This window comes from Tachypleus tridentatus, chromosome 10, assembly GCF_004210375.1.
Source record: "Tachypleus tridentatus isolate NWPU-2018 chromosome 10, ASM421037v1, whole genome shotgun sequence".
Classification (NCBI taxonomy): domain Eukaryota; kingdom Metazoa; phylum Arthropoda; class Merostomata; order Xiphosura; family Limulidae; genus Tachypleus; species Tachypleus tridentatus.
This window is the reverse complement of record NC_134834.1, coordinates 179818310-179945991: the sequence shown is the minus strand read 5'-3', so window position 1 is coordinate 179945991 and position 127682 is coordinate 179818310. Positions and strand designations below refer to the sequence as shown.

Genomic DNA, 127682 nt, shown 5'->3' with positions numbered 1-127682 from the left:
AAAGAAAAACAAGGAGGCTCGTGGAATTCAATACTCTGACAGGATGATGCTTTTGTTGTATTGCCTTTAATAACAAGACATTCATCTATCAATTTGAATTATTCCATGGACTTTAAAAAAGTTAATTGTATTACACTCTTGATTTGTCTTGGAACAAGAGCTCTGAACTACTTATGTCACCCACAGCGAAAAATAATATTGAGGATTTCAGTCATGTTAAGGGATCCTGAACAATAACGTAAGGTAAATCTACATTTTATTCATTAAGCTATATCACACTTTGATATGTGAATGACAGTATAATTAATTACTAACAATTTTGTGTAGAATATCCTGTTTTCGAAATACAATTTGGCATCAACATTTCTTATAAATGTGTGTGTTTTTCTTACAGCAAAGCTATAACGGGCTTTGAACCCACGACTAGAAATATATGTAAGATTGTCATTTGAAACCATATATAACTACTAATAACTGTATTCGCTCAATTATAAGCTGTAAATCACTTGACAAACGTGCACCTCACTTTACATCGCCCCCCCCCACTAGTACCTCGATAAGTCTACGGATTTACAGCCCTAAAATCAGGTTTGTTTGTTTATTTGTTTTGGAATTTCGCACAAAGCTACTCGAGGGCTATCTGTGCTAGCCGTCCCTAATTTAGAAATGTAAGATTAGAGGGAAGGCAGCTAGTCATCACCACCCACCTCCAACTCTTGGGCTACTCTTTTACCAACGAATAATGGGATTGACCGGCACATTATAACGCCCCCACGGCTGGGAGGGCGAGCATGTTTGGCGCGACGCGGGCACGAACCCGCGACCCTCGGATTACGAGTCGCACGCCTTACGCGCTTAGCTATGCCAGGCTCCTAAAATCAGGGGTTCTATTCTGCTCGGTAGGCTCAGCAGATAGCCTGATGTGGCTTTGCTGTAAGAATACACACGTACACACTTTACATTATCGAATTAGATTGCAAGGGTACCCCGTGAAAATTGTTATTATTGATTTTACTAAATCTAACCTTAAGTAAACAATTTTTTTTATTTCAGTCACTTTTATATTAATGTAAAGAATAGGCATGAAAAACAAGAAATAAATAATTTATCTGAACCTTTTTTTTTTTGCTGTCGACTATTAATAACACTTAATTCTATTTTTATATTAATGGTAATACTTCAATAAATAATTTTTATCCATTTAAATAGGGCATCAAAAACAAATAATAATAACACGTAAAAAGCAGACATTTACATGACTGTCGCAAACTTTTATTTTGTTTTAACTATTCAACGAGAACTGTTATAAATTAATCTAAGCTGGTCTATATGCTTCCCCAATTAAACTGAAAGAGAATTTGACAATTCTTTTCACATTAAACAACGTACATCATATAATAAACGAAAATATCAGCTTTCTGTTGAATATAAATAATATATAGTATTAAATGTTAGAGAAAACTGTTAACGATTCTGAAAAAGAGATTGTGACACGTGGTTGTAACAAGAGAAGTCTGATTTTTTTTATTTGATGGCTCAATAACCAAGCTAGATTGAAGGCTACAAACCTTATGCTTTGCCTGACCGACAATGATATTATAATAAGTAATTTAAATTAAATTCCGTACTTCTTGGAGGGCATGGCATGGCCTAGCGCGTAAGGCGTGCGACTCGTAACCCGAGGGTCGCGAGTTCGCGCCCGCGTCGCGCCAAACATGCTCGCTCTCCCAGCCGTGGGGGCGTTATAATGTGACGGTCAATTCAACTATTCGTTGGTAAAAGAGTAGCCCAAGAGTTGGCGGTGGGTGGTGATGACTAGCTGCCTTCCCTCTAGTCTTACACTGCTAAATTAGGGACGGCTAGCACATATAGTCCTCGAGTAGCTTTGTGCGAAATTCCAAAACAAACAAACAAAACAAACTTCTTGGAGGGGTGGTACAAAAATTAATGAAGAGAAAAAGACTAGAGAGAAAATATTGCAATTCTTATACTAGGGAAAATTCAGGATTTTATCCGAATATTGCCGTATAAAAATTAAGAACTTAAAACTCATACACTATTAAAATATGTATTATTAGCTATGTTTTGTGCTGTATTTATTGGCATGATCAATTTTTTTAATGTAACTTTTTTAAAACCACGGGACATATGCAGAAAAAAGATACTTGCAGAGAGGGAGATATACAATGGTGAATTCTGGAGACCGTCATTTACCATTGGTCCTCTTTGTTGCGACGTACAAGTGTTCAGAAAACTACACGTGTATAATTGCTTTAATAAGGTACATGTACTTTGCTATTTGTTGACGGCAGTCCACATCCATGGAAAAATCATTATAAGTTTTAAATACACACCTCGAGAGAATTGTAAACATTTTGCACGTTTGCAGCAATTATTCCTCATTATAAAGAACGCAAATGACGTAGACATTAGTATATCAACTAGTTTATGGGTAAAATATGTTAAATTTAAGGTATGAACAATTTTGTCTGTAAGATTCAAATTACAGAAATGTTATTTTACAAATAATTCTGAAAATTCTGTAATAAGTACCAGATATTATAATACTGTAACTTGTTATACAAATTAGAATAATAGTTTTTGTATATTTGCTATTCATCATTGTGAACATAAGCTTCCATTATAAATTGTACAAGCGATTTTTGATTCAGCTAATTTACTCGCATAACTTCTTGTAATAAAACTGATCTCGTCTGCTAACCTTGCATAGACCACTTAATTACTTCTTTTGTAACAGCTTTTGTAACAACGTTTGAACTACTAGTTCTTTGGTAGCCTTGAAGGATCTGTCATGACCAGTTGGTTGATTAAGGCTCAACTCACTATCTGCGAGTCGTAGTATAGAACCACGTCGACAAGAATATTCTTCCTTTTATCCGTATGGGCGTTATAATGTCTTAGTTGTTTCTCTTGAGAGGTCTCTTTCGATACTTCACTCTGTTTGCTGGAGGTTTTCAAGACAACGTTAAATCACTCCACCGTATATTCATTATGTTACTGATATGCCTAAGCTGAAATATCCAGTAAAATTATACCAATACACGCTCTTGTGGCCACCTGTAAGACCATGGTTACTCGTAATAAAGTCCTTCATGCTGTGGTCAATGGCCACCTGTAAGAATTTATTCATGCTGTGGTCAATGAAAGAATTTATTAGAGTAGTCATAGTTGTCGTTGACATCTTACCCTTAGTGCCAAAAAACAACAACGAAAGCGACACATTTTAGTCCAGAAAAGAAAACTTTCTGCCCTCGTCCTAAACATTTCTTATTTAATGTGAACATTCACAACATTTTCATTCATTTCTCTGAAACAGTCTCGGGTCTAGTTATAATGTTCTATAAACATCTAAGTGGAAAAATCCCAGGTAACGGCTCTCGGTCACTAATTTGTTTAATATCTTGACATCAGTGCCTAAAAGAAATTTCCTGTGACTTAAATTCACTTCTTCTTTTATATACGTACTAATCTTTTTAGTCCAACCATATATTAGATATGAGCATACAGCTTGATTTCTACTTCTCTTACCTTTTATATCCATTTTCTAGTTTTGAAATGACATACACTACTAATAGATTTCAACGATAAACTTTCTAGTGCTATTAAAGAGCTTTATGATAGAATCTCTTTTCTTCCTATACTTTTACATGTACGAAAACGTTGCAACAAATGTGTTCACAGTTGTTGTTTTTCTCAAAAATATAAATTCTGGTATCCTCAGCCAGAAAATTTATTCTTCGAAGAAGCTCTTATATCCAACTGATCAATTATGACATCTTAAAGTTGTATTTTATAACACTTCCAATTAGTGATTCTAATCATATAGACCTTTTCATACCATATTTATCCAGGTAGCTGAATGATTTTTTCCTCTATTTCTGCCTTTCTCCAATTGTTCTGTCTTATGTACACAGACAAACGTATTTTTAGATCACTACCTCATTTACAAGTCTGTCTTCATGTATTGATTGATACACTTAACATATCCTGTCTTCATGTATTGATTGATACACTTAACATGTCCTGTCTTCACGTATTGATTGATACACGTAACATATCCTGTATTCACGTATTGATTGATACACTTAACATGTCCTGTCTTCATGTACTGATTGATACACGTAACATGTCCTGTCTTCACGTATTGATTGATACACTTAACATGTCCTGTCTTCACGTATTGATTGATACACTTAACATGTCCTGTCTTCACTTATTGATTGATACACGTAACATGTCCTGTCTTCACGTATTGATTGATACACGTAACATGTCCTGTCTTCACGTATTGATTGATACACGTAACATGTCCTGTCTTCATGTATTGATTAATACACGTAACATGTCCTGTCTTCACGTATTGATTGATACACTTAACATGTCCTGTCTTCACGTATTGATTGATACACGTAACATGTCCTGAATACACAATCTATAGTCAGTCTCATTATATTTCTTAGCTGAAGAAAAAGAGCAATCCATCAGTCCCTCAGGTTGAGATGAAATGAGAAGACAAAAGGATAAAAGAACAAAGAAAAGAGCACACTTCTTTCATGTTCAAAGTCAAATATAGATGAATTAAATGCTAAACACTTTCCTTTTTGAAACCAAAACAAAAACTTTAAGAAAATCAAACATTTGAAAAAATGTTCCTTTAAAACATATTATAGTAAAGCAAGAAATATACAAGTTAAAGAAAACTTTAGAATCATGTCTCGAGAAGGATCAGAGAGCTTTAGAGCAGGATCATTGATCACACTTAAAAATTTAGAGAAGTAAAAAACAAACAAGAAAAACAAGTTTAATAATTGCCATTAATCATGGCTTGTCATGAAACTTTGACTTATACCCGTTTTTAGATTTATAACGTTTGGAACTATTCCCGCAAAACAAGTCATCAAATATCAATTATAATTTAATGGCTCTAAAACTAGCACAAGTCGTTTAGCTATAACCTACTGGTAATTGAAGGTATTAAATTTAGTCATTATATAAATCAAAGTGCAAAGAAGTGCATCACTGTCAGTTACCAAATTTTTCATTCTACCTCCTCCTAATTTAAAATGGATCCTTTTTACACTTAGTTAGTGTTTGGTTAGTCTGCGTAAACCTTTTTTTAAATGTCATATAAGTGATCATTGCTAATACAGAAGTCAACTTATTTATACTGTGTAGCAGTACATGTAGTTCAGAACTGCATGATGTTAAAACTGCACGTAGCTTCGAGAGGAACATCGTGTGTTGAAACGTTCAGTTCATTTCCAAGGCAACATAAATATCTCATCATTTTTCGCTTTGTTTTTCATGTCGTTTAGTTTTCTTTTTTTTTTCAACCACATCCTGCTGCTGGAGCGGACACCTACCATGTGTAGAATTGTTTTTATATTCCTATTTTAGTTTTTAATAGGAGTTCCTTTCCGTCGACATTCCATCAATAAAACGCTCAGAACAAACTATAGTCCGCAGTTCATATCGTTTAATCAGGCTTGGCCAATTAGCATAATAAAATAATATCATCGGCCCAACATAGACGATTATATTTCTAAACATTTTTTCTAACTTTGCCCTGTAATGAAACATGCATTTCTAAACTTTTATCCTAAACTCGTATTAAATGTTTCGTTTCTCCAAAGTATCTTCTTTACTTCGAGCTCCCAAATGAAATATTTAGCTTTCAGGGTATTTTCTGATCTCTATTTTCAATCATGATGGGGAATCTCAGTGCGTCTCAAATAACAGGAGGTTCCTGGAACATGTGAAAGACAAGATCTATCCAAAGTAAGTGTGATTAATATTAATATCTTATTGAAGAAATATTTTACCTTTTGGTCAATACTAATAAGTAACCGCAAATCAATGTTTTTATGTTTATGTGGATTAATATAAAGATTGGATACATTCTAAAAGAAATATAATAACTAAAAATTTGTATTCTTTTCAATTAAAAGTTTTGTTCAGTGTTACACATCTATTTGTAATTTTATCTTTCTTTAATTTAGAAATTCACACGAGCAATTAGTAAGTGGAATAAACGCATATATTTACATGCTTGAATGATTGAAATATAGTTATTATATTTAATTTTTGTGGCGCCCTCTCGCAATTATTCGAGGTTTTTTGCATGACTCACCACCTAATTACAATTGACTTTTATCACATTTTGTTTCCATTGAGTAGGAAAATATTCGTTCTGTGGAAACATGGATTAGTATTTTAGCCTAATAATGAAAAAAATTATGTTTACTAGTTACTAAGTTTAAAAGAATAGAGATAAAATACAATGAGGATGTGAAAATTTTGTTTGTTTGGAATTTCGCACAAAGCTACTCGAGGGCTATCTGGGCTAGCCGTCCCTAATTTAGCAGTGTAAGACTAGAGGGAAGGCAGCTAGTCATCACCACCAACTCTTGGGCTACTCTTTTACCAACGAAAAGTGGGATTGACCGTCACATTATACGCCCCCACGGCTGGTAGGGCGAGCATGTTTAGCGCGACGCGAGCGCGAAACCGCGACCCTCGGATTACGAGTCGCACGCCTTACGCGCTTGGCCATGCCGGGCCGGTATAAAAAGACTCTTTGCCATATATGTAATTGTAAAAAAAAAAAAAATCCATAAAAACTGCAAAACTGAAAATGCACATGTACCCACGGATGGACCTGATGAACCTCCGAACCAATTTTGGTGAAGATCCATTTACACCCAGGTACCTGTAGTAAACAAAAGTTATATTCAAGTTAAAGACTGAAATAACAAAATATAGGTGGAAAAATAATTGTAAGATTCATCCTCTGTTCCTGTTTATCTGTGGTAGTAGTTGTTCGATGGGAATTTTTTTTTTTTTTTCTGTCACTGTACATGGTGGTTTTGTTAAGGATTTGTACAGAGTAGAGTGGTTTAATGTCAGGTATTATTTGTTAAATGATCTGCAACTGCTATTCCTGTATGTTCTTGCTTATATAAAGTCAACGTGTATTCCTTTGCTTGTGTGTAGGTCCCTTCCGTGTTCCCTGGTATACGTATGATGGCAGATATTACATGTAAGTTTTCTTTTGCTGTTTTATAAAACGTGAAAATTGTAAGAAAAGTATTGAACTTATATATGGAACACAATCCTTTTATATGCCACGCAAGACACCAGCAGTGATGTACGGATAAGGAAAGTATTCATTCAAAATAAAACAACGTTTGCCATGTCTGAATGCCGCTAGGAAAAAGCTCATTGTTTCTTGTTATGAATTTGTTTGTTTTGAATTTCGCGCAAAGCTACTCGAGGGCTATCTGCGCTAGCCGTCCCTAATTTAGCAGTGTAAGACTAGAGGGAAGGCAACTAGTCATCACCACCCACCGCCAACTCTTGGGCTACTCTTTTACCAACGAATAGTGGGATTGACCGTCACGTTATAATGCTCCCACGGCTGAAAGGGCGATCATGTTTGGTGCGACCGGGATTCGAACCCGCGGCACTCAGATTAACCCACCTGGCCATGCCCGGCCTCATTGTTTCTGAAAAGATAAAACAATCACTGTCCATATTTTCTAAACACACCACATATTTCTGTTTTTTGTTGCAATAAAGAGCACTACTTCTTAAATAATTATAGTTATAAAAGTTATGGAATGTGCTGCGTTTGACAAAGAACACAAAATTGGAGTGTTGGAAATTTTTTGAGACACCATTCTAGTAAACAGCGACCTATAAATTTATTACAGGGTATCTAAGAGTAACGCTTCTCTTAGAACGAAAGACGTTTTTTGTAAGGGAAACCTTTGAGAGTATTGTTTTTGTTACTTCTTTTTCTGCTTTACAATTACAGTCTGTCTCTGCTTCATTCCGGGGCATGATGACCCGCAAATACCAAGTTGTCCGCGGCTTGTGAGGGTTGTTGTGTCATCTCCGGATCAACCTTGCGACATTATCAAAACTTGGAAGAAAAATTCGGTTCAGGAGTTGTGGAGTACCTTCAATATCGTGAAGTCGGAAGCTATAAGGCAACGCTGTAGCCGTTCAGAAGTTAGAAAGAAGAAGCCTGAACCAAGTGCTTTCTTGATAAGGAACACAAGACAACATGAAGGAAATATCAGTGTGAAGCCCAATGACCTTTCCCTTTAATAAGCCCAAATCATGAGGCATTGCTTGTGAAAGAGCAAGAATGACTGCCACATAGTGTAAAAAAAATCCTCCTTCTATGTGCACAAACCCTGGAATTCCTGGCTGTTGGCATGTGCACTTCATCTCTGAAGCATTGTATTCATGAAGAGACAGAACTTTGGATAAGATGGCAGTAAAGGAAACCATACTACTTTAGTGTCTTAATTTATCCATCGCTTGATAGTAAAGAATGATCATGACGAAGGAAATTAGGGAAATTGGTGAATTGATGCAGACAAACTGTTGGTCACATAAAGACCATTAAAATGATCTCTTGTGCTCTCATCCCAAAGGCATGAGGGATACAACTGATATTCACATCACCAGATGAGAAATATCCATCCATACAGTGGGAGAAGGAGAGATGAGTAAGAATGTGGTGTCCTATTCCATAGTGTCGAACTGGGTAGGAGTCGTCATCAGCTAAAGCACTTTTATTTTCCTAACATGGTACTTCACTTTTGAAATGGACTGCCTTAAGATGTGGTGAATACATTAAATTTAAGGAAGCTTAAGAAAAAACTCAATAAATATTTAATAAAAACAAACAAAGTCAATTGAAATGGTAAAATAATTATGAATCATTACTCCAAGCATGGAGACTGAGTTTAGCTTTAGTAATGCCAGCAGCATGGAAGTCACTTGGCTCTGATTAGATAGATTCATACCCAGTACTGCAACAAGTGTGTCTGTTAGCACGTACTATTCAGTGGGCTTGTGGCACACATAAGCGTGTGAAATACATTGATAAGATGCAATTATATGTTATGAACACATCTCTCGTACACTGTCTTGAGGAGGAATTAGAAACTGACAATAACGATTCAGACGACAGTGAGAATACTTTTTTGCATCATCTTAGCCCATCCGACAAGAAGGGGCCCGGCATGGCCAAGTGTGTTAAGGCGTGCAACTCATAATCTGAGGGTCGCGGGTTCTCATCCCGGTCGCGCCAAACATGCTCGCCCTTTCAGCCGTGGGGGCGTTATAATGTTACGGTCAATCCCACTATTCGTTGATAAAAGAGTAGCCCAAGAGTTGGCGGTGGGTGGTGATGATTAGTTGCCTTCCCTCTAGTCTTACACTGCTAAATTATAGACGGCTAGCACAGATAGCCCTCGAGTAGTTTTGTGCGAAATTCCAAAACAAACAAACAAACCGACAAGGAGGAATGGGCAGAAGATACTTATTTAGTCGTGCACGACGAGTCAAATAAAGAGATTCCTGAAGATGTTACAGATAACTCTAATGGTTAATAGAAATACTGATGATGATGCCTTCTTGACCACTAAGATGGGAATTAACTGTTAAACAAACAGTTAGGATAGTCAATTATTGTAAAACCACAGACTGAAAGGAAATAATAGTCCTAAGTTCTGTTCACTTTACAACGTGTGCACTAAATTAAACAATTTGCACATCGTTTTCAACAGGCTAGGATTGTAATTTAGTCAATAACCAAATTTTTAAAAGGGTTTTCTATCTGGTTTTTTTCATCATCATTGGGTGTTAATGTCTTGCCAACAAAATGTATGAACTACATTTTGTGATTGACAATCGATTACGAGCAAGTAAAAAAATGTTTCAGTCATAAGAATGATGGAACCAAAATGGCTTAGTGACTTTTACTTTCCAAGCTATGAGCGAAGCATTAAACCCGATATCCATTTGATATCGGCTGATAACTGTTAAATTACTACACAGTTTGGATGGTTGGTGTTGTAAGATATTTGTAAAATTGATAAAGAATTAAACAACTGAGCTGAAAAGATCTTCCAACCTTTATTTTCCGAGCTATTGAGTACATTTGCTTAATGAAACAATTGTCTGATTCTTCGTGAGTAACGCTTCTGATCTAGCAAAGAAGCGAAAGCCCTCTATAACCACCTATGAAATGCTTGCTAGAACTTCAAAGTATACTTGAACGTATATAACTTCTCCATATATAGCCAGCAGGAATTATTTTCTCAGCCTGCACGGAATGTAAGCCAATTTAAAGTGAATCTGAATAAAATGGATCTCATTTTAGTGAATTTGCTCGCATTATTTCTTGTTCTTACTATTTGTAACGAAAGGATTGATTCTTAAGTGATGATGCGAGAACAATACGTGCTGTCCAACATGGCTGCCAGTACTAGTATTTGATATAAAAATATTTTCTATGAACTGTTGTAGCATACACTCTTTAAACAAGTGTCAAAATTATCGCAATTTATTTTTTCATATTTTGAATCCTTGACCCATTTATTTTCAACATCCGGAGCAAAAAAAAAAGTTAGTTAAACTAAAAACTCTTGAAAAGCATGAAAAATAAAAGGTTTCTTTTAAACGCTTTTAAAGATTTTTTTTCTATAAAATTATAAAAAATTCACATTCTCATAGTGGTTTTCAAGCCCGGCATGGCCAAGCGTGTTAAGGCGTGCGACTAGTAATCTGAGGATCGTGGGTTCGCATCCCCATCGCACCAAACATATTCGTTGGTAAAAGAGTAGCCCAAAAGTTGGTGGTGGGTGGTGATGACAAGCTACCTTCCCTCTAGTCTTACACTTCTAAATTAGGGATATCTAACGCAGATAGCCCAAGAGTAGCTTTGTGCGAAATTCAACAACAAACAAACTCATAGCTTGAAATCTGTTGACGCTATAGACTTCATTACAGTGCGTACTAAGGTAAAGTTGATAAAAGGTTTGGTTTTACCGTAGCATACTCATTAGTACGTTGAATCAGTTTTCAGAGTTTTCCTTAGTTCAGACTAACTCTTCGTGCCATATCAAAGGCTACACCATTTTCAAGAGCAGTAAGTCATGTTTATAAAAATTGTAAGGAAAATAAAACATTTCCTTTGTCGTGTTTCCCGCGGGGACAGCGGAAAGTCTATGTTGTTTGTAACAATAAAAAACCAGCGGTTCAATTACCCTCGATGGTCACAGCAGATAGCTCGATGTGGCTTTGGTATAAGAAAAACGCACACAAACACACTTTTGTCTTTCTTTACTTTTATCATATGTTATTTAGTCACAGTGTTAATGTTACCCAACATGTGCCAGAATATGTCTTTTGTATAAAAATATATTGTAGTAGGTTTGTTGTTGTTTTTTTTTTCTAATAAAAAGGACAAAACCTAGATAACACTATGTAAATAGTATATGATTCCTTAAACATGGTTTTATATGAGGGTATAACTGATATATATAATGAAGCAAAAATGTGAATGTTAATCCTGGCTATAGGAAATGTAACTGAAGGGTCGTAGTCCATTATATTGCTGATAATTAACTGTTTCATAATACCACAAAACAAGTTGAGTTGCACTGTACACAGATGGCGACACATTACATTATCATAACTATCAATATGAGGCCCAAATTAATTACCACTGTAATGGCACATGATGCCAGAGGTGATTTGTCTATCACCATTAATATATGTCATAATGCATACTGTGAAATGTGTGTATATATAAAAATGCACATTTTATTGAATATACGTATGTGGTACATTAGGCAGAATCATTCACGAGTGTGATATAACACAAGTCAATCAATTAGAACAACTAGCACCTAAACAATGTTTGAATGAGAGAACAAATTGATAAGGATGCTGAGACCTCAAAGTATAAAGTTAGGTGTAGCTGTTGACTTGTGAAGCGTTGCTTTAAAATACAAAAAACTTGCTATTTTTTATCAATTTTAAAGAGAAAATACTTTAGTTTCGACAGTTTCTGAATTTTCGTGGGAATAATAAGTGTAAAGTTTAAAATTATAGTACAATATCCACAAGACTCAAAATCTATCGATTGGATTTACCTAAACTGTGTTTCAACAGGCAAAAATACCAAAGTGAAGTGAACTTTTTAAACAACAGCAAGTGTTATCCTAAAGTTGAATTTGTTATACCCAGTGTTTTATTCGACTGTTTGTAAATGTTGCTCAATCACATATTTTGTAATATTCCTAAAATATCACATCTCCTGATTATTCTAGCTCTTTAGATGCCAGACACTTGGAGAAGAACAGTGAGATAATGAGTGTATCGGACATTTTCTAGCTCTTTAGACGCCAGACACTTGAAAGTATTAAGAGGAACAGTGAGATAATGAGTATATCGGACATTTTCTAGCTCTTTAGATGCCAGACACTTGGAGTCTCAGAACAGTGAGATAATGAGTATATCGGACATTTTCTAGCTCTTTAGATGCCAGACACTTGGAGAGGAACAGTGAGATAATGAGTGTATCGGACATTTTCTAGCTCTTTAGATGCCAGACACTTGGAGAGGAACAGTGAGATAATGAGTATATCGGACATTTTCTAGCTCTTTAGATGCCAGACACTTGGAGAGGAACAGTGAGATAATGAGTATATCGGACATTTTCTAGCTCTTTAGATGCCAGACACTTGGAGAGGAATAGTGAGATAATGAGGGTATCGGACATTTTCTAGCTCTTTAGATGCCAGACACTTGGAGAGGAACAGTGAGATAATGAGTGTATCGGACATTTTCTAGCTCTTTAGACGCCAGACACTTGGAGAGGAACAGTGAGATAATGAGTGTATCGGACATTTTCTAGCTCTTTAGATGCCAGACACTTGGAGAGGAACAGTGAGATAATGAGTGTATCGGACATTTTCTAGCTCTTTAGATGCCAGACACTTGGAGAGGAACAGTGAGATAATGAGTGTATCGGACATTTTCTAGCTCTTTAGATGCCAGACACTTGGAGAGGAACAGTGAGATAATGAGTGTATCGGACATTTTCTAGCTCTTTAGATGCCAGACACTTGGAGAGGAATAGTGAGATAATGAGTATATCGGACATTTTCTAGCTCTTTAGATGCCAGACACTTGGAGAGGAATAGTGAGATAATGAGTGTATCGGACATTTTCTAGCTCTTTAGATGCCAGACACTTGGAGAGGAACAGTGAGATAATGAGTATATCGGACATTTTCTAGCTCTTTAGATGCCAGACACTTGGAGAGGAACAGTGAGATAATGAGTATATCGGACATTTTCTAGCTCTTTAGATGCCAGACACTTGGAGAGGAACAGTGAGATAATGAGTGTATCGGACATTTTCTAGCTCTTTAGATGCCAGACACTTGGAGAGGAACAGTGAGATAATGAGTGTATCGGACATTTTCTAGCTCTTTAGATGCCAGACACTTGGAGAGGAACAGTGAGATAATGAGTGTATCGGACATTTTCTAGCTCTTTAGATGCCAGACACTTGGAGAGGAACAGTGAGATAATGAGTATATCGGACATTTTCTAGCTCTTTAGATGCCAGACACTTGGAGAGGAACAGTGAGATAATGAGTGTATCGGACATTTTCTAGCTCTTTAGATGCCAGACACTTGGAGAGGAACAGTGAGATAATGAGTATATCGGACATTTTCTAGCTCTTTAGATGCCAGACACTTGGAGAGGAACAGTGAGATAATGAGTATATCGGACATTTTCTAGCTCTTTAGATGCCAGACACTTGGAGAGGAATAGTGAGATAATGAGTGTATCGGACATTTTCTAGCTCTTTAGATGCCAGACACTTGGAGAGGAACAGTGAGATAATGAGTGTATCGGACATTTTCTAGCTCTTTAGATGCCAGACACTTGGAGAGGAACAGTGAGATAATGAGTGTATCGGACATTTTCTAGCTCTTTAGATGCCAGACACTTGGAGAGGAACAGTGAGATAATGAGTATATCGGACATTTTCTAGCTCTTTAGATGCCAGACACTTGGAGAGGAACAGTGAGATAATGAGTGTATCGGACATTTTCTAGCTCTTTAGATGCCAGACACTTGGAGAGGAACAGTGAGATAATGAGTGTATCGGACATTTTCTAGCTCTTTAGATGCCAGACACTTGGAGAGGAATAGTGAGATAATGAGTATATCGGACATTTTCTAGCTCTTTAGATGCCAGACACTTGGAGAGGAATAGTGAGATAATGAGTATATCGGACATTTTCTAGCTCTTTAGATGCCAGACACTTGGAGAGGAACAGTGAGATAATGAGTGTATCGGACATTTTCTAGCTCTTTAGATGCCAGACACTTGGAGAGGAACAGTGAGATAATGAGTGTATCGGACATTTTCTAGCTCTTTAGATGCCAGACACTTGGAGAGGAACAGTGAGATAATGAGTGTATCGGACATTTTCTAGCTCTTTAGATGCCAGACACTTGGAGAGGAACAGTGAGATAATGAGTGTATCGGACATTTTCTAGCTCTTTAGATGCCAGACACTTGGAGAGGAACAGTGAGATAATGAGTGTATCGGACATTTTCTAGCTCTTTAGATGCCAGACACTTGGAGAGGAACAGTGAGATAATGAGTGTATCGGACATTTTCTAGCTCTTTAGATGCCAGACACTTGGAGAGGAACAGTGAGATAATGAGTGTATCGGACATTTTCTAGCTCTTTAGATGCCAGACACTTGGAGAGGAACAGTGAGATAATGAGTGTATCGGACATTTTCTAGCTCTTTAGATGCCAGACACTTGGAGAGGAACAGTGAGATAATGAGTATATCGGACATTTTCTAGCTCTTTAGATGCCAGACACTTGGAGAGGAACAGTGAGATAATGAGTATATCGGACATTTTCTAGCTCTTTAGATGCCAGACACTTGGAGAGGAACAGTGAGATAATGAGTGTATCGGACATTTTCTAGCTCTTTAGATGCCAGACACTTGGAGAGGAACAGTGAGATAATGAGTGTATCGGACATTTTCTAGCTCTTTAGATGCCAGACACTTGGAGAGGAACAGTGAGATAATGAGTATATCGGACATTTTCTAGCTCTTTAGATGCCAGACACTTGGAGAGGAACAGTGAGATAATGAGTATATCGGACATTTTCTAGCTCTTTAGATGCCAGACACTTGGAGAGGAACAGTGAGATAATGAGTATATCGGACATTTTCTAGCTCTTTAGATGCCAGACACTTGGAGAGGAACAGTGAGATAATGAGTATATCGGACATTTTCTAGCTCTTTAGATGCCAGACACTTGGAGAGGAACAGTGAGATAATGAGTATATCGGACATTTTCTAGCTCTTTAGATGCCAGACACTTGGAGAGGAATAGTGAGATAATGAGTATATCGGACATTTTCTAGCTCTTTAGATGCCAGACACTTGGAGAGGAATAGTGAGATAATGAGTATATCGGACATTTTCTAGCTCTTTAGATGCCAGACACTTGGAGAGGAATAGTGAGATAATGAGTATATCGGACATTTTCTAGCTCTTTAGATGCCAGACACTTGGAGAGGAACAGTGAGATAATGAGTGTATCGGACATTTTCTAGCTCTTTAGATGCCAGACACTTGGAGAGGAACAGTGAGATAATGAGTGTATCGGACATTTTCTAGCTCTTTAGATGCCAGACACTTGGAGAGGAACAGTGAGATAATGAGTGTATCGGACATTTTCTAGCTCTTTAGATGCCAGACACTTGAGAGAGGAAGCTCTTTAGTGAGATACTGATACTGAGTATCGGACATTTTCTAGCTCTTTAGATGCCAGACACTTGGAGAGGAACAGTGAGATAATGAGTGTATCGGACATTTTCTAGCTCTTTAGATGCCAGACACATTTTGAAAATTTAACCGTGTTTCAGGTTTACTCTTAGTATAGAATAGCAGTCAATAGAAATACCAAGTTTCTCACATATGGGTTATTCGTAAACTGTCTCAGTTAGCAAGGTTGTTACATATATTTTTCTTCAGAAAAAAATCACTAAACATGGACAGTGATAAAAATAGAAACTGTGATCTTTTCTGTGTCATGTGATCGCCTTGATGTATGACCCACCCTTTTATTGACATGAAAATGGTTCTCTGTCACGTGGGTGGTGTAAGTGCCTGGGAAAAGAACTTTGTATATTATATAATGTTGTTTTCTATGTTAGCATATTTTTAGACTTGGGAGTAGCTGCTATAATAGTATTTTTAAATGATGGTTTAAACCAACAATTCTTGTCAAACTTAGGTGTTGAGATTCTAGTGAGATTATGTGAAGCTTTTGACAAGGTGCTTTTATTTAAAATAAACTTTGTTTACAAACACATAAACTGTGTAAAGCACAATCTCGACTCTAGAACTAGAGGGCTAAACGTACACTGACGAAGAATGTAAGTAAAATTCTCACTCTTAACAACCAATTAAAAGCACTTTAGAAATGTTTAAAGTAACTTGGAATTTGGTTGTGTTGAGTGTTTCATATTAAAAATGTAACTTATTATAGCCCTGTGTCTAGTTTCTTTCTTTGAGTTAAGGTACAGTCAAAAGAAGAGAAAATATGTCACTGTGATACAGTACCTGACGAATTATTTTGTTTTGCGGGTTCCTAGAGGTTCCAGAAGCAACAATCGATTATTTGGTGGTTTGTCATTTTTCCAAGACAAAGTAAATAACCAGGAAGAATAATCAAATGTTACTATTTTCGTTAATCAATGAACGGATGGATAAAGTTCTTGGATGCCAAATCCCCCTGATGAACAACTGCTTCTTGCTAATACCATTACACTCTACAGGAAGCACGTCTCCTACCGTGATAATGTCTTGCTGCTATTGCCTGGTTATTAGAGCGAAACTAAAATAAAGTAGACTATTTCTTCCAAATATTACCTTATCTTTTCATTTTTTTTACATTTAGAAAGAAAAATTTACAAATATGTTTTGTTAAACTGAAAATTCGGATATTTTAAGTGTTAATTAATTTATACTAGCTAATTTTGCGAGTACAGTTCGTTGAAAAATAGACATTCAAAACTAAATGTTACTTTTAAAATACCACTATTAAGATTTCCCCAAAGTAACCCCCAACTGAAATTAGATTTATACCTACACCAAACGAATCCACTGCTCTCCCAGTGTCTGCGGACAACGCTAAAAACCGAGTTTAGATACCTGTAGTGAGCAGCACACAGTCCGCTGTGTAGTTCTGTGCTTAACAACAAACAAATAAACGAATCCTCTGAGTAGCAAGGGGACGCCTGTTTTGAGCTATAAAGATGTAGTAACATTTTGCATGCATGGTTTTTGCCATATTTATTCAATGGACGAATGTAACCCGTCACAACCTTTCAAGTCGGTTAAAAGCTATTGTCTCATTTTGAGCAAAGTGATCAATATTGCCGCGCGCTTGTTTGTGATTTTACGGGTTTTTTTGGTGAAATATTTTTTCACGATGTCAATTTTAAGTTACTTGGAAAAGCAAGAGGTGTCCATACAGCTTTGTAAAGATTCTAACGAGAACATATGAAAGTTTCCAGAGGAATAATTATCTGTAGTATATCAAACCGTGTTGAGAAATAAACGTGGCACACACTCCATACGTTCATCCGACTTGTGGGCCAAGACTGGCAAATTGAAACGGAAAAACCAAAGACAATCAGACATTTTAGTTATTTAAAATTGGGAAAATCTAGCAGTTGAAGACTTATCGGAAAATAAATTAAAGATTTTTAAGTTGATATTACGGAAATGCATTCTGTAAAGGACGAATCTGGAATCTGGGAGATAAACGAATTCTAGATAGACGAGTGTAAGACTTAGTTGCCAAAATTCGCGATAATGGTGAAAATACGAGCTTTACAATTGTCCAGGCTATTCCCAAAGATGTTTTAACTACTGAAGATATAAACTGTTATACGAAAATGGAGGATTTTTTTAGATTAAACTTCACAAGATTAGATGGATAACGCATTCGACTCGCAACCTATGGGATTGAAACCCGTCGCCAAACACACTCACCCTTTCAGTAGTAGGGTCGTTATAATGTTATGGTCAATTTCGCTAAGCGTTGGTAGAGCTAGAACCAAAGAGTTGTATGATGGTGTTGACCAGCTGCTCTTCCTCTAATCTGTCCTTTAAAAATTAGGGATAGATAATTCAGATAGTACTCTAAAATTTATGTGAAAATTCAAGAAACAAACTACGAACTAATGAGACAAAGATGTATTGGTCGTTATCTTTCTTAAATGGTGGGCCCGACATGACCAAGTGTGTTAAAGCGTTCGACTCGTAATCTGAGGGTCGCGTGTTCGAATCCCGGTGATACTAAACATGCTCGGCATTTTAGCCGTGGGTGTTATAATGTGTCGGTCAATCCCACTATTCATTGGTAAAAGAGTAGCTCAAGCGTTGGCGGTGGGTGGTGATGACTAGCTGCCTTTCCTTTAGTCTTATACTGCTAAATTAGGGACGGCTAACACAGATAGCACTCCAGTAGCTTTGTGTGAAATTAAAAAAACAAACAAACAAGAACATGGTTAAAAGATGAGGAAATACTACAGAAAAAAAAATCCAAAAAATTAAAAACACAAACATAAAACTATGGTAATTTAATTTGACATAAATTCGCAAAAAATAATATATGCAAAAATTTCCAAATTACATTCAACTATAATAAACAGGTACGTTTCGCTTGACTTTTACAATAATTTAAAACAAAGAAACGAATAACAATTTAAAGAACTGAGAACTAATATTTATTTTATTTTTATTTCAAATATTTTTTCTTACAGAACGAGTGGGTTTTATTAAACTATAATAAATGAAATGGTATTATGTGAAAGTTAGTTTTTTTCTGATCGTTAACAATAGATTTAATTTAAGTACACGTGTTATTCCAATTCAGAGTGTCGCAATTTCGTAGTTTAAACACGAGTCGTATTAAATACGTATTATTTTCTGATAAAGGCCAAGAAAAACATATGAAAAGAAAATTACCCTACGGTTAGACAAAACAAAAAACTCGATTCTTTAACATAATTTTGAATCAGACGACTGATTTTAAAATGTGTAATTATGTGTCTCTAAAATTTTGTATTTAAGCCATTTTTTAATTAACGTTTTTCCTTTTTCTTCCATGGTCTCTGTTGACTCAGTGGTCAATTTGAGGACCTACTCACTAAATATCATTGCACAACAAAATTTTTGCTTCTTAAACACTGTTGGGTGTTCCTTATAGATTTGTGGTTGCTGATCACGAAAATCACATCAAAATTTGCCCATCACGTACCGTTTCATCGAAATCTTCAGTTTCACCAGGACATTGCTACAATGGAAAAACAATATCAGAGCAAATGAAATCCATCATTGCTTGCTGACTACTGTTGGACACTGCAACGTGATGCACCGGACATTGAATAGAAACGAAAATCAGGAGCAAAACACTTTTAATTATGTTGAACTTAATACTGTATTAGAAACATAAACGCAATTAAATACGTTATTGCTGGTAAACAGCTAACTGTCTATTTCTCAGAGTTCCTATGTGATGAAGCAAAACCAAAACTATATTTGTGCATACCCACCAGGTGCCTGTCACAATCAGCAAGAACTTTTCAAAAAAATTGTTGTGCAGTGTTATCAGATTTAGGTGCCCTCGATAGGCAGAGCACACATAGACTATTGAGTAGCTTTGTGCTTAACGTGTGTAGTCTTTTCTGTAAGATAAAATTACTGACTTTTTAGAATGTCTCCTCTGCTATGTCTAAAAACCGATAATTTGTTAAAAGATATTCATAAACTGCGATGAAAATTGTAGTCGTAAATTATTTTAAGTATTATTAGCGCCATCTTTTGTCAGTTATCACAAGTAAGTTTAGAATGTTAATTTCGTATTATGTTTTAGTCTGCACACAGGTATTTATTTGTTAATTTCTTATCTTCACCAAAACGTGAATTTCAATGTAGAAAAGAAAATGATACGAATATCTCATACCTTAGTTGGGTTGGTGCTAAGCATGAAGCTACATAATCTGCATTTTGCCCAACTCAGATATCGAAACCTGATTTTTAGTATCATAAGGTTGCAAACATACCGCTGAGCCACGGAAAGGCTGTTTATCGTAACGAACATTTCATTTCTGAAGATAAATATAAAAACTCCTAAATAAAATTTTTTTTATTTCAAAAGATTAACACAAATTTACTGAATTTCAAAATAAATAAATAAGTAAAATTACTTGTAACAAGTGAACAAATTGATAGTTAATAGAGAATTATTAACAGAAACATTACTTGAATTTACGTGTAAGTCACAGCAGCAATAAAACAAAATTACTCCGTCACGTATCAAATCGTTGTTCTAAGTTTAATGATAAATAAGTAATACGGAACTATTAAACATGGAACTACCAAACTGTAGAAAACTGTATGTCTTTATACTGACTTCTGTACAGAGCTTCAAAACTCACTTTTCTTCGATGAGCAATTCAACAATTAAGAAATAATAAGTTAACTTTGTATCAATGAAACCAGGTTCTTCAAGAACATTTTGGTTGTGAGTACTGAAAATAAATATTTATGTGAAAGATACATGAATTTTTGTTTCTTTGTTTGGAATTAAACACACAGCTACACAATGGGCTATCTGTGCTCTGCCTACCACGGGTATTGAAACCCGATTTCTAGTGGTGAGTCCGCAGACGTACTGCTATGACTCTGGCGAGCAATACATGAACCAAATATCCACAAAATACAGATAATATGCGATATCACAGAATTCTAAACTTTCACATTTCTAAGCAAAAATATTATTTGAATAAAACTGACTAAAAATCAGTTACTCGAAAAATTCTGCTGAATTATACGGTGAAAACTCGACAACCAGACATGGGAATTCAATCAATACTGCCTGTATATTATTTAACTTTGATTTCTTTCTCTGAGTAATACTTCGTTAAAACTAGGCTCTGAAATGTGGTTCGTTTCTTGAATCACAATAATATTTGTTTCTGTTTTATTTACTTGAAGAAGGTTTCATCCTGAATATTGATTTATATTTAAATCACTGATTTCATTTGCTTAGTTGTTTCAGTTTGTGACCGATTTGAACCGCCCCCAGTGGCTCAGCGGTATGTCTGCAGACCTACAACGCTAGAAACCGGGTTTCGATACCCGTGCTGGGCAAAGCACAGATAACCCATTGTGTAGCTTTGTGCTTAATTCAAAATAACAACAACCTATTTGAATCAAGTTCTGTTTGATATTTTTAGGATTAAGAGAGATGATTGGGTGTGATTTCTGGTTAACATGTCAGACTGGGACAATTTGTTTTGTTTTGAACGTCGTGCAAAACTACACGTGAACTATCTAAGCTATCCGTCCACAATTTATAAGTGATAGACTAAAGGGAAGACAGTTAGTCAACGCCACTAACCGCCAACTCTTGGGCTATTTTCTTTATAAACAAATAGTCAGATTGACAGTAGCGTAATAACGTCCTCATACCTGAAAGAGCGGGCGTTTTCGGTGTGACGAGGATTTGAACTCGCATAACTCAGATTGCGAGTTGAGTGCCCTAACTACCAAGATATGTCGAAATACTTCGGATAAAAAAATTCAGGGTTCGCCCCAAGACGCTACTGAATACGTAAAACCTTTTTAAATGTGAGTTTTAAAAGTGATAGTCAGTCCCGTTACTTACTTTCAAACTGGACAAAGCCCTTGTAGCGGTGGGCGCTGTAGACTGGCTGCCTTCCTTTTGATCACACTATTCGGAGCTGTACTTTAAACTATGCAAATGACAAAGGTTAAATACTGAATTATAAGTCTAGTGCCATTGCTTACAAATCACCTGGATTTCATAATTATATATCGGAGTTACTAATGAATTTGTAACTAACAGAATTACGGTTGTAATATCATTTCGATGTTAACATGTGAAACAAATAAATCAAAATATATAAAACAGCTAAAACAACTTCAGATGCTTTCGCTGTTGCGTATAATGTCTCTTTCGATATATAGCTTCTATTTATTCTGAAGTTAATATATCTGGAGAATTACTTTAGTTTTCGACAGTTAACACGACTAATGAAAGTTTTTAAATATATTTATATTATCATATAAAATAGAAAGTAAACTGACATTCCATAATTAAACTAATACATTCCAATTAATCTGCTGAAAATGTAATGTCTTGTTTAATTAACCATTAACTGAAATATTAAATTTATTCTTCGTTTTTATTATTACAAAATTAGTACTCGGAAAATATGTTTCCATTTTTGCCTATTTCTAGGTGTTTTGTTTTTATTTTTTAATTTTGTCCTAAACGTTTTTTCGTTTGGCGGGTTCTTTTAAATTACTTAGTGGAAATAATGATAAGTCCAGCCCACGTGACGATAAAGAATTATTTTACGTCATATGTAATATTTCCAAAAGCTACGTTCCTTTGTATACTGTTCTAGTCCTAAACTTACAAATTCTCAATGGAAGTCCCCCTGTAATGGTACTGCGACTAACCTACAAATAAACTTACTTCTGCAGCTACGCAGCCAACTGATCAAGTAACACAATATACGCGTCAACTTTGCTCACTTCTCATAAATAAATACTTCACTGAACCCTGCGTCCTCCGCTAGTACAACAGTATGTCTCCAGATTTACAACGAGGGTTCGATTCCCTCGCTGTCTCAGCAGATAGCCCGATGTAGCTTTGCAATAAGAAAACACACACACTAAACTCTGAATCACAGAGCTAACTTGTTCAAATAATTAATGCACCAATGGCTAAATAAAAGTTATGTCTGTTTGTTTTGGAATTTCGCACAAAGGTACTCGAGGGCTATCTGTGCTAGACGTCCCTAATTTAGCAGTGTAAGACTAGAGGGAAGGCAGCTAGTCAATCACCACCCACCGCCAACTCTTGGGCTACTCTTTTACCAACGAATAGGGGGATTGACCGTCACATTATACACCCCCACGGCTGGGAGGGCGAGTATGTTTAGCGCGACGCGGGCGCGAACCCGCGACCCTCGGATTACGAGTCGCACGCCTTACGCGCTCGGCCATATAAAAGTTATGAAAACACAACCTTAACACTTCACATAAATAACATATTGTTATTTAAACTAAAGTTTTGCTTTTGCAACTTCTTCAGGGTTAGCATACATAATTTTTCTTAACTTGTACCAAAATATGTAAGTCTTTCCCCCAGTGTGCACTTTGTAATGAAGTTACCCATGTTTCGATATTGGTTGATTTTACTTGATCTTAGTACCCCGCTGATACAGCGGTAAGTCTAAGGACTTACAACGCTAAAATTAGGGGTTTGATCCCCCTCGGTAGACTCAGCAGATAGGCGGATGCGACTTTCCCATAAGAAAACACACACATACTGGATCTTAACGTCATGCGCCCTCTAGCTAAAATCTAAATTGAATCTAATATTATCAGAATACAAAGCCTGTTGAAACCACAACTGAACAGCAACACTGAGATGTTCACTTGTGTGTTTCATTCGTGGTTTAACACTATCTTATGCCGACATACTATTATGTTGTATTTCCTTCGAATACCAGTTTTAAAAAAAAATTGATTAAAGCTTCGATAAATTATATTGGCATTTATCTCGAAATCTGAGCAGTACTTGACTTCAAAGAGAAAAGGTAACGGATCCTTGTTATTTACTGTATTAGCTAACTAATAATTCGAAATAAAACGAAAGTATATTTATAGTTGATTTTAGTGGATTCGTCCTTAGATTTAAAAATAAATAAATAAATAAACTCCCAAACAGGTTTTGAATTTCAATACAGTATGATTCGTAGCTAAGTTTTTCTCGGCATTTGTGTTCGTTCACTAACTTCCTAGACGAACGTCTGTCTCTAAAATTAAACACGTTACTTGGGTGGGCAAACAAAACAAAAACTCTGTAGACGTGCTTTGTGTATCAATGCAATGCTCACTCTATTTCACTGAAGTATATCTTTCCTTCTGAGTGTCGCAAGTAGAAGGTAAGATCAATAATTACACCTTGTATTTTTTCGACTAGGAAAAACTCGATTCGTGTCGTATTATGTGATGATTTTATCATTATCTTTATTGTATAAAACTGTTATATTTTGGACATAAAGTTAAATTATTTCACTTTTAAACAGAAAATATATTTTATTCTGCTTTATAAATTTAGTTATATGCATTCTCCCCCCTCATGGTAGGGTTCGCTGTTTTGGATTAAGCACAAAGCTACACAATGGGCTATCTGTGTTCTGCTCACCACGGGTGTCGAAACCCGGTTTTTAGCGTTGTAAGTTCACAGACATAGCGCTGAACCACTGGAGGGCAGGTAGGGTTCGTTTTATTCGTTAACAATGAGCTTTATGCTCACCACGGAAAAGTCTGGAAAAGTGCCCCCACTCCGTCAATAGCAGCAACGAACCTACAACCAGTCCTAAATAACATCGAAGAATACTGCCAGAAATACAGAATCAAAATTAATATTCCAAAAACGCAAGTCATAGTATTCAGCAGACTGAATAAGCTGAAAAAAGATCCACCAAAACTCTATATGAATGGATCACTTTTACTGACTGCTACTTCTGCTAAATTTCTAGGTCTAACCTATGACTCAAAATTAACGTGGCTACCACATATTAAAAATGTACTGATACGAATCTGGAAAAGAGCAAACTATGCAAGACGTCTTTCAGGTAAAATCCAAGGAACATCACCAGACAACATACTTAAAATCTACAAAACGTACATTAGACCAACAATAGAATATGCATCACCTGCCTGGATTAACATAGCACCCACACATGTACAGAAACTTCAACGTATACAAAATTCAGTACTAACTTCAGCATATAAAGTACCACGTAGCACCTCAACCACATTCATGCACAAGTATGCAAACATAGATACAATAGCTGAAAGACTCTTGCATAATTCTCTAAAATATTTCAATAAGAATTGGCATAAAAGTGACTTAATGTGTGATCTCGACAGATATCAAGTACATGATGTAAATGGTCCTAAATACCTCTCCCCCGTTTAACATATATTTAAGAAATTTAACACAAGCTGGCCACTATGCACTAGACACTTAGTCCTTGTTTCTTTTTATTTTTATAATTATTATTTTCTTTTTTAATCATTATTATTTTTTATTTATTTTTTTCTCTCTTTTTGAATTATTATTCAAGTATTGAATAATAATAATTATTATTACTTTCTTTTCTGTGTGAGTGTTTGTGTTACTACAAGTAGTAGTAGGATTCTCTCAATCGAGAAAAAGGAGAAAAATACAAAAAATATATATATATATATATGAAAATACAAAAAAAATATATATGGAAAAAAATAAATGGAAAAAAAAAAAAAAAAAAAACTTCTTGTTCGCCCATGCATGGACTGAGCCCTGAAATGGACCTGAGTATGATGTTATACTTTTACTCTGGCCCAAAGCTTTAAAAAAAACCAAAAAAAAAACCCTAAAGACAGACGCTATAATCGTTCGGGAGGGAGGAAGAGGTCAAATGTACCTGACCCTCCTGGGTATTTAACAACATCAATACCCAAATACCCACACAGTCAAACTTATGCTCACCAAATTTTTAAGTTGCCGTATACACCTCCAGACGGCGATGATAGGGCATGTGTTGTTTTTTGATAACAACAACAAAGAAACACAGAAGCGCATTGTATTTTTACTGGTTGAAACAGTGTTTTAAGTTGACGCAGTGGCATATAGGTACTACAAGATGTCACTGAAGATAGTTTATCTTCAAGATATTTTTTTGCCTCAAGGCTTCGTTATAGATTAATGCAACATCTTTGAACCGTTGCTGTCTTTACAAAAGTAACAACTGAATCTGACATTACTTCCTGTAGAACCTTTTCAGAGTACCCTCAGAAGAGTAAACAAAATGTTTTTTTTTCTTTTCCAGAGGTTATCTGAAGATGACACTTACTTGTTTTGGTTGCCAATAAGTTTTAACTTCAGAAATATTTGGCTTTAAACCACAAATATTTGCTAATTTCCAAACAACGCATCCATTATCATTTTTTTTGTTCTTAAGATACATATTTTTACAATGGAAGATGAATAAAAAAATTTACTGTGCCTGGAACATTTTCTATTTCTTATTTCACATTTAGTATACTTTTAGGTATTATGATAAAGCTGTACTTGTGCTCACTACCTTTTCTGCTAATTAAATGTAATGTTAAACCACTTTACTATTTTTCTATTCGTTCTCTGAGATTAGCAGCATATTCAATGATAACGTTCAAATCTGATGTTCGATTCTTCGAGTCGGACAGCGCACAGATAGCCGATTAAATAACTTTCTTTATTACTTTGTTCCATTACTTTGTTAAATTTTATATTATTTACTGAAAATAACAAACCAATTCTTAAGAAAATCAACAGGAATAGGAAGCCGTCAAATCAACATTACACCAATTTGAATTTCATTTTGAGTCAACCAAGTGTTTACTACGATTACTTTAACTTAAGAAATTTGTAGTGTTTATACACAAAAGAAACAGTAATATTTTAGTTGTAAATTAATTGGTCCTGTTTAATACCAACCAAATATTTAACAATCTTTTACTGTGAATGTTACAAACTCACAGCATGGCCAGGTGGGTTAAGGCGTTCAACTCGTAATTTGAGGGTCGCGGGTTCAAATCCTTGTCTCACTAAACATGCTCGCCCTTTCAGCCTTGGGGGCGTTATAATGTGACGGTCAATCCTACTATTAATTGATAAAAGAGTAGCCCAAGAGTTGGCGGTAGGTGGTGATGACTAGCTGCCTTCCCTCTAGTCTTACACTGCTAAATTAAGGACGGCTAGTGCAGATAGCCCTCGAGTAGCTTTGCGCGAAATTAAAAAAAAAATACTAGCTCATGGCTTCCGATTCCCCATTATATGATATAAAAGAAATGAATACCAATTAACGTGGTATTCTTATCACAATTTGCTCGAGAATGGGCTACATAAAATATTGCTACGGGCATTTTCTTTCGTATTTCCTTAAATAAATCCGTGATCAAAGAGAATGCAGAATAATTTTAGTTTTTTACAGTCACTTTACGCAGTGTCAGCACATTCACCTAAGCAGAATGTGTTCAAGTAAATGAACATGTTTTGTATTTTAGTAATCTTTTCCTCATCGGTATTTCTCAATGAGTGAAAACATCCGGGTACGTTACCATGTAGTAAAATCAATAATGTAAACCTCACCACTGGGTTAGCACAACCTTTTACTTTCATTGAGATTGTTGTTCGTGATGAAGTCAGTCTAGCAAACAAATTCTACCACGAACCTAGGGTGTTCCTTATTTTAAGTTTAAAAGTAATATCCTTTTGGGGTGTCAAATGTTCAAGTGACTCTAAAGGAAAAATCTGTTGGTGGGAGATTTAAATATAACTTGTGAGGAGTCTTAAAGCTTGTGGATTATTTAAATAAAATTATGAGATTCTTCTCAGATAAAACCTACTAATGCAGATAATTTAATTTATTGTTATTAGAGTCTCAATCGTCTGAGGTTGGTCACAGTAATTCTTTTTTTCTGGACATTATATACAGCTAGATCAGGTACGCATATTGAAAATAAATTTAAATGTTTCAAACTTACATGACTGTTCAATTAAATTATCTACTTAGTTTATTAAAAGGGATAACTTCTATTTATATTAAAATAGTTTTTATGTTGTGTTATTTATTTATTCTGAAGACTAAAATTTTGCTCTGTTATTCTGTTATTTTAATTTGCTTGGCCTGTTTTCTCTAACAAACTCAGTCACGTGGGCTGGTCAAGAAGAAGACATTTTAACACGCTAAATTCAGCTCTTACAAGTATGAAGATTAACTTATCATCAGTTAAAGAGAATAGTATTATTTCATCAAGCTCATTTGTTTGTCAGTTATTTATTTAACTTTTTTTTTTAAAATTGTCAACCACTATATTAGTGCCAGATTAAGACATAGTCTAATAACGTTGCAACTTATGACCTTAAAATCTATGGGATTTCTCAGCCACCTCTAAAACAAAAAAAAAACAAAACTAGACAGTAAATTCATCATTTTAAAGCAGACAAATAATAAAGCTGACCTACAAGTGGTCTGATTTCCTAAAAACGTGGATCGAAAAACTGGTTTTGGTTTTAACTCCTTTTTTTTTCCGCATGTTACTCCATAATCATTATTATTCATGCAATTTCTTTTTGTTTCTAGTTACGCAGTAGGTCAGCTGTAAGTGTAGGGACTACGACGCTTAAAACCGGCGTTCGATATTGGTATGTTTCACGCTAAAACAAAACAAATTTTAGTCCTGTTTCAAGTGTAAAATGATCTCTTCTCTACAGTAGGGCCCCCCAGTGGCTCAGCGGTATGTCTGCGGACTTACAACACTAAAAACCGAATTTCGATATCCGTGGTGGGCAGAGCACAGATAGCTCATTGTGCTTAATTCAAAACAACAACAACTCTACAGTAGGTGACTCATTTTAAAAAGAAAATGTTATTGTTGTCTTGGTTAGGGTAGGCCTTCACAATCACCTAAATCTCAATGACGATCAGATTTAGATGTCCGATCGCCACAGAACTATTAAGCTTGTTTGTTTTTTCAGTTAAAGTGCAGGCCCGGCACGGCCATGTGGGTTAAGGCGTTCGACTCGTAATCTGAGGGTCGCTGGTTTGAATCCCCGTCGCACCAAACATGCTCGCCCTTTCAGCCGTGGGGGCGTTATAATGTGACAGTCGATTCCACTATTCGTTGGTAAACGAGTAGCCCAAGAGTTGACGGTGGGTGATGATGATTAGCTGCCTTCCCTCTAGTCTTACACTGCTAAATTAGGGATCACTAGAGCAGATAGCTCTCGTGTCGCTTTGCACAAAATTCAAAAACAATACAACAACAATACAAGTTAAAGTGTGCTTGAATCTATAATTGTTTTGAGGTCGGGATCATGGTGGACTATATGGATCTGTGGCTCCCTCAGTCGTGAACTATTACCAGCAGAAAATAATAATAAAAAAAGATTTCGCACTTAAGGACAATGGATGCGTTACAAGATGGTGGATGAGTGCTATTGGTTAGTTGTCTTCTCTCCAGCTTAACAATACAAAATTCTCACGTATCTTTCTTAACTGTAATAGTGCAAAATATTATTTTAAATTACTTGTATTTCTTTAGTAGAAGATGTTTTCACAAACAAAAACACTTAAATCTCGTATGTAGTTTGTAACGAAGCACGTAAATGATAGTGCAGACATGTGATAGAAGGTTTTATGGTCAGACGATACGACAATTGAGTTTTTGTTCCAAATTCAAAGTGACTCATCTGGTGTAAGCTCAATACAACACATCATTCAATCAACACCATCCCAACTGTCAAGTATGGTGGTGGCAGCACCATATTATAGGAATGCTTCTCATCAGCAGAGACTGGGAAGCATGACAAGATTTGGAGCAACCTGATGGTGCAATATACAGCCGTGTCCTGGAGAAAAACCTGCTTGAGCCACCTAAGGATCTAAAACTAAGTTGAAAGTTCACATTTCCGAAGGACAATGATCCAAAGCACAAGACCAAAGCCACACGAGAGCGGTTTCAAAATAAAGTGAATGTCCTGGAGTGGCCCGGTCGAAGTCCTGACTTAAATCCAATAAACAATTTATCGCAAGACTTGAAAATTGCAGTCCATTGACGGTCTCCAACAAGCTTGTCAAAAATGAAGCAGTTTTGCCAGGAAGAAGACAAAAATTCACCATCCTATTAAGCAAAGGACCACAGCAAAGATGCTGCTAAAGATGCTTCGACCATGTACTGACTTTATAATCAGCCAAATTTCAATATATATATATATTCTTTGCAGGTTTTGTTGAAATTCAACTTTCTCTACAGATAATAGTGTTAAGGTTGATCATTAGTTTTTAATTAAAAAAGTTCATTAAAAATATTTACATTATTTGTAATTTGTTGACATGGACATTATTAGTTTAGTAAGGACGAATACTTTATCAAGGTATTGTATCAGGTACAAATAACAATACTGCTTGCCATTCTTTTCAAACACAACATTTAATGCCATCAATGATTAGGCCAGGTTTGACAAGTAAGTATAGGCACATCATACCAACAAAACATCCAAATCTCTTTATTTTTACTCCACTTGCTATTTCACACATTTTAACCCAATGCCGCAATTTTATACATTTGACCATACTTCAAAGCTGGAGACCTTAATAGTGTTAGATTTGCTAGTCTTTTTACTAGCTTATGCATATTTTTACGTTAGGTTGACTTCACTACTTCACTAAAATTATTAGCAGTCAATCTTAAGGACCTGGTCTCTGATCAGAGTTGATAAGTTTGTTGTTCTAGTATCAGTTCGTGACTATAATGGCGTTATTAAATTTATTAATACATTACCATACACAGTTCACAATGTCAAAGCTTTCTGATCTACCCTGCTTTCCAGAATAATTAAAACTAATTCCACCAGTTTACCAGATCGTTTATTACATTTGTCCACATTGTTCTTCTCACTGTTCAGATGGTGTATACTTCTCATATTTTGCCTTTTCCGTATCACAAAGTTCAATAAACATGTCGTTCGTAATACTAGAGTAGCATAGGTGCACGGTAGAGCCATCTAACGGAATAGTTCTAAATGAGCCCTTTATTGACTCTGACAACCTTTTAAGAAATCCATATACAATTTAAGATAGCATAAACGTTTACATTACTTTAATTTTATACTTGTTTACAGACATGTATATGATCACGTCATTTTATTGTTATCAGTCTGTAGTAACTAACAAACACACGATAATTACAAACACCATTTCAGCCTTACGTAACAAAGATATTCCGAATACAATATAAACATATCACTTCAACATACTTATGATACACATATAAACATATTTTGCAAATAAGTATTTTATCTTCTGGATAGTATTACTGAGTTTTAATTATTAATTATTATTATTTTTAGGCTTGTAAAGTTAAAAAAAAGTGCATTAGTAACAATTTTCACATTATTCCTATTTAAAGAGCATATTTAATTTGTGTAAAAATGCAAATAATTATAGCGAATAAGCACTGTTTAAGACATTTATCATAATTCAATTCAAAAGGAGTCCGGGACAAGCAGTGTGTACATAAACAAGTAATTCGGAATTCTGATATTGGAGTTTTGGCGAATATCACGTTCTGAGCCACACACTTTTAAATGTAATATTTCAGTATTATAACGTTTATATGATAGAACTAAGAACTTAAAATTGTATTTCATTATATATAATTGCTTAAAATAGGTTTTCACTTATGTTTTTCCCTATTATGCTATTTAGTGGTCCATTAAAACGTCAAAAATCACACAATGTCACAACAGAGAACCATAACTTAGACTCCACGAGAATCAGTTAATCATAATTCACGTGCAATTTGGTGCTTAAAAGGCTCATCAAAACTTTATTTATTCAGTCGAAATAATGACCTGTCGTTATTTGATAAACCATAAGCGTCATTCGGTTATTAGTTCCTAAAACAAAGTGTTAACCTCAAGATGAGCTAGGAGGTCGAAACGTTGTTCTCTGCTTTATTTTGGTAAAAGTGTTAATACCAGCCGTCCTGAGATATATTTTTACCTTAAGTGGGTTTCTTGTTGAAAGTAAACAAAAATATTGTTACTGTGTTCAATTTTTAACGTTTTCAATACACGTGTTAAAGTAATTAAATTGAAACCATACTGTAAAGATTTTTTCTGCTGCATTTTGAAAGATATCTTTAAAATTTTCACGGTATCTCGTTCCAGTGCAGTGACAAACAATGGGCTATCTGAGCTCTACCCACGGCATGGATCTGAAACTGAAACTTTGTGTTGTAAGTTTGTAAATTTATCGCTATTCCACTCGAGCAATAACACTTATCTGTTGATAGAGCTCAGAAATACGTGGGTTGAAAATATAAAAGAATATCTCTTGATGTAAAATAACCCTAGAATTCTAAAATGTAATTATATTATTTATATAGCAAAATTTTTCATATGGATCCTTATTGTTTTTATAGCATAAGCAGAAGGACCAAGATACATTGTGTTTCATTTCTTATTTGTTAAAAACAAACTTTTACCAAACTAGATTGGCCCGGCATGGCCATTTGGTTAAGGCGTTCGACTCGTAATCCGAGGGTCGCGAGTTCGAACCCCCGTCACACCAAACATGCTCGCCCTTTCAGCCGTGGGGGCGTTATAATGTTACGGTCAATTTCACTATTCGTTGATAAAAGAGTAGCCAAAGAGTTGGCGGTGGGTGGTGATGACTAGCTGCCTTCCCTCTAGTCTTACACTGCTAAATTAGGGACGGCTAGTGCAGATAGCTCTCGAGTAGCTTTGCGCAAAATTCAAAACAAACAAAACAAAGCAAACTAGAAAGTAAAAATTGTTGTACGCAAAAAAAAAAAAATGACATTGCATGAACAATTACATACAATATGAGCACAACTTTGGGCCACTTCTGCAAGTAATAGAATGGAATGATATGTCAGATGTCCGATCAACTATATGCATGATATACGAATATTATTTATATTTTTGCTAACAACCACCCTCACAACAGATTATTGTCACACTATGTAAGCAATATAAACTTAAAAAGAAACGTTCCTGATAACATAACGCAACATATTGTGCATCATGTTAAACAAAACATATAATTATAAGTAAAATTCATACAAAATGAAGTTTATGTCGACATTAAAAAGGTACAGTGAATTTTGTCAGATTCTATAAGCATAAGAATCATTAGTTTGTAAATGACAAGTAGGTGCCCCGCATGGCCAAAGTGTATTAAGGCGTTCGACTTGTAATTCGAAGTCGCGAGTTCGAATCCCGATCGCACCAAACATGTTCGCTCTTTCAACCGTGGGGGCGTTATAATGTGACGGTCAATCCCACTATTCGTTGGTAGAAGAGTAGCCCACGAGTTGGCGGTGGGTGGTGATGACTAGCTGCCTTCTCTCTAGTTTTACACTGCTAATTTAGGAACGGCTCGCGCAGATAGCCCTCGAGTAGCTTTGCGCGAAATTCAAAACAAACAAACAAACAGACAATTAGGTGAAAACGCACGCAATACTTAACAAATTTAATTTTAATCAACGTTACTGTCGTTCTTAATGAAGTCACTATAAAATAAATCTTAGTACTTTAATGGGACTTCTAATTTTTGCGTAATTAACTGTGTTCCATAAAAAGAAAGTCATTTCAAATATTTTATTTCTTACAAATCAATTTTGTAGTAAAGAATAAGTCAAAAATATTTCTCAGTTAATCATTTCTAAATATTGGAAAAAGATTGTTTTTGTTTACAGCTGATATGTATTTAATAAAATACTTTTCAATGTTGTTGTTTAAAATAAAAGATAAACTTGTTTTAATTTTAAGTTTAACAAGATATAAAGAACAAATTTCATCTTAAGAATTTTAATACGCTTAATTTTAATCTTACGTATTCTAGTTTTAGGTTTCTTTAAATTTATTAACTACTAATTCAACGATAAGTTTGAGATTTTATAAACCTAAAATTCGAGGGTCGATCCTAGTACTTAACAAAAAAACAGAACAGTTAATTATATTAGTTATGATATGTGCAATCCTTTTGTGCAGCAGCACCAAAGCAAACAAAGTAAAAACTACAATTTTTTTATACGCATTACGCCAAAAAAAATATTTTTTGCAAATTTTATCAAGATAAATGAAATGCAGTAAAACGTGTGTTCTTTTCTTGGTAGAAAATAATCGAAAGCAAATCACCTGTAAGTAATTAGACAAATTACTCTTGGTTTTACGTTCGAAACTTTGAAAAAAAGTCTTTTTATCTCATATAATTCACTATTTTATTTTAGAGTAATAAGCCACATTAGGCTGTTTACTGTGTCCACCAAGGAAAACCAAATCCGGCATTTTAGCGTTGTAAGTTCGATACCCTATCGCTGACTTACCACGTGAACTGATTTTTTTTTTTTTAATTTTATGGTTGAGATAGGTTTGGAAGTAATCACTTAACAAACTGGGCTTTTTCAATCAGCCTGGTAGCTTGGATTCTAGACACTTATAATCTGTACATGGCGGGGTAGAATCCCTTCACCGGACATGCTTGCCCTTTTAGCCATTGGAGCGTTATAATGTGACATTCAACCCTATTTTTTGTTGGTAAAGAGTAGTGCAAGAGTTGGCGGCAGGTGGTGTTGACTAGTTGACTTCCCTATAGTCTATCGTTTCAAAATTAGTGACAGCTATTGCAGATAGCCGTTGAGTAGCTTTGCGTTAAATTCATAAATAAACAAATAAGTTTTTGTTTATCCATAAGAAATACAAACTTGATATTACAGTACGTAACTTAAAGTCATAAACTTTTATATAAAGTTGAACAAAATCAAACACCAAGATAAGCCCTTAAGTATCTTAACTATAGGGTCGAGAAATACATTTTCAGCTGTGACTTAAAAACTTTTACAATGTTCTTCCCTCTAACATGAGCTTGCTGAATCGATTTTTCGGGGTTCGTAGTTTATTTACCTTCTGAAAAACAGTGTGACAATTCCTAAGGCCTGCGGCCTAAAAGGCTTTCACACTTTGTTGGTTAGGCTTTTGACATAGGAAAGTTTGCTAGCGGCCGCATAACATTTTCAACATTTAAATTTCACTGTACTAACGTCTGTTCTTTTGTTTTTGCTATTAAACCCTGATACCAAAGGCCAATAATTTTACCAAAGTTCGTAATGTAGCTCAGTTATGTTTTCATGTCTTAAAAGACGATATTAAAACAAATAAATGGTAGTAAAGTTATATCTATATATCTATGAACAGTTAATTCTGCTTATACAACCTAACTAGGTGGCCCGGCATGGTCAAGCGTGTTAAGGCGTGCGACTCGTAATCTGAGGGTCGCGGGTTCGCATCCCAGTCGCGCCAAACATGCTCGCCCTTTCAGCCGTGGGGGCGTTATAATTCGTTGCTAAAGAGTAGCCCGGTCAATCCCTAAATTAGGGACTATTCGCGAAATTTGCAAAACAAAAGATAGTAGCCCAAGAAAGTTGGCGAAAATCAAAATAAATAATGTAATTTAAAGGGGTGGTGATGACTAGCTGCCTATTCCTCTAGTCTTATACTGCTAAATTAGGGACGGCTAGCACAGATAGCCCTCGAGTAGCTTTGTGCGAAATTTCCAAACAAACAAACGTATTCTGACTTAAGTCAAAAGTTTAAGTGAGAACTAACCCTAAAGTACACCTTAATTTTTTTAACTGAGAAAATTTATTTATACAGTGACCTAGGTTTTGTGTGTTAAGTTTTACACTTGTAATTTTAATTAATTAAAATAATATAGCCTTGCTGTTGCAGTTTCTTTATTTTTATCAAATGCTTTAAAAGAATAAGATATCAACTAAGAACATTAAGTCCACCTTTCCTTCAAAAGATTAATGTAATTACTTGTGCTGCGCCCCCTTCCTTCAACCTCAACAAACACGTGTCACATGAAACATCTCTCAAGATAGTGCAAAGTGTTACAGTAACAGATGGAAATTGTTCATTTTTTTCACTTTCGATATTTTACCTCGGTTTCTGAACAATTGATCTAAAAATCATGCTTACAGTAACATTACTAAAAACAGAATGATTTTAACTTGGACTTCGCCTAATGTAGATTCGTTTAATAAGTTGAGCAACTAGCATAAAGTTTAATTTATACTATTCGAATTTTATGAGCATATTTTTACAACGCGCCTTCGAAACAAGTAAATGTTAAATTTGGCGTTAGAAATTCGTTTTAACAAACTTTAGAAAAGCCTATCGACGATCCAATTAGGCATCTAATAAATTGATTATAGGCACGCTTACTAAACTTTCTCTCGTATCAGTTGAGGGATTAGTGTGTGTAGAATTTACATGTTTATTCTATCAACTATTTTAATTTTCATGAATTAAGATACTGATTAGGAACTTAATTTTCTAAGTGGTCAAAAAATCGGAAAAGCATCTGAGAAACGTAACACATAGGAAGACGTTAAATCATATTTCATTCGAATAGAATAAATAATAAGAAACTAAAGATCGTGCTTATAAGACACCTGTATAATGATCATCAAAGACACACCACTTACACCTTTTATCTTAACTGTATATAACAATGTCATTGACATACTGTACAACATATACAAAACTTGGAGGTTATGAAACCTAATTCACACTTGACAACAGCTGAAGAGGTTGTGTTTATGGATATTAAGCTGTATGGTTATTGAAAACTCTCACTAGCACCAATCAAGCTATTTCTGGATTTTACAATAAATAATTATTTGCATCTATCAGAACATTTCATCACCGAACTTAAAAGAAGATCTTTTGGAATAATGTTCTGCAGCAGAAAGTTCTGTTGAGGTTTTATTGAAAGGGTGAGATGTTACTACAGCTACTTGTTTGAAGCAGAAGAAGACGGACGTTGGGAATCGACATCTTTGATACATGTTTGTTTAACGGATAATTCTTTGGAAGCATTACTGTTACTTATTTTAATAGCCTGCACTGAACTGGCACTAGATTGAGACTTGGTAGACGTCCTCGTATTTATATCAGTTTTGTCTCTTTGACTCTCTTTTGGTACGCGTACCTTGTCCTCGATACAAATTTCAGACGGCAGAAACAGAGACGACGGGCTTTCCACATACACCGTTAGGGGGATATCAGTTTGATGAGGACACGGAGAGAACGTTGTTTCTAAATGCAAAGAAACACTACCGCTATCAGAAGCAGTGTTAGTGTTGTCGTTTGTGGTAGTACCTCTTGTAGGGAATCCTTCTTGTTGAACTCCAATATCACCATTGGTATAAAATTCTCCATATTTGTCTCTCCCAATCTTATCAGTCTTGCATTTACTTTTGTAAAACAGAAATAAAGTGAAAAGCGTAATCAAACCACCCAGAGTTGCAGCTATTCTTACTCCAGTCATAAAATCATAAGTTTCGTAAAATTCTTTCATTTTCTGATTCTTGTGCTCAGGGGACAGAAAATATGTCTTCGAGAAATGTCTTCTCCAATCCTTCGGATAGATTGGTCTCCATAATAATGATTTATTTTCTGCTCTATCCCGATCTGGTATTGTTGTAGTGAAAACAGCCATGCTTTACCACTTTCCATTGATTAATTTCATGAATAATTGCATCAAAATATTTATCCTTATACTTTCTTTCTCTTCATTGGTTTATTTAGAAATACAACCACCATTTTTCATCAATTTCCTGTTGTCATTTGAAAATTACTCTGACGACGATATTTTCTCTGGATTTTGACACCAAAACATTTATTTTTACCGAGATTTTTCTAATTTAGCTGCTTGAATATGCATTACAATAGTAGCAATTAATATTAAGCGATACTATCTTCGCATTGCATTACTTCAAGATTTCAAAGTATTGTGGTTCTCAACGAAGTTAAACCTTTTTCTAATGATGGTCGATAACACTGAAGAAAAATAGGTGTAGCCCAAACACTCACAAAATATTGTTTATTTTCATCATAGGTCTTTAAGGTTGATTTGGCGCACATCTGAAAAATAAAAATCAAAAGTTATTCCTTATAGTCGCCACTTGTACTGTTATTACTTTAAGAAAGAATAAGCAAGATGATTTTCACCTGTCTGTATTTAAAAATAACTTATCGATAAATATGAATAAAAAGATATTCAACCATCTTGAAAAACATTTAACAAAAGAACATTAAAACTGATGAACTAATTTATACTTACACTTGCTCATATAATTCTCTTTAAAAAATGCAAATTTTGTATTTGCTTAAGAAGATCAAAGAGTTGAGTGTAATATTTCGTTCATTTGCGCAATACGTACATATTATAAATTCATCTGTGTGTCTAAAAACATAACACTAAAACACCTAATTTCGTAAAAATGATTAAACAACATTGAAAACATGTTTCTTAACATACAGTGAAATAAGTTTTATTTAAATGATTGACTGAATTACAACACGTTTTTCTAGAAGAGTTGTGGTTCACTAAAACCTCCGAAAATAAGGAAATTCTGAAACATCTGTTTAGGATATTAAAAGGTTAATATTCATTGTTTTGTAATACACAATTAAAATCTTTATTTAAACCAATCAATTGTTTTAACCCTCCCGTAACACAGCTGCATACCTGCGTACTTGCAACGCTAGAAACTGGATTTTGATATCCCTGGTGGACATATCACTAATAGCCCATTGTGTAGCTTTGTTCTTAGGTTACAAACAAAATACAACATAGTTTCATGTCATCTTCAGGGTGTGAAAAGCTATGGACATGTGACAATAGTTTACAATTCAAAATAGAAGATAATGACATCTACGTATTTTCTGATTTTCTAACACTTCATCTTAATGTAAGATCAACTTGTTTTTGCTGTGTATCTTTATTTCAATAGTTACTCTAATACTTCTAACAGTTACAATATTCGGTCGAACCAAAATGACTATTTTTGTTTCTACTGTATGATACACCAGTATAATTTAGATGTTCAGTTAATGCAGACATTTTCCTTTTGTTTTTAACTTTTATCTTATCTTCATTTATTTTAAATTTTACGTTTTTCTAGTTTGTCTTATGTATGCACGACGATATTCACATTGAAATTTATATATACCTATTAGATTTATTTCATCTTCAGTTTTATTTAATACTTGACTAAGCCTAATGATGAAGATTCTCGTCCTCTGCGCACGTTTAAGAATAACTGCAAAAGTAACAATGAAATATTATATCATCTTCATGCAAATGAATGAAGAATTAAAGTTAGCCTATTTTTACATATATCATATTCTTCTATTCGTATCAATTTTATCGATTTAAGAATAAATAATTTTTACATTTCTCTTTTTTCTTCTATGGCCTGGCATGATCTGGTTTATAGGACATTGGACCCCAATTTACGGGTCTCCTTACCAGATATGCTCGCCCTTTTAACATTGGGAGTGTTATCATGCGACGATCAATCCGATTATTCGTTGGTAAAGGGTAGCCAAATATTTGACGGTGATTGGTGTTGACTGATTGGCTTTTTTCTGGTCTATCACTTCAACATTAAATGCAGCTAAACATATAACCTCCGAGTAATTTTGTATGAAATTCAACAAACAGAAGGTCATCCAGTTTATTAACGTAATAGCAATATAAGGCATGGTTTTAATTTTATATTGAACCTCCCTAGGAAAAAAAACAAACTCTTTAAATGACATGTAGATGGTACCTTCTTAAAGGACAGTTAATTTATTCCAGTCTATAACTCATTGCTCTCTAATACAAGATTTCAAACTAATATCATACTTGATCAAAGTATCATGAAATCTGCCGGTTAAATCGTCCCCACCCACCAATATATCACATTTGGATAAATGTACACGTGTGCTATCAATTCAAAACCAGTGAATGTATTTGTAAATTTCGCACATTAACGCGTACGAGCGAATTGTCCAGCGTTAAACTCCCAGAAACTTTAACCAAATTAAACTATAGGATTGAGTTTTGTTTTATTAAATGTATAAATTCAAAACGTAAAATTTGTGTTCCTTAATTCAACATCACTCATGTTTTATTCATAAGCTGAACTATAACTATAATATAACTCTGTGATAGAGAACTGTTAAGTCCAGTTCGAATCTGCGTGATAATAAAATATTCCCCGTACTTGAAGCTGTGGATGTATTATAGGAGTGACGTTTAATTTCTTAGAGAGGATGGAAGGATGTTGCTGACAGGCTTCCTCTCTTCTGGTGAGAAGTTCAAAATTAAGGCCACAGGCAGATATATATATATATAATTATGAAATTTTAAAATTTAACAATTTATAAGTCATGTAATGTGTCCATCAAAACAGTTATTAAGAAAATCAGGATTTTACTAATTTCAATATTTTCCTAAGATGCTTTTGCAATGAAAAAGGAATTAATAATTAAATGTATCTGCATGTTCTTGATTGCCAGTTGTAATTTTTCAGAGAATGATTTCACAGAAACAAACAAAATAGATGAAATAAAAAAACGAGAGTTTTTTAGTGAAACTTCAAATCTTTAAACGCTTAATTATAAAATTATGAAAGTATATCTTTTATAAACCATCACTTTTCTGAAATAATCTCTGCTGTTACTTTAATCGCAATTGATCCTTCACAAAACCAAAAATGCATATGATCTTTTGGTACTTTTAGACAATGCCATATAATCAGACAAAGATAGAAATATAGTTAGAATGTTTTGCTTGTTTGTTTTTGAATTTCGCACAAAGCTACTCGAGGGCTATCTGCGCTAGCCATCCCTAATTTAGCAGTGTAACACTAGAGGGAAAGCAGCTAGTCATCACCACCCACCGCCAACTCTTGGGCTACTCTTTTACCAACGAATAGCAAGATTGACCGTCACATTATAACGCCCCCACGACTGAAAGGGCGAGCATGTTTGGTGCGACGGGGATGCGAACCCGCGACCCTCGGATTACGAGTCGCACGCCTTAACCCACCTGGCCATGCCGGGCCTATATAGTTAGAGAGTTTTACTGACAAGCAAATCTAATTATAACAAATTATGATGAGGTTTAAACTCGTTTGGACATTTGTTGCACAAAGATAACTTTTTATAACTAAAGCTAATTTATTGCTGTATATTACGCAACTGATATTTGTAAATAATTTCAATGTGTTAAAGCAAATAAAATATTCTGGGTCAAAGTGAGAGTAGCTAAACGTTTTCTAAAATGACATCTCGGAATTGAAGGTGTGTTTGTTTCTTTAGATTTCCGCAATGTTATTCGAATATTATATACCAACCGTCCCTTATTATGAAATAATAAACTAGAAGGGAAGCAACTAGTCAACACAGCTCACCGATAATTTTTGGTCTACTCTTGTCCGAGTTAAATGTAAAATTCAACAGTTACTCTTATAACTCACCTACAGTTTTAAAGTGAGAAGCTCAATTTTATTATTATTATTAGTTTTCTGGTTGTTGTTTTTTTTCGATAACGTGATGAGAACTGTGGGGTCTCAGCTTCACAATCCATCACATTAACCATTGGACAGCGTTCAATCTGGAATGGAATGGTTAAAGGATTACATTGAAATGTTGTTTTTACTACAACAAATCATTGCTGCCTAAATACTAAGTAAGTCTTCCGATACATCTTGTTAAATCGTGTAAGTTATTTCAACATCCGCTTCCAAAGTAGCCAACTGTAGAATGACTGGAAAATAACCAGCTACTGATCTTATTTAATCATTTGTATTTGGTTTAAATTTCACACAAAGCTACATAAAGGCTATGTGCGTTAACCATCTCTAATTTAGCAGTGGAAGACTAGAGGGAAAGCACTTAGTCATCGCCACCCACAACTAACTCTTGAGCTATTCTTTTATGAACGAATACTGGGATTGTCTGAAACATTATAACACCCCTACGGCTGACACGGCGAGTATATTTTGTGGGACGGGGATTCGAACCAAGTTTCGACACTCCTGATGGGCACAGCACAGGTAGCTCACTGTATAGCTTTGTAGTTAACAAACAATAATTTATTTTCTCACTTTTCAATATTAGTGACGGCATTTCTATCAGTAAAGCTGTTATTTATTACTTCAATTGACAGGTGGATCATTGATTAGGACACTGGTTACTTTTAGAATAATGAATAAATAGTCGAAACTCTCACACACGCTTGCGTTGAAAATTAAAATTGGCATGCTTGTGAAAATGGAAGGTTTTGCGCATGTCGTTATATGCGCTACTGTATTGAAAATTATATGCGTTTGTAAGAAAGGGAAATTTTTATGGGCATCCACTGTACGACTATAGATATTCAATAACATACTATTCATAAATTTATAAATGTGCATAACAGCAGGAATGGGACAAATGATAGAGATCAGTGATCGAATACAAATACAAAAACAAATACGGGGAAAATGCTAAGTATTCGAATACGAATGCATTAGGAATGTATTTGTGAATTCATTCGTGACTGTTTTGTGAGATAACATGTAATAATGATAAAACAGTAGACAGTAATATTTCAATACTATTATTTTATGAAACAAACAAAGTTTGAACAATAATAACAGTTTTAGAATAAACAAATATATTTTTAAAGGAGACATATATAGATATTATAACTGTCCTTTGTTCTTAATGAACATCAGTCTTTCAAATGTTCTGTCAGTTAGTTGACAGCGATCAAATCTGAGGGTTTTTGCCTCCGATTCTAAACAAACGCTCAATGGAAATGGAGAACGCTGGGACACTCAAGTATCGTTTTACTAGTAGAGATAGCTTTGGAAAGATTTTTTCACAGATCTTCCAATAATCTAGAGGGTCACTTTCTTCAAGAATAAAAGGACCGCCGAGAAAGATGTAATGGTGTATATTTTATTGTTATAGTAAAGCCACATTGGGCTCTCAGCCGTGTCCACCGAGGGAAGTCCTCTGAATATGGTATGGCTGGTTTCCTAGAGGCAGCAGAGAAACTAAAGAGCTTACATATTTTTCGAAGGAGATATTTACAGTCTTATTTTGGTTGTAGAATTATTTGTTGAGGAAACGTTCTTGACTTTTTTGTACAGGATCATTCAGTTGGATTCGCAGGATATATGTCTAGTGCAACACTAGTCAAGTTTAAATCTAGGATCCAATACTGAGTCATCCAGATTTGAACAGATTTCTTCAGTGCAGAGACAAGATTGGACTGTATGCTGCCAGTCTCAGTCATCAGTGCTTAAACACATGACACTACATAACTGATGATAACAATGTTCTGACCCTGGATGACCTTTGTTGCATCTTTAGTAGGTATCAGTATTATTACCAAATCTGCAAGCACAGTTTAATCATGAAAAGTAAGTTTCAATGTACCAGAACCTAACTTATCCATCTCCTCCTGAAGAATCTTCAATCAAGACGTAATCATCTTAATTTCTGAGTTCCATTGTGTTGGTATTTCGAGTGAAGGAGACGAAAGTTAATGCTTTGTAAATTACTTTCAGCAGTAGTCCAGATCTTTTATGCCATTCCTGACCACTAGCTGTAACGTGTGGGAAAAAGAGGGATTAAGTTCAGGAAAAAATCGGATAACTTTAGATTTAGATTCCTCCGAAAGTTCATCTTCTGCATCATTATTTATAGATGAACTATCAGCATCTCTCACACTAGGTAATGTCGTGCGGCTTAAATCCAGGCAAACAGAAAGCCTTGATCACATTGTTAAAATAATAATAATAATATGATAAAATAATTATTATTTTATCATACTGAGCTGAATTTTATCAGATGTGTGACACCCCTGAAACGCTGACCTACTAGCATGAATGTTTGCATTTTCCAGCCATATATAAATTTTCCAGTGACTCCATGGAAGGTGAGCATTTGCCTGCTACTCCAGATATCCATAGTGGCATTGATGTTGGATACAAGCTGAAGTAGAGAGATGATTTTTTGTTGGACTTCATCAGATTTGCTCTCGAACAATATTGTGGACAAGTGCTTGCAGCTGGGAAGAATATACCGAGAATCCGCTGGTATATTTTTTTATTCCATTTCTGAGAAGGGTTAAAGCGAACTGGCAATAAATTTGGCAAGTTTGTTAGTGATTAGTGATGTACTTCTGATGAGGGCGTGTATAATCATTATAGATATCCATTATTGTGCATGTCACGATATGTTTAACAAGTTAATTCAAAATTTAATTAAAGTACTTTTTGTTCTTATTATAACAATTGATATTGCAAAAGTTCGCAGCTAATAATTCATATTGTAACATTATATAAGTTTTAGATTCTTAGTTTTATAAAACAGTTTAAAAAACCTGAATTTCCCCTAATGTGACAAATATGACTTTTTTTTTTTACTTTAAGTATCCCCTCTTCTGCAATTTATTTACTACTCCTGCAAGAAGTGCGAGACTTAACGTAAATTACCCATTATAATATTGTCATCGTTCAGACAAAGCATATTTTTCATAGCCTTCAATTTTGTTTGGTTACATAGTCATCAAATAGAAAATTCAACGTTTCTTGTCGAACCCACATGTCACATAATCTTTTTCAGGATTTGAATAGCTTTCTCTGAAGTTCAATGCTACATTATTCATCACCAATAGAAGCTTTCCATGTGTCAAATGACGTATTATATTGCACTGTATTCTGTACTAAAAGATAAAGTAACGTAAATATGTAATAATGACAATATAGAAATTTGATAAGTACAAAAATTGATATTCATTCCTATAGTATTAATTATTGTTAGTATCGTTCAACGAATACAGATACTATGCTAATTAATTATAGCACACATTATTCAATTTTCCTATCAAAATATTTGAGAACAAGTACAAATAATCCAAAAGCTGTATTCGTATACGAATACTCCATATCTGCATATCAATAGACAGAGTTCTGTTGTTGTTGTTTTGTGTTTTTTATTTGCTTGTTTCAGAAGGTTTGCGAAAAACGACACATAGGCTATCATTGTATAATCATCCTTAATTTTGAAGTGAGAGATTAGAGGGGCGACAACTAGTTAAGAGCACCCTTTGCCAACACTTGACATACTCTTGTTTGTGGGATTTTGCCGTCATTCTTATATTACACCCACGGCCCCAAAGTACATAGTGCGTTTTTGCCAAAATGGGTCACGAATCACATGTTATTAGTTTGTCCAGTCTGTTCACACTAACCACTTGGCTTTGTCCATTTTAGCTTTCTAAATGGAAGGATTTTAGGAGACAATGAAAACATGTATTAATCAATATACATTCGTGAAAACAAAACAATATGAAAGTGATAACTTTATGTACTTAAAACACTGATAAGATTTGCCCTAAAAACCCTAAAATACCATATTTTTTAAAAATAGATCATTCTTAAAAGACTGTGTGAAGAGGGTTAGTTATGTTTGCTACCACAGATTTGACAAGAAGAGTTGGTGTTGTTTTGAATTAAGCACAAAGCTACACAATAGATTATCTGTGCTCTGCCCACCAAATGTATCGAAACCCGGTTTTTAGAGTCCGCAGACATGCCGCTGTGCCACTGGGGGCGACTACAAGAGTCAGTCTAGATATTTAATGTTTTACAGTTATAAAATGATAGTGGTTAATTGAGTTGTGAGTTTAAAACAAAGTATACAATAAAACGTTAAGTTATTCTCGCACGTGAAAATGATAAAAACGAAAATTGTTTTGTTGGTTTTTGAATTTCGCGCAAAACTACACAAGGGCTATCTGCGCTAGCCGTCCCTGATTTAGCAGTGTAAGACTAGAGGGAAGGCAGCTAGTCATCACCACCCACCGCCAACTCTTGGGCTACTCTTTTACCAACGAATAGTGGGATTAAACTTAACATTATAACGCTCTCACGGCTGAAAGGGCGAGCATGTTTGGAGCGACCGGGATTTGAACCTGCAACCCTCAGATTACGAGTCGAACGCCTTAACTCAACAGGCCATGCTCGGCCTTTTAACTTGAATCAATAAGGTTTTAAAATTAGTGAAGTCAACAGTATGTGAGATATCTCATAATGCATTTTGGTTTAACATAATCTAAAGTTCGGTTTTGACATGTTTCAAAGTATTAAGCATGTGGATCTGTGTATTGCTTAAAGATTAACCTACCTGAGTAGTGGATTTTTGGGAGGGATGCGCTATAAACGCGTTTGACAGATCATACTGTTCGTTTACCAAATTAGTCCAAGTGTTAGCTATCGATTAGCTGCCTTCTGTCTAGTATATAAGTTTAAAATTCGGAAAGGCTGGGTGCGGGTGACCGTTATGTAGTAAAACGTATTTTAAAACAAAAAGTTAGGAAGTAGAAATTGAAGTACCAAAACATATAGAAGTTAGACAGAAGTGGGAGGGACAACATTACAACACATTGAATGTTTTGACGTGGTGCAGCCTAATAGTGGGTGCAGCCATAGTTCCACCCATTTCTAAGTCTTGAGGCTTTTGTATTTTAACTCAGTAATTTTTAAATTCAATTTAAGTCGTTTATAGCTAGATTTCTCCGTTATCAGTGTTGTTTCAGCAATCAAGTACAGATACATGTGTGTAATCAAATTATGTGACACGAACGAAATGCATGACCATTATAAATAGGATGCTTGATGTCAAAGTAAGACAGAAAGCTCTAACAGTCGTACCTTCATAATTTGCTTATTGGAGACATTATAGCCATCTGACTGGTAAGGGGTGAGCCAAAAGAATAGTACCAAAACTGCTGATTTTTAAATAGTTTTATATTTGTTTAGTATTTATAAAATATTAGTTTCTGATAAAACCCAATTCAAGTCTATAGATGGATAAAAGTTGAAAGTAAAACAAATTGTGAATATCATTGTTATTTGCTCTATATTTAAGTTTTCTAGTTTCATTACGAAGACTTAAGAAGTTGTAAAAAGAAAAATACTGAACCTGAAATATATTGTTCATTGACAAAATTGGTTGTTTTTTATTTACAGTTTTGGCTAAAATGTTTACATATTTTGTAACAAATTAGATTATTGCTATTAAGATGAAATACAAATACATTTGGAGCTGTTAAACTGAAAAAAGCATATTATATTAAACATATAATTATGTTATTTGAGACAGGTTCTATAGACATTGCGAACAATTTATTAGAACAGTAAACAATTTTATCACATGAATTGTAAAAAATAAAGGGTGTATTTCAACATTTCATCTGTCGCAATAAAACCTAACCAAAACGTATATAATAACAAAGTATAACATCACATTATTATAAATAGCATTTTAACTTTATGTCTGTTCATATTAAACATTTATTATTCGGTTGGTCCTCTTCTTACTTTAAGAATCTCCTGACGGCGATGTAGCATTCTTTTGACGATGTTATTGAGGTAATGCACTGAGATTTCATCCAAAATTGTTACTAGAAGTCTCAAAACGTAGCTGCAGCATCTGAGTTTGTTACATGTTTAACAATCTTCTAGCTCAGTTCTGCTCAACAGTTTTCAGTGGGATTGTAACCTGTTACATTATTGTCCATGACAAGCTTATAACGTCCTTGTGGTCGAGATAATCTTGTGCAATATATGTACTGCGGACAATGACATTGTTACCCTGGAACACGAAGTTACTGCGAAACTTTGTTTTACAATAAGACAGACATATTATCTCCATGTTATACTTCTAGAAGACACTTTCCTAGAGAATATGAAGAGCGGTTTTTCCACCATGATGAATAGCTGTCCAAACACATACTGCACAACCTCCTTTGTTTTTCCAGTGAGAAAGGCAGTCTTCCCTTTTCTATTTTCCAGACAAACAAAGAACACACATCATTCCGTGAGCTTTAACAGACCGGAAACAGGAGTCATCTGAACAGACGCCATGTTGCCATTGGAAGTTGGTATGTTGTCTTGGCCAGGTAATGCAGTGACAATATTGAATCCTGTTTAATACCGGTTCGTAGATAGCCGTTATTGCACTTGAAAAATAACCTTGGTTGGTTATTATGCTATTCACTGTCCTTCTGGCTACTGTGAAGTGAATCTGTTCATGCCACTTCTGTCGTAAGACCTCTTCTGATCTTGATCTGTTCTTAAAACATGGTCATCTCGGAACTTCTTTGGAACAATGTTTCTTGTGGTCCGATTACATTTCCAAATTCTGGACACAGTACACCGTGGTTACCCTATTGTTCTGGTAATGTCCGTTTGCTTCATACCTTTTTAGATAGTCGAATGATTTAATAATCTATAATTTCTGGCACATGACGAGGATGATTTTACATGAAGAATAGAGAAATTGTGTGAACAAAGCACGTCCTGTTGATGAACAAATGCTCAAAACAACTTACACAGACCAGAATAACAATTTGTACATGTTTGTACAATCATATACTACCTTCCCTGTCACTATTCAGGCATTTATTCAATAACTACTCCATGACAATGGAGAATAACATCAGTATAGAACAGAGAGCAAATATTTTGGCCAAGACCATAATGTGTTATCAATATTCTAATGTGCAACATTCTTCTTAAACTAGGTGTGCTTCAAAAGGATCTTCTAAAGTGTTAAAAACACATAAAACAATGTAAAAAATGTTTTTACTTCTTACTTTTGAAGTTAACATGTTAAGATCTGTTGTAGCCTACAAAGTGTATAATTGTCTCGTGATTTATGGCATGCTTACATTTTACTGATGCCACAACGGTACAAATTACAACGTTAAGCGTCCCTTATGCGAGTCAATTTTAAAGTCTACTGAATGACTTACAGACAACACATTACTACACACTGATGAGAGCGATTAAAGCAATTGACTCTTCCAGGCGGCTTTCGGCACCTTTCGAGGAACTTATTAAATATCTTAAAACTACACAATGCGTATAAATGACATGTTCTTTGGAACATTTCAGACTGATAAAAAAAAAAAGAAAACTGAGCATGTCTCAAGGAATAAAATTAAAATATCTAACTCACGCCCCTCCAGTGGCACTCTGGTAGGTCTGCAGACTTATACCTCTAGAAGTATGGTTTCGATGCTTGTGGTGGGCAGAGCACAGATAGCCCTTCGTGTAGGTCTGTGTTTAATATGCAACAAACAAAAACAAATCCAACTCACGAGTGTAAGGTATCATCATAATAATCCTAAAGGTCATGAGAAAGAAATGCAGGTCATGGAAATGGTTACTACTCCTAATCTTGAGGTTTGGTATGGATTTTATTTTGAATATGCTCACATCAATTTTTTAGCTGTGACCATTGACTCGGTGGGCCTTTATGGAACAACTATTCCGATTTATTTTCCAAAGTAACTCTCTGATATTTCATTCTATCACGCAAATAATACGCTCGTTAAGAATCGTTACTACTGTCAAGCATAGTTGGCGGGATATTACCCATAGTCTAGCTATAGCGTATTTGAATAAAATATCTTAATGTATTAGGACCAAATATGGTGGGGGAAAATTGTGCTTGGTTTTGATGAAGAAACTTCAAAAACATTGATACTTATTTAGCGATGCTTTCATAGTTTTTTTTTTAATATATTTCTAACTTTAATGGAAAAATCACTACAATAAACTAGCTTCAAAGAAGAAATTTTAATGGCCGGAGATTTTGTTTGTAAGTAAGAATATATAAAGCAAGTTCTAGATTCTTCGTCGCATGTTTAGGGAAACAAATGCTTGAACCTCACAAGTTTCTACTTTCCTCACTCAGACTTAAAAGTTACATGTAATACAATTAAGTATAGCTAGAATTAATCACTGAGGTTCAATAGATATGTACAATACACTCAAGTAAAGGTAGAACTAATCACTTAGGCTTATTTAGGTATTACATGCAGTACTAATCATTTAGGCTTAACTAGATATGTATAATATCCTGAAGTATAAGCAGAACTAATCACTTAGGCTTAACAAGGTATATATAATACACTCAAGTATATTCAGAATGATCAGTACCTTTTCTTCAGTACTTCTTTAAGAGTAAAAGATAATCTTAAAAATGTGTTTTAAATTTGTGATAGGATTTTGTTCGAAATGAAGCAAAACAATGTGCTGCAAATTTACATTTGGAATTGAAACTAAACATTGTTGTTGTTTTGAATTGAGCACAAAGCTACTTAATGGGCTATCTGTGCTCTGCCCACCACGGGTATCGAAACCCGGTTTTTAATGTTGTAAGTCCGCAGACATGCCGTTGAGCCACTGGGGGGGGGCAACTAAACAGGGCATATGTCGTTCTATTTGCCTGCCCGTTTCTAAGTAATATTATTTATAATTTCAGTATAATTACAATTAAAAACAGTCACTGGCAGAAAACTTCCTATCTGTGACTTCACTAAACTTGGAAACGGTTTGTTCTAGCAACAAAGTGTGTTGTAAAATCATTAGGTAAAATGGTTCTATTAAGAAAAGATGTTACTACAGACATAGTGTTTTAATCTTACCTTGACAATCTAACTGATCCCTAAGGAGGATGAACAAACAGTTATGTCGCCCTGGTGACCATATCGTCATCCATATGTAATCAGGTAATAATCCACTATTATAAAGCAAGTGAAAGTTCCATTAAGAAAATTGGTACCGTATCGTGGTAGCAATACGTTATTGTCTTTATCGAAAACGAGGAATAACACAGATATTGATTCAACTCGAACTAAAATTCTGTTTTGCCTGTCTGCCGGTAAAATCGATTTAAAGCTCGTGTCAGCAATGTTTTATAACTGTATACCTAAACGAAATGAAGTTTTCAGGCGTTACCTGAGGTGATACAAGAGAAGTAGTAGCAGGTTTTCTGTGAAAGTGAGAGAAGCCATTTTCGCTGTCAACTAAATTGAAATGTTTAACAACTGGTACAAATATGCAACTCGAAACTGAATATCATTGCTTGAAATAGATGTAACTTGATCTAAAATCAATCAAAATGGCAATTAGGAACTGAGCTCAAACTCATTTTTATATGTTACACTAATGATCCCAAGTTCAACTTACTGTTTTCGAACAGCAAAGTTAAAAAGAATACAACATGTCCTGTATATCTGAACGTTATTTTCACAAAAGGGAATTTTACTTTAAGTCGAGAAGTAAGTAGAGTATAAGTTAACGCTTTCAATAACTGATATTTTCTCACTTGGTTTAAAACATATTCAATCAAGTAATCATATTTCTGGAATTTAAAATTCAAATATTTTGACTGCACTTTTACGGAATTTTACTGCTTTATCCAAACGCATATTATTGTAGAAATTTCCGGGCGCAACCATCAAAATCTGCTAACAGTGTTAATTATAAAAAATCATTATCTTTTGTTTATTTGATTAATAATTTAAGTAATCTAATTTGACAATCTAGACACGGTAGAGTGATTAGTGTGCTTGTACTAAGACTCCCAAGATTCAACGTTCATGACCAATTACCGCAAAAACGCGCTCTGCGTCATGGGGTCGTGGGTGCGTTATAAGAGCGAATGTGAATTCCCACTATTTGGTTTGACAAGAGTAGTTCAAGAACTAGTAACTAGATATCCTTTCTTTAGTCTATCGTTTCAAAAGTAGGACCAGCTAGCGCAGATAGCTTTGCGCAAAATTCAACAAAAGGCAAACAAGCGAAAAATAATCAACATTATCTATCCTCGGTGAATTTTAGATTTTATAATTTCTGTTTTATCAGAATTTACTCTAGTTTCTTTTGTGATTTGCCTTTTCTGCAGTGTCTATAGTCATTTAACTCAGGCCCCGGCATGGCCAGGTGGTTAAGGCGCTCGAGTCGTACGTTAAAATATTCATATTCCGTACAACAGTGACCTATTTATCTGAATAATGGCTTCCATCCGAAGCGTCATGTACGTAATAAATAAAATAAAAATTATTTTATAAACATTCTGTGAATGGAAAGTATTAATAATTTTACTAAATCAGTTTCAAGCGAAGTCACTACTCTGAGGGTCGCTGGTTCGAATCCCCGTCGCATTAAACATGCTCGCCCTTTCAGCTGTGGGGGCGTTATAATGTGACCGTCAATCCCATTATTCGTTGGTAAAAGAGTAGCCCAAGAGTTGGCGGTGGTTGGTGATGACTAGTTGTCTTCCCTCTAGTCTTTCACTGCTAAATTAGAGACGACTAGCGTAGATAGCCCTCGTGTAGCCTTGCGCGAAATTGAAACAAAATAATCAATAAGTTTTTAGTGTAGATATTATTCTAAAATAATATTTTAGCCATTACTAGATGAAAGAAAGATAAAGAGCGAACATGTTTGTTTTGACGGGGATTCGGACCAGCGATCCTCAACATGTCGTGGATTGTTAATTTAGCGGTTTGAGCAGCGCGGCTGTGTGACATAAAAATACGGCCTTACTTTTCCAACAATGGCTCAAATTCCTACTTCGTAACTTAAAAACTAAAGCCGTTTTAGACTTTTGTACTCTTGTGCAAATATGATCAGTTCTGTTTTCACAATTTTTATCGATTTATTGACCAAAGCAGCAACAAAGTGAACACAAAACAATGTTATTTTATTGGCATAATTTTTCTTCTTAGAAAGAAACAGTGGAGTTTACTCAGTTGCTCTTTTGTTTTTTTAGTGTTTGTTTTATAGCTTGAATAAGGTTTGATGTTTGCTTTTCGCAAAAAAAACAACACAAACTATTCGACTTGTACTTATATAACTTCAATAAATCAGTCAAATGTTCTTGTTGATGCTTGAAATCAAATAATCTCGTTCTAAAGACATCTATAATATATATTAGTCAACATCAATAAGTCAAAGCAATAAAACGAAAACACGTATACGATACAATGCACACCAAAACTCTCTTCTTATTATTAGCTTCTGTGCTAGATGGTAAGTTTTTATGTTTTTGCTTGACAACCTTCTACCATTCGTCTTTGTTTCCAAAAATAGCAATCTTTATCTCTTGATAGATTTTACCAACTTAGTACGTACTTCGACATGTTATAATTTTACCAACTTAGTACGTACTTCCACATGTTATAATTTTACCAACTTAGTACGTACTTCTTCATGTTATAATTTTCTTGTCCGTTAATACTGTAGGCGCCATTTTGTTCTTGATTCTTTAAAATATTTTCCTTTATTTTTTTATTTTTATGTAAAATAAGCTTCATTTTAGATTTATATTAGTTAGTTATTTCAGAGTTCATTAAATTCATAATTATAATAAAACTTTCGTTCTTTAATCACTTCTAACTAAATAGTTTCAGAGTTTTTCATATTCAACATGAAACTTACCTTCATCTTTTTGTCTAGTTTTAACTTATTTCAGGTCCCTTTAAAGATAATATTGCAATTCAGTTTTGTTTCTGTTGAGCTATTGTTGGTTTCTTCAAATTCGTTAAGGTGTGCGACTCATGGTCTGAGGGTCGCGAGTTCGCATCCCCGTCGCGCCAAACATGCTCGCCCTTTCAGCATTGGGGGCGTTATAATGTCGGTCAATCCCACTATTCGTTGGTATCCCAAGAATTGGCGGTGGGTGGTGATGACTAACTGCTTTCCCTCTAGTCTTACACTGCTAAATTAGGGACGTCTAGCAGAGATAGCCCTCGAGTAGCTTTGCGCGAAATTCAAAAACAAACAAATCTTCAAATTCAAACATCTAGTTAACCTGTTTTTACATATTTTAGCTTTACAGATTTACAGATAATAACAAAACCCATAATTTCTTTATTTTGTTTGACAGAAGATTAACTGATGTATGTTTTGTTTCCCGAACTGGACACTGCAACTCTCCCTTTTTTCTTTAAACCTTTTCCATCCTTACTAAGTGTTATTCAAAAACTATTTTCTGTAAAAGACGCAATAACCGTTTCTACTTTGTAATAGCTTTCTTGTTTTAATAACTTATGTCCTGTATAAAAGACAGCGAATCGATCTGCCAAAAGCAAGAATAAAATTTCAGATTTTTGTTTGGTTGGTCGGCTTTATTGTTTCTGCGTAAATCTGCACAATGGCTCCCTGCCGTCCTTAATTTTGAGTTGAAAGACTAGAGGGGGTGAAGAATAGTCACAAGCACCCAGCGTCAACTTTTGTCTCTCCGAATAGTGGGATTTGACCGTTACTCTTATAACGCTCTCACCGTTCCATATGCAGAATGAATTTTAATTTTTACAGATCATAAACCCTTTGATTCACCATTTGGACATGCTAAGAACAAGACCCTGATAAGCCATCTGATATCGCTACTATCTCTGGTTTATTCTAAAAGAGGGTCGGGTTTAATTTATTTGCTAGTCTGACTGGAACGTGAATCCAAAAATTCATTGTCTTTCACGCCGTTGCCGTAAAATCGCGCAATAAATTGGCTTTTAAATTTAACTATTCTGTCAGAGAAAAGCTGTCTTTTCCCAAGTTTATTTGTTTAAATTTATAGGCACTTATTAACATGAAGCATTTTATATGTCTTTATATGAAAATTCTGACAGAAAGAAACGAACTTAGAAAAAAAATCAAATTAGTGGAAGATAAAAAGAGAAATATTACATTAATACAAACTAACACTTTCAAATGTGTTCTAGTGTTACACAATAGCCATACCAAGGTTATGCGTATTCTGGTAATTCGAGTAATACAGGGGGAAAACAAAGTGATTATCTGTTTATCATTGATAGTGGAAGTTTTATTCCAGATACAATTTTGATATTATTTATCAATGTTACATTGTTGTTTATTTAAACAATATATATTTAAATATCCAACCTTACTGTTATAAAACGCTGCAAATAATATTGCAGAGAATTCATTTTCATTTGCTGTCGTCGAACATTTTGTTTGTTTATTTGTTTAATTTCGCGCAAAGCTACACGAGGGCTATCTGCGCTAGCCGTCCCTAATTTAGCAGCGTGAGACTAGAGGGAAGGCAGCTAGTCATCACTGCCCACCGCCAGCGAATAGTAGGATGGACCGCAACATTACAACGCCTCCACAGTTGAAAGGGCGACTATGTTTGGTGTAACGGGGATTCGAACCCGCGACCCTCAAATGACAAGTCGAGCAGCTAATCACCTGGTGAGATATTTCATGGTAGGGTTGATTAATTCTACATAATACACCTTCGCTGTGGATCTAATGCAATGTTACAACGGTGACTAGGAAACATAGTGATGGTAAATGTAAATTATCCATGCCAAATTAAAATATATATATAACGAGATTCGAAAATAATAGCACAAGAAAACATTAATTTTGTATTCTCAGTTATTTATGTGCTCTGTGACGTAGTTAGTTTTGTAAGTTTAGTAATAAAACAAAAATGGAAAAGTTTCCGCAAAAGGCTATCAATTTTTATAAGTTTCCATTGTGAATAACAACATATCTCAAGCAAAGTTTGATTACCATTTCATTAACGACTGAGAAAAAGTATGAATTTTCATTTTGAAAACTAGATATTTTTGTTATGTGTTTATCTTCCATCTATTAAACTAGTGACAGCACAAGTAAAAGCATATTATCTTTCAAACGTTTCTATATACTATGATATTAAGTTTTAAACGGGAAATAACAATATGCAAATAACACGTTTGTGTTCGTAAGCTCAGATTAGATCACACGTAATAGACGTAATATATAAAATCACAAAATTGCGTGTACAAACGTACTCATCAGCGTGTTTTCTCAGCTGTAAAATACCAAGTTATGTACTTTTATTCATTAATGTTACAATATGCCTTTATGTGGTTAGTTCATGTAATTAATGGTGTTCGTTGTATATAGGCTCGTCTCAAAGAACGTAGCAGACGATTAGTGGTCACAGTCTGTACTGCCTGTCGATTTGTAATTGGATTATTGTTGTAATTTTCAACACAAGTTAGTAGAAGCTGTACGTGGAATTTCTCAGGGATATGTTTATTTCCTAAACGTACGGTTTAGATAACGGAGAGAACCAAGAATCAGAAGCTAAGCCTTTTTTCAAGTTTGTCTAGGTTACGCGTATCCATTGTTGTCTATTAATCTTTAAAGAGGGCGTCGTAACGCAGTATATTGACATCGAGATTTGTTTAGAAAAAGTCACTACGTAATATTTCACCACATACTGCAAGTTAAGAAGACATCTTTAATGTCATCACATTTGTAATTATTTCACTGATCGTACTTAGTGATATATCTTACACCTGAATATAAAGGAGACCAAACGTTCCGCTTTATTTATCTTTAAACTCCTTACTCTTATCATTTTATTATGAGTGCCCGTTCTACGAGGAACGATTCAGAGATAACTAATATTTTGTTTACTTCAGACCGACCATAACGTATGGCTAAAAATGAATAAACGTAACGTAAATTAAAGGTTTCAAAAAGTGAGCAACCAAACGTCACTTTTTAACATGGTATCCGTTAGGTACAACGAATTTAGTTACAAGAATTAGATTTGTTTGTTTGTTTGTTTCCAGTTAAGCACAAAACTGTACAATGGGTTATTTGTGTTCTGCTACCACGGGTATTGAAATCCGGTTTCTAATATTGCAAGCCCGCAGACTTACTGTGGCGCCACTGCGGGGGGGGGCACAAGAGTTGGATAAAATATGAGTGTGATACTGCGAATATAAGTGTGTGCAGCAGCTTTCTGGAGGCGTTGATGACGAAGATAATCACTGAAAGGATAAAAAAGTTGTACATCTCTCTTAACATTAATGTATGTCAACACCCTTTAGAACTATTATCCTTGTACATTTATTTTAACGATGATGTATGTCCATCCCTTTTCAACATTTTTCCCAGCACACTTTTTTTAAAGCTGATGTATACCCACACCCTTCATCCATATACACCTCTTTTAACGTTGATGTATGTCCACAACCTTTAGAACTATTATCCATGTACACCTCTTTTAACGTTGATGTATGTCCACAACCTTTAGAACTATTATCCATGTGCACCTCTTTTAACGTTAATGTATGTCCATCCCTTTTCAAAATTATTCCTAGTACACTTTTTTAAAACTGATCTATACCCACACCCTTCATCCATGTACACCTCTTTTAACATTGATGTGTGTCCACAACCTTTAAAACTGTTATCTTTCTACATCTCTTTTAACGTTGATATGTGTCCACAACCTTTAGAACTGTTATCTTTGTACACATCTTTTAACGCTGATGTGTGTCCACAACCTTTAAAACTGTTATCTTTCTACATCTCTTTTAACGTTGATATGTGTCCACAACCTTTAAAACTGTTATCTTTGTACACATCTTTTAACGCTGATGTGTGTACACAACCTTTAGAACTGTTATCTTTGTACACATCTTTTAACGCTGATGTGTGTCCACAACCTTTAGAACTGTTATCTTTGTACACATCTTTTTTTTACGATGATGTATGTCCACAACCTTTTCAACCTTCTTTTTTGAAGAACGTGGTTGTAATACTGTTCAAAACTAATGTTATTCGCCCATTTACATTTCATTATATGTTGAAAACCACGAATGTGGAACAAGTGCAACATTCGAAGCCACTAGCTGAAGTCTGGTACCAACAAACATTCGTCAGCTGCTGTTTACTCATTCTAGCAAAACCGAAATAAAATCATATTTCTTTTGAACTTCCTTAGCAACTTTTTGTTTATTTTTAGTCCACTACATTCTATAATCTCACCCTTTCTACCATCCGTCTTGAATGTTTTTCTTCGACATGACCTATAATTTTTATTTCTTCAATAGCTGTGATAAAGTGCACAACAACACATACAGACTACGCTATAGATAATAACGTTTCTGCGCCTGTATTAATATTACAAGCTTGAGTAGTTAGATGTCGATAAATGCGAAGAGATTTTCTACCAAATTATAGAGAGCTTTAAGAAAAAAAATATGTATTAACTAATACAGTCCATACAGCCTAGTCGACTGCTTGAAGTTCCTAATCTTATTTTTAAATTTTCGGTGTTTGTTTCTATTTAAAACTTGAAAAAATGTTTGAAATAACTAAATTTTTGTAGAAACTGAATATTTTTATTTCAATAAGAATTTATAAATTTGGATACTATAGCTTTCGTTACCTTTCTCAAAAATTAGACATAAATTTACAAAACTATTTGGTAAATAAATTGTGGCTGTTAACACAGTTCGTGGCCTGGCATGGCCGAGCGCGTAAGGTGTGCGACTCGTAATCCGAGGGTCGCGGGTTCGCGCTAAACATGCTCGCCCTCCCAGCCGTGGGGGTGTATAATGTGACGGTCAATCCCACTATTCGTTGGTAAAAGAGTAGCCCAAGAGTTGGCGGTGGGTGGTGATGACTAGCTGCCTTCTCTCTAGTCTTACAGTGCTAAATTAGGGACGGCTAGCACAGATAGCCCTCGAGTAGCTTTGTGCGAAATTCCAAAACAAACAATCCAAACAAACAAACACAGTTCGAATGTAGTAATGAAGATAAATATCTTTGCACAGATAGTCTCGTTAATTTGAGCCACAAAACACAAACCAACCACACATCTTTTGAAACTTTTTGTTGTTTATCTGCTTGATAGGGACGATTTCCATTTTAAGTTAAGTATTCGAATAAAAAACTGAATATAAGATGCGAAAACTTTATAAACTGAAAGATAATTTTGTTTTAACACGAACGTAAAATCTGCTAAGTAAGAATAATTAAACTGATAATTTGTTCTGACGGAAGCCTGAACTTCTGGTACTCCAGCATGAACTCAACATAATTATAAAGTCAGAAACCTTCACATTTTATCAAAAACTCGTAGCCTTCACAAATCATTGGCAATAATAACAATATTAATGATACACATTACAAGAACCTACATTTCAGCAAAGATGCACTCGAAGCGTAATCATGCAAACACGAATACAATCCTTAATCACGTTCCAGAAAAAAAACGCCAATATGATTTTTGCTCATGCTTTAGAAAAAACACTAATATGGTTCCTAATCCTACTTTAGAAAAATTGGATATGATCGTTAATCATAGTACAGAAAAAAACTTAGCGTTAATCATGCTTCAGGAAAACAACATAAGCACAGACTAATTTATAACCATGCTTCTAACAGAAACAGCATATGTATAAGTGTTAATCATGCTTCAGGAAAACAACATAAGCACAGACTAATTCATGGCCACGCTCCTAACAGAAACAATATAAATATAAGTGTTAATCATGCTTCAGGTAAACAACATAAGCACAGACTAATTCATGACCACGATCCTAACAGAAACAATATAAATATAAATGTTAATCATGCTTGAGGAAAAAAATACGAATAAAACTGGAATATCTTTCTCCAAAAATAAATATATAATAGTTGTTACTCTTGCTTGAGAAAAACAACAAAAACACAAATTAATAGTTAACAGAACCTCAGATAAAAGATGAATATGATGTTAATCATGCTTGAGAAAAACACAGATATAAATGTTGTTCTTTAAAAGGGCTGTACGTTAGTTTGAAGTTAAGAACAAAGCTATACAATGGGCTATGTGTGCTCTGCCTACCAAGGGTCTTGAAACATGATTGCTTACGTTGTAAACCCGCAGACATGCCACTGTGCACTGGAGTGAAAAAAGTACAGAGAAAAACTTGTTAGGTTTACATATTCTTCAGGAGTTCCTATAAACATCGAATTTCTATAGAATTTAAAAACGTAATAATTGTGCATTTGATTTGGTTGTATTACTTAAATTGAAGATCAAAAGAGTCTTTCTCGTCATTGTGACAAGTACTAATATTATATACGAATAGTTGTTTACAATCTGCCGGCGAGTAAACGGACATGATGATTGGTTTGGTGTGTTTAGAATTTCGCACAAAGCTACACGAAGGCTATCTGCGCTAGCCATCCTAATTTAGCAGTGTAAGACTAGAGGGAAGGAAGCTAGTCGTCACCATCCACCGCCAACTCTTGCGCTACTCTTTACTAACGAATAGTGGGATTGACCACACATTATAATGCCCCCATGGCTGAAAGGGCGAGCATGTTTGGTGTGACGGGGATTCGAACCCACAACCCTCGGATTATGAGTCGAGTGCCTTATCCACCTGGCCATGCCGGGCACATGGTGATAAAGCGTTAATTAAGTACACTGAAATGTCACCAATTAAGTACACTGAAATGTCACCCAATAATATGATTCAAGGCATTCATCACGATCGGATCATTATATAAATAATGCTTTGTATGATATTAAATGACTTTGTGATTATATATATAAACAAGGAACTGAGACTTCGTGTTTACGTATAATGTACACAAATACTACAAATCAACTAAAACTTACAACTTTTCTATTGAAAAAATCACATCCATAAGTATCAAGAAAAATACCGAAAAATGGTCGTTTCGAAAGCGAAGCGGAAATGTCTTGACGCACAATCAGTGTAAAATCTGAGCCATGCAAGTTGTGGTAAAAGCGAGACTAATACAGGAAGAAACACATCACTAGGATTAGTTGGGATTACCAGGTAACGTAAATAGAGATCACAGGATTAATACAGCCTTGGCTGAAATATCTGCATACTGTTCTATGCTGGTGTTATTGTTTATATTCATGGAGTGATTATTGAGTAGTAACGCAGGAGGTAGTGTATGATCGGAAAAAAGAACAGCAGGAGAAGTTGTTCTGGAAATTTCTAGTGGTGGATGGCGAAAATATAACTACCGAAATGATCGTGTTTTGATAAGGTTAATACATCAAGATTGAGAGAGCACTCATGGTGAAAATATTCAGTTTCGAGTAAATTTTAGTCGAAAGTAAAATTCCAAAACTGCTTTAATATGCAAATCGGTGCAGTTCTTCGTCATTGAATGATAAATACGTTACATCGTATAATTATGATTTTGGATTAACTTTCCCTTAATTATCAACTTTTTTTAAGTTAGTTAATAAAATACGCATTGTTCAGACCGCTAAAATTTGATAAAATATACCATTTGATTTTTTTCTCTTCATAACAATTTATTACTTATATATTGAAATGTTATCGTTAATATCATCTATACTTACATTAAGTTATAAACACAAGTTTAACTAACACTTACAAAAAATATTACTTACTGGTGGAACTATTTACATGTGTTGACAAAAACAAAACAAATTCAGTGGATAAAGAAACAAATACACGAAACGCAAGTACAGTAATTGTGTAACACTTCTGAGTGGTCCAGCATGGCCAGGTGGGTTAAGGCGTTCGACTCGTAATCCGAGGGACTTGTGTTTGAATCCCGGTCGCGCCAAACATGCTCGTCCTTTCAGCCGTGGGGGCGTTATAATGTGATGGTCAATCTCACTATTTGTTGGTAAAAGAGTAGCCCAAGAGTTGGCGGTGGGTGGTAATGACAAGCTGCCTTCCCTCTAGTCTTACACTGCTAAATTAGGGACGGCTAGCGCAGATAGCCCTTGAGTAGCTTTACGCGAAATAAAAACAAAACACTTTTGAGTTGGAAGTTGTTTGTTTCCTTACATCTTCATTCTGGGGCATTTTCAGGCAGAACTGATTATAATTAGAGTGACAAAAACAAGTCATCTTAATAACAGTAGATTCGACAAGATAATTACTGAGAAATAATTATATGCTCTCTGAATACCAAAAATGAGATAATTAAATAACGATGAGATAATTAAATAACGACTATACACAAATATAATAAGCAACATTTATTGAAAACAGCCACAGTTAAAGTATATATTTAATTGTTAAAACAAACAGTTGTCTTCACTGGAGAATTGGTTGTATAGGTTCACTAAGTTTGTGATCTGGAGAAATATCTTATAACTCGGAAAGAATGATGTTAACAACTGAAGCAGATGAAGTGAGAATTATTCAGACTGAAACAAGATCTCAGAATAACTAGAACTACAGTCATTCCCCAAGTGAGATTGTTATTTCTAGAGATCAATCGACCCCCAGTGGAAAATATACCTAATTTCACACACGAAGAGTGATCTTTTAACTGTCTTTCCCACAGGAAGACAAAGATTAATGACATCTACAATGAGTGGCTAATGCGAAAGGAAATTGACGTCATTCTCGAGCAAAGTAGTGCGAAAGCAGCACGAAATACATTTTGAAAAGTTGTGTATTAATACATGGAGGCATAAAGTACAAAGCATGTTTATAAGCGACAAGTACTTTATAAAAAGTGTGAGAGAATGAAAATAGTAACTGATATAATTATAACAAATTTTTTTTTTTTAAATATGCCTCAAGCTGTACTTGGGAACTTATTTTACCACGAGAAGTTTTCATAATTATAAGAACGTTTCAGATTTCAGTTCATCGTTGTCATATTGCACTTTAAAGAAACGTAAACTATTTATCTTACTGGGTCCTTTCTAGTAGAACAAGCTTCCGCACCCTTTCACGTGCTGATTTCCTTTTTTTTTTTTTTCTTAAATCAATATATCATTCTGAAAAAAGCTGAACGTTTATCTTCCAGTATGCACATTTTTCTAGTCACTATCTACATTCTCCGAAGAATAGTAAATATGTAAAGATGATGTAATACCAAGTGAAGTGCTCAAGCTCATTTAAGGGTGAAAAAAACCTTTACGAGTTTTACGTTTATTGAGGCTATATGCATAAAAAATATTGGACGTGCTTTATTGTCTAGTCAATGTGTGTTTTATATGTCTAATGTATAACGTAATTTTGAGAGTTTTAACGTAAATATTTCTTTACCGTGTACATTATTGCAAAACTAAACCGAATAAAATGGTTTTGATAAAAACACTTTTATGAGAAAAGCAATTTCACTAAACAAAATAATTTTAATTTTATTGCGCCAAACTAGAGCAGTTTCAATGCCCTAAATAAGTGTAGTTTCATTATGCAAAGCCAGACCAATTTCAATGTCCCAAATCAGTGTAGTTTCATTATCCAAAACCAGATCAGTTTCAATGCCACAAATCAGTGTAGTTTCAATATGCAAAACCAGACCAGTTTCAATGCCCCAAATCAATGTAGTTTTATTACCCAAAACCAGACCAGTTTCAATGCCCCAAACTAGAGGTTTCATTATCCAAAACCAGATCAGTTTCAATGCCCCAAATCAGTGTAGTTTCATTATCCAAAACCAGTTTCAATACCCCAAACTAGAGTAGTTTCATTATCCAAAACCAGTTTCAATGCCCCAAACTAGAGTAGTTTCATTATCCAAAACCAGTTTCAATTCCCAACACCAGAGTAGTTTCGTTACACCCAACTAAACTAGTCCAGTTAGACAAAAGTGGAGCAGTTTCAATGCCCAAAATCAAAATAGTTTCATTGCAGGAAAATAGTTGGTTTTCGTTGTTCTTCCAAGTAATTAAATGTTTGTCTTAGTTAAAACTAAGTGTTGTGTAAGATTGATATTCTGAGCTTACAAATTATAATATCTAAACTTTAGATTATAAAGTAATAGTTTAGAAGAAGCTTTCTTCTAATTGGTTATTCTCTAACCAATAGAAAAGTCAAACTTTTAAAGGCATTGTCAAACATTCTGCAAGACATATAACCTATTTTGTGTAGTTTTAAAATTCTATATGATGGTGCTCCAAGACTGTGAATACTGGAATTCAATATTCGTGACATGTTCCTGCAAAAAGTGCACTTAATTTGTGGTCGTAGGTACAAGTTATAGGAGCGATACGAACATACAAGCGTAGGCCAAGGGTTGGCAATGAGTGCTATTAATTAATGGTTCCCTTCTTGTTTTTTATCTCAAAACTAAGATCGGCTATACGTGGTAGCCCTTTACGTAGATCTGCGCAACATCTTGAAACAGACTTGCATAGATCGGGAAAGGAATACGAGTTTACGATGACATCGGAAAATGAACTGCTTTCGAAAGGTGCTTGCTAAAAAAACTACAGGAATGATACACACTAAACAAGTTGAAAGATCTAACAACATCCTTTAGAAGTTTTCAATTTTTTATTTTTGCAGCTATGAAGAATTTTGCATTACATATATATATATAAATACATATGTATAGCATATAAATAAATAAATGTATATACGTAAAGCATATTAATAAAAATATATATGTATAGCATGTGTGTTCATATGTATATTAAGAAAGAAGAAAAAAACTAACCTAAAGATAGAAGCCCGAACCAAACAACTCCTCTTCATGATGACGAGAAACCCACTTGAAGTAAAAATGTCTCTGAGAACGGCGGCCCAGCATGGCCAAGCGTATTAAGGCATTCGACTCGTAATCCGAGGGTCGCGGGTACGAATCCTGGCCACACCAAGCATGCTCGCCCTGTGAGCTGTGGGGGCATAACAATGTTTCGGTCAATCCCACTATACGTTGGTAAAGAGTAGCCCAAGAGTTTGCGGTTATGACTAGCTACTTTCCTTCTAGTCTTACACTGCTAAATTAGGGACGGCTAGCGCATACAAACAAATAAACTCTCAAAACGGCTCGTATGAGTATTAACACTTTTACTAATAAATCAGTTTTGTTTTCAATTTCGCGCAAAGCTACTCGAGGGCTATCTGCGCTAGCCTTTCCTAATTTAGCAGTGTAAGACTAGAGGGTAGGCAGCTAGTTATCACCACCCACCGCTAACTCTTGCGCTACTCTTTTACCAACGAATAATGGGATTGATCGCCACATTATAACGCCCACACGGCTGAAAGGACGAGCATGTTTGGTGCCACCGGGATTCGAACCCGCGACCCTCGGATTACAAGTGGAACGTCTTAACACGCTTGGCCATACCAGGCCTTTACCAATAAAACAGATAACAACGTTTCAACCTTCTTAGGTCATCTTCAGGTAAACAAAATTGAATGAAGCAGGTCAGTTGATGATCTAGATTCATTTTTTTGTTTCTATAAGCCATTTAGTTCTTTATATTTTCAGTTTAACATGGCTCTCAATAGGGTTTTTTCTGTAAATTACAGATAATGTTTGTACACTGGTTAAAAACTTGGATAATTTTATCTTCACAAAATTAGGGATTATTTTTTTCACTTTTCTCAGTGTTGGATGAAATGAATGTCATTTCTTGTGTTGATCATTTTTTTGGTTTAACTTTCTAAGTTTCGTTAGGATCGCACGAGCGTGTACGTTTAACGATAGCGTAATGTAGGTAAGTTCAGGCATATTGGATTTTAAACAGATAACACAGTACACAAAGAAACACTATAAACAACACTTTTCGTATAACCGCCGTGGTTAAGTTAACCTGAAGATGACCTAAGAAGGTTGAAACGTTGTTCTCTGCTTTTTAGTAAAAGTGTTAATACCAATACCAGCCGTCCTGACATAAAAACGACGCGTTTGTTTGTGAACTAAGATTTAACTAATGTGTGTGTGTTGGAGCACTGTATGTACAAGCCCAGTATCATAATATTTTATAGTAGCTTCAGGACTGTTTTGCTAAAACTAAATCCAATAAATAATGCTAATGGCAATGTATTCGTTTACAGGGAAGCGTTATCTAATCAAGGATATAAAAACAAATCACATTTTGTTTGAAACTTTTCGGTCATCACTTAATGTTTCTTCAGTGATCTTCTGTCAAAATCATCTAAGAATTACGTTGGAAAAACAAAAAAAAAATGGCAACAAGGCAAGCGATTTACAAGATTAATGTTAGTTGTTAATAGAAAATTAGAAAGCAAAAATTAGTTGTTAGAGGGTAAATAAAGGAGCACAGCGATTAGTTAAAGGAAATTAATAAGGAAATAAACAAATAAAAATAAGTTTTAAAACAAACTTGTACTGTTATGAAGGACAGATCGAGAGTTATTGTTTGATATATGTTTCTATGTTGGATCTTCTTAAACTAAGAATATTTTTGATTATCCAAACAGATGTGGTGATTAGCATTTAGTTTTGTCAATATACATTGTTGTATCTTCGATATGTGTATTTATGTGCGACCAATGAGCGCAGTAAAGATGGTATATTTTAAATTTTTTTTTCCATAAATACGTTTTCATTATCTGAAAGTTACTTTAAAAGCTATTTTGGGTTTAAGTTAAAGAAAGTGCCTTATTATTTTAGTAAAGTTAGTTGTTAGTTATTTTAGTAAAGTGCTTTTGCAAAATAAAATACAAGAAATCACATAAATGTTGTGTTTCACTGTAACGCAGCTCTAACAAACAAATAAGTTAAAGATATTGCCTTTTAGGTTTATTCTATAACTTTTCACAATTATTATGTAGCTGTTAGGCCTATATTTATCTTTATTTGAAGGCGATGTTTATTCACCCCGTATTTATAAAACTAATCATGAACATAGAAGAGCTGAAATAATATAGATTTTCATTCTATTTAGAAAGGTAACAACAGTGCAATGTCAATTAACATCTGCCACATGGTAATGAATTGATACAGTGGGTGTAAACGTTGTAATTATTAAAAAAAAACTTGCGTAGAGTAAAAACAGTTGTTTTTACTGTATTTTTAATCAGATAAACAAATACTATGTTATTGTGCGATTTTTGACTTTAGAAACGTTGGTGAAAAGTTTAATTAGCTCATAAGATAAAATGTAATAACAGAAAGTTTACTTTATAACAGCTTAAGCCAATCATGATAAATGAATCGTATGGTTCACCATATTGTTAGCGCTAATATGTGTTGTATCTTTGAATGTATGAATTTTTGTTGTGAGATGACAATAATTTAGCTTATATAGGTCTCACGTGATTTTTGCTTTATGTTGAACAAAAACACATGTACATTATTCCATAAAAAACGTTGCTGACAAAAATTAAATGTAGAAAAGAATGAAAAATCGGAAGAGAACATAATGATTTCTCTTGTCACTTAAGTCATACGTTGGTACTCAGGTACAAAGCTACACAATGGGCTATTACGCTATGCTCATTGCGAGTATCAAAACCCAGTTGCTGTTTCATTATAAGCTGGTCCATCCAATATATATGCACAGTCTATGGTCTTTTGTGTGTTTGATGACCGATGTACCATGTTTCGTTTTTGTTAGCAAACTCATATCGCATGGTATTCACAATCGAGGATGAAACGCCTTACAGTTGAGATGACACACGATATGACATAATACATGTAATAAACCAGCAAATGGTTGAATCTTCTCGTATTCTGTGGTATTTAATATTTCATTTGAAGTAATAATATAAATTTTACAAAGACATTTTGTATGTTGCTTTATCATATGTTCTGTCTTTTGAAACTTTGTTGTTATTTTGTTTTCTACTTGAAATTTAGTAAGGAAATGTATGTATTATACATTGAACCGAACCATATTTAATTATATTTAACGTAGCTTTCCCTGAACGAAATCATTTTTCTCCTAAGATTCATTCAATTTTTACTTTCGGTTGGATATTTCAAAGTTTAAAAGAACAAAACAATTTATTGGATATTCACTGACAATTCTTTACCTACCTCGATCTACGCGGAACTCCATGAACTTTTGCTGAATGAAAGAAAATATTTTTCTTTATAAGTTAAACAACAGAAATAATTTGCTGAAATATTTTCTAAATGCTCAAATATTAAAGAAAAAATTGATCTTACATCTGTTATCAAGTTATCAAACTGTTTATAAACACATTTCTTCACTACGTGCTTGTTCATATCGGTTCACTTTCAGACTTACTTTATCAATTTAGAAGGACGGTCATACGCTGGAAGAAAGAAGCTACTGTTTATCACAGCAACTTGAAATTACTGCACTTTTCGATAGTTTGAAACCATTGGCTTCTCAATAGCAGGGAACTACAGCCTGCCTCGATGATTTGAAACCATTGGCTTCTCAATAGCAGGGAACTACAGCCTGCCTCGATGGTTTGAAACCATTGGCTTCTCAATAGCAGGGAACTACAGCCTGCCTCGATGGTTTGAAACCACTGCCTTTCTTGATAGTTGAAAACTACTGCCTCTCTCAGCAGCTTTACTTATGTTTAGTTTGTTTTTTTTTTTAATTCCGCGCAAAGCTACACGAGGGCTATCTGTCATAGCCGTCCCTAATTTAGCAGCGTAAGACTAGAGGGAAGGCAGCTAGTCATCACCACCCACCTCCAACTCTTGGGTTACTCTTTTACCAACGAATAGTGGGATTGACCATCGTTTTATAACGTCCCCACGACTGAAAGGGCGAACATGCTTGGTACGACAAAGATTTGAACCGGCGACCCTCAATTTCCGAGTCGAACGCCTTAACTCACCTGGCATGCCAAACCGTATCAACGTATGCTTGTAAAATATTATTCCAAGTGTTCTGTATTACTCCCCACAGACGAACCAAGTGGTTTTATTGTAGTTTCACTTTCTCACTTCCGGGTTTCCTTTGTTTCTAAAGTGTCATTTACTGCATGCTTGGGATCACTATTCTGCTGGAAAATGAATCCCTGTTTGACAAGTCTTGTTTCCAAGGGAATGATACGATGGATAAAACTACGCCTATTACTTTTAGCAGACATACGTTCACTGTGGTCACGTTCTCCACTATACCATCGAAAAAAACTATTGTTGATTGTTTTCATACGAGTTATATTGATCTGTGAAAAGCGCTTTCCTTTAGCTTTGCTCAATCCATTGTTTGTTATCTGACGTCCGTATCAGCATTTTTGTCGTCTCTGAAAAAAGTTTCTGTTTTATCAGTTAGACTTCCTTTGATGGTACTTAATACTGATATGAGGTAACATTTACCTCTGTACTTACAACTATGTCGTTGCTATCAGATCATCACATATCACTTAAGGGTCATATCCTGTGTTACTTAACATCAGTAGGTTATATCCTGTGTTACGTAACATCAGTTTTGAAGAGTTTGAGTTTTCCATCGTCACCGCTTCTATTTTTGACAGTAATTAGTTTCATCTTTCGAGTTTCAAGTTTATTGCATGGTGGAACTTTATATAACCAAAACGTTGACCTCTACACATTTTGTAGATAGCGTTTCTGTCTTAGGAACTGTGAGTGCATTCACCAAACACCCTCTGGGTATAGAAGACTGCCTGCACTTTGATAGGGATTATGTTGATGTGGAACATCTAGTTGATCTCAGAGAAAACTATCAGCTATCGTATGCAGTTCATTTTCGTCATATAGAAAGGGATAATCTTATAATATTTAAATGTTATATCCATTTTATTCACAGTTGCTATGCTTACTTGCTATATCGTATTTCTGATGTTGATTTCGCGATGGGCCCTTTATCATGATAGTAATTTAATGGAGAATTTTGTATGAAACTTTTATAAAGATAGACTGTAGGTTCAATGTTGTTTTCTTGGAACGAGTTTACTACTGAAATCGATTATATTCTATAACAACTTAAATGTAATTACTGTGTGTTTGTGTGTTTTTCTTATAGCAAAGCCACATCGGGCTATCAGCTGAGCCTCCCGAGGGGAATCGGGCCCTGATTTTAGCGTTGTAAATCCGTAGACTTACCGCCGTATTAGCAGTGGCGTGGCAAGGGGGGACATCTGTCCCCGGGGGTTGGGGCGCCAAATTGATGTTACATAATTAGAAAAATTGTGTAATCAGGGGGCACGAAAACTGATTTTGTCCCCGGACCCTGAAAACCCCTAGCTACGCCTCTGCGTACTAGCGAGGAGTTATAATTACTGTCATGACCGAAGTTCACAATTTAGGCTCAAACAATGGCCACATTTTATAGTTGTGGCCTTTACAATACGATAGTTATAAATAAAAAAGCGTATGTTAAAGTACATAAGATGTAATCACGAGTGAAACAGATGTGAAGAGGTCCATATTGAACCATTATCAATCACATATCACTCTATTTTTGTTAAAGTACGAGGGAAAAATATTTGAAGGAAATAAAAGAAAATAAGGATGATTTAATTACATCGTTAATTAGAAAAGTAATAATTAATCGTTAATCGTTTCTTTGTTTTCATTTCAGGCGTAAAGCAACTAGGCTATCTACACCAAACACCCGAAAACATCATCTAAGCAAATTTCTATAAAATGTAAAATAAAATATCAAGTTAAAAACTACACAAACCTGTGGGTCGCGGGTTCGAATCCCCGTCACACCAAACATGCTCACTCTTTCAGCCGTCGAGGCTGAAACGTGACGGTCAATCCCACTATTCGTTGGTAAAAGAATAGCCCAAGAGTTGATGTTGGTGGTGATGACTAGCTGCCTTCCCTCTAGTCTTAAACTGCAAAATTAGAGATGGCTATCGCAGATAGCCCTCGTGTAGCTTTGCGCGAAATTCAAAACAAATAAAAACTAAACAAAGCTCCAAAGTCAGGTAAAAAAGAAACTTAAATAGAATTAAAAAGAGCTATGTCAAGCCAGACAGTGTCACCATCACCAATGACATCATCCAACGTCAGAGGAAGAAAATGAAGTTTTGATTATGGTGAACACAAAATTATTATTTGTAAGCTCTACTGATACGTTCGTGACTAGAATATAAAGCTAAGATTATATCTACATTATTTACAGTTAATACCGTTGATGATAGTACAAAACCAACACAAAAACATAAGTGAGATTATATTACAAATAACATTACTGTGTACAAACTTTTACACTTCCTTAAGGTACCTGGACCAACAATATGAGATTGTGGAGTTTTATTACGAATTTCTGATCACTTTTGTTTTCATTCACTATCAAACCTATCAACAAACAAAGAACTGTTTTAGACATCTAACTGTTTCATTCATCTGTTAACACTATTTAGACCATTAGGTAATTATATTTGACAGAAATTTCGAAGGTGGAAGTTGAAATTGTTTCTATTAATGTTCTGAGAAAAGCAAATATTTTTTTCTGGTGAAACGTTTCTCGTTCAATATATATATATGTGTGAACGTCTATTTTAACTTCTTATTTTCAATTGTTAAATACATATACAAATCCATTCTAGCCTCTTACCTTCAGTTATTAAATATATACACGTGTCTATTTTAACTTCTTGCCTTCAATTGTTAAATATATGCACGTGTCTATTTTAACATTTTATCGTCAGTTGTTAAATATATATACGTGTCTATTTTAACTTCTTACCTTCAATTGTTATATACTTATGTGTGTGTGTGTTTATATTAACTTCTTACCTTAAATTCTTAAATGTATGTGTGTCTACTTTAACTTCTTACCCAGCTACATTTTTAATGCAAGTACCGTGTATTTAAAGTTACAGCTTTATTTCATTTTGTTATATCTTTCGTATTGCATTTGTTGTGTCTTTCTTTCTCATAATTACTTTGAAACGGTATGTCGTATTTAGACGGCATTAAACTAAATTATTACCAATAAAATTCAAGGAAGACGTATTTATTACAAAGTGGTTAAAATTAGCACGAGATTTAATTCTATTTCCTATTAGTCACGGTCAAACGATCTCGATCGTAAATCAATCCTAATTATCCAAGATTTGTTTCTACGGGTACCAACTGGTCCTTTTGATATAGCCAGTCGCCACCTAGTTGTTAATCAAGCAATCTCAAGAACTATATAATTCCCAGTCTCGCCTCCCGACATCGTAACTTTTAAGAGAAGATATGTAACATATGATTTTGTTCGAGATTCGGACCACGTGGGTAGATGTTTTAATTAAGTGAAGTAGAAACATTTAAAAAAGATCTTCCTTAATACGTCACCTGCAGCATAATGTTATTGAGAGCTTCTTATAAAACATAAGGTAATTAAATGAGAACACAAAAGCAACTGTACATTAAAATCGATCTTATACAATAAACCAATGACGACTACTTAATATTGTAAATCAACTTACGAGTAAATAAATAAAGTGTGTAAAATCATAAGTTGATTAATCCCGCAGTTAACGTTTCTGAATGTAATTTCAATAATATATTCAGTAAGCGTGTGTTTCATTAGTGTAAAATCATTTCTAAAAGCACTATAACAAGTAAGCATATATGTCAGTAGTATACAAACATTTAAAAAAAATACCAGTAAGCAAGTGTATGTGTCATAAGCGTAAAAGCAGAAAGATTGATCAGAAAAACTCATCCGTTATTACTGAACACAAGTTACAGCGAATAATGGCACCGCAGAGAAGTAATTGGCAAAGAAAACAACCCCGAATGAAAAACATAAAATGGTGTCTACACATCAGATCGGGATCCACTGCACTCAGAGACGCAGGAACGGATGGTATTCTATAGATTCTGTTTATCAATAATCAGCCAAGTATAAACCTATTCATGAAACCAACGAAACAACCAGGGACTACTTCCGCTCAAAACAGCCGAGATAAAAGTATACAAGAGCTCTTCTCTCCATACGAACGCCCTAATGAAGTAAAAACACTACAAAGTGTTCACAGCCACAAGTATGAAGAAAATACACGAAAATGTATTCAAACACTGTGTCCAACAAAGAAACATCTTAACATGTTATTCATTAGAGGTTTACTTCATGAAGAATATATGGTATTAAGGTAAAATCACTTCTGCAAAAAAACATTAACAAGTAAGCGTATATGTCCTTAAATTGAGTGCGTGTTTTGTTTCAACTCAGATACTGATCATCTTCGTTTATCTGATGTTTTGTGTTGCATCACAAAAAAAAAATTGTTTGTCAAAATCAGGTTTTTTTTTTTTCAATACTGTTGGCATGATTCTTTTTTCCAAAGTTTTAGGCAAATCATCCGCAAGTGACAATTTTTGTTATTTGGTTTGCAATAGTGTTAACATTCATGATAAATGTTAATCACCAGAGAGCTATGTTTGGTTACGATTTATAGAATATTCTAAGACTCATTCGTCTATGGTAGTTGGCATTTTAAAGCTTGAACGGTAAGTTACGTAAAACAAGTGCTAAACGACTAAGTTCAAAATAATCGTCCCTAATACGAAACTGCTGATCAGACCAATCTTCAGCATTTGCCTCCTACTTGACTTTTATAAACTGAACAGCAAGCTGGACTGTCATTCTTATAACGTGCTTACAGACTGCGAAGGTTTTATTCGCATATCAGTCCTTCAGGTCCGTTAGGATACGCCCAGCATATTTAAATATAGAGAAGAAAAACAGTTAGGTTTTCATGGATGTGAAAACTTCATTGCTCATTGTTTCCTTACTCTAGTTTTTTTATCAACTGTGAATATGTCTGTTTTCTCTTCTAAGTTACAAATACGTTGTTTCTCCGCTCCTGAAGAAACTCTAACAGTAAATTGTTGATCAATAAAAACCTTGGAGACCTTCGATCTACCACATTTAGAATATTTTTATACATACGTATCTATATGTCAGAACCGAAATACTATATTTGAGTTTAAGCCAATTAAGTGGTTTAAAGGCAAAATAACTAGGCATATGAGTAATTATTAATTTCTTCATGTATTATATAACTATACGGTCCCCACTAGTACAGCGGCAAGTCTCTCGATTTATAAGGCCGAAATCAGAGGTTCGATTCCCCCCGGTAGCCTCAGTAGATAGCCCGATGTGGCTTTGCTATAAGAAAACACACAGATAAATATATAAGTAGGTGGGTGGGGTGGACGTACAAATACGTCATTAAAATATAACGTTGAACTTCTTTTTTTATTCTTAATAAATCGTATTATACGGACTTATCTCACAAATTAGCAGAACGTTTTGTTTTTTTTACCTATACACGAGTTTAAATTTTCTAAAACATAGTTTCAGTCTACCAACAGCGGTAAAACTGTCCTTTAGTTAGACGAAGTGTGGTGGATCACATTTGATGGATTCTTGAACATTCTACTGTTAGTGTTAGCAGAGGAAGACCAACTGTAAGAGAAGAGAAAGAGCTGCTTCCCTCTCTTCAAACATTACAGGAATCTGTCAATAAAGTACAAACTTACCCTTTTGTTTTATTTGCAGTAAAGTTACAACGCAAACCAATGTTATGATATATATACGTATTACTACAGGATTCTACTAGTCTATGAATCTCCATAAGGGTCCACTGACCAACTTTGAACTCCCCGACACTTTCATATTAATGAAAATATTTCTCTTAAGACCAGTAATCAATGTTGTATTTTTTAAAGGTGCTTTGAAACATTCTTTAAAACAAATCTGGTGTTTTATTCTTTTTTATAGATCAATGAGTATTCTGATGCCAATGTCCTCTAAAGCAAACCCATTATTATTAAACCTGTGGTATAAAAAGTTCCTCTAAAACAAATGTGATTTTCTTCAAAGTTAAATATTAATGATGTTCTGGCTACCAACTCAGGATTGAGCTGCCAATAGTATGAATAAATCTTTAAAATCATCCCATTAGCCTTTCAGTGGGAAAGCAGTATGTCTGGAAATTTAAAACACTAGAAACAAGGTTTCTATTCCCGTGGTAGACAGAGCACAGATAGCCCATTGTGTAGCTTTGTGCTTAACTAAAAAAACAAACAAGATATATGTGTAATTTAATAATCCAGTAACAACTAGACTGATATTCGTTGAAGTTTTACATCAATAATTATTCAATTACCAAAGAAATATTATGTTGACAACAAAACAAAAAATTATTTACAAAATGGTTTGTTGCGTGGCCTGGAAATACTGTGTAATATTTAAAAATATTCTTCACAGAAATAAAAGCACGTAAATGTTTGTGCACCATTACTTAGGAACAGCATATTACATAAGTAATTTAGTAAGTGAGAGTGTTATTGTTTGTAGCGTCAAACGGATAGACCACAATGAGTTCGTTTCGGCCAATTCTAACAAGGTAAACGTTATTGCACGTGTCAGACTCGAGGGTATTACATTAGACCAAGAAGATATTAAATGATTGCATCCCAACACGCTAGTCATTGTGGAAATATATGTTACACGACGTCTTTCTAACACACACTATGTTGGATGCAATTATGTTGTTGTTTTTTATATTTGTGTTTGTTTTTGAATTTCGCGCAAAGCTACACGAGGGTTATCAGCGCTAGCCGTCCCTAATTTAGCAGTGTAAGACTAGAGGGAAGGCAGCTAGTCATCACCACCAACTGTCAACTCTTGGGCTACTATTTTGCCAACAAATAGTGAAATTGATCGTATAATTATAACTTCATCACGGCTGAAAGAGTGAGCATGTTTGATTGGATGGGGATTCGAACCTGCAATCCTTAGATTATAAGATGGGTGCCCTAACTGACATGCCAGACTCAAACAGAAAAGGCGTGTTAAAATAACTTCATACAAAATGCAGAATTTTACAGAAAATAAAGTTTAGTTGATTCCTATACAAGAAAACTGAATGGGGATTAAACTTTGAATTATTCCATAAATATTAAAAGAGAATTAAACAGGAAAAGTGCCTTAAAATATTCCATCTTGGAAATATTACAACATGATCATGATCCCTCATGTCTACTTGAGAAACTGCCTTAAAATATATCGAAAACTAAATAATAAAATACGTTAAAATAATAAAAATATACAGGAAGTAAAAATATAGAGGAAGTAAGTATTAGAACCATTTTAGAAAATCCCATAATGGAAACTGTTATTAAACGTGGTTATATAAATTGTGTAATTCCAAACAGTCTGCCTAGAAAGGGTGAGACCAGGACAACGTTTCGACACTTTTACCTTTGGTTTCATCAGGTGAAACCTAATAAGAAAAAAATGGCAAACTATTACAATAATACTACATAAAAGCAAACAAAGAAACATTTCTTAGTATGCGATTGCATGGAGAAAAATATTATACAAATTGTTTTAAGATATTCACATTCAAAACCGATATCGAAAATATTTATCTCATCATATTTTAAAATATTTCTGATATTACGTGGTCATTTCCGTTTTACATGCCCTTAAAAAAGTAGTAGAAAAAGAAAACCCTATGAATGAATTACACTACTGTCCAACACTTAACAAACCAGTCATTATTGTTGAATAAACACTTTGTTTTGAAGTTTTAGACAACACTTTATATTTGTGGAATAGTAGTTCATTATCTCCCATTAATAATACGTCTGTTTGTAAGTTCTTTTATTTAACCTATACATAGATTTCAAGCCGTAATTCTCAGAATACAAATCAACCTCACTAACCACATAGCCATCCCGCCCCCGGTTTTCTTCTTAAATGGAATGTTATGAAACATTTCCACCTAAAACTATTGTCACGAACAGTACTAACATCCATAATTACCTGACATAATTGTAGTGTTCGGTACCGCTGGTTTATTACGTTATTTCTCACTAAGCTACAGGAGAGTTAAACACTTAATTTTGAACTGAAAATTTAGAGAAATTGGCAGCAATAATGCCCATCGTCAACTTTTGAAATCTTGTCTGTTTAAATAATTTGATTTGTCTTTCACTCTTATAACGCATTTATTGCCGTAGTATGCGGAGTGTGTTTTATGGCAACGGGTAGTGAACCAAGAATCTTTGAATTTACACTTTGGAGACACTAAATTATATGCTGTACTTGGCCCTCGAGTAACTTAAATTTTGACACTGCCATTGAGAAACGATATAAATAATAACTGATCACACCTAAAATGGTAAATGGCACTAAGCCTACATCACTAAATCTTGTTTAATGCTATTCTAATCGAGGATACGTTCAAAGAAATTAAATAACCAAGTCTGTGTAATCCTCATTATGACCGGAATCTGTTGAAAAAGCTTAGTTAGGAAACTGTTTAAGTTATTTTAGTTTATATACACTAACACAAACTTGTTGTATGTATTAAACTTTTAGTTTAGGTTATTTGTAACAAACGAAAGCCCCCTATTGATATCGTACGCTAGGACTATTTTAACTTGGTGTATTCCCACAGTGTTTATTTGTTATTTAAATAATTATTAATGTCAAACCTCAACAACTAACCATCTGGTATTAATTGGATTGTTAATTAGACTACATGTTTAGATTGTTTCTTTTTGTAATTAAGCACAAAGCTACAAAATAGGCCATCTGTGCTCTGCCCACCACGAGTATCGAAATTCGGTTTCTAGTGTTGCAAGTCCGCAGAAACATCGCTGTGCTACTGGGGGGGATAAACATTTCCAGAGTGATCGTATGAAAAGAGTTTAATCACTATAAGCTTGATTGTTTTTTGTTGTTGTTGTTAGGCGCAAAACCACACCATGGCTTAATTGTGCTCTATTCACTACGTGTGTACCCCGTTGGTACAGCGGTAAGTCTACGGATGTACAACGCTAAAATCAGAGGTTCGATTCCCCTCGGTAAACTTAGCAGGTAGCCAAATGTGGCTTTGCTGTAAGAAAAACACATATTCTAATGTTAGCATGAAAATCCCACAGACGTCTCGAAAAACTACCGGGAAGAAATGAGTGATACATAAAATTATGTTAAAAATAAGGTAATACGTGGTTATAAAGACGTAAATAAATTTAGAACAGATTACAAATATACAACTATATAGACTGCACATGGGTTTGAAGTAAGACTTCCTTTTTGAAGGATACAACGAAAGTTTTTAAATTATAATCAATATAAACAAACGTGCTTTTAACACCATGGCCAAGCGTGTTAAGGCGTGCGACTCGTAATCTGAGGGTTGCGGGTTCGCATCTCCGTTGCGTCAGCCGTGGGAGCGTGATAATGTGACGATCAATCCCACTATTCGTTGATAAAAGAGTAGCCCAACAGTTGGTGATGATGACTAGCTGCTTTCCCTTTAGTCTTACACTACTAAATTATGGACGGCTAGCACAGATAGCCCTCGAGTAGCTTTGTACGAAATTAAAAAAAACAAACAAAGCTTTTAACGCTTCCACTTATTTCCCGTATCTTACGTATGTTAAACAAATGTGATTCACAATAATGGTAACCTTTATCATCTTATATTGATAGTATAAGTGTAACCTCACCTCACATAATATGAAATGTAAAATAATAAACATTTCTGGAAAAATACTAAATTAAGTCATTCTTTCGTCATGTTGAGAGACAAATTTAGAAAGACGATTTTAAATAAATAATAAGGCAGTTACATCCTCTTCACTCACAGTTGCTGGTTGAACTTGGTCATATTTTAGTGACACATTTTAGAATACGTATTTTAATGATACATTCACTTCAGGAAAATGTTTCAACTGTTAAAACAAATAGAAGGTTTCTATGACAATCGAAATTCCAAAGCTTTTTTTTTCCAAACTTTCTTACGCACATTCTCTTGATGGAATTTTATCTTATGATGAAAAATATTACGCATAAAAAGAAACGAGAGATTTGGCTGTCTATTCAAAATCTACGAATTGTAAAACAAAAACAATTCTATCAAAAAATATTTCCTTAGAAACCAAATCACAGACTTAGAACGTTTAAAAGTGTTAACTTCTATGATAATATAAATGCAACATATATTCAATAACTAACGTTAGGTTGGTAGTTAAACACAATGGGTTATCAATGTACTGTCCACAACCGGTACTGAAAGCCGGCCTCTAACGTTGTAACGCTGTAGACATAGTACTGTACCACTGGGGATCTGATATTAGGAAAAAGGTAAATAATATTTACACTTATTTTATTGTTTGTATATCAAAATATAGTAATAAAAGAGTATAATAAAAAACATTCGTAGCCGACTATAAGGCTTAACTTTTGTTTCTATTGTTTCTTTTTTCTACTCAGAGCTAAAATATAAAATAATAATTTTTATATTATAGTATTGCAAGGATTATGACGAGAAATTAGTGTTTGATTCATTGAATGAAAAAATGTAACAATCAGGTCATTCCTTAAGTAATGTCCGATTTTAGGTTCAGGAAAAGAGAGAGAATTTCGAACGATTTTTAATGTTATTTAATCAATAATTTATGTCCCATTATTATTAAATACTTCCTGCCAACGATTCAAAAGCTCCTGAATGCCATTTGTATAAAATTCTTGGGGTTTGGAGGAAAAAAATGTAAAGATGGTAGTTTTGACACCTTCATGTGTTTCAAGCTCTTTTCCATCAAGATAGTTCTGCAACTTCGAAATAGATGATAATCAGATGGGGCAAGATCTGAAGAATAAGGAAGTTGTGGTAGTGTTTCCCAGTCTAGCTCTTCAATCTTTGCAGATGTGATCCTTGCTGTATGGGGCTGTACATTGTCCTGGTGTAACACAACACCTTTATGATTGATCAAAGCAGGCTTCTTTTCTTTCAGAGCAACATTCAAGCGCTTTAACTGTTGATAATAGAAGTCTGATGTAATCGTTATATTGAGTGACAGCAAATCAAACTGGATTACATCAACAATATTCCACCAAACGCTTAACAAGATTTTCCAAGGGTGAGGGTCCATTGTGGGCTGTGTTTTAGCCAGTTTACCTGCACTGAGCCATTGTCTGCGGTGCTTAAAAATTATATAATATATCCATTTTTCATCTCCAGTCACTAACCTGTCCAAAAAAGGTGAGTTACGAGAGGGCAGAGAAATACAAATACCTGCTCTTGCTCTAAGGTTGGCTTTTGTCAAATCAAGTGGGACCAATTTTTAAGTTTTGACAACTTTTCAAACTGTTGCAGATGACGGTGAACTGTTGAATTGGTTGAATTAAGCTTCTGTGCTGGTTCTCCAATTGTTACAGCATAATCTTCATCAAGTGCAGTCAGCAGCAAGTCATCATCAAACTCAACAGGATGACCTGAACGTGGCACATCACTTAAGCTGTAGTCACCTGATCTGAACTTCTGAAACCACTTTCGACATTTTCTTTCGTTGAGAGACTCCGCACCATGAACACCTTCAATGTTTCTTGTAGTTTCTGCTGCATTGTTGCCTTTTTTAAACTCATAAAGCATTATATGCTTAATGTTCTCCTCAGACACATCCATCTTCATAAGGGTTTATTTGATTAATGATCTGAAAAAGTGTAGTTGGGTTAGTTTATTTTATTTATCTGAACATTTCTGTACACATCCTACTACATATTTTAGTCATTAAAGTCTTCTACAAAGACAGAAATGATGATGCACCTTCTGTATTAAATTTTCGGATGTACCTTAAGGAATGACCTGATACATATGTAGGGAACTAGAACTTGCTTTGACACACATTTAATGAAGTGAAGTGAAAATGAAAACCTCGTTTTTGAATTAGTTACGAAAGGGAGTCTTACACAATGAACAAAATCATTTACACTCAGACTTTTGCATTATAACTTGATCATGACTTACAACCATTTTGTAATAATATTTTCCTAAATACAAACACATTTTAAGAGAGTCAAAACCAAGATGTGTTTGTAAAGATTAATCTACAAGCAAGCCAAGTGTCGTATCTCTGTATTACTGTGTGTTTTTACTTTAGTTTCTTCGTTGTTGTTCGATACAAGGGCATGGGTCAGGCCTTTGGTACACTCAAATTCGACTCCGTGAGTTAGCAAAAACATTCCTCACACTTTAAGTACTGGTATAACAGTAACAGTTGATCCATTAGTGTTGCATTGCGCGAAATTTAAAAACAAAAGCTTATGTTGATGATTCTATCATATAAAACTTATTACACGTATTAATTTATTATAGTATATGCTCAACTTGTAAACTATCACTTTTAACATGTTATTTAGTTTTTGAAACAACATTAGTAATAAGCTTTACTATAGATGGTTTTCCCAACCCTTCTTAATCGGTAAGGCCTAGTGTGGCATAGTGATAAGCGTGCCCGAATGTGAAGTTATGGTCCCTTGGTTCGTGTTCCATTACACTCCACCTAGCTGCCTTACCTTAGTTTATCACTTCAAAAGTAAGAAGGGTTAGCGCAAATAGCACTCGTGTAACTTTGCGCGAAATCAAGTAAACTTAATTAATCCATAACAGACGTAGAATCATTACTATTTTAGAGTAATTCCGGCATGATTTATGAAAACAAATATAGCCCAAAATATTAAAGTTACACACTCCGTATCTGGCGTATGTGCAAAAAAGAAAAATAAAGACGACAACATCTGCAGTCAAACCTAATTTTAGTCCTAAAAACCCCATTGTTTCACACCACCTATTCTTTTTTACACTAATAGCAATAGAAAATATTACTTATTAAAAACACCTAGTAGTCACTTTCATCAGGACCTGGTCTCACATATTTGGAACATCAAGTTTTTATTCATTTAATGTTCACACTAAGCTGTCAAAAAATATAAACAAAAAAATGGAGTTCGGCTTCAAAAACAAGCAGTACTTCACTTAAAATTCAAAAAAAAACCAGAGCTGAGTGCCGAGAAAATATCATGCCCTGATTAACATCACCGTTGATTTGTTTTTTGGTATTGTACAGTGAAGTAACAGGAAAACTAGTTCTTTATGTCCTTCTTTTATCTATTTCTAAAGCTGAGAATTTTTATTTTTCTAAATGTTTGTGTTTTTTAAATACTCAGTTTTCGTCTATATGTATATTCCATTTCAGTCCATTATCTTACAAGCTAAATTTCTATATAAAAATAATAGTGGTTAATTTAGTTATGAGTTTAAAACAAAGTATACAATAAAACGTTACGTTATTCTCGCACGTGAAAATGATAAAACGTTACGTTATTCTCGCACGTGAAAATGATAAAACGTTACGTTATTCTCGCACGTGAAAATGTAAAACGAAAATTGTTTTGTTGGTTTTTGAATTTCGTGCGAAGCTACACGAGGACTATCTGCGCTAGCCGTCCCTAATTTAGCAGTGTAAGACTAGAGAGAAGGCAGCTTTTCATCATCACCAATTGCCAACTGTTGGGCTACTCTTTTACCAACGAATAGTAGGATTGACCGTAACATTATAATCCTCCCACGGCTGAAAGGGCGAGTATGTTTGGTGTGACAGGGACTCGAATCTATGACCCTCGGTTTACGAGTCGAGTGCTTTAACCGCCTGGCCATGCCAGACCTCATAATGTGGGCTATTGTGTAATGTGTCCTAGTTTTTGGAAGTACTGAAGTAAGTAAGATTTACTTTAACCTCAACTTCGATAGCCTCGTATTATTAAAAACAACAACAAACTTTTAAATAGATGTGGGTGCTCTAGTCCGCAATGTTATACATTTTTCACCACCTTTCGCTGTATTCAGCCAGATATGGGAACGTAGTAAAGAAAAACTAACAAAATAAAAATGATAAAAAAACATAAAATAGCAACAAAAAATAAAACAATAAGAAGCAACAAGATACATCTGTGGTAGAGACACCAAAACAATCCTGAATTACATAAATCTATTGTCAAAATTCGTTTTTTTTCTAGGTCAGTAAATACTATACTGAAATAATATGGAGTTTCATCAAATATTACTGAATCAGTTATTTGTTAAATTACAACAAAATGCACGCAATAGACATGGTTTTTGGACAATTAAAACACTAAAAATTTAAATCAAACACAATTAACAGATACAAATTACATATATGATTGTATTACGTTATTTAATGAATTTATAGATCAACCCGTAGATATAGTATAGAAAACGTTACTGCTAATAAGCTTATAACATACTTAGTTTTTGGATAAATATTAATTATATTTATTTTAATAAGCGCATTTATAAACAAGTTGTAGTATACCAATGCTTACTAGTTATTCGAGCTGTGGCTTCAATATACACTCAGTGGCCACTTTATTAGGTACACATTATCTTTAATACAAATATATAAACCGTGCAGACATGGTCAAGAAGTTCAGGTGTTGTTCAACTGAACATTAGAATGGGAAAGATGCGTGGTCTAAGCCACTTTGACTGTGGAATGATTGTTGGTGCCAATCGGGGTGGCTCCAGCATCTCAGAAACTGCTAACCTCCTGGAATTTTCACATATTACAGTCTCTAGAAATTACAGAGAATGATAAGAAGAGCAAAAACATCCAGTGAGCGGCAGTTCTGTGGGAAAAAACACCTTCTTAATGAGAGAGATCAGACGAGAATGGCCAGGCTTGTTCAATCCTACAGGAAGGCCACAAGTACTCAAATAACCATTTTTTACAACAGTGGCGTGCAGAAAGGCATCTCTGAACGCGCAACACGCTGAAACTTCAAGCGGATGGACTACGGCAGCATAAAACCACGCCAAGTTCCACTCCTTTTAGCTTAGAACAGGAAGATAAGGATAAAGTGGACACAGGATCACTAAAACCGGAAGTTGAAAATAAAACGTCGTCTGGTCTGACGAATCTCAATTTCTACTGTGGCATGCAGACGGCAGAGTCGGAATTTGAAGTAAACACCATGAATCCATAGAACCACCCTGCCTTGTGTCAAGCGTTTCAGGCTGGTGGTGAAGGGAATATTTTCTTGGAATATATTAAGCTCCTTAATACCAAATGATCACGCATGCTCAAATGAGCATCATTTGAATGCCGCCATGTACATGAGCATTAATGATGAGCACGTGCATCCCTTTATGACCACAGTCTACCCGTTTTCTAATGGCTTTTTCCAGTAGAATCTTAAGCTGATTCTACGAACATGACAGGGGCTTCAGTTACTCCAATAGCCTGAACAGCCCACATATCTCAATCCAATAGAGCACCTATGGATGAGGTGGAACGGGAAGTTTGCAGCATGAATTTGTCACCGACAAATTTGCAGAAACTGCGTGATGGTATCGAGTTAACATGGACCACAATCCCTAAGGAATGTTTTCAGCTCCTTAGTCAATTCACGCCACAAAGAATTGAGGCTGTTCTGAAGGAAAAAGGAGGTCCTATCCAGTACTAGGTAGGTGTATCTAATAAAGTGGCTACTAAATGTATATATCTTCATTATTGTGAAAATAAATTGATAAATAAATTTCTAAACCCCAAATTATTATGTTGTCCAGAAATAAATGTCGGAATTCTCACGATGAAATTTAGAAGCTGAATATTGAGTAGCTTATCGTTGATTAGTTGGTTTAATCCAACGTTTGTCGCTTAATTGCCTACTGTTTAAACTCAATTCAGAGTAAGTTTCGCAACGCCCAAGACAGCATGGACAAGAAGGACTTTTGTCTGATTTTCCTCTACGACTTAAGACTTGGACGAAAACCTACTGAAACTGCATGGAACATTAACCAGGTATTCGACCATAAATCTGTTACAGAACGTACAGGTTTCGACATGGAGATGAAAGTCTTGAAGCCCACGAAGGTTATGGAAGGAAGCCATCCTTAAATGAAAACACATTAAGGAAAGCAGTTGAGACAGACCCTAGCAAAACGGCATGTGAACTTGCAGAAAAGCTAGGCACAAGCAAATCAAGCATTGCCAACCACCTGAGTGCGATTGGACAGACAAAAAGTTGGATAAGTGGGTTTTGCAGGAGCTGACTAAAGATCAACAAAATCGGCGTTACGAGACCTGTCAAGGATGACGCTCCAAAAATTGAACGAATTAGGAATCGAGATTCTGCCTTATCCACCTTATTTCCCAGACCTTTCCTCAAGAGATTTTCATTTTTAAGCACTTTGACCACTTTGAACAATAAACGCTTTGAAAACCAAGCAGCTGCAGAAGAAGCTTCCAGGGAGTTCATTGACCACAGAAACTCTGATTTATACAGCAGGAGCACAAACAGCATCGTTATACGTTGGCAAAAGTGTGTTGAAGTAAATGTTTTTACTTTGATTAAAGCATGTTTTACAACACTGATTTTTACTTTTCAAAACTTTGCAGTTCGAAAACGACATTTATTTCTAGAGAACCTAATATTTTTATTATCATACAGATGATTACAGACTTGATTAGTATTGATAATCAGTAAATGAATAATTATATTGGAAACATTTATCCTGCAGGTCTACAGATTGAGAACACTTCCACATAAAATACTGAAGTTCACTATTTTTATATAAACATTAAAATAATTATTGTAATATTAATATTTACGATAAAAGAAATGATTTTACATTTAAAATTTTTGGACTTCCCCCTCTAAAGTGTAATGTATCAACAAATGCCGTAAGGACATTATGCACTCACAGCTCATAAGGTATTGTAGAATGTGTAGTAATGTACAGTTCTTAATATCTAATATTAAAACTGTAGTGCAAAAATAGATTTTAATGGGTTCGAGGAGAACATTTTAATGAATATTTTAAATTACTTTATAATAAATTTAGAAAATATTTCTACAGATTTGAAAATAGTGATTGAAACATGTAATGAATTTACCATTTTACATTTATTTTAGTTCTTACGCTTGTTTCTTTATACTTTTTTTTTTTGCATTTGATGTATATTGTTGACTTTGTATTGCGCAAGTTGCACCTGTTCTCGAAGATTTTTCAAAGTAAGAATCAACAATACATATTTTACGAAAACGCGATAGAACATTGTTGAAATTTCTATAAACTCGCTTGATTCCTGTAAAAAGCGGCTAGCCGAGAGACAAGAAGATTATTATTGGACAGCTAAAGTCAGTGTGATTTTGGCTTTGGAAGCTATCATCGTAATTAACATCTATTAATTGGAAAACTACAAAATTGAACTAGCATTTGTAGAATTCTGACATTATAAACTGTTCCATTTCAGCAAATAAACTTTGGACTAAGTTTTTCCATGAGAACATTTAATATTTCCTTCGATAACAGTCAGCTTATAAACGGCGTTAAGCCAACCAAAAAAAAAAACCTTAAGCGAGGTTTAACAATATCAACTCAGAATTAATTTGTTGGTCGTGGATTTAGACCATCGACAAAATACTCAGTTCTAGACCAAATAGAAGACTCAGTATAGTTTGTAAAACTCTTATATACAAATCATCATTTGTAATAACTATAAGTAATAACCGTTATTCTAAACTATTCTTTCATGTTTATATATTAAAATAAATTTTTGTTAAAATGTGTGTGTTTTTCTTATAGCAAAGCCACATCGGGCTATCTGCTGAGCCCACTAAATGTTAAAATAGAAAACTGTACGTATTAATCTTGTTGGCAAATATTATAAATTTGATATATATTAACTTTTAAATTGAAATTCAAAATTCTGGTTGTTTGAAATAGTAATACGTAACGTAAGTAATATAATAAATCGGAGACCCGTTTGAAATAAATTATAATATTTAATAAACAAAATTATAACATACACGATAAAAATAAATTACTAAAACGTATTATACAGAAAATAATTATTAGAATTACTTATATGAACATTTTATATCTTGTATAAGTAGATTAATGCAGTGCAGTTGTGTCACCTTTCTTATATAAGAATCAATGTTGCACAGATCTCTTTAGAATTATTGAAGATGTACGTGTGGAGGATAAGAACCACGGTAATAATATTGATTAGTCTAGTATAATAATTCCTTAACATCTTGATATTTATGTTCAAATATCATAATGGTAACTAGAATGGTAACTTCAAGGAGAGTTTTGCTATTTACGATTGATGTAATCTATTCTATTATTTCTTGCTGTTTTTTATTTTATGTTAGTTTATTTTTATAATTTTATTTTCATTTTTTGTGAATAACCATCTTCTAGCTGCACACACCAAAAGTAGTAAAAGATATATGAAACCTACATCTGTTCAATTTTCTTTAATCAAGAGAAGCCGATGAAGCTTAGGTTAAAGCGGATAGAAGGCGTACCTCCAATGCAGTTTGGGTCTTATTTCCACCAGTGCCTCTAAACATCAGCGCACGTTAAATAACTACCAATCTTACAACTGGTGCAGCTTCAGTGTTGGATTTTGTATTATGGTTGTAATTTTTTTTTCGTGAACTTAAATTTAATTAGATTACAGCAAAGTTTAGATATGTTGCGTAACATTCATGCTGTATATCGTTTTAATATATTCTTTTTTCAATTTTTAGCTTTCCTATATATATATATATATATATATATATTATAACCATAAATTTTAAGCCATAAACAAAACACATTAAAATTAAACAAAATACGTTGCATATATTTAAAAAAGGTCCTAGGGTGCAAGCTACAACATAGAATTATAAAATGTATCCCAGGTTTTGGAGATGACTACGGAATTAGGACCCACATTGCAGTGGGGATACACCGTATATCAGTCTTAACCTCCAATTTGCTAGTCTCACATAAGAAGATTAGAAATTTATAAATTAGGAGAGCGAGATGTGGGTGCTGAAGCCCACAACGTCCCACATCTATACAACCCTTCACTGCCTGCAGACAGTTTTGGGAAGGTGACCGCTCTCCCAAGTTAGAATAAGAAAAACATAAACATAAAAAATGGAAAAATGAAAATAAGGTACTATCATTTGGGGTAAATAAGATAAAACTTACCTCTTAAATTTAGCATTAGTGCCTCTACTATATTGAGAGAAGGTGATAGTTTACTGTGGCTGTTGTGCTTATACATGCGACTCAAGGTGTACATCCGCATAAAGTAGTGTCAAGTTATCAAATGACCTTATTTTTAATTGATATATATATATACCACTCATAGCACCCTAAGCTAAATAACATGTTCAACAATTAGATACATTTATTGTCCAAAACGGCAATAAGTAGTTGAAGTACCAAGACATTGTTTTGCAATTCATGAGTGGACCCACTTTCTATATTTATCATCAAGGAAAAATAAATAACGGTTAAATCCAGTGAAACAAGGACTTTCAAACATACACTTATAGCTAGCTGATTCATATTCTGTGTTCAGGAAGAACACAGCTTATTCAGTGCACATAGAAGAGTTTACAATGTATTACTTTAGATGTCAAGCGAGTATCTCATGGTCTCGGCTTGAGAAATTTGGTTCTAGCCTGGTTGGATAGCGTGGATTCTTATTGTGAAATATGGGATGATAATTTAACATTTGAAAATAGCTTTATGTTTTTTAAAGTAGGAGGGACAATGCCCTTTCAGCTGAGATATAATGCACGTAGTTATCGCCTTCAGTCATACAAATTGTTGATGTTCTAGATATTACGTCTGTATTAACACCAGTTGTCCCATCCTAACTGTGTAATAATTGAGCAGCTATCATTCGATAATCAGTTGATAACTCTCAATGAAACCCATTAGCTAGAAAGATAAGAAGAGTTGCAAAACTCTTTTGGTCATGTTAATCTTGCGATAAACTAACTATCCTAACTTAGTAATAATCAAGTGGTATCAGCACAATGTTTAACCTTAAAACACCCCTTAATAAAACAGAGAGCAAGGATCGCCACTTCCTTTCAGTCACTGATCTTGCAATCAAATGAGTGTTGTATATCTCTAATCTTACAGTTAATCCCAGCTGTATTGTTGAAGAGATCATCGTTGTCTTGGCTGACCTTCAGAGGTATTCATACATCCTTTCCATGCACTTCCTCATCTAGCACTTAACCACTTTTGAAACCTCCGTCTTGAAGATGAATCATATCCACCCACAACACATGAGAAAACAATCAGCCAATAACTATTCTGTTGCGCGATACATTTTCACCACCTGAGGTTAACGTTCTGTCGGGATTAACAAATGCTGCTGGCTTGCATTTGATAATTTGTATTATTCATTTTACTAAACTATCAGACAAGAGGCGATAAGGCAAAGTGCGCTTCTACACGACACAAAACGCCTTACACAACTCATAAAATGGTTGGTTGTTGAAATTAGCTCTGTGAGTTGTATGAATTTCTTCAGGTTTACTAAACTCTGCCAGCAAGTGATACCAAGTTATTCACCTAGTGTAGTAACTGATAATGATAAATACATCAAGGTTACCTTATTCGTTCACTGGGAAAGTACCAGCAATATCCTGAGTTATTCTCTGCAATGGTAGAACCAATAAATTTTTTGTTGGAGTTCTCACTGTTTAAGCCAGTTTTCTTTCCTTATTGTGCGGTATTTGCATTTACGAACCATCAGAATGCAACTACATATGTGATCACATGTTCACTCCGTCTTCAACTCCAACAACACTACCCTAATTCCACAACTATTTGCATCAGTATCCAGCGGAAATTCACATTCTCACTATAAGTATGATAATACTGAAGTTTCAACTAAATTAAGTTTAGTTACTGGAACGCTACATTACATTCCTCAGTCTATCTAAAATATGAATCAGCTTGAGCGGAAGGTGTGACAGTTTTGGAAGTGTTCAACAGAAAACGCAGGTTGTATGATGCGAAACCAGGGAAACTGCAGACGTCTAACTTGGTCTTGGATTGGAACTAGTGTTGCAAACTGCAAACTTTTCAGGGTTACTAGAAACTTCATCTCCATCCACAATGATATCAAGAAATTCTGTTTGTGTGTACATGAGGTCACATTTCTCTGATTTCAGCTGTAAGCTTGTTTTTCTTACCTGCTGGATTACCAGGCTCAGGTTTTCAGCAACAGTCATTCATTCATCTGTTTCCTTGAGTGGCAAAAGTTCAAAAGTGGTTACAAACTCACATATCTAAAGGGAACCTATTCTATTTTCCTTAAATAACTGCTGGAAATGATTACTCACTTTTCTTGAAAGCTGTTTTATTCTATCACTTAATAATCATTGTATCTCAGCCATTAATATATCCATGATGAGGTTATTTTCAGGGCGTGGCCCCTGCCTAACTCATTGTTGGTGAAAAGAATTTACTATTATATGTTTATTTTAATATTGACGTTTGTTTTAGTTAAATACATATTTAAAAATGCATGTAACTTACATTGTTAAATGTAGATTGCGAAATTCCTGCCTATTTGCTAAATTTATAGAAGATTTTCAAGTGTAAGAATCAACAATGTATATGTGTATGCAAATACTAGTATTGTTGCTAACTAAAATTTCTGCTCCCCAGTGGTACAGTGGTATATCTGCGGACTTATAGTGCTAGAAACCTGGTTTTGATATCCTTGGTGGGCAGATTACAGCTATTTCGTTGTGTAGCTTTGTGTTTAATAACAAACAATTGAAATATCGAGAACCTCGCCCATAGTTTATAAATCGACGCGTCAAGAAGCAGTTTATATTGTTATTTCTATATTTATATTTCTACATATCTAGTTAAGACTTTGCAGAAAGCTATTATTCGGACCGAACAGACAGATTTAGAATGAGTTCCTTTATTTCGATTTTTAAAAGGATTAAAGGTACAAGTTCACAATGTATGTAACAGGGATCTCCGAACCTACAAAATTTTGCACGAAATTTCGCATACTTATTTGGGATAACAATTTTAACCAAGAACGTCTATAGACTTCGAGCATTATAAACTATTTAACTTCAGATAATCAATTTCCGATGGTAGTAATTCTACAATAACATTAGATTCGTCGGTGAAAAGTCACCTTGTTAATGGTGAGAGACCAGACAAGAATAAAGTCCTAGCTAGCTACCCGTTAAGTGACAGCTCGAAACTCATTCGTTCATTGTAAACAGAAGGTAAAATATTCAGTTCCAGACCAGCTAGGAGACTTAGTATTGTTTGTAAGTTTGTAAAACTTTTGTATACAAAAATCGTTATTTGTAACAACTATTTGTAATACCTGATATAAATTGTAACACTTGCTTGTATATTAAAATATTTTTGTGTTAAGAAATAAAATTGTGTGTATCAATTTTTCTAGCAAATAACTTAAGTTTGATACGTATTGACATTTAATTAACTTATAAATCCAAATTACAATTAATTCGGTTTCTGGTTATTCGAAATTTTTATATGTAACACGATAAAAGATACAGGTTATGTACACTCAAGGTATCACTTATTATAAGAGCAGAAAAGATCACTACTCCCTTTACAAGTATGTTTTACCTTACTTTATCTTTCGCACAAAGAGTTTACTTAATATTATTGTCTAGTGACATAGAATAGTAAATAAACAGGATGAAAGTAACTTTGCCACTTCTTTGAACAATGTTCAACTATAAACCTCCATACTTGCATCACAAAAAGTGAGCACTGTACCGCGTAAATGAGCAAGTGTTAGTTCTTAGAAATTATTTTGTATGTTTTGGCCATGTTTTCTTTTTTTATTATTGATAAAAAGTTAAATCTTTGTTTTTATTTTTCGTTTTCATCGTCTTCTGGAAAGAAATATGATAATCATATAAGATATAGATGTATTTACAGTTATATCTGTTATTACAAAAATATTTTAAAGCTAACGAACATATTTGAATGGTATTTATCACACTGTTAAATTATAAATTCATTCGATGCACTGACTGTGCACTTATAAAGCTGCACGTTTTAAATTTAAAGTTCAAAGTCGTCATTTTAAACTGTAACTGACTACTGTAAGCGAGCTCAAATAAGTTAACCGATAATAGAAGTCTTAAAATATGTATAAATATGTTATTTCAGTAATGTTAATTTGTCCTCTCAATGTTTCTTCCAAAGCTTCACAGCTCATGAAAGTAAATGATAACCTTATTATGGCTTTGTTTCATTGATTCTTTTTCCATATGTTTATTTTATTAAGAACAGGAGATTTTGGAAAGGAAACTTTTATGTTTAGTTTGACTGACTCAGAACACAAGTGTAAACAAATACGTAAATGATTTATGAAGCATTTCGTATTGACTGAACTTTATAAAGGTTGATTCACTGCAAGTGTGTGTTTACTTACCTGTACGTCTAGCCTAACTTTTTGTAATTAACTAAACAATCACCCTAGGGTTTTCTTATAATAATCCACTAGCAAATAGAGAAATGTTTGTTTCTAAGCACAAAACTACAAAATGAACTGTCTGCTCAAACCCGGTAATGAAGAGGATGTATTATATTCTTACGTTCCTTTTAATCTTGTCAAAAATTACAATTTTTTCACCATCCTTTTATTTTTTGTTTGTTTGCTTGTTTTGAATTTCGCTCAAAGCTACACGAGGGCTATCTGCGCTAGCCGCCCCTAATTTTGCATTGTAATACTAGAGGGAAGGAAGGTAATCATCACGACCCACCATCAACTCTTGAACTATTATTTTATCAACGAATAGTGGGATTGACCATCTCCATATAACGCCCCCACAGCTGAAAGGGAGAGTATGTTTGATGCGACGGGGACTCGAACCTGCGACCCCTGGATTACGAGTCGAATATCTTAACCCACCTGGCCTTTATTTCCTGTCAGATCGTTTTGAAACTTAGAGGAGCCAAAACTCAAACTATTTTGTAGAGTTAATTTATGACTTGGTAGTCCTTTATATTTCTACATATCTAGTTAAGACTTTGCAGAAAGATATAATTCGAGCTGAACAGATAGATTTAAAATGAGTTCTTTTATTACGATTTTTAAAAGGATTAAAGGTAAGCAAATTCGCAACGTATATAATAGAGAGCTCTGAACCCACAGAATTTTGCACGAAATTTCATATACTTTCTCGAAGATTGGGTCTTATTTGTTCAAAAATTACTTATAAAGTTTTTTGTCTTTGCGAATAAATATTTTTATGGGGAAAATTACAATTACTGTCCTATGTATTATAAGGTCACAATTTAGTATGTTTAAATACATATTTCTCACAAAGAAGTTTGAAATCAATTGTCTATCTCTTTGAAGTATGTATGTTGTAGGTTATGTCCCATTTCCTTGCCTTGAATACCATTCTCTCTTGAAATCTAATGACCTTATCTGGTAAGATAGATGGAAGGGGGTAGTGATATATTACACTGGTGAACAAATGTGGGCTGTTTTAATGTCTTTTTTATGATTTGTTGCCCCCAAGTGGCACAGAGGCATGCTTACAGACTTATAATGATAGAAAACAGGTTTCGATATCCGTGGTGGGCAGAGCACAGATGGCCCATTATGTAGATTTGTGCTTAACTACAAACAATGTAATGTTTTCAGCAACCTCATTTCAGATAAATAAAAGCAATTTTCAATTTGCATTACGTAATAAACGGAATGTTTCGAATTAATTTAGTTTCTTAAACCACATTTAAACGCCAGCTTTTTTTTTTTTCTGGTGTTTGGCACCTCGGCATGAATAAAATAGATGTTAGAACTTGTTTGTTAAGTGTTAAGCACAAAACCACAAAATGGGCTATATGTGCTCTGCCTGCCGCAGATATCAATGTCAGAATAATAATACTGTGTAACACCAATTTTGTTCGTGCATAGTATGTGTTATTTCTTAATTGCTTATGTTGTAAAAGTACAGAAAATGTCCATTATTCCCTTCGAACTTGGCTTTTGTAACCTGGATAATGAAATTTAGAAATTAGCCTATTTTCTATGTAAAAACAGACAAATTTGCACATTTCATTTACATAAGGTCTGAATAAAACAACATAGGAATCAAGATTTACGTGTATTTATACTAAAGTTATACAAAAATGTTTAGAAGTGAGTAGTTTTTAGAGATTACCGACTGTAATGTAAGTCACTTTCACGTATAAGCCCCCAAATATAGTCTCCCATCATGTTTTCGTTATACGCTCCTTGGTAGCGGCGTTCAAAGTCCAGAAAATCTTGGTGCAAGCGCTCGCCTTGCTCCTCTGAGTATGCTCCAATGTTCTCCTTGAATTTATCAAGATGAGTGTCAGGGATATGTACTTTCAGGGACATCCTGTAGCCCATTTTACCGTACTTCTTCACCAGAGCCTTAACCAAAATATATATGTAAAAACGGCTCGTTTGGGTTGAGAAACGTTGTTCGCTCCTCTACGTAAAAAATTTTCTCAACCCATACGAGCCGTTTTTACATATATATTTTTCTCTACAACTGGGTTTTCTCGACATCACTGAGAGTCTCAACCAATTCCACATAATTTTATACCTTGTGATTGCCTAAGAAGCCACGAACCACTGCGACAAAGCTGCTCCTAGCTTTTTTACCCTTTCTACTGAGCTTCTTGGGGAATTCTGTGCGCTCCAGGATCTTTTTTATTCGTGGTCAAACAAAGACACCAGCTTTGACCCCTTTGCTTCAGACAGCTTAGGGAAGTCTCGAAGGTACTTGAAGGCTGCAGACTCCTTATAAATAGCTGTGACAAGTTGTTTCATAAGACCCAATTTTATGTGCAATGGTTGTAACAACACCTTCTGGAGGTCCACTAGTGGACCACACTTGACAATGTGCTTCCCCACAGAGAACTTGGTTCGTTGTACCCAGTACTTCCTGTTGTAGTGTGCTGTGGTCTTCCTTGCTGTCCCAAAGGTAAAGATAACAAGGAAACTAGGAAAAACCTCCTTGGTTTAGTCAATGTGTTCACTAAGGCAGCTAGAACTAAACTGAAGTGGTGAGTGGTGAGTCCTTGTATATATATTACTATGGAAAGTTCTAGAAAATTCTACAAGGTTCTTCAAAATTCTTTACGTTCTGCAACAATCAAGAAAATTCGTGTAAGTTCTACAACATTCTAGAAAGTTCTTGAAAATTCTTGTAAGTTCGAGAAAATTCTTTATCAACTATTCAGCACTGAATCTACCTGGAATGTTCTGGAAAATGGGCAGATTTGAAAATCTCATTACCCAGGCCACAAAAGCAAAGTTTGAAGAGAAAAATAGGTCTTTTCCATTTGCTTTAGGCATATGAAATTGGTAAATAACACTTTCTGCCCAGGAACAAGAAAAAGTAAACATTTTGTTATACAGTGTAACATTTGTAACATCAATTAAGCAAGTTAGATATTATGGGACATTTTATATAAAGTAATGTACAAAATTTTACTACCTTCTCTCTTTTAAGAAAGACTTACGTATATCAGTTTCATATCTTTTACATACAATAAGATGTCATCAGTAAAGCTAACAAATCATCAAGCGTACATGAAAAATGCTAGTTTTTCATTATATTTACTGCAGCTAAGCCCAAGTTTCAAATGATCACGAGATATATTAATGATCTACAATCAGTAAGTCAGTGTAGAGATAATCTTTACTAAAACAACTTACAGGGGAGGGCTACAACACTGCCCCTCGCTAGTACAGCGGTATGTCCCCGGACTTACAACACTAAAATCAACAGTTCGCTTCCCGTCGGTGGGCCCAGCAGATAGCCCGATGTGATTTTCCTATAACAAAACACACATATATCTAGAATACTTCCTTAAATTCTGATTAGCTACGTGGAGTTCTTTTATAACTGTTTTTCGGGTATAGATATTTAAAAGTTTCAGCCTCACAAACTTAAGCGAAAAATAGTCAGGTTTAAGATGCCAGGATTCTAGTAAAGTGTGCAAGACCCTGAATCTAATAATTCGCCGTTCGTTTCCTGTTCAAAATGTAGTGGTGGGTGCTGTTGATAGTTGCCTTTCTTGTAATGTATCGCATTAAATAAGCTTTTGACTTTGTATGTAAAAATAAATCTCATTGAAAAATACTGAACATGCTTTAATCAAACTTAAATGTGTTCATGATGACAATAATAACATATAAGTGAGCCAAAATTAACTGAAATTAATTGCAATCCTTAAGCTATAATATAATAAAATAGACAAAGAAAATAAACGAAAAAAACACCTAAATATCATATATAACAACTCATATTTTTCAATATATAAGTATCAATAATTCACCTGGATTCATATGCTTATTTATTGCTAAATAAATATATCGCATCTCAATGATTCATATTAACAATTTTCTTTGTTTTTCCGTTGCACCAGAGTAATGAGAGTATATTTAGATTACACAAAATAAGGTCTCACTCTTATTTTCTCGAAAAATGGAATGTTATGACTTTAATTACATGCAATTTCCTTTTCGATTAATAAATAAACAAGATAACCTATTATTACACATTAAAATCGTTTTATATTGAAAATCAGTTATTATTTCATCTCGTACTAACGAAACTCTTCTGCGTTGGTTATTAATATACATATTACTAGCGTAAGTAACTAACTAATCCTACAGTTTCATTCACTATATCACACGTTAGGCATCTAACATGTCGCTCCAAAACATAGCTGTTTTAGCCATGTATATTTAAGCTGGTTTAAGTTGTTTTTGTATAATATTCATACCAAATAAATGTAAATATAGAGCAGTATTTATACACTTACGAAGTAAAATAAATAAGAGAAAGGCATGAAAGTTTGTACTGCACGATCGAAATTGTTTATTTTTGAATTTCGCGCAAAGCTACACGAGGTCTATCTGCGCTAGACGTCTCTAATTTAGTAGTGTAAGACTAGAGGGAAGGCAGCTAGTCATCACCATCCACAAGCGATTTTTTTTTTTTTGAAATGAAAAGAGAAATCAAGATAAAACAATAAAATACATACATATAAGTTTTTTTTACCCTATTTGACTGTGCGACAAAATATGAATAGATGACAATGCAAGTTAATTAAAACCTTGTAAGTTTTCACGACAATTTAAAAATAACAAATAAAAGAAGAGATTACCTTAGAATCTCCTGTTTTAATAACTGAGTAAAAAAATTAACTACAACTTTATAATACCTGATAATAGGTACATGTTTGTCAGCAGAAGATAAAATCATTGCTTTTTAAACTATCTTAGAGGATTTTTAACTTTATATATCACATGATACTCATAGTACTCAGTATCACCAAAAATTTCAGTATTTTAAATCCTATTTGGAACTGTTAATAATATGAAAGGTGAAGGCAGCCAGCTTAACATCAAGCTGTTCCCATATCACTAGGTCTTTGTCTGGCTTTGAATGAAATTATTGGACTGACCATTGCTCTTATAACGCATCTACAGTGTTCAGTAGCATCACGGCGCGGACTTGCATCTTGCGTTTCACATCCCGATTGCTCAAAACTTAATCACGCGCAGCCACGTGAATTAAGGTGTAAATATACAAATAACACACAATTTGAGTATCCACGGTTTGCGTATGTTTCCGCAAAATTACTTTCCAAAATTAGGGGTCGTAAATACATTTTAAGAGTGACTTTATTATATTTCTCTTTTTTTTTTTTTTTTGAGAGTCAAGAGAAGTCCAACAGTTGGTGGTGGTTGATGTTGACTAGCTGCCTTCCCTCTAATCTATCAATTCAAAATCAGAAATCATTAACGCAGTTAACCATTGAGTAGCTTTTTGCAAATATCCGAAGTGAACAAAAATGTAAAAAAAAATCTAACTGTATCCAAGAAAATCTTAACAAAACTCAAACTATCATATTTAATTAGTTAAACTAAACTAAGGCCTTATTGTCGGGGCAGGAACATAGATAAGAATGATGAACATTCAGAATCATTGTCTGGTACGATAATCACTGCACCACGATCAGCCTGCTTAACCCTAAAGAAGAACAAGCAGTGAGACGAAAGGTTTCTTTTATCATCGATAAGTGCTATGTTACAATTTAGTCTAGGATCAAAAATGGCAACAACAACAACAAAACAACATATTCACAAACAATCTTCATGCAAACACAACATTTTAAACATTAAATGAAATTTCGAACAGATCTCTTCTCGAAATTTCCCCTTTCAGAATTTTAAAACTTTCGGTTTTTTTTAACTTGAAGACTGTTTACGTCTATGAGCGAAACGTGTTTCAGAATACAAAAATAGGCTTTTTTTTCGGCTAACATATATTTATATTTCAGCCTCAAATGTTGTTGAGAATTAGAAGTCCTATTTCTAATCACTGCTTGATTTGTTTACGTCTCTTCCCAAACTTCGTTTCGAAAATTAAAAACCTATATTTTTGTGTTAGTTTTGTTTAGGTCTCAAACAGAAAATTCCTTCAAAATAATAAAAAAAAAACATATTTTTTGAGTTCATGTTTGGTGTTAGTATTTTTTCTCCAACTATTTGTCTATAAAGTTTTTAACATGTTTAATAAACCATCTTATAAAATATAATATAAAATAAAGGTTAGCAATTGTGACTGATGTATAAATGCAGATGCTCAACTATACGGAATATTCAATTTCCAGTTCTCAATGTTGCAATATCCACACGTCATCACTCTAAAAGATCTGACTGTTCCAATGTTCCATAACTTACGTTAGTGTATAAATAATTTTACTTTAATTGATTGTAACTATGTTTTACTGCAGCATAAATTCGTTGAAGTGAGTAATGACCACACAGTTTTGTGTATTGTTGTAACAAAGTTAACGAGCTGCAGTTTTTGTGCACTTGCTTAGATGTATTTTTTGTTTATTTATTTCGGACATTCGCTAAAGGTTTATAAGAGCTTCTGGTTGTCGTCTTTAGCTTGAAAGTGACACACTACAAAGAAAGTAGCTAGCCATTAGCACCCAGCGTCAACCCTTGATCTATATGAATTTTGTTATAAGGCATCAATCGCTCCACAGTGCGGAGCACAAGCTTATGCCAACGGGACACGAACAAAGGATGCATAGACTCACAGTCCGAAAAACTAAGTCACCTCTCGTCCCTAAATAAATAAATATGCAACGTGAATTGAGGTAACAAAGCTAAAGACGACGTGTTTTGCGTACTATTAATAAAGAAACAATGACCGTCTGTTACTGTGACAAATGTAGTCTAGATTGTGTTCAGCTTTAGTGTTAAACAAATAACAAAACTGTATATTATTATGACAAAGTTAAAGTACAGGGTATTTTAAATTTACTTTCTCAAATGGATTATACCCCAAAAACGGTTAAACAAACTGATTGGATCCAATGCATCTTACATACTAGTTTGATCAGCATTATGTTTTTCAATGAATCATATTCTCCAATCTATTGATCCTTGGTTTTTAATTATATTGAGATGTTTCATACATGTAACTAAATACGTAAAACAGTTTATTATTATTTCTTCTTTCTCTAATGTAGAAACAAAGTTAAACTGGGTTTGGCCTAAGCAGCATCACACATTATGATAAATTATTCATTTATTTCACACTCATATGAACACCATCATAGTTTCATCAGGCTGTCTTTTAAGCTTGGGTTGTTTAGATTTTACAACTTAATTAATTGTTGTGTCAAACGTGTCTAATGCATCTTTAACGTGTAGCATACATGATGCTTTATAGAAAAGCTCTAAGAGTATAAATACGAAGAAACATGATTCAGGTAAGTTAGAAGCGCCGAAACACACGCAAGGTGCCAATAAGTAATGAATTACAAGAATGTGATAGGATTGATAAGTGAGAATCGTTATGTATTAGCCTTTTATAGCACTGGAACTTCTGTATACTACTGTGGAATGTAAAAAAAATATACCTACTTTGTATAATCGTAGAATCTAGACAGAAATCATCTCCATAACATTTAAAAATGACATCATAACACCACCTGAAGGACGCATGTTGAATGTCACCCCTAAAGAAAATTTACATTGTTTTGCATGATTCAAGGCTAATAACAATGCATCATTGACGATTTCTCACAATTCTTCACAGAGTTACACACTATTTTGAGGGATTCGAGTCCAGTAACAATACATTCTTGACGGTCATTCGCAACGTTTATAGAGTGACACATTATTTTGCGTGATTCAAGGCCAATAACAATGAATTTTTAATGATTATTCACAATAATTATAGAATAATGGGAGCTGCTTCATTCATTTTCGATCTGATAAAAAAAGGTTTTAGTGACACGTGGTTGAAAAAGTTACTGTGGTTATGATGCGTCAATTACGAAGTATTGTAGTGGGATGTTTTCTACCCTTTTTTTAACGGCAAGTTTTCTTTGGTTTTGTTTTTTTGTTTGCAGGACAGTTTATTGCTTCTACAAGGTGATACCCCCTTCACACGTCTTCAATTGGCCTAGCTGTTGAAAATGATGACAACGAAAGAAATTCCTTCAAACCTTTATCAGAATTTAGACAGTTACACCTCGCAGGCCAAAAGCGCTTTGGTAGGTCTGTGTAGTCTTATGTATTTTAATTCATGTTGTAGATATTATGACTATTCACTGTTATGGTAAGATGCCCAAGAGTTTGATTGAGGTTAAAACTGATAACGTGATAAACGACTTTTATGAGTGAGCCGCTGCATTCAACACTGTAGTCAAATATATACTAGTATAAAGCCATTTTTTTTTCTTTTTTATAAAATTATCACGATTGTTGCTGGAGCTTATCAGACGTTAATTGTTTTATTTGTTTCAGAATTTCCAGCAAATTTTCACACACGACAATCTATGTATAACTCCAGATGAAAGGCAGCTAGTCAAAAGCACTCACCGTCAGTTGTTTGGCTGCTCTTTTCTGACTGAATAGTGGGACTTGACAGTCGTTACTGTGGTGCACTCAAGGTACTGAAATGCAGAACACGTTTGTGTAATAATAAGACACGCCCAGCTTCCCTTCTTTAATATTCAAGGCAGCTTTCGTGGAAAATTTTTTCGATAAATATTACAGGTTTGAATTCTTGTCTTAGAAGGCCTATAATCATTGTTAATGGTCACAAAATAATTTTTTTTCCTGTAACGAACATATTTTCAAAGGTTGGTTTAACTATACAATTCTTATTTTTGTTTTTTATTGTTTCTTTTTTAATTTTGCGCAAAGCTACACGAGGGCTATCTGCGCTAGCCATCCCTAATTTAGCAGTACAAGACTAGAGGGAAGACAGCTAGTCATCGCCACCTACCGCCAACTCTTAGGCTACTCTTTTATCAACGAATAGTGGGATTGACCGTAACATTATAAAGTCCCCACGGCTGATACGGAGAGCATGTTCGTTGTGATAGGGATTCGAACCCTCAGATTACGAGTCGAACGCCTTAACCAACCTGGTCATGCCAATCCAACTATACATTTATGGCGAACAAAATGATGTTTTCATTGTATTGCCAATTTTGTACACATTTCTGTCTTCGACAAAGGTATTGAAACATCTTTAACAAACTAATTCGGATGTGGTCTAGCGGTCAGCAGGCTCCGATTGTGATCCCGGGGATTCATGATTCACGTTTCTCATTTTAGGGCTTTAGGTGATAGCCAAATTCAACTGTTGGTGAGAAAACAGTATGCCAAGAATCGGCAGCGAGTGCTGTTGACTACCATTCTGCCTTCATTCTAGCCTAGGCTATCGCTTCAAAACCAGGGATATATGTGTGCACAATAAATCAGGAACAAAGTTTATATAATTACAACAGAGCTTTTTGAATACATATTTATAGTGTTTCACTAGGAAAAGCAGTTTATCTTCCGTGGTCATTTGTTTTAAGTTTAAATGTTTGAAAATTTCCACATTCGGTCCTAACAATGCACTTTTCTTTTTACCAAACATTACAAAACAAAGATAAATTATGTTACCAGCTAGGACTAAATTTTAAAATGTATACAACAGCATAAAAATCTTTACTGATGGGCATTTAAACAAAACCTTTATAAAGATAAAGCAGTCTTCCTAAACAGCTGTTTGAAATTAGCAGCCATGACACTTACCTGCTCTAGTAACAGGTAGTCTTAAAGAACCAATGTCGTTTCTTTTATATCAGCGGAAGATGATGCAAATTCGGTCGATGAATGCCAGTTTATCCAATACTATGTAAAGACGTGACTACAAATGTTGTTTTTCTACAACACAAAATGCACAGTGGTTAAAGAAATTGAAGACTTGCTTCTCTATAAACTCTTGTACTTATGTAAAAACATATGGTGTTACTGGTAGGTCCCTCTTATTCATATGTGTCTTCTTCTTTCCTTCTATGTTCGTCAATCCAACAATAATTACTAAAAAGCGGATAATAAAATGTCTTTCTCTCCTTAATAGATCAGTACAACAAGTTAATGCACGTTACGTATTTTGTCCTTCGGAATCGTTTTTTTTTAAATATTTAACACAAATTTAATATCTTTACAACTTTATTTTCTCCCATGGAAGAAAACCTACCGCCAAACGTATCTAAATTTCTTTCTACTAATACAGACATCACAGCAGAGCGCTTTCGATAAACGCGGAGAACTACACGTGCTGTTTTATAAGTATTGGGAGCATACACGTTCTCACAATTGCTACGACTTACAGCCTGTTTTCTGAGGAGAGCATATTGCTCGCGCATGTATGACGTCACTATACAGCGTTAATCGTTCCCCTGTCTTCTGCCTTTAATTTTAGGATTTGAGAAGAGCAAGGGGTTATTCGCGAATTCTTTAGTAAAACGTATACGTGGATGAAAATTTATTTTGGATTCTTTGTTTATTGTCCATTTCTCATGCAATATATTTACATGCTAGGCTATCTATGAACTTTAGAAAAAAGAAAGTTTTTAAATAATTCGACAAAGTATATGTATTAGATTCGTTAGATCAAAAAACAGCATTATTGAAATTTGATGCTGGATTATTAATAATGAAAAATCTACCAGTGACTCAGCTCTACAGCTGCAGGATTATGACCCTAACAATGACGTTTTTCATTGTTTAGGTAAAGTAGTCATCATTATTCTTGGCTTTTTAACATTCCACATGCATAGGGAATTGTGTGATATACACCATCAGAAGGAGTATTAGATGAAAGCTAAAATGATTACACTTTAGGGTGGATTTAAAAAAAAAAACTCTTCTCAAATTAACGTTTTGTTTTAGACACACAGTAAAAAACATTTAAAACACTCAGACCTGGAGTATTGCGCTCAGGATACAGAAATAAAAAATAAATTTTGTGTGTGAATTGGTAACAACACTACATGACTTTATATTGCTCGTTGACTGAAGTCATATTTATGTCATTTCTGCATTTAGAGTTTGATTAAGTTGAGTTAGATAATACTATATAACACAAATTTTGTTCCTGGATAGTATGTGTTATTTCATAATTGCTTAGCTTGTAAAAGTACAGAAAATGGCCTCCAAACTTTGATTTTGTGACCTGGATAATTAAATTTAAAAAATAACCTATTTTCTATGTAAAAACAGAGACCCGGCAAGACCAGGTGGGTCTAGGTGTTCGACTCGTAATCTGAGGGTCGCAGGTTCGAATCCCCGTCGCTCAAAATATGCTAGCCGTTTCAGCCGTGGGGGCGTAATAATGTGACGGCAATCCCACTATTCGTTGGCAAAAGAGTAGCCCAGGAGTTGGCGGTGGGTGGTGATGAATAGCTGCCTTATATGTATTTATATTAAAGTTATACAGAAATGAACAAAAATGTTTAGAAGTTATGAGTTTTTCGAGATTTTGCGGCTGTAATGCAAATCACTTTCACGTATCAGCCCCCAAATATAGTTTCCCATCATGTCTTCGTTATATGCTCCCAGGTCAAAAAAGCAAAATTTGAAGAGAAAAATAGGTCTTTTCCATTTACTTTAGGCATAAGCAATTGCGAAATAACATTTTCTGCACAGGAAAAACAAAAAGTAAAATTATTTTTACTTGAAAATGAGACACAATTTTCAGACAGATTTGTTTGTTTTGAATTTCGGACAAAGCTACACAAGGGCTATCTGCGCTAGCCGTCCCTAATTTAGCAGTGTAAGACTAGAGGGAAGGCAGCTAGTCATCACCACCCACTGTCTACTCTTGGGCTACTCTTTAGCCAACGGATAATGGGATTGACCGTCACATTAGAACGCCCCCACGGCTGAAACGGCAAGCATATTTGGTGCGAAGGGGATTTGAACCCGCGACCTTCAGATTACGAGTCAAACGCCTTAACCCACCTGACCATGCCGGGCTATTTGTTTTCAGACAGAATACAGGTTCAATTGACTGCTTTCCAAGGTCACATGAAAGAAAACTTTCTGATGTACAGCTATTAAGGAAAGAGATTTGTTATGTACCCACAATCAAAGCAGATTTACTGTTTACACAGAATCACAGAAGGACAATCAGTAAGATGTGAGATTTACTGTTTATCCAAATTCAAAGAAGTATATTCAGGAAGTTTTGATATTTCATGTAAGGCCAATAATTACAATGAGACAACATCCAAGTCTTGAGATTTACAGGTGCAAAAGCATAGTGTAAAGTCATGAGATCTGTGTACCCAACGATACAGCACGACAGCTTTCAAGTCATAAGGCTTGCTGTGTATCCAAAGCCGTGGAAGAAGTTTGTTTGTTTTTTTGAATTTCGCGCAAAGCAACACAAGGGCTATCTGTGCTAGCCGTTCCTAATTCAGCAGTGTAAGACTAGAGAAAAGACAGCTAGTTACCACCACCCACCGCCCACTCTTGGGCTACTCTTTTGCCAACGAATAGTGGGATTGATCGTAACTTATAATGCCCCCACGGCTGAAAGGGCGAGCATGTTTAGCGCGACCGGAATTCGAACCTGCGACCTTCAGATTACGAGTCGAACGCCTAACCACCTGACCATGACGGGCCTGTGGAAGTAGTGTCATCAAGTCATGATATTTGATGAACACAGAGTCACAGCTGGGCAGGCAGAAAGTCAGTAGATTTATAGTGTACTCAGAACTACAGCATGCAATAAACAGAAGACTGAAAACAAACAATTTCATTCTAGGTATTTATAAACTAGAAGTATTAAAAGATTAATTAGTGTGATTCTAGTTGTTGAGGTGGAAGTTGGCCGAATGTTGTTCTGGAACATGTGATGCTCACTTCTATGTAGTATATTCGTGTTTCGTACATGTTTGTTATCAACATATATAGTTAAGATTACCTTCTATCCAGGGATAGACATTGTACCAGATGACACAGGCATTTTCCGAGTATTTCTGATGAATTGATAAAAAAAACATTTAAGAAGGAATAATAATAAAAGTGTCGTGTGTGATCAAAGACGTCATTATTGTATAAATAGATATTGAAATATGTCTAGCCCTCTAATAAAACATAAATGGTGGGTATAATATAGTCCGGCACGACCAGGTGGTTTAGGCGCTCTACTCGTAATTTGAGAGCCTCGGGTTTGAATCCCCCGTCTCACCAAACATGCTCGCCCTTTCATCCGTGGGGGCATTATAATGTGCGATCAATCCTACTGTCCATTCATAAAAGAGTAGTCCAAGAGTTGGCAGTGGGTGGTGATGACTAGCTGTCTTCCCTCTAGTCTTACACTGCTAAATTAGGGATGGCTAGCGCAGATAGCCCTCGTGTAGCTTTGTGTGAAAATTCAAAACAAACAAATGTATAATATAAAAAAAAAAGCTTACGGGTTGCTTGTTTTGATCTTCGTGCAATAGCAACTAGAGATATAACAACACTAGCCATCTATAATTTAGCAGCAGTTATATTCTAGAGGGAAGGCAGCTGATCAACACAACCAACTCGTGGGCTAATGTTTTGTTAATGAGTCGTCACTTATAACTTTCTCACGACTGAAAGGGCGGGCATCTTTGATAACTTGAACTGGAATTCACAGAATGCGAGTCGAACGCCCTAACCACCAGGACCTGCCAAGCTTTAGCTAAAAGAATGCTAATTTTCGTATTTTATCAAAGCAATAGAGCAGAATAATCTTTAGGAGAGCATGAGAATATTCAGAAACAACAAAACAAACAGGAAATCAGAACGTTCTAGAAAACCAAAGTGGGTAAAATAAATATTCAATTTGTTCTTATTTTTATACCACTTACTTTGAAACAGAAGTAGATAAGTTTTATTAAAAGAAAAACTAAAACTGATGAGCGAAAGAACCAAAATCACATCTTCATAAGTTGTTCTTTATTCTTACTGTGAAAAGCATACTAAGTTGGAATGTAATTTATAGATTGAAAGTATGCCAACGATAATAAAATCGATTTGGAAGAGTAAATTTTCTATTTTATATAACGCATATTGCTATGATAGAAAATTACTTTTTATTTTAAAGTAGAAAAAACTTGGTAAAGATGAACAAAAAAGAAAATCATTCTGTCTAACCTTCTTTTCAGCGTTTGGCTTTAAGGATGAGGAGAATCAATCTATTTTTAGTATCTGTTGGCCTGTGACTCCTGTTTCGTATGAAACCCCTTTTTATGTGTCGTTCAAAATTTAATGTCAGCCGTTGTTATCCTTACGATTACAACCAGAACATTTCCCATCTGGAAAAGTGCAAAAGTTGCCGTTAAATTGATTTCCGCACTCAAAAAATAATTATAAAAAAAACAACATGTGACTGAAAGGAATGTCCTTGAGAGGAAATAAAAGACGTAATGGTTAAATTCACGTTTTCAAAATTAGTAATAGTTTTTACGGGATGTCTGGAGCTGCTGTATTAAGTGAGCACGGAAATCTTTGAGAAAGACAATATTTTGTACACTGTGTGAGTTTATGTTCAGGGTAATCCACAACATGATAAATAAATTTCGTTTTTTTTTTTTTGTTATAGGATTGCTTAGCTTATTATTTTTTCAATGTTTGTTAGGATATGTTACTGTAAAAAGTATCAAACATTTTAAAATAGGATACGAGCTACAAATGTGTATGTTTGGAAGATTCAGGAGTAACCATAATTAATGAGCCAATCGTTGGAAACGTTGCAGATTTTTATGATTATCTTACAAACTCAAATATCACAAATGCGTTGAATGCAAATTAATCTACTTGTAGAGCGCTATATTTTAGCTTAATTAAGTTAAATATAAGTTAGAAAAGATGACCTTTCATAGTATAATGAGAGAAACGTAAGACCCCGGTTGCACAGTGGTATGTCTGTAGATTTACAACGTTATAAATCGAGTTTCGATACCCGTGGTGGGCGGAGCATAGTTAACCAGTTGCGGAGCATAGTTAACCAGTTGTGTAGCTTCGTGCTTAATTTGAAACAATCAAGCAAACAAAAGAAACATAAAACACATAAGTCAAGTTATAATTGGAAATAGCTTATAATTCTGTAAAATAGGAAAGAGACGATTTTGTTTATTTGCTTGTTGTAATAAACATGAACATATACAGAAAGTTTGGAAAAATCAAATAAGCGAGTGACTAACAATATTTAAATTACAATAATCCAGTTAGCATTCGCAACCTGGATCAAAGATGAAACCACTAACGCCCAACTTCGATTTATACACAGTTACATGCTAATCACGTTTATTGGAAGCCATACTGAAACAACAAAGTCCAATTTACATTATGAAAAACAAGATGGAATTCACGATACCCGCGGCACTTGAAATTATTTTAGTCACGATCAGAATAAATTAACCTTTAAAACTTTTTTTATTAGCTAAATAGGCCCGGAATGGCCAGGTGGGTTAAGGCGTTCGACTCGTAATCTGAGGGTCGCGGGTTCCAATCCCCGTCGCACCAAACATCCTCGCCCTTTTAGCCGTGGAAGCGTTATAATGTGACAGTCAATCCTACTATTCGTTGGTAAAAGAGCACCCCAAGAGTGGGCGGTGAGTAGTGATGACTGGCTGCCTTCTCTCTAGTCCTACACTGCTAAATTAGGGACGGCTAGCGCAGATAGCCCTTGAGTAGCTTTGCGCAAAATTCGAAACAAACGAACAAACAATAAGCTAAATTTTATGCGCCATCAATACCAAGAGTGGAATGTGTGTGCACCCGATTCGACCTCATTACTCATGAGCATCTCTACTAACTTACCCTCAAAATGAAATTGTTTTAAGCAGAATAAGAGTAAATTAATCAATAAGATCTTGGGCATAGTCAAATGCATCAATTGAAATTTCTGACCACCTGAGTTAAAATATGCAATTAGATCTCAAATCGGCCAAGAAATGACGGAACTATGAGATAAAAGTTTATGCTTGAAAAACTCAGTGCCATTCTATGACTCACTGTGCCACAGCTAATGAAGAAACACATGGACGTTGTATACGTTGTCGTGGAGTCCAGCTTTCAATTTAGATTGATGTGATTTAAAACATACAGTTTTTGATATAAGTGTTACTAAGTGAGAATTAATATAGATACAATCCTATACAATTACACACCCACCTACACATAAATTACGCTAAACTTTATTAAAACTTTTATATTAGACTGTAACACGGACTATGTTTTCAAGCTCTTAACAACCACGTAGTTTTATAAGGTTAGGGTATATCACTTTGTCGTGGTTAGTAGACCGTATATTTTCTTATAGCAAAGCCACATCTAGCTATCTGCTGTGTACACTGATGGAAATGAAATCCTTAATATTTGTATTGTAAATCCGAAGAATTAGTGCTGTCTCACTGGGGACATTAGTAGACTCTACAATCACCTAAGTTTAATTATCAGTTAGCAACAATTTTTCTTATAATTTAATAATAATTATTGATTACTTTTTTCTTACATTTAATATGTTAATTTCATGCCAATTTTAGAGAAATCCTGAAATAGAATATTTTTGTATCAGTTTCAGTCATGATTCAACCCTTTATATTCTTGATGGACGTTTGGAACGTTATACCCTCGACTGTGGTGTCCCCTATTACATCTTGAACCAACTAATATTATTTGAAATTTTATATAGAAAGTGTATTGTTTGTTTGTTTTGGAATTTCGCACAAAGCTACTCGAGGGCTATCTGTGCTAGCCGTCCCTAATTTAGCAGTGTAAGACTAGAGGGAAGGCAGCTAGTCATCACCACCCACCGCCAACTCTTGGGCTTCTCTTTTACCAACGAATAGTGGGATTGACCGTCACATTATACTCCCCCACGGCTGGGAGGGCGAGCATGTTTAGCGCAACGCGGGCGCGAACTCGCGACCCTCGGATTACGAGTCGCACGCCTTACGCGCTTGACCATGCCAGGCCTCTAGAAAGTGTATCCCGGTTCTTTCGACGTTAATTAACAACTACTAAGAAGACATAAGGTGTGCCACAAAAAACAGTGATTTGTGTGTTTTATGTTAAGCGCAAGGCTAAACAATGAGTTTTCTGACTAAGCCCACTGCTTGTATCGAAACCTAGTTTTTTTGGTGCTTTAAGCCTTCAAACTTACCGCTGAAATTTTGAGAGTCAAAACTGTGAAAGAGTGAGACTGACAAATCACTAAGTAAAAACGTTGTTTGTTACTACGATGTTGTCATGCAAACGTGGGGAGTTATAATGTGACGTTCAATACCACTATTCGTTGGTAAAAGAGTAGCCCAAGAATTGGCGGTGGGTGATGATGACTAGCTACCTTCACTCTAGTCTTACACTGCTAAATGAGGAACGGCTAGCACAAATAGTCCTCGTGTAGCTTTGTGCAAAATTCAAACCAAACCAAAATGTTTGGGGTGTTGTATTCCTGTAAAGATCTTTTTGACTAATAATCATAATACACTTTTATTAATACTATGAACGTTTCGTGTTTAATTAACCCTCTAGAATAAAGTTGATTTATCATCTTATCTCGGTCAAAGAGGTGTGTACACCATGCGAACATTTCAAACGTGTTTCTTCTTAAACCAACAAGAACAACTCCATTAAACAATTATAGCGTCATCAAAAGCACATGTATAAATACATTGTTCCATCTGTTAGTTACGTTGTTTGTGTTTCATTACTATGCTTTTCTAAAAGCTGTCCGTAATCCAGACATGCAAACGTTTTTCACTGTTAAATGAGTGGAAGTTTGCAAGCTCCTGTTTGTATTTCTGTATAGATAAAAAGGGTTCATGAAGAGGGCACAAAATTTTTCAGTATTTTCTAAAATGTTGAGCTTAGCGCTATGACATGATATCATATGTTAATCCAGACAGGTCTAAGCGTAAAAAATAAACAAACCAGTTTTAATTTATTCCTATATAATATTTAAACGTATTCCAATTATCTCAAATGGGGTTTGGTAATCTTCTCGTGGTTTCAGGATGGAATGACTTCCCATAAGCTCTATAAGGTAGGCATCCTTGCCATGTCATACTTTATCCGTTTTTAACAGCTTAGTTTAGAGAAAAGGTTTTCAGGTTAGCTTAGAGAAGTTCCCCGCTGGTAGAGCGGCAAGTCTACGGATTCGCAACGCTAAAATCAGGGGGTTCGATTCCCCTCAGTGGACTCAGCAGCTAGCCTGATGTGGTTTTGCTGTAAGAAAACACACGGCTTACAGAAAAAACACCACCAACAAAGATAATACTTAATTAAATATAAGTTATTTAGAATAATACTTAATACTGACCATAGCTAAAACAAAAGATCTTACAAACGTATTAATTAAGTGGGATGATGAACCAAAAGATAAGGAATGAACTGTTTTTTCGACAATAAAGACTTGTTCCTTAACTGTTGGACAAAGATGTATATCATTTATAGCTTTTTTAAGGACACGTAAACTGGAAGTTTCTGGATTATCCTAGTAAAATAAAAAAATTTTCAAAATATAATGCTAGAAATATTTTCGCTATCGGTTTTGAGTGTGAATATCTTAAAATAATTTGTATAATATTTTCTCCATGTAATCGTATACTAAGAAATGTTTCTTTGTTTGCTTTTATTTAGTAATATTGTAATAGTTTGCCATTTTCTCTTATTAGGTTTTACCTGATGAAACCAAAGGTAAAAGTGTCGAAACGTTGTCGTGGTCTCACCCTTTCTAGACAGACTGTTTGGAATTACACAATTTATATAACCACGTTTAATAACAGTTTCCATTATGGGATTTTCTAAAATAGTTCGAAAACTTACTTTCTCTATATTTTTACTTCCTGTATATTTTTATTATTTTAATGTATTTCCTTGTTTAAACTTCAAGGTGATATTTTAAGTCAGTTTCTCAAGTAGACATGAGAGATCATGATCATGTTGTAATATTTTCAAGATGGAATATTTTAAGGCACTTTTCCTGTTTAATTTTCTTTTAGTACTTATGGACTGATTCCAGGTTTAATCCCCATTCGGTTTTCTTGTATGGAGATTGTTTGTTTGTTTTTGAATTTCGCGCAAAGCTACACGAAGGCTATCTGCACTAGCCGTCCCTAATTTAGTAGTGTAAGACTAGAGGGTAAGCGGCTACTTATCACACCCACCGCCAACTCTTGGGCTACTCCTTTACGAAAGCGGGATTGACCGTTACATTGTAACGCTCCCACGGCTGAAAGGGCGAGCATGTTTGATGTGACGGGTTTGTAAGGGGGTCAATTAACTGTTTTCTTCTCTCAAATTCTGCTTTGTGTATGAAGTTATTTCAACACACCTTTTCTGTCGGGCTCGTCATGGTGGTTTGGGCTCCTATTTTACAATCTAGGTTTTGCGGGTCCAAATTCTCCACCCACCAAACACGCTTACCCTTTCAGCCGGGAGAGCGATATAAACTGCGATCAATCCCACTATTGTTTGGAAAGAGAGAAACCCAAACTTCAGTGGGTGTTGATAACTAGCAGCATTCCCTCTAGTCTTACGCTGCTAAATTAGGGACGGCTAGCTCAGATAATCTTCGTTGAACTTTGCGCAAAAAAACCCAACAACAAAAACATATTTTCTGTCCTGTAAGTGGTATCCTTCAGACTCGTTTCTTATGAATATTTTATTGGATTATATGGCACTAAGGCCCCGTCAAGTTTAGTGTGTGTTACTTTGATATATTAAGATAGTTTTATATAAACTTTTTATAATTTAATTTTAATAACAGCATTCTTCCTGGCGAGTTTGGTTTAGGAATGTTTTAAAAGAATTCCACACTCGAGTCCTGCGTTTTGGTGTTTTAAACCACCTTTTTCAAGAAGTTGTGTTGACGTATGAAAATATGTTTTGTTGTAACTTGCGACATGCCCGTTCTAAAAATACTTTTATTGTAAATCTCTGTTTGTTTGATTTTCAACAAGTTTTTTGGTTTAGGCAGCGGTTCCCTTAGTTTTTCCTGTTGAGTGTTTGAGCGAAGGATGTGGTATGTGGAATTGTTAAACAGAACTGTTGTATTACGTTCTTTGGATTTACGTTTCGTGTGGGGAAGTGTTCTAACACTTCTAAAAGAACCATGTGTGTAATTTACTTGTTAGTTTAAATCATACTTGGATCTAATAGTGTTAATAAACACTTCTACTGATATTTCTAATAACAACCTCAGAATCAACAACATATTGTTCATACGTACAGATGTAAATTACGTACGAGAACACAAACAGTGTATACAAATTTTTTTTTTTTTACAGAAATTTCTCGCAAAGCTAAACATGGGATTTCTCAGCACACGGATGTTCCTAATTTTGAATTGACAGACCGGAGAGAAGGCAGTAGTCGATATTATCCATCGGCATTTCTTTTATGTAAGTAAATAGAATGATTTTAGTGTCACTATAAAGTCAAAAGTACAAAGTACGGTTGTTTTTGTTGTTCTTTTGCGGCAATGTGTAACGAACCGTGAATCCAGTCCACGTCCGGCACAAAATATTTGTTAAAACTGAAAAAAAAAATCTGTGATAAAAATGATAAAGACGTCGTCATAGTAGCGAATTTATGCATTTTGAATCTGTTTATAAATTTGTGCATACTATAAAATCTGTAAACAGAAAGTTCTGTTGATCTCAGATCGAATATATCTTTCATTTAGATTTGTTTTTGCATGAACAATTTCAATTTTCCACATACACACAAAGATTAAAATGTACTCTAGAACTGTTGATGCAAAGTCTCAACTTTCGTATTACATTTTTTTCAATGTATGTGAAAAAAAAAAGAAAGCGAAAGGAAATACATCAGCGGAATTGACGTGAGCTGAGTTTGGCACGTGTCTCCTGTCAAGACACGTGTGTTATCTCAGTGATTTTGATTATCTCTTTGACTAGTATGTGAAATGTAAATTAATCAAAATATTATATCTTCTTACTTTTTTATTATTATTTTTTTTTTGAAACTACAAATAAATAACACTTGCATCGGTTCTTATCACGTGTACTGTTTGTTTTCTAGGCTATTTTGGATGTAACGTGTATGTGGTCTTTGTTTTTTAACGAAATTTGATGATGCATGTAATGGAAGAAGGGGGGAAGGAAAAGGACTTCTTTGCTAGCGACCTAGCCTAGCTTGAGGGGAGGCCTTAATGACATAGCTGGGTTTATTGACTAAGCGTCTTCTGTGACAACAAATGTATTACCCCATATGCTTACGCTATCTTCTCAACACTCATGCTTCCTCAGCTCGTTTGTCTCATTCTCTGTGTGGGTACAGCCGCTTGTGTGTAACACACGCTTGGTTTTATGACCGGATAGCACTTTACCACCATGTGACTTAGCTAACAAAAAGTTTGAAATTTTGTGCCCGTGGGCTTAAAATGAAATAAAGTGCTATCTGGTCATAAAACCAAACCTCCGTTATATACAAACGGCTGTATACCAAACCTACGTTATATATAAACGGCTGTATACCAAACCTACGTTATATATAAACGGCTATATACCAAACCTATGTTATATACAAACGGCTGTATACCAAACCTATGTTATATACAAACGGCTGTATACCAAACCTACGTTATATATAAACGGCTGTATACCAAACCTATGTTATACACAAACGGCTGTATATCAAACCTATGTTATACACAAACGGGTATTTACCAAACCTATGTTATATACAAACGGCTGTATACCAAACCTATGTTATACACAAACGGCTATTTACCAAACCTATGTTATACACAAAAAGCTGTATACCAAATCTATGTTATATACAAACGGATGTTTGCCAAACCTATGTTATACACAAACGGCTGTATACAGATGAGAGAGAAATTAAATACAAAGTTTACTGGCTGATCAGTTTCAATTAATGTTGTAGATGTTGCGGTTTTACATAAAAAAGAAACGTTCAGCTATATGTTTAATGTTTTCTCGTTTGAATAAAAATATGATGCAAAAAACTTGTGTAATGTCCTTGATTTACCTAATAATCTGAAGCAACGATTAATTGTAGAATCCAGTATGACGGATTAGCAGGATATAGTGAGACCAGTATGACGGATTAGCAGGATATAGTGAGACCAGTATGACGGATTAGCAGGATACAGTGAGACCAGTATGACGGATTAGCAGGATATAGTGAGACCAGTATGACGGATTAGCAGGATATAGCGAGACCAGTATGACGGATTAGCAGGATATAGCGAGACCAGTATGACGGATTAGCAGGATACAGTGAGACCAGTATGACGGATTAGCAGGATACAGTGAGACCAGTATGACGGATTAGCAGGATATAGTGAGACCAGTATGACGGATTAGCAGGATATAGTGAGACCAGTATGACGGATTAGCAGGATACAGTGAGACCAGTATGACGGATTAGCAGGATATAGTGAGACCAGTATGACGGATTAGCAGGATACAGCGAGACCAGTATGACGGATTAGCAGGATACAGTGAGACCAGTATGACGGATTAGCAGGATGTAGTGAGATAAGGAACAACTATCACTCCTCATGGTTTTTCTTTATCAGGTGGTGTGAAGAAAGCTTAATGCAGTAGTGAAAAAATCACCAGAATTTTAAAAGAAGTTTCTAATATTCGTCTTTGGTTTAAAATGTTACGATTAAAACATTAAAAACCGTAACTCTTCGATCATTTCAAAAAATATTATAAAACAGACTCAGCTTTCTCTTATAGCAGTTACTTCCTAGTAAAGAACTTTTTCTTGCTTAAATAGTTTTATTAAAAAATTCAGTTCACACCATAACCAGATGTCTAGCTTTAAGACTGTTTTTGTTGGTTTGTACCAAAATTTTGCTCAGAGGTAGAAAGGACTATCTGTACTTAACCGTCCCTAATTTTCAATCGATAGACCAGAGGGAAGGCAGCTAGTCACAGCTCTTCAGAATCTCTTGTCTGACTGAACAGAGGAATATAACTATCACATTTATGGCACTTTCTCACCCTAAAGTGTGAAATGTATGCCACATCGACGAAACGCGACTGTTGTGTCACTGTTATTTAGATGTTATCTTAGAACCGGTTTATGTTTAAGTGTTTCTAATTATTTTGAATTTTATTTATATGTAGCTTTTGATTTTGACAGTGTTATAATATGGTTTAAGGTTATTAAAAAGGAGTAGCTATTGAAAAGATTGTGTACTAGAAAATGTAAGGACTTTTAGAATTAGGCATGAAGATTCACGGAAATGTAATGTATAACAACAGTGAAAACAGGTAGGGATATTGTATATTGTATAGAAGGTCATACTTATTGTTGAGAATAATTTTGATATAAAAATATAATTTCTATTGATCATACAAACCAAAGTTAGAAGTAACCAGGGGGAGTCACTACGGGCCCAGCATGGCCAGATAGTTAAGGCACTCGACTCGTAATCCGAGGGTCGCGGGTTCGAATTCCCGTCACATCAAATGTGCTTTCCCTCTTAGCCGTGGGGGCGTTATAATGTGACAATCAATACCGTCATTTACTGGTAAAAGGGTTGATGGTGGGTGGTGATGACCAGCTATCTTCCCTCTAGTCTTACGCTGCTACATTAGGACGGTTAGTGCAGATAGCCATTAAGTAACTTTGCTAAATATCGGGCTACAATTTTTTATTAAGGAATAATGCAGTTAACGTTGCGTGCTCCCCATTGGCAAAAACAACAGCATGGTATAAGAAAACTTAAAAATTATATAAGGTATTCATGCTATTTACGTCTTCCGATTTTCTACTTTTTTCTAGATGTTTATCTTACAGGGGATTACACTTATAATGAACTAATTTTTTAGAGAACCTTCAAAAGGTGAAGAGAAGGCGCCATATAGTTTTTGTAGTCTATATTATATGAATGGTTTATGTAACTATATTTTACTCCTACAGTAACCCATTACACTATGTAACACAAATTTTGTTCCTGGATAGTATGTGTTATTTCTTAATTGCTTATGTTGTAAAAGTACAGAAAATGGTCATTACTCCCTTCAAACTTTGTTTTTGTGACCTGGATAATAAAATTAAGAAATTAACCTATTTTCTCTGTAAAAACGGGCAAATTTACACATTTTCATGTACATAAGGTCTGAATAAAACAACATATGAATCAAGATTTACATGTATTTATACTAAAGTTACACAAAAAATGTTTAGAAGTGAACAATTTTTCGAGATTTGCGTCAGTAATATAAGTCACTTTTACGTATCAGCCCGAAATATAGTCTCCCATCATGTTTTCGTTAATACGCTCCTTGGTAGCGACGTTCAAAGTCCAGTATATCTCGGTGCAAGCGCTCGCCATGCTACTCTGTAGCATGTGCTCCAATGTTCTCCTTGAATTTATCAAGATGAGCGTCAAGGACATGGACTTTCAGAGACATCCGTAGTTCTTCACCAGAGCCTCAACTAATTCCACATAATTTTTGACTTTGTGATTGCACAAGAAGCCCCGAACCACTGCGATAAAGCTGCTCCAAGCTTTTTTTCCTTTCTACTGAGCTTCTTGGGGGTTCTGTGCACTCCAGAATCTTCTTTATTTGTGGTCCAACAAAGACACCAGCTTTGACCTTTGCTTCAGTTAGCTTAGGGTAGAAGTCTCGAAGGTACTTGAAGGTTGCAAACTCCTTATCAAGAGCTGTGACAAGTTGTTTCATAAGACCCAGTTTTATGTGCAATGGTGGGAACAACATCTTCTGGATGTCCACTTGTGGCTCACACTTGACATTGTGCCTTCCCACAAAGAACTCGGTCCGCTTAGGCCAGTGGTTCCTGTTGTGCGCTGCAGTGTCCTTGCTGTCCCAAAAGCAAAGATTACAGGGAAACTTGGTAAAGCTTCCTTGGAGACCCATCAGGAATGCCACCATTTTGAAGTCTCCGATAACCTCCCAGCCATACTCATCATACTTCAAGACTTCTAGCAAGGTTTTCACGCTGTTGTATTCCTCATTGAGGTGCACTGAATTTTAAAAGGTCTAAAATTTGTATCATATAAAATCTTACTATTCAAGCAAGCAAAAATTGTCCATCTTACCTTCTAGAGTTGTTTTCAGTGCTTGCAGGTAAAGTGAGGTGTCCAGGGTTTGTCTTGATTCCCGACAGGCATGTCGAAATATGACTTGTAGGATTCACACATTTTAGCAAATGCTGTCACAAAGCATTTTTTCGTTCTTGTCTTGATAAATTGGCCACATACACAGCAGAATGCGTTTGGAGAATACTTGCAGCCTCTTTATGCCATCTCTGATAAAATCAGATAGGTCTACGTGCTCACTTAGGCAGCTAGAACTAAACTGAGGTGGTAAGTAGTGAGCCCCTGTATATATATACTACTATGGAAAGTTCTAGAAAATTCTCGTAAATTCTATAACATTCTAGTAATTTCTTGAAAATTCTTGTAAGTTCGAGAAATTTCTCTATCAGCTACTCAACACTGAATCTACCTAGAGTGTCCTAGAAAATGGGTACGTCTAAAAATTTCATTACACAGATCAGAAAAGCAAAGTTTGAAGAGAAAAATAGGACTTTTCCACTTACTTTAGGCATAAGGAATTGGAAAATAACACTTTCTGTCCAGGAACAAGAAAAAGTAAAATTTTGTTACATAGTGTTGTCTGTATTCTAAATTTAAGACCACAATAGTAAATACTTGTGCATTGATTGCACAGATAAGCTGTCCAAGTTTTTAAAGAAATAAGCATGTAGCTCAGTCTGTCGTCCATTTTACCACGTTTTATAAAAGTGTTCTTGTTTCAGTATTTTGCAGATGTCGTTACTGATCTCAGTGTACATGTAAGATTTATATATCTACTTATGTATATTATATTGCACTATACTTTAATAGCCCCATTATTCAGATGTTGTCTTTGAACCAGTTTATGTTTACGTGCCTGTAATTCTTTTGAATTGTGTTTATACGTATCTTTTGATTTTGACAATGTTATTAAATGGTTTAAGGTTTCAAAAAAGGAAGCTATTGAAAGGTTAGTCTATTGGAAAAGTTTAGGATTTTTACTATTGGAAATAAAGAATCGTGAAAATTTACTCTTTAATAACTGTGAGATATTTATAGGTAAAGATGGTATCAAATGTATAGATGGCCACACCTATTGTTGAGAATACTTTAAAATAGTTAATATAATGTATAATATTCAAACTCCAGGTGCAAGTGAAAAACTCATGTAAGCACTTAGATATTAAACTATAATTTTACTGTAGTCAATCATGTCTTCTCATGCCCATTTATAACAAATGTCTATGACAAAATGTTGTTTTCCTACTGTTTCCATATTCTAATATGTTTCATTATTAGCATATAAAGCCATCTCTTTGTACAGCTTAACTGTACCTTTGACTCAGTGCAGGCTTGTTTTCAGAAAAATAAAAATCCATTCTAAGAATAATGTCAATCTAGAATTTTTCTTTCACATTCAGGCCCGGCATAACCAAACGTGTTAAGGCGTGCGACTCGTGATCGCGCCAAACATGCTCGTTCTTTCAGCCGTGGGGGCGTTATAATGTGACGATCAATCCCACTATTCGTTGGTAAAAGAGTATCCCAATAGTTCGCGGTGGGTAGTGATAATTAATTGCCTTCCCTCTAGTTTTACACTACTAAATTAGGGACGGCTAGCGCAGATAGCCCTGGAGTAGCTTTGCGCGAAATTAAAAAAACAAACAAACTTTCACATTCTTCCTATTTCTATTTGTTGCTGAAGTAACAAGGCATGTGGTATTTTAGTTATGATTTCTAATGATAAAAGAAAAAAAATCTTCATGATACAAGTATAATTATGTTTTGTACATTTCAAAGTACGAAATTTAAAAACTATATTTCTCTGTTCCTATTTACTCAAATGACACAGTCAAGATTTGAAACATTATATTATTAGCAGCATTGCTTTCTTACAACATATAGTTAAATGTCAAATACTTACACAAAAATTTAACTTTGTAAAATCAAATGTTGGTCACATTGAAATACAACTAAAGTTTCTTCAGTAGTACATCATTAACATATGCTAAATTACGATGTTATACTTCAATCGATTTTACATAATTAGTTTTTGTAATGCAGATTGTGCTTAATAACATTTTCTATTCATTATCCTAAAGAATTCTAGGAAGTGGAAGATATGTGGTTATCTTTTCCAATGTTTCTTTCGCCCAGAAGCTTCTTGAACAGGGTAATTTTCGTCGTTAGGATGAGATCATCGCTGTTTATTCTGCAGAATCAAATTTAAAGTGGATGACATTCCGTTATCCACCTTGCCAATATTACCATAGTGTAAGCACTCTCTTCGTATGGCCATGTACTCTATACCAAGCAGGAACACTACTCTTGTCATCCGGATATCCTTACAGACATTTGTCAGGTATGTGTGGATATTTCTTCACAGTCCCCAGCATCCTGCATGTAGATCAATATAGTTTAATGATTAACTACATAAGTATAGTTCTTTTGTGTGAGAGTTGAGGTCTGGCTGAACATTTTTTCACAAACTGCGTTACAGCTAACTGTGCGAAGTGTCTCTCATTCAGTCATGATTTCTCGGAATGCTCACTTTTGTGCGCTATTTATGGTAGTGGACACAATGATAAAAATTGTCCTCAACGCCAGTCTACTTATGCTGGTAGAACCAGTCTTGTTCGCCCCAAAGTTGCTACAGACAATGCTGATCATTTGCCTGAAAAGGTTGTTCCCCAGAATGTTGAACCTGATATGGTCACGAAACTGTTGTACTTTGTAAAGTTAGTCAGCCTTTAAATTGTTGAAGTGCCGTCAACCTACCCACTGCTACTATTGCTACTGATCCCTTCTTCCCTTATCATGTACCAGTGCCTGAGGAAGGAAATTTTAGTCACTTTGATGATCGTCCCACAATAGAGATGGAGATTAGTCATTATCTTATCTTATCTTATCTTATCTTCTGATAATCCAGTCTGTATGCTACCCATTCTTCCATCTTGTGCTTCGCTTTACACCTTTTTTCTCTCAGGAATGGATGAAAATAGTTTCGAGTTTCCTCCCTTGGCTCTCACAGTATAGATTATTCCTCTTCAGTCCCAAATGTCTCTTCTTCTGTTGTCCATCCAGCTCACCTCAAGATACCTCCGAAGTCTCACCATATCTGGTTCAGCCATGAAAGTGGAAGTGGTAAATCCATCTCTACTTCAGAAAAGAGCATTGTTGTCATCCTTACCTCAAGATAACATAGTATAAAAGAATAAAAAATACTGTCATGTCAGTATATTGTACGATTTTATTTTCTGTTTCTTTATAATAAGTTTTATATTTGTTGCTACAAATGTGCATGAACTACGAAACATTTTCAAACAACATTCTTAGTTCACCTCTCTTCCTACGAGAAGCTCATCTTTACAGTACTAATGACCATTTTTCTTTTATATCAACATTTTAATGTGTCAAATTTTTTATCTTTTGGTGGATTTCACAATCAGAGTATTGTAATTATCTTTCTCCAAAGCTTCCAGGGAATATCGTTTGTTTTTATAGCGATGCAGAGGGCAGAGTTGTAGTTCTTGATGTGCTTGTTCATGACCATCCTTAATGAATGATAAACATTTATTCATCCGATCAGCAGTCCAAACAATAGGTCTTTTTTAATATTCTAAATCATTTCCTGTTAATCCTGAATGACATTAATTTGGTGGGCGACTTTAATTGTATCTTAGACCCAACACCGGACAAGCTTGGTGACAACTCTTTATCGGGAGCAAAGGGTTCCCAGCCTCTATCAGAACTAAAAGACTCATACAAACTGCAAGATGTTTCGTGTCACTTATATAGGACAGCCTTTTTGTTTACCTGAATAGGCCAAGATGTTTTCTGTCCTTTAAACAGATTTTACATATTTGAAGGGTTGTTTCCTGGTTTACAGATACCTAAGGCTTTTGCTTTTGACTCTATTCTACTGTTTCAGATAATCGGGCTTTTTTGTTGTATTTTGAAGACTTCTATCCTAAACCTAGAGAAACTGGAGTGTTGATATTGAATAACTCACTACTTGATGACCCAGCCCTCCTCTCAGTTATTCACGATTACGGTACGAAAATCATCCATGTTGGACAGATCTTAAAGACCTGTATAGAAATAATTTCCACAAGTGAGGTTATTAAGAGCTTGTCAGTTCTGTAGCTAGTTGCAAGATAAACAGAACAAGCTGGCTATTTTACTGCACAGTGACAGTGTGGATGATAACATGACCTGTGATATTGAATACCTTAAATTAGACACTGATCAGTCTTATGCTGCTCAGTTGAGGTGAGCAATAGTTCATTCCCAGATCGAATCACTTGAGTCAGATGCCTTAAACAGAGTTCATTGATGTCACACATAACAGTCAGCAAGATACCCTCAAGTCGATCGAGTCAAGTTGTTTGATTGTACAGTTGTGGATGATATCTCGGCCATTTTTAGGGAATGTTAATTCCATTATAAATCTATATTTACTTTAACAGAAGTACGCGATTCCAAATTGGACTAAATTACCCATTTTCTAATCTCCTTTCGCCTACGACAGCTGATGAATGTGAACAAGCTCCTTGTCTGCTTCCGACGAACAAGTGCCCTGAACCTGATGGTCTCTCATTAGAATTTTATCACAAGGTGTGGACCCACATCAACTTATCTTTTGGTTCCCATATCATATTAATAGTTTCCATCCCTATATACTGGTACAACTAGACACGTGTTGATCAATTGTTTCTTGACTTCTTCTTTTCCCATTCTTCATGGGGTCCATCATGGCTCTTCATTATCACCTAGTCTTTATGTACTGGCAATTGAATGTCTACTTATGTCACTTACTCAATCGATGTTGTTGGAATACCACTGGCAAGTAGTTCTGTATTTCATATTAAGCCACGTTAATAATGTATCGTTTTATCTCTCAAATATAGGGTCCCTGGGAAAATTAATGAATATTATTGCCCTCTATTCTGAGGCAAGCAGGGAATAACTGAACTACACAAAGTCCCAGGCCCTATGGCTAGGCCGATGGAAATCTTCCCTGGACACTCCTTAAAACTTAAGCTGGTCCAACTGTGTTAAGAAACGTTTTGGTTTCCACATGTTTCTCATGTTAACTGGAACCACTCTCGTTGTCAGTAAACTACAAGCTTGTAAACAGTCTCCACAGATAATCTCTCTTTGGGCCACCATTGTCTGTGAGATAATTATGCATCTTTTCTGTTACTTTTATCTTCCACCAGACTTTTTTTTTACAACTTGAATGTTTAATTTTTGGAAAATTCATATGGAACTACAAAACTTTACCTTCCATCTTCCAGTGGAGGTGTTGGTGTTCCAGTTATACCCATCACATGCCTTATCTTGTACTTATATTTAACACGATGTAGTCTCCTATAAACCAGTCATCTTTGTTATTTTCTCTGCATCTACTACATATGGTTCAGAGTCAGATACTGCATTAAAACCCACACTCTTTTCATCCCTACCTGTTTTGACCGTCCTAATTGGTATGTTTAAAATGTTCAGAACAATTCATACTCTCACACAGAATGACCTTGATTTTAATTTTCACAGTCTATTTTTTCCTCACCTCGTTATCTTGGACAGCACAGTGGGCACGTCATATCTCTTGGGAAAAAGCGTCGTACCACATCAACACTTTTGATATCAATCAATATTTGTGCAATTTATGCTGTTGGTTTGTCCACAACATTCTTCCAGTGAAGTAATGGTAGTATATCCTACAGATAATTATAACAAAGTACTATACTTCCTTGAACTATCCGTTTGGCAATGGTTAGCACTTATCTTTCATCTCTCACAAATTAGTAGTCAGACAATAATTTACTACGTCCCATACCAGTAGATCGACCACACTGTTTTTTCTTTTTCTTACTGTTTAGCCTTGGTGAAGCAGATGTTATGGTTAACAAGAAATCGTTACTTATTTGACCATTCCACTGATAATATTTTTAATGTAATCCATCAGGTTCGATGTTATCTTTCACTTCATATTAAGTCAAACTTCCGGCATCTTTCACCTAGCCACTTCACTCAGTTATGGTATCCAACTACTCTCCTGTGTTTAAGATCATTAAGGGATATGTCAAATTATCATTGTAATTCCGATCTACCACAAGTCGTGTAGAGTTATTTTCCAGTTGTTTTTGTTTTGTATTTTAGCTTTGAAAACTGGTAACTTATTCACTAATTTGGATTATTTTCTTAATCATATGTATAATTTTGTATCAAATACAAGTATTTGAATGTATGTATATGTAACTAATTATGTTCACTTTATAACATTGTTCAATTAATATTCTTAATTTTTCAGCCTGGTTCTGTTCAGTGTTATTGTTTTATCTAATTATTTCTCTTATAGATATTACATGTTAATAACATTATATACCACTTATAATATCTGGAAATTATCTTTTTCGGCTACTTTGTACTAAGCATATGTTTCTTCGTAATCTCTAAATCTCATACCTTATTTCCTGAGGTAATGTTTTGTATCTTATTTTAAGTGATTTTTGTTTTAACCATTATGTTCATCTTTGTACATTATTCAATTCTGTATTCTTCATATATTTTGTAATTATAATATTGTATATTTTTCTTTGGAAGTCCGTCAATAAAATTCAAAACTGGTACCATACTTCTAACCTAAGATCCGTATGGTATCCTCCCTATCAATTACTCTGACCCTGGCATGTGGTCATCATTTGTGTTCACACACAGCAAGTTGGGGTGGAGGCGGAAGGGGAGGATTTTCAAAATGTTTCCTTAATATTGGTCTCTGGCTCTGGGGTACTTCTACTGGAACCATTCTGTCATGGCTTAGTATGGCCAGGTAGTTTGTTGTTATGGCGCTCGTGCTGTCACCTAATGTTAACTTTATTAGCTTAGACACACACTACCCAAAACATAACACGCTTCACAAAGACTGAAAATTTACAATACTGGTTTGTTTCAAGTCCTCTAAATCAACTTATTCAAAGTTTTTCTCCTCATTCATTCTTATTGTTTATGTTCAGAACATATTGCAGAACAATATGAACTAAATAAAAAATAACAACAACAACCAATATCATTGTCTGTTATGGGACTGGATTCGCAGGTTATGGATCTTCGTCCCCGAACATGCTCTCCCTTTTTATGGGATTGTTATAGTGTTACAGTGAATTCCACTATTCGATGATAAAGTAGTGGTTCAAGAGTTGGCGATGAGTGGTGTTGAGTAGATGCCTTTCATCTGGTTCATCAGTGGTAAATTATGGACGCCTAACGCAAAGAAATCTCGAGTAGCTTTACGCGAAATTTAAAAACGAAATAAACAAACATCATTATAAATTAGTTTGAGAGTTATAGTAACAGTATTTTCTTCTTATAAATAGTACTTTCATATAATTATAGAACAAAACTTCAGCAAAGGTTTTCCGCAGCTAAAACAATAACAATCTGTAAAAATATTAATAAACATACCTCTCTTAGTTGTATTAGAGCCCAATATTTTATTTATCCATTTCTAGGAGTATTAGGCCGTTAACAAATGAAACTTTATCCATGTAGCAATAAGAAATATCTTGATATCACGAAGTATGCACATACTGTTTACTCGTCTTATATGGTTCTTCTCTTGCAATCAGTTTTTGTTTACGTATTTGTAATTCCTTATATTTTCTCTTATATATATACATCTATAACCACAGTAATTAATTATTATGTTTTATTTAACTAGATAAGCTGGCAATTTTCTTAGAAATAAGCATGTAGCTCAGCCTGTTATCCATATTTCACAGAGTTATGCTTTATTTCAGTATTTTGTAGATCTAGTTATTGAGATCAGAGAATGTGTAAAATGTTTATATATCCACTTATGTATATTAAAATATTCGCATACTGTCTTATCTCTCTTACTTTGATGTTGTCTTGAAATAAGTTTTTATATAAATATATATAATTCTTTTAAATCGTCTTTTCTGTATCATTTCATTTTGGTTTTAAAATGGTTTAGCGTAATAGAAACAGTTGCTGTTGGAGGCCAGTTATTGGAAAGCTCAAGAATTTTTGAAATAAAAAAAAATCATTAGTATTTTTTCTGTAAAGATAATTTGTTTGTTTTTGAATTTTGCTCAAAGCTACACGAGGGTTATCTGCGCTAGCCGTCCCTCACTGAGCAGTGTAAGACTAGAAGGAAGGCAGCTAGTCATCACCACCCACCGCCAGCTCTCGGACTACTCTTTTACCAAAGAATAGTGGGATTGACCGTCACATAAAAACGCTTTTACGGCTGAAAGGGCGAGCATGCTTGGTGCAACGGGGAGTCGAACCAGCGACCCTCAGATTACGAGTCGAACGCTTTAACCCACCTAGCCATGCCAGCCTGTAACGATAGTGAAATCTTTATACCTAAATATACATTACAAACAGCACACATTGTCATCTTTATTGTTAAGAATACTTGTGATATAAAAATATTATTTCGATCATTTCTATCACTATGAATAGTATGATTAACGTTACGTGCTCCCTATTGTCGAAACAAAACCCAGCATGGTATACACAAACATAACACTTACATAAGGTGTATTTCCCAATACGTTTTTTCACTGATTGCTTATTATCGAACTCTATCTGTTTCATTAAATTCCATAAAAAGTAAATGTTGACAAAACATTGAAAGGCTAAGATAAGGCCTCATACAGAGTTGGAGTGTATATTATATGAATGCTTTTTTAACCGCTTTTTACCTCCAACAGTAACCCACTATTTATATTGAAAACTTAGCGATACGTGTATAAGACCATGCTAACTAATTCTTGAATATTATATTACACGCTCTCCTAGTTTCTAAGATATAATCATATAGCCATTGTGGTCGTCAATTTTACCACTTTTCACGGAGTTATGCTCGTTTCAGCTCTTGTTATTGAATTTGACAGTGGCGTATTTAGATAGAGGCTAGAGGGAGCTCAGCCCCAGGGCCCATTGATAATTTTATTCTATGTAAAATGACATGGGATGTAGGGCCCACAAAAATTATCAGCCCTGTTTATTATCTAGTTTACCATTTTCAACAAGTGATGCTTGACTTAGTATTTTGCAGTCGTCTTTATTGGTCTCGGAGAATGTTTTAGATTTATATATATTAAAACATACACATTCTGTCATATCCCTCTCACTTACATATTGTCGTGGAGTAAGTTTTGTGTAAGTATTCGTAATTCTTATAAATTGTGTTATATGCACCATTTTGAGTTGATAAAAAAATTGGTTTAGCATTATAAAAAAAGTAGCCGTTGAAAGGTTAGTTTATGCGACACTTGAAGGATTTTCAGTGTCGGAGATAAAGAATCGTGAACATTTACTTTGTAACAACTGTGAGATCTTTATAAGTAAATATGTTTGAAATGGTGTGAATAGCCATACTTATTGTAAACAATACTTTTAATATCTATATACAGTTTCAACAACAGTTTTGTGGACTTTTAAATGCATAATAAACAATGTTTATACTGTCAATAGTTATAGTTTGGATATTGTATTATATTTTACCTTGAAACTGCGCACGCACCGCAACGTATGTAAACACAAGTTGGATGTTTATGTAATTTAGTAGACATATAATCCAACCTTTTAAAAGCTTATGTTTTCCCAAAAATATAACGTTATGTCGTAAGATAAAATTGTAATTTTATCTATTAATAGTATTACATAGATAAAACTTAGTCCTAACTGAACTAAAACAAAAACGTAAGAAGTTAACGTGTTCATTTATCTCTTATTGAATATACAATTTGAAGTAATCATCCGTTAGACGGATGTATTAAAACTCGTTTGTAACAAATGATATGAAAATTTTTACTTCATTCAATACAGATTAAAAGTGCAATAAAAACGCATAAAGATACTAATGTTGAAAAGAAAGGCATACTGTTTTCAAGAACTCTATCAATATGAAATTATGTGGGGTGGGGACCTAAACCCTACCATTCTGTGTCAAGTTTGGTGCCGATTGATTAAGAAATATATAAACATATATAAGGAGCGGACATTTATATATATGTGTTGACGTATATATATATAAATTATAGGCTGTATCTAATAAACGCTTAAGTAATGTTATGTCTAATATGTGTTTGTGATTTTGTATTTTTCTATATATCCTGTATTTAAAGTTCTGTTGCAATAAAGATTCTAACCTCACTGCAGATGGTTTGCGAGTCTCTTCTGCTAACATAATATTTGTGGCCTTCTGTATTTTTTCAGTATGCATCAAAAACAATAGTATACAATTCGATACAGTTTCAATAACACAATAATTGTGGTTTTATGTACTATTCAATACATTTCAATGTAGTAACCCCAAAAAAAATGGATATATGAAAATATTAATCCTTCTTTTCATAAAACCAAGAATACTAAAATTCAAAAGTAAATAAAATAAGTTTAGAAAGTTCTTTGTGAAAACGAAATGTTTAAACATTATTCTTGTGCTTAGCAATTTGAGCCAAGTTATCCACACTCCAGTTGTAGTAGTAATTGTAGTACCTTACTTCATTTTTTCTGCGTGTCCAATGCATAAATTGTTATTAAATATTCAGTAAGTGGTTTTATTCACCGATTGAATATTATAGAAGCATAGCTTCACGTTCCAATGATTAAGTCGTCCTCGTTCTACGATCTCAGTTTATAAAGTTAAAGGCACCTTTGTCCAACCTATTATGCATGACAAGCCAAGTTATAAATTATATTTCTTATGAACCAGATGCAGTTATTCTTTCTCAAGCTATAAATCCATCAGTATTCTAGTTTTGACAAGAACCGACTTCAACAATGCCTAGAATAGTTTTTATGATTACAGTAAAGCTAATAGTTATGACTTGTAACGGCCCGGCATAGCCAGGTGGGTTAAGGCATTCGACTCGTAATCCGCGGGTTCGAATCTCCGTCGCACCAAACATGCTCGCCCCTCCTGCCGTGGGGGCGTTATATTTTGACGGTCAATCCCACTATTCATTGATAAAAGGAGTAGCCCAAGAGCTGGCAGTGGGTGGTGATGAGTAGCCGCCTTCCCCCTCTAGTCTTATATGCTAAATTAGGGACGGCTAGCGCAGATAACCCGAAATACAAAAAAAATAAACAAACAACGTTTGTAACTTGTATCTGATATACGAATGACGACCCTTACATTTCTTCATTCTCTTGAGTTATTTTAACCCGAGTCGTAGCAACGGTTTTATAGTTAAAATACGATGCAACGAATTCACTTTATCCCTGAACGTTTCTCATAACATCTATAGAAATTCCATTAACATTTGAGGTTTAATCTTGGCATCCAATTGTTTTTCACGAATGTAACCAACATTTAAAGAAAAATACAGATGTCACGTCTCTTTCTCTCTTATAATAAATCCTGATTACTCTTTTTCTTCTTGGAAATTAAAGCATTTTGCTACCATTGTAGTTGTTTGTATTATAAATTCATCTTGTATGGAAGTAGCCATATGACACACTTTCACTATTTCAGATTACAAGTTTAAGAAATCTGGGTGAGCAGTATTTTAGGTCAACAAAATTCATTCATCAAAAATTATTTGCAAAATAATTAACCTTAATATTATGATTGATTATTTACAATAAATAACACTATGTAACACATAATACGTGTTATTTTTAATTGCTTATGTTGTGAAAGTACAGAAAATGGCCATTATTCCTTTCAAACTTTGCTTTTATGACCTAGATAATGTAATTCAGATATTAACCAATTTTCTATGTAAAAACGGGAAAATTGGCACATTTTCATTTATATAGGGTCTGAATAAAACAACATAGGAATCAAGATTTACATGCATTTATACTAAAGTTATTCAGAAATTTTTAGAAGTGAGTAGTTTTT

The 127682-nt window shown here is 34.7% G+C and overlaps 1 protein-coding gene across 1 annotated transcript; it reads right to left on the bottom strand.

The window, feature by feature from the left end:
* Positions 1–36055: 36055 nt before the first annotated feature.
* On the bottom strand, positions 36056–101072 carry LOC143231046 (uncharacterized). The gene is made up of 2 exons (XM_076465549.1): positions 100510–101072; positions 36056–37546 (listed from the first exon to the last, which is right to left on the bottom strand). Exon 2 carries the CDS (start codon positions 37119–37121, stop codon positions 36414–36416), a length of 708 nt encoding a protein of 235 aa, XP_076321664.1. The 5' UTR covers positions 37122–37546; positions 100510–101072; the 3' UTR covers positions 36056–36413.
* Between the last annotated feature and the right edge of the window lie 26610 nt (positions 101073–127682).

Excerpts from the sequence above, each read along its gene's own strand:
- LOC143231046 (XM_076465549.1), bottom strand. The coding sequence starts at position 37,121 with ATGGCTGTTTTCACTACAACAATACCAGATCGGGATAGAGCAGAAAAT.